Source organism: Anabrus simplex, chromosome 1 (genome assembly GCF_040414725.1).
Source record: "Anabrus simplex isolate iqAnaSimp1 chromosome 1, ASM4041472v1, whole genome shotgun sequence".
In the NCBI taxonomy this organism is placed as follows: Eukaryota; Metazoa; Arthropoda; class Insecta; order Orthoptera; family Tettigoniidae; genus Anabrus; species Anabrus simplex.
Genome location: NC_090265.1, coordinates 128,566,891 through 128,711,069, shown reverse-complemented (window position 1 = coordinate 128,711,069; position 144,179 = coordinate 128,566,891). Strand labels below are relative to the sequence as shown.

Below are 144,179 nucleotides of genomic sequence, written 5' to 3'. Positions count from 1 at the left end.
CTGAAGAACGAACACACAATACACGTTATGCTACACTGTCAACACAAGCGAGAGGTAAGAGCTCGGAGTGACTTGCTTCGGCTGAAGCTCGCTAGCGACTGATAATATCTACATCAAGAGAGTCAAAAGTGTAAAGTACCTTGGGGACTGGTTCTCAGAGGACCTCAGCGAAACAATGGCTCTTGAACACAGGAGACTCAAACTAGATAAGGCTTACCATGCCTGTAGAAAACTATATGCTTCAAAAAATCTGTCGATGAATGTCAAACTAAGACACTGCAATGCAGTAATCAGACCTTCAGTCCTCTATGCAGCAGAATGTCTATATTTAACTAAGAAGACCCCACTAAGAGCTCTCGAGGTACAAGAAATAAAGTTCCTGAGACGGATAGTGGGACCAAGAATTTTACCAGATGGAAGCCGATGGTATCAACCAAATCGTGAGCTATGTAAACACCAAGAAAATCTCATAGATGCCATCAGAAGAAGGCGACTGGCATTTTACGGACACCTATCCAGAATCGACTCAAATAGGTTATCCCATAGGATTGTCAAGGCTACTAACAAGGGCAAAGCTACTGGATTCGTGTAGATGAAGCAAGTGGAGAAGGACCTTTCGAAACTCCATATAAATCAAAATGACATAGCTGATCGGAGTAACTATCATACAACTCTTAAAACTAAATCCTTTGTAACATCCCTCACAAAAGTTACCCACAGACCAAAAGACGAGACCAGGAAATGGTCTGAGGAACGTAAGATTGAATTTAGCCGGAAAATGAAGGACTACTGGGCCATCAGAAAAGCTCGAGGTACCAACAAGAAAACAGCTGCCAAACCAACCACTAAGAACACCAATTGTGGCAAACAACGACGATGACATCAAGAAACAGCTAAAACACAAGCACTGTGGTCCATAGATGGCCCTAACGAAATAAAAAAAATAATGTGAGTGAAATCACCCTTCGCCTAAGAAGAGAATGAGATTAGGATCAATTTCTGCGTCATGCAATTTGTTCAAAATCCATTCACTAAATCTAATCCTACCGACAGAATCACCCGGTTTTAGTTCTTGAACCTCAGCAAATGTATAGGGTTTTAACCTAAGTAACTTCGTAGCCCTACGCACGGAATAAATTCCCGTTTGCAGAAAAAGACGGTTAAGAGATTTCTTCTGTTAGCACTGTACGTCGCCTTCTTCGCTTCTTATCATTAACATTTACCGTTTCACAAAATGTATTAATTAACTAATATAAGAACCGTCCCACAACTTGGAACGCGAACACCTGGGAATTTCTCTTGAAATAATCCCCTAGCAGCACGAGCGAATTCTGCACGTAAATCTGGATATATTATTATTATTATTATTATTATTATTATTATTATTATTATTATTATTATTATTATTATTATTTTCCATTTATTCTCACTTCACTTTACAATGCAAGTGTTGCTCCCACTAAAACTCGAAACAAACTGTTTTGCGAGACAAAGCCAGAACCGTTAGCCTCGCAGGCTCCCTCCTGCGCAGTTTTCGGCTTAGTCACTCCCAGCCGCCGCCGCTCCTGTTCCAAGATAATTGGATGATCCAGTATATAGCCTAGTGAACAACTTAGCTGATCCTGAAATTTAATGCCGGGTTTCGAGAAACACTGTGAAGCAATTTTCTCGTGATGTTACAAACAAACCAAAATTGAACTGATCAATATTTTGGGCACGGTACCTAATCAGAAATTAAACCGGAGGCAAAAATTTGAAGTGGACAGGCAAAATTTATTATAATTGTATTTCTATAGAATCATCATAAGTAGGGTAAACTAATGTAATTCCATGTATATATGCTGAGTATTCAGCCCGAAGGCTGGTTTGATCCTCATAGCTCTGCCAACAGCTATAATGATAGCCTAGGCATTACTGACGAGGCATACTAGGGAAATGAGGAGTGAGGTAGGTTCCCGTTGCTTTCCCCACCGGGCCAGAAGTTGCTATTACATATCAGTCTGCCAAGCCCTCTGAAATGCATGCACGAACCGACCCTATGAGCAATATTTTCACACCATTCATAACAGGGTCTGACTGCATAAGGAATGATATTACTAGCATCGCTCATACCTCGGTCACTTTCATATTGTCAAAGCCAAGAATGAGACTGAGACAGGTCAATGAAAGTAACAACTTGATTCTAGCCCGTACCAGAAGACATAGCGCACTGTAAACACTACATCTCGCCAGCAAATGACTCAATTAATTCCGTGATACCGAGCGAATTGGCCGTACGGTTAGGGGCGCGCAGCTGTGAGCTTGCATCCCCACTGTCGGCAGCCCTCAAGATGGTTTCCCGTGGTTTCCCATTTTCACACCAGGCAAATGCTGGGACTGTACCTTAATTAAGGCCACGGGTGCTTCCATCCAACTCCTATCCCTTTCCTATCCCATCGTCGCCATAAGACCTATCTGTGTCGGTGCGACGTAAAGCAACTTGTAAAAAAAAATACTACTACAGTTGAAAACCGTCGACCGACTCATTCGTTGCTGCAGAAGTTCACAGTTAGAGTCCGGCTCCATGGCTAAATTGTTAGCGTGCTGGCCTTTGGTCACAGGGATCCCGAGTTCAATTCCCGGCAGGGTCGGGAATTTTAACCATCACTGGTTAATTTCGCCGGCACGGGGACTGGGTATGTCGTCTTCTTCATCATTTCATCCTCATCACGACGCGCAGGTCGCCTACGGGAGTCAAATCAAAAGACCTGCACCTGGCGAGCCGAACATGTCCTCGGACACTCCCGGCACTAAAAGCCGTACGCCATTTCATTTCATTTCACAGTTAGACGTGCAGTGGCAACTACACGGCCCCAGCTAAGTCTACATTGCTTCCACTTACAGTACCTACTTACATCCCGTTTACTTTCATCTTTCCTATGCTACCTCTCTTGGTCAACGCGTGCTCTCTACCGGCTCCAGCGGTATCTACTGTAATGTTAGTGGCCGTAGTCTTTTCTGAACTATAAATGAGTATGGGGTAGCATCACGTTCGCGAATTAATAGTGATGGTGTTGACAGTTGTTTTGAGGAGGAAAGCAACAGGATTATCAGCTGTTCATTATTGACAGTAAGAGAATGAGGAATATTTCCGACCGCTTGAGGAATGTAGGTATCGGCTAAAGAGTGACAAAAGGTCATTAAGGGAGGGAAAAAATCCTCAATCTCCCAAATCTAATATCGCTGGAGTCGCTAGAGAGCAAGAGTTGACCAGGAGATATAGGATAGGAAAGATGAAAGACAACAGGATATAAGTAGTAGAATCTCATTAATTCGGACTAATTGAAGCTCTAGGTTGTCCGAATCGAACAAAATAACTTATGAAATGAGCCAAGATACATATTTGAACACTCCGTTCAGTAAAAAAAGAACGTGTACAGCACAATATTTTAAATTTAAGAAATACAAAGTTTATTTAGTATACAAGATATAATGCAATACAGTATCAGGCCCTACAAAGTACAGAGTAACTAGTGCAGTACAGAATTAGAACATGGCAATCAAGGCGCACCTTCATTGACCACACTTGACACGCTTGCTGGTTTGAAGAAACTGCTGATCTTTTGTTGACTTCCTTTGACATTAATTTCTTTAATAATTAACATATATATTCGTAGTCGTAATATGCAGATATGTTTTCATCGTTGTTATCTTCAACGTATTTAATGACAATGTTTAGATGGTCTTTAATTTTACTATTTCTTGGCTAAGAAGTAATAATATCACCTGCTTCATCCTGGTCATATCCATCCTTTTCAGTGCTTTCTGCGCTCGTTACTCAGCTTTATACTGTAATTGCATTGCAATTGCATTATTATTAAATGGCTGTCCGGATTAAGCGAAGTCCGGACTAACGGGATCCGGATTAATGACGTTCTACTGTAAGTGAAAGCAACGACGGCTTAGTTGGGCCCTGCAGTTGCCACTCCGCGTGCAACTGTGAACTTCTGCAGCAACGAATGAATCTGTCGACGACACATTATTTTCAACTGCAGTAGTATTCACAGATGACTTATGGTGATAATAATTCCGTGTAGCTATTGCTAGCCTGGTGCAGCATTTGTGAGGCAGACCCTCCGATGAAGGTGGGCAACGTTTGCCTTGTATGGGACACTGCGTGTTATTGTGGTGGAGGACAGTGTTGTGTGTGAGTTGCAGGCATGTTGGGGACCGCACTAACACCTAGTTCCCGAGCCAAGGGAATTAACAGTTTACAAGTAAAATCCCTCTATCCGGCCGCAAATCGAACCCGGGGCGCGGAAGGCCAAGAAGCAGATCATTCAGCCACCCATGCTTACGATAATGACTCATGGTGATAACGATGGTAAAGAAAATTCGTGCCCTCGCTCTGAGGTAGTGTAACTCTTTTCAGGTAAACTCCGATTGGATGTGAGATGGATGTACCACTTAACCGTATATCAGCCCTCCTGCCATCCTTAAATTTCTGACAGTACCGAGAATCGAATCTGGGCTACAAGGAAAGTAGCTAATAGTGCTAACCGTTAGCCTACGCTGCGGAGGTGGTAATGATGGTGATTGTTACTTTAAATTGGTGCATGACTAACTCTCAGCTAATGTTAAGTGAGCTCTGACTCAAAATTGACGATGTGATCACCGATCAGCGAGGAAATTCATCGATCTTACCTGCTAAATAGCTCGAAGATGTATCACCCAACTGTCATAATAATAATAATAATAATAATAATAATAATAATAATAATAATAATAATAATAATAATAATAGCGTCCGCCTCTGTAGTGTAGGAGGTTAGTGTAATTAGCTGCCACCCCCGCAGTCCCGGGTTCAATTCCCGGCTCTGACACGAAATTTGAAAAGTGGTACGAGGGCTGGAATGGAGTCTACTCAGCCTCGGGAGGTCCAATGAGTAGAGGTCCGACGAAGTAGTTTTCCGTGGTTTCCCACCTCTCCTCCAGGCAAATGCCGGGATGGTACCTACCTTAAGGTCACGACCTCTTCCTTATCTATCCCCTCCGATCTTCCCATCCCCCCACAAGGCCCCTGTTCAGCGTAGCAGGTGAGGCCACCTGGGTGGGGGTACTAGTCCTCTTCTGCAGTTGTATCCCACGGACAATTGCCCTTGAGGCTGTAGAGGTGAGATTCCTCGCTCGGTCCGAGGGAAAAATCAACGCTGGAGGGTAAACGGATTGAGGAAGATGAAAAAGAAAATTGCAAGGCCTGTCACACTACGCAGACATTTTGATTTAATATCATTAGTATGTGTGTGTCATTTTCCACGTTCCATTGTATGCTACGAGATGGGAGAAACCAGAAATCTGTTGGCCGACTTATAGTTGAGTTTTCATTGATTCTGGCCAGCCCCGCGATGTAGGGGTAGCGAGCCTGCTTTTTACCTGGAGGTCCCGGGCTCGATTCCTGGGCATGTCAGGGATTTTTACCTGGGTCTGAGGAGCGGTTCGAAGTCTACTCAGCCTACGTGATTACAATTGAGGACCGGGCGAGTTGGGCGTGCGGTTAGGGACGCGCAGCTGTGAGCTTGCGTCCGGGAGATAGTGGGTTCGAGCCCCACTGTCGGCAGCCCTGAAGATGGTTTTCCGTGGTTTCCCATTTTCAAGCCAGGCAAATGTTGGGGCTGTACCTTAATCAAGGCCACGGCCGCTTCCTTCCCACTCCTAGGCCTTTCCTATCCCATCGTCGTTATAAGACCTATCTGTGTCGGTGCGACGTAAAGCAAATAGCAAAAATACAATTGAGGAGCCATCTGATGGTTAGATGGCGGGCCCGGTCTAAAAGGTCAAGGATAACGGCCGAGAGGATTCGTCGTGCTGACGACACGACACCTCGTAATCTGCAGGCCTTCGAGCTGAGCAGCAGTCGGTTGGTTGGCCGTGGCGCTTCAGGGCTGTTACGCCATGGGGTTTAGTTTGGTTTTAATTAATTGTGTCCTGTAAACATTGAATTATCACTACAGATTTTAACATTGACTTACGTTCCTCGACAACGCGTACATGGAAAGAAAAATGTGAAGATGCTTTTAGTGTTTAGGTAGAACGCATATATAGCCAAGAGTATTTAACTTACGATTAGGTTTAATGTCTCAATCGACATGTAAAAGAGGAGGTTACCGTACCTGTTGTCTGCCTCTGTGGTGTAGTGGTTAGTGTGATTAGCTGCCACCTCAGGAGGCCCGGGTTCGATTCCCGGCCCTGCCACGAAATTTGAAAAGTGGTACGAGGGCTGGAACGGGGTCCACTCAGCCTCGGGAGGTCAACTGAGTAGAGATGGGTTCGATTCCCACCTCAGCCATCCTGGAAGTGGTTTTCCGTGGTTTCCCACTTCTCCTGCAGGTAAATGCCGGGATGGTACCTACCTTAAGGCAACGGCCGCTTCCTTCCTCTTCCATGTCTACCCCTTCCAATGTTCCCATTCTCCCGCAAGGTCCCTGTTCAGCATAGCAGTTGAGGCCGCGTGATCGAGGTACTGGTCATCCTCCCCAGTTGTATCCCCGATCCAATGTCTCACGCTCCAGGACACTGCCCTTGAGGCGGTAGAGGTGGGATCCCTCGCTGAGTCCGAGGGAAAAACCAATCCTAGAGGGTAAGCAGACTAAGAAGAAGAAGAAAACATGCAAAAAGAGTTGAAAGAAGAAAAGTGAATGATGAAAGAATAAAAGAAATGAAACGACAATAGCGCAACAGGCGTTACTGTGAGAAATTGAAAATCGAAAACAACTTACAATACGTAAATACTTTGAAGTAATAATAATAATAATAATAATAATAATAATAATAATAATAATAATAATAATAATAATAATAATAATAATAATAACGCTATTTGCTTTACGTCGTGCATCTACATCTAGTACGACTATGTTAGAAGACATTTACTCGTAATGAAATGAAAATCCACAGCCTGTTTCCAGTCATTCGACAGGGTCAGTAATGGAATGAATAAAGCCCCCATCTGGCGGCGAGGATAGGAATTTTGCCGGCTGCCGAACCATGTCGCACCCCTCTGGGGCGATGATTAATGAATGACAGATGAAATAATGATATTGGAGAGTGTTGCTGGAATGAAATATGACAGGGAAAACCGGAGTACCCGCAGAAAATCCTGTATCGCCTCCGCTTTTTGCAGCACAAATCTCACATGGAGTGACCGTCATTTGAACCACGGAACCCAGCGGTGAGAGGCCGGCGTGCTGCCACCTGAGCCACGGAGGCTCCATTTACTTGTAATATTACTCCCGAACTCTTAAATTACAGCATGTCTCTCATTTCTCATATCAGAGACCCATACTACACCGAGTTATTACCCACATTCCAAGTGTACACGTATGCACAGAAATGGTGTCTCGATATAAACAAAGCATGGCGTCCCCTACCTCTTCGCTTCAGGTAGACAGCCTGCTACAAGACTGTTGTGACTGAAATGGGCACAGTGGTGGATGTATAGTAATACATACCCTGTGCCTTTAGCACTAACTGCTCACTCTCTTCCCCTCCTTTTCAGTACTGGAGTGGGGCAGTGTTGATTGTTTATTTCGGGACACCATTTCTGTGCATGCGTGTACCACATTCTATTGAATAAAATATACTATCCACATAATATTTGTCTTTTGTTTTTAATAAGTACTGTAAGTCTAGGAAATCCTCAAAACCCTGCGGCCGTTACCATAGTGACAGCCTACCGCCAGTTCTTTTTTTTTTAAATAGCGATGACGACATCGTACGAAATGGGGCGCCGAATGGACTTTTCCCACCCTTCAAAAATCCAACTACAGTGGAACCTCGATATCTCGAATCATCTCGGGAGCTAAATTTTATTTAGAGTTTTCGAGATATAGAGAATACCGTTTTTGAGCATGTATAGCACATATTATTTATGGGCTTATACTGAATACAGTATTTTTAACATTACATAAAAATATACAAACAAACTCTATTTTAAGGCATCACTTTGTATCAGTACGACTTGCCAATTCTCATAATCAGCACTTCTAACATCACACAGATACTGTACCTCGTAATATTGTGTTCACAGACTTTAACACTTGTTGTAAAGATATATACTGTATGTTGGCACAATGAATACAGTCCCGTTTTCAAACAACACCTTTTCACGAAGGATTAAAGACAGGTCAGACAACATTGAAGAAACAACAATGTAACAGCAAAAACAATAACTTTTTCTATTCAAGTTGATGAAAGCACAGATATTGCTGGCCCATCAATCGTACTTGTTACTGCAAGGTGTTTTAATGACGTCGGTGTTTGCAGAGTGGGCTTCGGCTGATCCGACGGCTCTGCAATCCGACCGACCAACCAAGCAGAGGAGGGGTGGCCGCGGCTCTGCCGTGCCTCTACGCCTCTGTATTCGGGAGACGGAGAGGGGCTGGTCCCCACCGTTGACTGTCCTGAGAATGATTTTCCGAGGTTTTCCACTCTCCTACACTAAGGCGATTGCCGGGACAGTTCCTAGTATAGGCCTCGGCCGCCAACCCTCTCACCATCTCCGCACATCTCCTCCACCATAACGAATCTCCTGGCCTGAGAGACGGCGTCACAGTCTAGGAGGCCCGCCTCCCCCTTCAAGTCAGTAGCGGCGACAAAGGAGAAAAAAATATTCCATTTTAGCCATCTGAAACTAGGAATATAGGAGTTTTTTTTTTTATAAAAGCACTTTGTACAAGCCCTGTTTTCTTATCAGCTAATTCTTTACTTTATTTTCGTTCATTATTAGCAGAAATACGCACAAAATGTCGCTCGTCGCGGCTAACTTATTTACATAGCGCCACAGCAAGTAGTGGGGACTTTGCATATGCTGTGAGAAAGGGTACCAGGGGTATAATTTTTTGCCAAGATCATGGACACTGAGGTATAATTCACCGACGTGCCGCGCACATTCGTCCCTCTAGAAGTCTCTTTACTGTCTATTAGTTTCTTAGCGTCAAATACTAAATGATTTTAATTGCATTATCACGCCGTACTTCTATTTAATAGTAATAGATGTATATATTGTTCCTCTGGTGAAATTTTTATTGTATAGTCTATTATTGAATCGGAATCTCAAATTATTGCCACACTTAAGTTGGTAAAACAATTACCTCTCTGTGGAAATTAGCTCAGAGAGCATAAATAATTCCCACTTTGAAGGTTTTTTTTTCAGTTTACATGCATACACCACGTCGTCTTCCTCCCTCCCCCCCCCCCCCGCCCGCTATATCCCACTAACCCATGTACTTTTTGTTGTCTGTACATTTTTTGCCCCCCACCCCCCACTTTTAATTCCCAATCGCCGCTACTGCTTCAGGTGAGGGATACAATAATTTCGTGTGGCTATTACTAGCCGGGTGCAGCCCTTGTAAGGCAGACCCTCCGATGAGGGTGGGCGGCATCTGCAATGTGTAGGTAACTGCGTGTTATTGTGGTGGAGGATAGTGTTGTGTGTGGTGTGTGAGTTGCAGAGATGTTGGGGACAGCACAAACACCCAGCCCCTGGGCCACTGGAATTAACCAATGAAGGTTAAAATCCTCGACCCGGCCGGGAATTGAACCTGAGACCCTCTGAACCGAAAGCCAATACGCTGACCATTCAGACAACGAGTCGGACAGGTGAGGGATGAAAACATTTTAGTAGTAGTAATTTTAATGACAATACGTATTTTGAAGAAAATCTTTTACTGTGTCATGCGTTGATTGAGCGAACTCCAGGGAAAGACGCGTACATCGCGATGTTTAACTATTTCTGTGGAAAGGAATTTAGTTGGGCTCATTTATACAGCTTTTGCACTGATGGCGGAAAGTCAATGTCTGGCTGCTGCGTAGGCCTTCGTGGACGTACATGACCAAAGTCAAAATGTTGTAAACTTTGTCAAAGCCAGTGCAACAAACTCCAGACTGTTAAAACACTCTGAGAGGAGTTGGGTGGGTGGTCTTCACTCCACTCTGCTTTCGCACACCGAACCGGTAGCCAATGGTGAGTGGGGGGGGGGGGGGGTTACAAAATGATAATAGAAGACAATGAAGGTGCGTGTGTGGCGCGCGTTGTTATTATAAGGACACTGACAAGTGAAATATGTTGATATTCAGATTGCAGTGCTCTACATCATCTTACATTAAAATACAGAACAAGAACAATACACCCAAGGTCAACAGTTGTACAGTGAATGGTATGTTCAGTTTATGATCTAAAATCCGACTCTCGAGGCTTCTTAGAAAATAGATTCAACAGATCTGTTGGTTCTACAATTATGTCTCTCAATGTTTACTTAGTCTATTGTCAGTTTGTTTATTTTATTTTTTTGTACAATTTCCCTGCACCGAAGTAAGATAGCTTTATCGATTATTTGAACTCAGAAATTAACTACTTTTTAAAAAATGTGGCTTCAAAGCTTCACGACAGTGACTGGCTTCATCAACTTGCCTATAAGCTGATATTTTTACAGGGACAATAGACTCAACTTAGAGCTACAGAATCAGTAAAAATATTTAAATTTTCAAACAAAATTGAGTTCATGTTAAAAAAATTGACGTTTGGAAAACCTGCATTGAAAATAATCAAGCTGAAGTTTTTGAAACACTGTACATCTTCTTGAATGGCAATAGTCTGGACCTATATCAAGAGATCAGAAATAACGTAGTATTACATTTGTCAGGCCTCATGGTTTCTTTTAGGCTATAATTCCCTAACCTGAAGACGGAGACAACTGGATTGCAGACCCGTTTAATGAAGACAACTTCAAGACCGCCATTTATGAAAAGGAAAAAAATAATTTAAATTTCAACAGATTCTTCGTTTAAGTCGGATTTCATGCATCAATGAGGAATATGGACCTCTAATAAGTTATTATTCTAAGAGTACAGTGTTTGGAGGGTAAATATGTACGTTTCAAGTTGTCTATACATATGTAAATAGTCAGTAGAGTTTATGTAAAATTATATGTGGGGATGGAGGCTCTTCCGCGTATGTGGGAACTTGCCCTTTCTCCATTTACCACCCTTAGATTGTACATGTACAATTTAAGGAACATAAATAAATAAATAAATAAATAAATAAATAAATAAATAAATAAATAAATAAATAAATAAATAAATAAATAAATAAATAACGAAATAAATAAATAAATAAAAAGCACTTCAAGTTTTAGTAACAATACTCGTTAACTATTTTTTTCTGTTTTCCTAAAACCTCAAAAAACTACCCATGCACATAAATCGTGAGATTTGTTCACGGCTCTGAGAAGCATCTGTGAGACTATGGTTTTGTATTTGCATACATACATACATTATCATTATAGACTGTTATGCCTTTCAGCGTTCAGTCTGCAAGCCTCTGAGAATTTACTAAACGTCGCCACAATCCTCGATTTGCAACTTGTGTTGTGGCCTCATTTAGTTCTATATCACTTATCTTTAAATCGTTAGAAACCGAGTCTAACCATCGTCGTCTTGGTCTCCCTCTACTTCTCTTACCCTCCATAACAGAGTCCATTATTATCCTAGGTAACCTATCCTCCTCCATTCGTCTCACATGACCCCACCACCGAAGCCGATTTATGCGTACAGCTTCATCCATCGAGTTCATTCCTAAATTAGTCTTTATCTCCTCATTTCGAGTACCCTCCTGCCATTGTTCCCACCTGTTTGTACCAGCAATCATTCTTGCTACTTTCATGTCTGTTACTTCTAACTTATGAATAAGATATCCTGAGTCCACCCAGCTTTCGCTCCCGTAAAGCAAAGTTGGTCTGAAAACAAACCGATGTAAAGATAGTTTCGTCTGGGAGCTGACTTCCTTCTTACAGAATACTGCTGATCGCAACTGCGAGCTCACTGCATTAGCTTTACTACACCTTGATTCAATCTCACTTACTATATTACCATCCTGGGAGAACACACAACCTAAATACTTGAAATTATCAACCTGTTCTAGCTTTGTATCACCAATCTGACATTCAATTCTGTTGAATTTCTTACTTACTGACATCAATTTAGTCTTCGAGAGGCTAATTTTCATACCATACTCATTGCACCTATTTTCAAGTTCCAAGATATTAGACTGCAGGCTTTCGGCACAGTCTGCCATTAAGACCAAGTCGTCAGCATAGGCCAAACTGCTTACTACATTTCCACCTAACTGAATCCCTCCCTGCCATTTTATACCTTTCAGCAGATGATCCATGTAAACTATGAACAGCAAAGGTGAAATATTACAGCCTTGTCTAACTCCTGTAAGTACCCTGAACCAAGAACTCATTCTACCATCAATTCTCACTTAAGCCCAATTGTCAACATAAATGCCTTTGATTGATTTTAATAATCTACCTTTAATTCCATAGTCCCCCAGTATGGCGAACATCTTTTCCCTCGGTACCCTGTCATATGCTTTCTCTAGATCTACGAAACATAAACACAACTGCCTATTCCTCTCGTAGCATTTTTCAATTACCTGGCGCATACTGAAAATCTGATCCTGACAGCCTCTCTGTGGTCTGAAACCACACTGGTTTTCATCCAACTTCCTCTCAACGACTGATCGCACCCTCCCTTCCAAGATGCCAGTGAATACTTTTCCTGGTATACTAATCAATGAGATACCTCGATAGTTGTTGCAATCCTTCCTGTTTCCTTGCTTGTAGATAGGTGCAATTACTGCTTTCGTCCAATCTGAAGGTACCTTACCAACACTCCACGCTAATTTTACTACTCTATGAAGCCATTTCATCCCAGCCTTCCCACTATACTTCACCATTTCAGGTCTAATTTCATCTATTCCTGCTGCCTTATGACAATGGAGTTTATTTACTATCCTTTCCACTTCCTCAAGCATAATTTCACCAACATCATTTTTCTCCTCCCCATGAGCTTGGCTGTTTGCAACATCACCATGATGATTTCCTTTTACATTGAGAAGATGTTCAAAATATTCCCTCCACCTCTCCAGTGATTCCCTGGGGTCTATTATGAGTTCACCTGAATTACTCAGAACACTGTTCATTTCCTTTTTCCCACCCTTCCTAAGATTTTTTATTACTGTCCAGAAAGGTTTCCCTGCTGATTGACCTAGCCTTTCCAGGTTATTACCAAAATCTTCCCATGACTTCTTTTTGGATTCAACAGCTATTTGTTTCGCTCTGTTTCTTTCATCTACGTACCAATCCCTGTCTGCCTCGGCCCGTGTTTGGAGCCATTTCTGATAAGCCTTCTTTTTACGTTTACAGGCTGCTCTCACTTCATCATTCCACCAAGATGTTCGCCTTTTCCCATCTTTACACACAGTTGTTCCTAGGCATTCCCTTGCTGTTTCTACTACAGCATCCCTGTATGCCACCCATTCACTTTCTATATCCTGAACCTGCTTACTGTCTACTGTTCGAAACTTCTCACTAATCCTATCCATGTACTTCTGTCTAATTTCCTCGTCCTGGAGATTTTCTACCCTTATTCGTTTGCAGACAGATTTCACTTTCTTTACCCTAGGCCTAGAGATACTTAGTTCACTACAGATCAGATAGTGGTCTGTATCATCGAAAAATCCCCGAAAAACTCTTACATTCCTAACAGATTTCCTGAATTCAAAGTCTGTGAAGATATAGTCTATTATGGATCTGGTACCCCTAGCCTCCCATGTGTTAGCGGTGAATAGCCTTATGCTTGAAGAATGTATTCGTAACTGCTAAACCCATACTAGTACAGAAGTCCAGCAAACGCTTCCCATTCCCATTAGCTTCCATATCTTCCCCACATTTACAAATCACCCTTTCGTATCCTTCAGTTCTATTCCCAACTCTCGCATTGAAATCGCCCATTAGCACTATTCTATCCTTGCTGTTCATCCTGACCACGATGTCACTCAATGCTTCATAAAACTTGTCAACTTCATCCTCATCTGCACCCTCACATGGTGAATACACGGACACAATTCTTGTCTTAATTTCTCCCACTGACAAATCTACCCACATCATTCGCTCATTTACGTGCCTAACAGAAACTATGTTGCGTGCAATGGTATTCCTGATAAAGAGCCCTACCCCAGACTCTGCCCTTCCCTTTCTAACACCCGTCAAGTACACCTTATAATCTCCTATCTCTTCCTCATTATCTCCCCTTACCCGAATATCACTTACTTCTAGCACATCCAGATGCATCCTCTTTGCTGACTCAGCCAGTTCTACCTTCTTTCTTCCACAAGCCCCATTAATATTGATAGTTCCCCATCGAATTCCATTTTGTTCGCCAAGTTGTTTCCAAGGAGTCCCTCGCCTGTCAAATGGGAGTGGGACTCCATTACTCCCATAGGTCCGAGGCTTGCTTAAAGTGTTCTGAGCTCGGTAAATTCATGAAGCAGGATGCTGCCCTACTTGCACATAGTCCAAATGAGGATCTCTCCTCTAACGGGTTATGGACCACCGGTGAATTGTATAGTCCTAGCCGCCTGAGCACAAGGAGGGCCACGACTCAGAATATGTCCGAGATACACACTCCCATCCATAGCAACTGGTATCCCGACTCTCAGGACCACTTACTAGGCCACTCAGCCGTTGCCCATGTTTCACGAACTAGGACGTGACTACAGTAACCCACAAACATGAACCAATACAACTGCGATATAAATAATATGTGCCCACAACCAAAAAGAAAAGAAAATCCAATATTAACATTAGTAAATAATAATAATAATAATAATAATAATAATAATAATAATAATAATAATAATAATAATAAATTCGTGTAGCTATTTCTAGCCGGGTGCAGCCCTTGTAAGGCAGACCCTCCGATGATGGTGGGCGGCATCTGCCATGTGTAGGTAACTACGTGTTATTGTGGCGGAAGTTAGTGTTATGTGTGGTGTGTGAGTTGCAGGGGTGTTTCCGAGCCAAGGGAATTAACCATTCAAGGTTAAAATCTCCGACCCGGCCGGAAATTGAATCCGGGACCCTCTAGACCAATGGCCAGCACGCTAACCATTTAGCCGTGGAGCCGGACAACATTAGTAAATAAAAGAAGTTCAATCGCACAGGGCTCTGAAATAATAATAATAATAATAATAATAATAATAATAATAATAATAATAATAATAATAGTAATAGCCATTATTTTGTTAGTCGCAATCTTCAAAACCTACTAAAGTGTAGGAACTACTAAAATTGCACTAGGTTGTATTTCGATAAGACAAAACTTAGGCCTATGTGGGGATGTAGCAATGTGGTAAAAATGGAGGGTATGGTTTGGGGGTACTACTTTAGTAAAATGGGTAGTAAGAAGTAATGCGAGACGAAAAGGGTTGGGAACCTTTTTAGTCGGAAATCACAAACGTGAGTGAATAGGTGGCTAATTTTCTAGAAAATATAACTCAGAGAATTCGAATAGGTGAAGCATTATCTGATCTTTTACTGATTAAGAGGGCTGTGTTATTATTGTACCATTAAGTTTTCTTATATTTATACAATATGAATAAAGAACAGGATTCAAAGATAAGGCTTTTTGCGGATGATTTTTATACTATATAGAGTAATAAATAAATTACAGGACTGCGAGTGGCTGCAAAAAATGAACTCATACAAAGTTGTTGGATGAGCAGCAGACGGCGGTATGACAGTAAACGCGGTGAAAAGTCGGCTTATAAGCTTCACCACAGCGAAAAGACTTCTCAGTTTTAGTTAATGTGTTGATGGGGGTGGTTCGTGGTGTGGGTTACTCTAGTCACGTCCTAGTTCGTGAACCATGGGCAACGACCGAGTGGCTTAATAGCAACTGGTTATTACTGGGAGGGGGGAAGACATGATTAACATGAACACAGGCATGAGAAATGAGGAACAACTATTAACGCACGCATTCCTATATATATACAATATTCACAAACAAACAGAAAAAAACAGAGCAACAATAGAGCTTGTTTCTCACATACCGTACATGTTTGAACTAATCTTATGTTCGAATGTACGAATTTTCAATAATATTCACAAGTAAACAGAAAAATAGAACTTGCTTCATAAATGCACTTTTTGAATACAGTAAATGTCCTATTAGGGGCTGTCTGGCCGAGGCGGTAAAGGCGTGCTCGGTTTGTCCGGAACGACGTGGGTTCGAATCCCCGTCAGGAAGTCGTAAAATTCAAGAAACGAGATTTCCACTTCCGGAGGTTCATATGGCCCTGAGGTTCACTCAGCCTACACCAAAAATGAGTACCTGGTTAATTCCTGGGGGTAAAGGCGGCCGGGCGTAAAGCTAACCACTCTACCCCATCACGTGCCGAGGTTAACAATGGTAGAAGCCTATACCTTCCACTCCTCCAAGGGCCTTCATGGCCTGTACGGAGGCGACTTTGCTTTGCTAAATGTCCTATTACTGTATACTGTTAATTTCATGATACAAAATGTGGAAAGCTCTTCCACTAGGTGTACCCATTTCCCATTCCTTTTCCTGGATCATTTGCCACCTTCTCCAGATTTAACGCTCTAGCAGTCTCCTTGTGTAGGCTTATATGCAGAAATCACAATGAATATTTAAATCTCTGCTGTACTGTGATTGTACGGAAAGAAGCTTTAAGTATTATTAAGCCTGAGAAAAACCTGTCAGCTATTGAAGTTGTCACGGGAATTGTCATTAGTGTCATCACTATTTTTAAAGTCTTGAACAATTCTGGGAGCAAATCCTTAAGATAGTAATAATAATAATAATAATAATAATAATAATAATAATAATAATAATAATAATAATAATAATAATAATAATAATAATAATAATGTAAACATGAAATGGCGTATGACTTTTAGTGCCGGGAGTGTCCGAGGACAAGTTCGGCTCGCCAGGTGCAGGTCTTTTGATTTGACACGCGTAGGCGACCTGCGCGTTGTGATGAGGATGAAATGATGATGAAGACGACACATACACCGAAATACAGCGAAATTAACCAATTATGGTTAAAATTCCCAACCCTGCCGGGAATCGAACCCGAGACACCTGTGACCAAAGGCCAGGACGCTAACCATTTTGCCATGGAGCTGGACATAATAATAATAATAATAATAATAATAATAATAATAATAATAATAATAATAATAATAATAATAATAATAATAATAATAATAATAATGGCGTATGATCTCCGTAGAGCCCTAGTACAGGTCTTTTTCTAGTAGACGTCCTATAGGGTACCTGCTTGTCTGTGATAATGGGTCCCAACCTAAGGTGATTTGTAATGATGTAGATGGCACACTTATCCAGTCCCTGAGCCAGACGAATTAACCAATTAACGTTGATCCGGCCGAGAATCGAACCTGGGATCCTTTGGACTATAGACCAGAACTCTAACCATTTAGCCATTGAGCCGGACATCCTTAAGATGAACTACTTTCTTGAAGTGATTGGTAATGTCCTCTCAATTACTTTTCCTTCATTCTGCAACGAGTTATGAAACATTCCTCTGTGAAGCAAAATACGATCAGAGTCTACATCACCTTCATGGAGTTTTAAAATTTTGTCTTTGTTTGCGTCACTCCCAAGTAGAAACTGCTCGAATTCAAGTAAGAATGTGTAAGATGATGTTTCAAAACTGGGAGCCAAACAATTAACATTGGTATCTATGATTGCAAAGAATGGACACCTGTACCTTTGTTCAACTGAATCAAACTGCTCTGATGAATTATCTTGAAACTCGTCATACCGTTTGGGGATCTTTCTTTTTCTAGGTAGAAGGTGTGAATGAACTTATGCAACTTCAATGTCCGTTCATATATCTCGTGCCGCACTTCTCTTTTTTTACAGTGTTCGAAATGAATTCTCGATTGGTCGTATGACATGGTTCGTGGTTGTGAGACCCACATAACGGAAAGTTACTACGGTACCACTGAACATGCCTTGCTCGAATACCTCCACTTCTGACAGCATTGTGTTAACTCACACTTACGAAAGATATTTTCCTACAACTCGCAATTCTGCACCTCTTTTGATAGTACAACATGTTAACTGCACTGATTACTTCTTCGGAAAAGAAGCCTCCGTGGCTCAGACGGCAGCGCGTCGGCCTCTCACCGCTGGATACCGTGGTTCAAATCCCGGTCACTCCATGTGAGATTTGTGCTGGACAAAGCGGAGGCGGGACAGAGTTTTCTCTGGGTACTCCGATTTTCCCTGTCATCTTTCATTCCAGCAACACTCCCCATTATCATTTCATACCATTTATCACTCGTTAATAAATCACATTGGGAGTGGCGACCCCATTGTAATAACAGCCTATATATGTTTCATTCATTACATTCCTGACCCGGTCAATGACTGGAAAACAGGTTGTAGGTTTTCATTTTCACTTCTTCGGAAACTCCAGGGAGTCCACGTAGCTGTCGTAGCTGTCAGTCAACTCGAGTCAACCGTCAATTCATCCCTCAACCAACGTGTCAAGGGAAGTACTCCACTATCTTCCCAAACCCATTAGCAAGATCGGACTCTCTGGGTATAGCCCATCAGCCCAGCTGAACCCATCGCGCAGCAGACCTGAGAGAACCAGACTTGGGATTTCCTTTTTAAACCTTGTTACGCTATAATTCTCGACTCGGGGCTCCGAAGACTACCGAATTCCACCTCTTAGACGACACAGCATCTATGAGGTGATTATATACGGGGGAGGAGGAAAATGGTACTATGACCGCCAAGATCATTTGGGGCTGGGGGCAGAAAACACCTTCCCCTCCAAAGTTGGCGCCTATGGGAATATGAGTGGGCATTTCGGACATATTCTGAATCATGGCCGGCCTTGTGGTCGGGCGGCTAGGACTATTCAATCCACCGGTGGTCCCCAACCCTTTAGAGGAGAGATTCTCACTGGGACTGTATGTAAGTAGGGTGACATCCTGCTTCACAGAATTTTCACCAAGCACGTTCAGAACATTTTAAGCAATCCTGGGACCTATGGAAATAACGGAGTCCCACTTTCATTTGACAGACGAGGGACTCCTTTGAATCAACATGACGAATAAAATGGAATTCGATGGGGAGCTGTTAATACAACCTGTGACAATAAAGTTGAAGTACACAACACACAACAAACTTAGTTTAGGACCTGAACGCAAAGAAAATTCAACTTGTTCACTGAAATATCTCGCTCAGTAACTTCTCCCGCACTTTTCCATACTCGGCTTGCCAGAACTACTGGAGCACGTGTTGGATATAATCGCTTGCAGTGCTTGCAGTGGCATGACCACAAACTACCATGCTATAATGGCTGAGTCCTCACACTTGGTCTTACATTCGTCATGACGTAGGTGCAGCGTTGTGTGTCGCCAGTATTGCCGGATCGACCGATCATTAATCGAACGTTATTGTCACAGATTGTATTAATGGAGCTTAGGCCTATGTAAGAAAGAAAATAGAACTGGCTGAGTCAACAAAGAAGAAACGTCTAGGTGTGTTAGGAGTTAATGATATTCAGATAAGGGAAGATACCGAGGAAGATATTATGAAGTGTTGTTAAAAACGGAAGGGCAGTGTGCGTTAGGACTGTTCATCAAGAACATTACTGCACGCAACATTATTTCCGTTAGGCACGTAAATGAGCGAATGATATGGGTAGATTTAGCTGTTGGAGGAATCAGGATAAAAACTGTATCAGTGTATTCACCATGTGAGTGTGCAGATGAGGATGAAGTTGACACGTTTTATGAAGCACCGAGTGACATCGTAGTCAGGAACAAGACAAGGATAGGATAGTGCTAATGGGCGATTTCAATGCGAGAGTTGGAAATAGAACTGAAGGATAAGGGAAGGTGATGGGTAAATATGGGGAAGGTATGGAATTTTATAGGAATGAAAACATTTATTGGACTTATGTATTAGTATGGGATTAGCAGTTACGAATACATTCTCCAAGCGTAAGGCTATTCACTGCTACACATAGGAGAGTAAGAGCGCCCTTTCCATAACAGACTATGTCATAACCGACTTTGAATTCATTCAATCAATCAATCAATCAATCAATCAATCAATCAATCAATCAATCAATCAATCAATCAATCAATCAATCAATCAATCAATCAATCAATCAATCAATCAATCAATCAATCAATCACTGCTGATCTGAATTTAGGACAGTCACCCAGGTGGCAGATTCACTACCTGTTTTCCTAGCCTTTTCTTAAATGATTGCAAAGAAATTGGAAATTTATTGAACATCTCCCTTGGTAAGTGATTCCAGTCCCTAACTCCCCTTCCTATAAACGAATATTTGCCCCAATTTCTTCTTGAATTCCAACTTTACCTTCATATTGTGATCTTTCCTACTTTTAAAGACTCCACTCAAACTTATTCGTCTACTAATGTCATTCCACACCATTACTCCGCTGACAGCTCGGAACATACCACTTAGTCGAGCAGTTCGTCTTCTTGCTCCCAGTTCTCCCCAGCCCAAACACTGCAACATTTTTGTAACGCTACTCTTTCGGAAATCACCCAGAACAAATCGAGCTGCTTTTCTTTGGATTTTTTCCAGTTCTTGAATCAAGTAATCCTGGTGAGGGCCCCATACACTGGAACCATACTCTAGTTGGGGTCTCACCAGAGACAAATATGCTCTCTCCTTTACATCCTTACTGCAACCCCTAAACACCCTCATAAACATGTGCAGAGATCTGAACCCTTTATTTACAATCCCATTTATGTGATTACCCCAATGAAGATATTTCCTTATATTAACACCTAGGTACTTACAGTGATCCCCAAAAGGAACTTTCACCCCATCAACACAGTAATTAAAACTGAGTGGACTTTTCCTACTTGGCAAACTCACAAGTTTGACTGTTGCCAGGATTACTTGATTTGGGAACTGGAAACAATCCAAAGGGACGCAGCATGATTTGTTCTACGCGGTTCCCGACAAACGACTATACGAAAATGTTGCAAACTTTGTGTTGGGAAGACTTCGGAGTAAGGAGATGAACGGCTTTACTAAGCGGCATGTTCCGTGCTATCAGTGGAGAGTTGGCGTGGAATTACATTAATAGACGAGTAAGCTTGCGTGGAGTTTTTGAAAGTAGCGAAGATCATAATATGAAAATAAGGTTGGAATTTAAGAGTACTAATTGGGCCACATAATTGTTTTGTGAAGCCTCCGTGGCTCAGGCGGCAACACGCCGACCTCTCACCGCTGGGTTCCGTGGTTCAAATCCCTGTCACTCCATGTGAGTTTTGTGCTGGACAAAGCGGAGGCGGGACAGGTTTTTCTCCGTGTACTCCGGTTTTTCCCTGTCATCTTTCATTCCAGCAACACTCTCCAATATCATTTCATTCTATCTGTCATTCATTAATCATTGCCCCAGAGGAGTGCGACAGGCTTCGGCAGCCGGCACAATTCCTATCCTCGCCGCTAGATGGGGGCTTCATTAATTCCATTCCTGACCCGGTCGAATGACTTGAAACAGGCTGTGGATTTTCATTTTCAATCGTTTTGTGGGAGATGAGTTAGTGGTAACCGTAGGAATTTACCAAGGGAAATATTCGATAAATTTTCATCTTCTTTGAAAACAATTATGAAAAGTCTAGGTAAACAGTGATTGCTTATCTGCGCGACGACGCTAAATAAGAAGAGTAAAACCAAAAGGTACCAAATCCAAAATATTCAAAATTAAGATTTTGATGGAAAACATACCTTGGTAGGAAGCTCCATAATATGAAACGACCCAAATCCATGTCAAATAGGGCGTTGGAAGTCACGTTTGGTGCTAATAAGTACCAAATCCCACGCGGGGAAATGGTATCCATGCAGCTAACGAGGAGCTATCTCTGGTCCATTCGACCAACAGCAACAGAATGCTTCGTGTAATTTACATTCTTGTGTTCGAAGATTTCATTTAATATACTGTATTTGTGCCTTCACTGTATGTTTACGTACGGTCAGTTTTCTGATGACTGCAATGAAATGTATGCCTTTCAGATGGAAGTGTTAAAAGTTGAAGTGCCATAACGTACCAAATCCACACTTTTTTCCCTTAAATATTTATAACTACACAAATTTTAACAGAAATACTTTGTATAAGAATGCATTTATGGCTGGCCTCTGTGGTGTAGTGGTTAGTGTGATTAGCTGCCACCCCCGGAGGCCCGGGTTCTTCCACGAAATTTGATAAGCAGTACGAGGGTTGGAACGGGGTCCACTCACCCTCGGGAGGTCAACTGCGCAGAGGGGGGTTCGATTCCCAACTCAGCCAGTCTCGAAGTGATTTTTCGTGGTTTCCCACTCCAGGCAAATGCCGGGATGGTACCCAACTTAAGGCCACGGCCGCTTACTTCCATCTTCATTGTCTATCCCTTCCGATCTTCCCGTCCCCACACAAGGTCCCTGATCAGCATAGCAGGTGAGGCCACCTGCGTGAGGTACTGGTCCTCCTTCCCAGTTTTATCCCCGACCCAACGTCTCACCCTCCAGGACACTGTCCTAGAAGCGGTGTAGGTGGGATACATCGCTGAGGAAGGAAAACCCAACCCTGGAATGTAAACGGATTAAGAAAGAAAGAAGAAAAACAAGAAAAATGCATTTATTCTATCTGAAGTGCTAAAATGAATTTTCGATTGAAATTTTAGATTGAGCGTTTATTTATTTCTCCTATAAAATTTTACGTTTGGATTTGGCACCTTTTGTAAACAAGCTTCTCAAATGCAGATCAGCGATGACTGATTGGGAATGGAACCCAGGGCCCCCTGAAGCGAAGGTCACTACGCTGACCATTCAGCCATGGAGGTGGCCATTGGAATTATCAATGTTGTGACAAAATATGATCCAGTTGCAATCGTAATATTCAGCTCAGGTCACCTCGAGTCTTGAGAGAGGAAGAGAGTAAAAATGCCCTTGGCTCCACATTCTTCCAAGAATCTGACCTAAAACTACACGAGTTTGAGGAAACCATGAAGTTGCTTCTTAGACTTTACTATTGTTCCTTAATAATAGATGGGGCTTCTTCGGCTTGTTTGCACATGGCAAGCAGGCCAGGGCAAGCTAGGCGGTACTCATTATAATAATGACAGGGTGCTGCGTGGAGTCTAGACACAAGCATGGCCCTCTGTAATTACTAAGCAGGCCTGATGGGAACACGGTCAGCATTTCTTACCGCTTTCAAGATGCCGGATTATATATAATAAAAATCAGTAAATAAATAATGTAAAATTCGAAATTAAATAATGATCTCATTGAATATTTTAATCAGATTTTAGGGATTTTATTCTGCAGTACGCCATTCGCGTTCAGAATGACTGGCATTTAGGTTTAGATCTAGATAGACTTATACTAAGTAACATTAATGAAAAGACTTTGTTATCAAACATAAATGTTGCAGTTTATTACCAAAGAGATAACACTTACGTGGCAGATTTAATGTCCGTCCCTGTAGGGCGTACCGTGCTTACAAGTATTGCAAAGTGTTTTTTTTTATTCATATATTTCTTCCTTTATTTTTACGCCGCTTTTCCTACACCCTGGCGGAGTCACAGATGCGAACTGTGTCGCACATGTGAACTTGTCCCTGTTTTATAGTCGGATGCCCTTCCTGACACCAACCCTATGTACTCATTATTGCGTGTTTCTGTGGTTGTTGGTAATGTGATGTTTTGTGTGTGCTAGGATCGGCAAAAACCTCCAGTCTCCCGAACAGAGTAATTAACCATATGCAATTAATATCCCCGACCACCAGGCGAGTTGGCCGTGCGGTTAGGGGCGCGCAGCTGTGAGCTCGCATCCGGGAGATAGTGGGTTCGAACCCCACTGTCGGCAACCCTGAGGATGGTTTTCTGTGGTTTCCTATTTTCATACCAGGCAAATGCTGGGGCTGTACCTTAATTAAGGCCACGGCCGCTTCCTTCCCATCCCTAGGCCTTTCCTATCCCATTGTCTCCACAAGACCTATCTGTGTCGGTGCATGGTAAAGAAAATAGCAAAAAAATTCCCCGACCCGTAGGGCAATCGAAGTCGGGACCCTCTGAACCAAAGGGCTCAACGCTGACCGTTCTGTCAAGCAGCTAGATATTTTAAATATTTATGTAACAAACATATTCCTATGCCATGATATAGTGTAAATACACTTGTGCAGTTCCAGTAGGCTTCTTAGTCCCCCACGCCCATTTACAAATTGCTTTCGAATATTTCCGTATGGAAGTGATCTAGAAGTTTGTTACATTATGCCTCACTTCTGCTTTTTATTTTGTATCTCAAGGAGTTGGCGACGTGAATTCCTATCCTCTTGGACCGCGCCTGACGCCTGCGAACTTGGGCTATGTAGGCCGGCGCCTAGACTACTAGACTATCTCGGGTGAGAAATAAAGTGAAGTTCCTGACTGGCTGCCCGGTACGACATCTTTCTGTAAGAATCGCCCTACTTTTACAGATCTTGAAAGGATACTAGAGTTTATCCGACTGAACACGTACGTATCGGGCTTTGTTGAGTCTAAAAAAAAAAAAAAAAAAAAAAAAAAAAAGCGAACGGTAGGCTAGTACAGAGAGAGAGAGAGAGAGAGAGAGAGATTGTATTTGTAGTAGCATATTCGCCTATTCTAGTTATGATTGTGGTTTCAATTAATTTTCGTGGGACGTAAGTGATTATCAGCTAATTGTAGCTTACTTACGGCATGTATAGTGTGCACTCTTTTTTTAAATATTTATATTTCTCTTAAGTCTGTGTTGATATAATCAATTAGTGTTAGAACCGGCCGTAGTCATGCCATTATATTATTATTTGATTGGAAAATAAATGGACAATCGTGAAAAACTATCTTAAAAGTGACAGACTATGGGACTCTAACTTATATGCCTTTTGAAGTACCGAACTACTCACGTTGCTCACATCACTAGTCTACTGATAATTATTATGAGAGAGAAATTATCATAACATATAGATTTTATTCGAGAAAACGAAGTATTTCTGACCACTCCAAATTTTCCCTGCCTTCGTTCTAAAAGTAGAGGGAAAACTATTTTATGTACTGAAAAGTAGGATTGAAGACATTTTGTTATAACGATGTAAAAAACATTCTACAATATTTAAGAAAAACATTCTGTATTATTTCTTGAAGAATAATAGCCACTCTTAACGAAAAAAAGATGTTATGTTTGTTTAAGAAAATCTAACTTATGATGTTTTAGGGGTAAGAACGTAACATATTATAGAGAAGTGACTATTTGAATATTGTCTTGGTGTATGTATCTATTATGTAGACAGATTAACTATTAGAGGCTGATGGCCTCGTATTTAAGCCCGTTCAAACTAGAAACATCCAGAAACATCCAGAAACATCACCATCATAACTACTAGTACGCTTAACTACTCAATTACTTTTTTATAACCAGTATAATAAACAAAAAAAAATCGTCCTGCAAGTTAGAATTCGTAAGATATTTGCAGTAGCATACTTCCACAATTTCTATTTTGTGCCCTGAATATAAGTTCAAGAACTCGATTTGTACATGAGTAAGTTGTGTGCCACCAGAACTGTGGAGTTATCACAACATATACTTGCAAATTTGGATGATAGTCTGTTTCAGTGATCACATTGGTGTTTAATTCTTTACATACGTTTTGTACTATACTTAGCTTATCAGAAAAGAAAAAAAAAAATCGTTAGTAGCCTTTATCCGAGGCAAAATGTGTGTGTTGATATCACCGAATTGTAAACAAGAATGACATTTGTTAAAGAAATGTGGTTATTTTCAAATATAGCATTCTTGCATTTGCGAGTTACTTCACGTGCATGTAGCAGATGTTTCTCGCTCAGACAGTAAAGGCGTCCGCGGTTTCTTCACAGAACAACATGCGGCGCCACACTCGCTATCTCTGTCGCTCCCCCTTCGCCCGACAGTTCGAGTGTTACCTCCCCACCTCTAGCGGCGAGGCTCTCAACTTTTGAGCCACCATTTTCTAATCCCCCCAGTGTGTCTGAGTAAGTGAGATGGTTAACATCGTTGATGTAGCTGTGAGGGTTTGCTGTGTGTTTTTGTCATATCGCGAAATGTTGAACAGGAAAGGCAAATACATGCGCAGTAAGCATGTGTCAACTTGATCAATGGCCGATCAACAATATTTTTATAATCGGTTTGTTTTTTTATAGGCCTACGAAATTGTCGGTATTTGGCCTAGAATCATGGCGGGATTTATTTGAGAAGTGTTTTTTACTAATAAAATTATGTGTTCTCTTGAGTTACACTTGTGTTTTTTGCGTGTGTTACTTCAAGACCACAGTTACTATGTGAAAATATAGCAGATCTGCGTTGAAAATGCACCAGTAATGGAAATTTATTTCATTTATTGTTGTGTTTTAGTGTTATTCGATAAAAGCAAATTTTTTATCTGTCTCTTGGAAAGTGTCGTTCCCTCCAGATGTGGCTATCGGTGACGTTAATTTCATGTTTGTGATAGCAAGCGAAAGGATTTACTATTTGTTAGTGTCATTTTTAGTCATAAATATCTTCGTCCTACCTCGAGACCAGGGTTCGGTGCTCAGTGTTTTATATTCAGCGATCATAAAGAAGCCAGTTGATGAAGGATATATCTGTCCGTAAAATATTTCGTCCGACGTTCGAGGCAAGTGTTGGCCCCCAAATGCTCTATCTGGAAACTTTGTTTCATGTTCATGTTTCGCAGCAAACGGACCACGCTCGCTAAACGTCTTTTGAAGGCCAGGGTGCGACGGGAGCATGAAACCACATGTGAGGCTGAAGACGGATCTGCATTGTTTAATAGGACTGCGTTATTGAAACAGTTGAAGGAGAATCAACTGGAAATGTTGGTGGCGGCTGTGGAGAGTCGTGGGGCGGACTTGCAAGCTTGTGTTCTGCTGCCCAAAGATCTGCCGCCAGTGGACCCTCACTTGCTATGTTGCCAGATCTGGCGTTGGCCAGACCTTCAGCAGCCCGAAGAGCTCAAGAGGTTGCCCGTATGCCGTTCTGCCAAGGACCCTGTATATATATGTTGCAATCCGTACCATTGGAGCAGGCTATGTAAACCTGGTAAGTGATGGAGCCTAAGTTTAAAACACACATTTTATGCATTACTTTGTGCTTTTTGTTTATTCTTCACCATTTATGTTCATGAGACCTGGGCATTAACGAATACATTGCCTACAGCATGCTTTACTTTCGTTGAAGAAGATTGGTTCTCTATTTAACACCCACAACATTATTTTTAATAGTATAAACAAGACCAAGGACGGTCATCAGTGCAGTATTCTTAATGACATTTTAAATCTCGAGCTTGCATCAAATGAGTCTCCGAGCGCATTACTTGTTACATTTCGTGGAATTTTCATCTGTTTCATGACTTGTACTAACTTAATGTGACACTGGAATAACTGAAGGTTATTCATATTCACTCTCCATCTTAGGGAAACCTTCACCCTTTTAGGAAACGAAGGGCTTTGGTTTCTCAACCCGAAAGTTGTTTGGATCTTCCGAAGAGTGTGTTCGGCAGAATTTGTATTATCATTGACTTCTCTTTCCGTTGTGTAACGCTCAAGATACAGGATTGTCCCTGCTACGACCGTGCAGCTTGACTTCATATTCCCAAATATGAGGGGGTAACCCCTATTTACAAGATCAGGAAGGTAATAACACTGATACCTGTCACGTTCAGTGCCATTTTCGACAGTCTTTGACATTTTGGTCATCCTCATTTTGCTCTCATCAGTATCGATTGTTAAATAGAGTACCAAAAGCCACTCGTAGCCATAATAGTTCGTAAAGTAAAAGAGGCTGTAAAAATTTTTGGCGGTCCTCTGCCTCTCTATTTCCCTTTTGTCCTATTCGCTCTGAGACGCTACGGAAAATGTCTCCTATGCAGGGTACAACCCCAGGAACTGAATTGTGGTTAAGTTAGATGCATTATTTTGGGTTCGGTTACCCTAAACATGACAAAAAGTACTTCTAGGTGTGCACATTGTGCGAGAAAAGTAACGTTTCGATGTAGTAAGCTCAATATTGATGCAATTTTTGCCAAGGAGACATATTAAGCTGGAAATTTAACTATTGGAATTGTACATTTTTTTCTGTTGTTTGTATCAGAGTGGGTATGGTCTCATGTAGACCTATGTGAAGTAATTTATGATGGCGATAGAAAGTTAATCAGCGGAGAGACAAAAGCGCTCCGTTGAGATAATTGATTTAGTATCACAAACAGCAGCAACATTGTTTACATTTTTGTTGTCTTTCCTTTAAAGTACGTAATACAACATTGAGTTCATCTCACTTGTACTGCCAGTAAATGAAACAGTATGAATAACATATCGCCAGCGCCGTTTTATGTGCATGGGAGGGAGGGGGGCTTGAGGGTTGGAACAAACAACAACAAAAACTGTAGAGTATATATAATGTTTACAATATTTTATTCTTAAAGACATTGTAAACCCATCACAATATATATATTCTTTTAACACGTCAGTCAATCAATGCTCTTATCAGAAAAATAATTTATAAAGCTTAAATAATTAAAAAGTTTAAATACCAAATCCTGTTTCAATAGATCCAAATGATGTTTTTATTTCAGACGTAGATATCAATATCAAATTGCTAACGCAACATTATTTATGCATTCGTTTAATTATGTCTGTAATTATACATCTGAAATAGGGGGATATTGAGGTCGTGCCCCCCTCCCCCCTTTGCTAACGGCTCTCCTGAACATAAAAGACTCTGTGACAACATAAAAGAAAACTTACTGTTATCAGACGATCTACAGAGATAAACATACGGTAATACCGATTGTTCAATAACATTTCAATTTGGTTATTGTATTAAGTAGCATAATGATGTGGTTGTTTACAATTTGTAAACATTTGCTAGGGGAGAGAAAGCGAGAGTCCTGAACACTCGGAAGGTTGAGGGTACCGGGGAAGGAAAGAGGAAAGACAGGAAAATGAAAGATAACGTGGGCCCCACAAATCCCACGCCATTCAAGATCGGAAGAAAGATGATGTTTGACCATGGAAGATATGAGAAGAAAGGCTAAGGAAGGTTGTCTGATTATAGAAAGTAGAAGTTTATCGGACCTATCTGGGTCCCTTTAGGTCGAGTGGCTATGCATGTTCTAAAATGCATTACTAGGTGCTTTTAATTGAAATAGTTACGATGTGTTTAGACCCGAATGAGTCTAAAGAGCCTTTCCTTGTCTTGTCATCAATGAATTGGCTAATATTTGGTTGCTCAGTGTATTGTGTATACGACTTATCACTGAGTAGCATTGTAAATAGCTGTCTGTCGCTCAACTCCCACCCTTCTTCCTCTCTCCACTTCTGTTGTGATCGGTCACCGCAGAGATTTTCTTTTGTTGTGCGAAAATCTGGGCCCAGAATATGTTTATCTTTACCGATACTCACGCTTTACCGACAGGTTTATGGATGTCACAATTGAGAAGAGTGATTCGACTACGGGGACTGAAAAATTTGAGCCAATCATAGCTCCAGAAGAGGAGGGAGGGGGAAGGGCATCAGCTATGGAATGCTGCGTCTTTTGGGTGGGGGCACAAAGATATACTTCAGTCTTTGGCAGTCTATACAAGCCGTTAGGAAGGGCCTGTCTTATGTAACTAGACCAAACTGTACTAATACGACTTGTGAAGCGGAGAAAGAATGAAAATTCTCTTTCTATAGATTTGAAAGCTATTTTGTGTGATTTCCATCCATGTTTTTTGTTGTCAAGGACCAGAACTTTCGAGTACAGTTTTCCAAGCGTCAAATCTTCACCTGTAACTCCTTTATCACAGTACTGCTCACCCCAGAATAACAAAGGCTGTATTATTGAGTCCACCGAACAGAGTATCAAGCACGCCAGGACTATGGAGCCAAGCTCTGCATTCGGGAGACGAGTGTGTTCGAAACCCATCGTCGCCTGTCCCGAGAATGGTTTTCTGTGGTTTCCCATTTTCATTTTCAGGTAAATGCTGGGACAGTTCCTATTCATAGACCGCAGCCGATTCTTTACCAAATTTAATTCACTATCATTAATTTTATATTCACCTGCTCCCCAACTTAGGTTCGCGTCAGGAAGGGCATCCGGCCGTAAAATTATGCCACATAATTCCATCTTACCCCATCCTATCAGGAAACGGCATTAAGGGGTAGACATACATATTACAGTATAACGAGTACCTGTAATAGCGCCCCTAATCAAATATTCCCATCCATTTGAATGGGTGGACGGTGGACTTCTGTGTGAGATGAGGCGGTATATTTTTTTAAATGCTATTTGTTCGGGGCGTCGACCTACTTGCACCATATGTGAGGAACCTGCGTGTATGTTGTAAATGACGAAGTGTTGAATGTGAGGAAAGGAACGGAAAGGACGACACAAATACCCAGTCCCCAGGGCAGGAATATTAATCATTTACAATTAAAAACCCCTGACCCGGCCGGGAATCTAACCCCGGGCCGCCGGGTGACAGGCTGACGTGTTGCCCTCCTACACCGCGGGGCCGGACAGGCGGTATGTTAATTTGAGCAGATAACTTGTGTGTGATGCTTGTGTCTCTTCTTAGGTAGGCAAAATTGGTCAGTACCGAGCGAGTTGGCCGTGCGGTTAGGGTCGCGCGGTTGTGAGCTTGCATTCGGGAGATAGTGGGTTTGGATTTCCCCGTCGGGCAATATCAGACTGTATATACCTTAATTAAGGCCACGGCCCTTTTCCATCCTTCCGTCGCCAGAAACCTTTGATGCGTTAGTGCGACGTTAACCAAGTAGGTAGACAAAAAAAAAAAAAAAAGAAGTAATGTAACCATATTTTGTTATATCTGCAAATTATTTTGTTGATTGGTCGTTGACTTCACAAGATCTCTTTCCATTTCTCGTAGTTCTTGAATATTAGCCGCCAATCTTTCCCCAAAGCATATGCTACCACAATCAACGCTACGTTAACGTTCTGAATATATAAGTTGTACCTTGGCATGTGTGCCAGTTGCATTTTGGTGAGTTTGAGAAGGTTTCATGCGTTACATAATTTAATATTAATAGTACTTTAAAATCAATTATGCTTTACGCGTACTGATAGGTCTTATGGCGAGGAGTGGGAAGGAAGTGACCGTGGCCTTAATTAAGATACTGCCCCAGCATTTGTCTGGTATGAAAACTGGAAACCACAGAAAACCATCTTCGGGGCTGCAGGCAGTGGGCTTCGAACCCATTGTCTCCCGAATGCAACCTGACCGCTACGTGAGCCAAACCGCGCAACCATTCGCTCGGTTTATTAATAGAACATAAGGACTGCTGTGGGTTAATGTAATATTGTTTGGTAATGCTGATATGTGTATTGATAATTGTTAATTCCCACTGATTTCTCCGGTGCTGTCCTTCCTTACTGGAACCTCTCTTCGCTTCAGTTTCAAGAGCCTGTTCAATGTCGTATGAAGTATATAGCACGTTCATCGCTTTCAGCTTGAGATAAGAGTTGTTTCCTTCGTTCACAGTTCTGTTACGTGAGTCGGGGGTCCCTTCTCCATCAAAATCGTTAGTACAATAGACCTATTTTTAGGAAGTGATTGTTACAAGTTAGCAATGCCATTTTTATGAGGATAAATTTTATGAGGGGGCTGCAATTCAGTTGTCTATCTCAAACGTAGATGTTTTCATGTAGATAGCTCCAAGCAGTTTTTCCCGGGAGCCTCTTGGACACGGATGTTGTACTGTATTTAAAGCGTTGAATCCTAGTTGCAGATCGAAGTTATCTCCATACTGGTCAAGACAAACCTTGGAAGAGCGAAAGGTAAAGGCTTCCACTATTCGTAACATCGACCAAGTGGACACAGTGGTTATCCCTGTGCCTCTGTATCCCTGTGCCTTTGACCTCGGGTAGTTTCTGGTGTAGGCTCCGTGAACTCCCAGGGATATGCAGCCCTCCAGAAGTGGATGTTTCGTTTCTGAATTTCTCGACTTCCTGACGGGGATCAAAACCAGCATCCTTTCGGGTGAACCGAGCACGCCTTTTCCGTCCCTGTGAGTAGTTACAAATGTACTTATGTATACACGGTGTGGGCCTAATAGCATAGTTTACGGCACATTCCTTCGGTAAGTGCACTGAGCTGAGCTGACATTTTCGGCACTTTGAATAAGACTTCAGGTGCCGTATCAATTATTTTTTTTAAAAAGAGGTCACTATGTAAGCACCACATTCAGGTCTCCTCTTCTAGTCCCATAGTGCATGTTTCTAATAGACTCGACTAATTTTCCGGCCTGTTTCTTACCGGACGAAATCGTACGTAAGCACGTATGAAAGACGAACGTTAGAACGTAATCTGTATAAACATAACAAACTCCATGACGCAACAGCCTTTATGGGCCGCCATCTTACAGTCAATTGGCTCCTCAGTGGACCTCTGGCAATTAGTCAATCGGGAATCGAACCCGGGGTCTCCGGATGAGAGGCAGCTGCTCTACCCTTTGACCGCTGGACCGGCACCTATTCTGTATATGTATACTGCATATTAGTTACTACTGCTTCAAAGTGAAGATGATTTGCTGACCCTTTCCCCTGATAATTTTAGTTTCAGAAGCCTACTTGAAAAGAATGTAACTCGCTGAAGTGCTATTTGTACCGTACGTAGTTGTTGTTTCGCATCAATATCTGAATTTCAAACAATGTTTGTGACGTCGCTTTAGGACTGAGTAATATTTATTTCGTTAATTATAAATCATGTCTTTGAGTGCCAGGATATTGTTCTGCCAGGGGATATTTAACGTTCAGCCCAATCTGTTGTCTCACGTCGGTTGTATTTCAGCACTTTTGAAAGGCCTGGTCGAATATGCTTGTATTGCAATCCCCAGACTTCAGTCCAGGAGGTTGCACCTCGCAGTCGCTGGCATAATGGACAACGACGTTATCATACCGAGCTCCTCTAGTTCGCACAGGTTAGGTATCTACGTTGTCTGCCTGGTGCTTTTTCGTTTGTCCTTTTCTGCATATATTGTGAGGAGATTTAAGAACGAGTTTCCTTTTCTGACCTGTAATGGTTTCCGTTATAAAAATCATTATTCCTGGTAATCCGTCTCATTATTCCTTACAGAAAGGCGTGTTATAATGTCTATACCGGTCCATTTGTTAAGAATGTTTATATTAACTCGTTCATTTGTCAAAAGGTTAGACTAACTCCCGTAACGCATGAAATACAAACTTCCCTGCGCGTTTTATCTAGAGAATGGAAAATCGTGAAGTATACCCAACAGAAGTAGCCTTGCCCCAGCGTCGCACTGTCGACATTCTGTAATGCTTTTATATATTTATTTATTTATTTTATTTATTTGCTTTCCGTCGCACCGACACAGACAGGTCTTATAGCGACGATGGTATAGGAAAGGCCTAGGAGTGGGAAGGAAGCGGCCGTGGCCTTAATTAATGTACAGCCCCAGCATTTTTCCTGGTGTGAAAATGAGAAACCACGGAAAACCATATTCAGGCCTGCCGACAGTGGGGTCCGAACCCACTATCTCCCGGATGCAAGCTCACTGCTGCGCGACCCTAGCCGCACGGCCAAATCGCTCGGTCATTCTGTGATGATTTAAGCTCTAAAATAGAGTACCTTCTATCATTTGTTCAATCAGTTGCGTGAAATACTGAAATTGTTGTTAAAACACGCTCAGGAAAGGTGTACAAAGAACCTCTTAGTGGGCACAATTGTGGGAGTTGAAAGGGATTTTGAAAGTTGGATGCTAGTTAACTTTTTTTGTTTACTTATCTGCAATAGATGCAAATGTTATATGGACATTAGCTGCGATAACTTAGTAATATTATTACTGGCTTTTCATGATAGCGACTTCGGTTCAATATGCGGGCGCTTAATATGGTAATTTGGATTGGAAAGAAAAGAACTCGTTTTTGTAATGATGTCTCATATAAAACTTCAGGTTACATGGCTCTCGACTACAATTTGAAAACTGAGAGTTGCATTCATTTTCTTTACAGTTACTATGTGAATTTTATGCTGTAGTGTGTATTACTGTTGGACATTCCTTGGGCGAATATTGAAGTTCACTATTATTATAATCGTCGTCATAAGACCTGTCTGAGGCGGTGTGATGTAAAACAAATATGCCTGTAAATACGAATAGTTTGTCCAGCGATGTACTTTAACAGGTGGCTTCTCTTTGTTGACTAACGAAAGAATGGCCACCTGTTGCTCATCTGCTTCAGATCAACAGCTGTAACAGGTGTTGAAATTTAAAAGCAGTGGTCACAGTTTTCGTGTTTATTCCATACTCTTCCGACAACGGACGTATTAGTTACTGTAGGCCAGAAGGCGTTCGTAATAATAATAATAATAATAATAATAATGGCGTGTGGCCACCAAAGAGGCCTGGTGCAGGTCTTTCGAGTTAACGTCATATAGGCGACCTGTGCGTCTTAGAGGATGGCGCCTCTACCTATGATGAATTCTAGTGATGAAGACGGCACACAAACTCGGCCCCCGAGCCATCGGAATTGACCAGTGAGGGTTAAAATCCCCGACCCGGCCGAGAATCGAACTCCGGACCCCCTGGACCAAAGGCCAGTACGCTAACCATTTATCCATGGAGTCGGATTTCGAAACATTGAATGGAACAGAAAGATTATTTTTTGTCTCTGTGTTGTATAGTGTTTTACTTGAAGAGTTGTTTAGTAGCGATTGATATTCGCGGAGCTGATCCCATAAAAGCATTTGCTGAAACTCAATACTGTTGTAATTGCTTTTACTTCCAACTAACTACTGCGGTTTTCGCAAACGCTGAGGTGCCGGAATTTTGTTCTGAAGGAGTTCTTTTTCATGTTCTGGGAAATCTACCGGCACGAGGCTAATGTATTTGATCATCTCCAAATTCTATCGGACTCTGCCGGAATTGAACCCATCAAATTGGCTTCAGAAGGCCAACGTCTACAGCCAGTGGCCTGCTGTTGAAACTCGGTGCTGAACTCTTCTGAAACATAGGAGGAGGAATTCTTATGCTTCTTTTACATTGCCTCATTCATTTTGTCAAGCGACCTTCATAGCCATTCTTGGTATCTCACGTAAGCTACTACGAGAGGTCTAAGACAAGGGGAGTGCCCGTAACTCTTGATATGATCGGACACGGCGCCGATGATTAGCTCGTGAACAAATTTTCACGACCTTGAAAATTTCGTAACTTTCTTCCAGGGGACGTTGATAGAGGCTGAAATTACCAATTGGTTTGACCAATTTGCTTTGAAGGTTTGTCACAAAAGAATGCACAACATATATTTTCTTACTACCTGGCGTTAGAAATCTCTCCTCTCTCACACAGATCTGGTGATAAAGATGTTCTAAGCCCTTAGAAACTACAGTCACTGCGATGCAAGCATATGTATATTGCACGGAATTAACAAGCTAGCAACGTCCTATCCTTTAGCCGTATACCGGTAGACATAGTGTTTGCTACTTTCGTTCTTTTTCGTTTGTATCATTATGCTATGAATATTAACTGCGTCTACGCGAATTGAAAAATTTGAATTTGTTTGGGCAATTTTCCACGAAAGATTTAATAATCAGAGCTACGAAGATTAAGTTGGTTGTTGTCAGCACCCATGGAGGTAGAAAAACCTGTCCGTGATTTTGGAATTCATTTGTTGCGAGGCATCTTTGTGTCTTTCACGGCAATATCAGCTGACTGGCAATCCAGTTCTTTCCTCTTGCTCCTTCCAAATTTGGGGCTACACTTGTAGTGAACGTCTTTACTGCTATAGCGTTGCACCCCTCATAACTGGCTTTAAACTTACTGAAAACTAAATCGTTGTTAAAAAAAAGTACTCTACCAGATCGAAATTCCAGAAAGGCAGTTCAGTTTTCGCGACCGTTCATATCGGATCATAGCCGCCACGGGCCCCTCCAGTTTTACATGGGTTCTGAATCACGGGGGCGTGAATTTTCATTTCATATTTCCAAATTGTTCGAGATTCGAACCGCGGCCGTCTTGGTGTGAAGCCAGCCATTCCAAAGATCGGTTTCCTCTTTCTTCCAGAGTAGTGATGTTGGCTGGTAGACATTGTACTGGATGAATGCATAGACATTCTTTCACTGAAGTCACACTGAAAACGTGGGCATATTTAAAAATGTCCAAATTATTCACAGTATGCATTTACCGTAAATATCCATGTTATGTTTGTAATTCCCGGTAAGTTAGCTTCTATTGACCTGTTAAAACATCGACAGTTTGTTCTTGGGTTGTTTTGCTTAGTACAGTAAATCGCATACCTGCGTGAAGTAGTGAAAACTCAAAGAAAGTCTATTGATAAAGATTAGCATTCAGTAATCGCGTTAATATTAAAGTTAAGTGACTACAGTGAATTCTCTGCATGAAAAGAATAGTGGAGGTAGCAGCAGAAACGATTAATTCATAAAAGTGGTTTAAAAACTATTAGCAGTGCAGATCCCCTTTCCATGAATCTATATTCTTCCAGACCCCTTCAAATTCATCAATGTAATAATGGTTAGATTAGGATTTGAGGTTAAAGTTAAGTGATTTCTGATGTAATTAACACAAGTCAGTCAACTGCATATTTAAACTGAACTAAACAAAACCTAAATAATGACAATTCATACAAAGCAAGGCTTGCCCTTTTTATCACTGTTTCCCGATGCAAATTTTCCGATTATTTCTTACGTGTTGAATACTTTATAGTCTTTCATTAAAACATGTAATTGACCTATCAGATCGATTCGGATGTGTTTCCTCGAGTTACCTGCGATCATCAACAGGATTCATTCGTTCAAGAAAATATGAAAATAATGTATATAACACACTCAAGTTGCTGTTGTTGAAGGCACTTAAGATATTCACAACAATATTTCCTTGATTTCATTTTTACTGGAACATCTCCGAGATTCAACTGAACTAGACGAAGCACTTGTCAACAACTTATCAATGTCGCTATGCTTGTCTTTAATCCATATATTAGGCAAATGCTGGGGCTGTACCTTAATTAAGGCCACGGCCGCTTCCTTCCAACTCCTAGGCCCTTCCTATCCCATCGTCGCCATAAGACCTATCTGTGTCGGTGCGATGTAAAGCCCCTAGCAAAAAAAAAAAAAAAAAAAAAAAATCCATATATTGATGACGTTTAAACGGAAAACCATTAAAGACAAAACATAAAACGTTTGTGATTACTCTTTTTTTTTTTTTGTACAACTTGCTTTACATCGCACCGACACAGATAGGTCTAATGGCGACGATGGGATAGGAAAGGCCTAGAAGTGGGAAGGAAGCGGCTCTGGCCATAATTAAGGTACAGCCCCAGTATTTGCCTGGTGTGAAAATGGGGAAAACACGCAAACCATCTTCAGACTGCCGACGGTGGAGTTCGAACCCACTACCTCCTGAATGCAAGCTCACAGCTACTCCACCTAACCGCATGACCAACTCGCTCGGTGTTTGTAATTATTGTGTTTAAACTTACAGTCAGATTAATTGTTTAATAATCCATGAAGACTGTTGAAAATAAACGAGTTTATAAGCTGTACAAGCAACAATTAAACTAATTTTTAAGTACTGAACTCTTCTTTTGCGAACCTCCAAAAAAGAAATTCGAGGACCCCCGGGGGTTTGCAGACTACAATTTGAGAACCACTGATCTAGAATGAAATCTACCAATAACGGAAGTAATTCAACGTGAGACTGGTGAGCATTTTATTGTCAGAAGCAACGATTGTCGTAGAATTTGAAGTTCCAGTTTTGACACAATCCTAAAATTATTAATAATAATAATAACTTAGTATTGGCAGTGGTGACTTGTGACATTAAGAACAGTAAATTCCTTCGCTGCATTTAACTTGGACACTACGAATATAGTGTGTATAATGTTATTAATATTGGTAGTAGTAGTAGTAGTAGTAGTAGTAGTAAAAGAGCTGGGCTGATGGCAGGTTCGATTCTGGCTCAGTCCGGTGGTATTTGAAGATGCTCAGATACGCCAGTTTTATACTTGTAGATTTATCGCCACGTAAAAGAACTCCTGAGGGTCAAAATCCGGTACCTCTGTTTTTCCGAAAGCCGTAAAAGTGGTTAGTGAGACGTATAACCATTATTATTATTATTATTATTATTATTATTATTAATGGAGAGCCTCCGCGGCTCAGGTGGCAGCGTGTCGGCCTCTCACCGCTGGATACCGTGGTTCAAATCCCGGTCACTCCATGTGAGATTTGTGCTGGACAAAGCGGAAGCGGGACAGGTTTTTCTCCGGGTACTCCGGTTTTCCCTGTCATCGTTCATTCCAGCAACACTCTCCACTATCATTTCATTTCATCTGTCAGTCATTAATCATTGCCCCAGAGGAATGCGACAGGCCTCGGCAGCCGGCACAATTCCTATCCTCGCCGCAAGTTGGGGGCTTCATTCATCCCATCCCTGACCCGGTCATTGAATGGAAAACAGGTTGTAGGTTTTCATTTTCATTATTATACTGTACTATCGATCTTACGGGAAGCTGGGGTTTGTAGCTTGAAGGCATTTTCTTCAACGTTCCATGAAATCTTGCACTGCCTACGCACATCAACATCTTTGGCATGCCAATCGAATGCACCGAAATCAATATATTGTTGTACATACTAACTAGGCTCCACAAGCAGTTACATTATTATTATTATTATTATTATTATTATTATTATTATTATTATTATTATTATTATACAATTTACATTACATCGCACCGACACAGATAGGTCTTATGGCGACGATGGGGTAGAAAAGGGATAGGCGTGGGAAGGAAGCGACCATGGACTTACTTAAGGTACAGCCCCAGCATTTGCCTGATGTGAAAATGGAAAACCACAGAAAACCACCTTTAGCGTTGCCGATAGTGGGGTTCGAACTTACTATCTCCCGAATGGAAACTGAAGTTTTTTTATTTGCAAGACTCTCTCAAGTACTGATGCTGCCCTGATGACAGAGTATACTAAAAAACACTGGTGCATAAAAAACACAGTCTTAAAATTAATTCAATTTACAGCATTATTAGAAAATATCATTAACACTTCTCCCAATCCATACAAGTGCTTCCGGAGGATTAATGTCTGTTTAATAAATAACTGGAGTGATGGATTCAATCTCTTAAATATAATGTTTCTATCATACGCCATTTCCTACAAACGCTTACGTATATTAAAAGTCTGTAATTCATTAGGAGTAGCCTCCGTGGCTCAGACGGCAGCGCGTCGGCCTCTCACCGCTGGATACCGTGGTTCAAGTCCCGGTCACTCCATGTGAGATTTGTGCTGGACAAAGCGGAGGTGGGACAGGTTTTTCTCCGGGTACTCTGGTTTTCCCTGTCATCTTTCATTCCAGCAACACTCTCCATTACCGAGCTCGATAGCTGCAGTCGCTTAAGTGCGGCCAGTATCCAGTATTCGGGAGATAGTAGGTTCGAACCCCACTATCGGCAGCCCTGAAAGTGGTTTCCCAGTTTCACACCAGGCAAATGCTGGGGCTGTGCCTTAATTAAGGCCACGGCCGCTTCCTTCCCACTCCTAGCTCTTTCCTGTCCCATCGTCGCCATAAGACGTATCTGTGTCGGTGCGACGTAAAGCAAAAAAAAGAAAAAAACCAACAACAAGCACTCTCCATTCTCATTTCGTAGCATCTGTCAGTCATTAATATAACACTTTGGGAGTGGCGACGCCATCGTACTAGGTTTTCATATAATTCATTAGGAAAAATTGATGAAAACTTTTGTAAAAGCTCCTGACATAGGAGGTCTTTGAACTTCAAAGCTCAATTTCTTTCAAGGAGGTATTGTGACCAATTTTATCTGTTGTAAAAATAATATTCATTAGACTGACAAAGTTTCAGGTAGCCTACAGATAGAAAATGAAAATTCTGAATGCAGCAGGTCTACACATTTTCTTAACTACTTCATAGACTCTTATTAACTAATATACATGATATTGATGTTTTGAATTTTTATGTCAGTTTCTTGTTTAAAGATTTGCAATGTTTCCTGTCTCCAGAATTCAAATCAATATTTATAATTAGTACACACTGATGAGCAATTGAACTAGAGATAGCTGCCGTTTTGGCGAAATGGTGCTGTGGTCAGCCCAACGCGGAATCAATCAGTCATCAGTGATCTGCATTTAGGGTTGTCGGCCGGGTGGCAGATTCACTATCAGTCACCTAGTCCTTTCTTAAATGTTTTCAAAGAACTTGGAAATTTCTACTGACCGTGTGAGTGACATTTGAGCTCGGGATGGGTAAGACAGGAGATCTCAGTGCATTTGATCACAAGCAGATTTTCTGTGCCGTAGGTACGGGCCATTCGATCTCCGAAGCCGTGCGGGTATAGGGTTTCCCACGTCATAGTACGTGTCAACAGTGTACCGTGAGCACGTGGATTCAAAAGTAACTTAAGAGCTTTCTAGTCTGTCGAACATAAACGTTAAATGTAAATATTACACTAACTTATAGCATACATGTAAAAAAAAAAAAAAAAAAAAAAACACGCCATTAAACAAGGAATAAAAAGACACACTATTAAACAAAGAAGTTACATTTTACTGAGTCGACACTGGAAAGTATGACTTCTTTCTTAACAAAAAAAAAAAAAAAAAAAAAAAAAAAAAAAAAAAAAAAACGTGGATTCAGGCAAAACCACCGCCGCCGGGGTGAACCACCACAGTGTGCAGTGTGTTGATATTAGGGTGTTGATATTAGGGGTGGCCATCGGCTAACTCGGATGGTAAGAGCGGATGCGGATATCCGCGAAGTTAGTGTCTTGGCGGATACAAATTGTATCCCAGTGCGTATAATTTTCCTGATAATTTCTAAACAATGGTGTTTATTGATTTTCACTCAGGTATAGGCTACTCTTACTTTTGCTTGTAGTTAGGCGACCCTTGATATTGATGTGGGAGAATGGTGATATATAGAGCCTTGAGACCATAATGCCGTAAATCTGACCTAAGCCTAACTGACTCCTGCCCGCAATTAATGGAAGGAAGGAACAAAGGTCAATACATCGGTAGTTGTTGCTAGATAAAATATCTCATAAAACTGTGACTGTAGGGATTCTGGTGCCAGGTCTATTGTATTATGTTAACAGATATATCCGTTTCAATATCCTGGGTGTAATATACTGTAGGTAAATATTTATAATATCCGCGGATAACCATTTGCGGATGCGGATAACCATTTGCGGATGCGGATAACAATTCGCGGATGAAGGAAGTGCGGATGTTATTTTGTATATACGCGCAGGGCTCTACGGATACATGGGGCTACAGTGCATCAGATCACTCGTGAATTCAAATCGGCTTCTTGCAGTAGGTGCAGAAGCCGTCGTACTAGCATAAATCTGCTCACCGCACGCCAGAAGGCACAAAGATTGACATAGGCAAAGGAACAGCGCCATTGGACTGTCGAAGCGTGTTAAAAGGTTGCCTGGGCAGATAATTCGAACTACCAGCTGGTACACACCAAACGCAGGGAACAAGTGCGACGTCAAGCATGTAAGGCAAAGGATTCCTCTTACCAGCACATTAGAGAGTTTAGACCGATAGTATGGTATCCCTGTAGGGGGCTGTTTACATTGTATGAAATGGGTTCCCTGGTACATCTGCCAACATCCTTTACCGGCGAACGATACAGAACCTGTTGCTAGATCATGTCCAGCGATGTGTTCGCCTCCAGCACCGGCCCATCGCTACCGAATTGTAGCCAGTTAGTTCGATGAACCCTCAACCGGGATGCTGCCGAGAGGAATGTATAGTACACGAACCTTTTCTTAAGCCCTAGTTTCCATTTAGCACCATGGAGCTCAGGGCTCAAGGAAAGGTTCGCGTACTATAAGCGCCCTGAAATCTTCCGACCGATCTCCGTGCGTTGTGGGAGCTTGTGAAGTGGGCATGGGCCAACATGTCATCCCGAAGCTACCATTGTGTTGTGGAGTTAATGCCACGCTACTGCGCCTTCATCATTAGGTCGAAAGTGGGCACTGCAGACTGCTATCCGGGTGTATCTAATTCAGTTGCTAAGTGTATGAGAGGTCCAGGGGAAAACGGCATAGGCTATGCCACTTTTCTTTTTTAATCTAGAAGGAGTTGGAGATGCCATTAGATACATTCACCATGAAAAGGAGTATCTTTCAGAGGTATGAAACAGGCTCAACGTTCCTGCCTTTGGGTGGGAGCGGTAGAATAATACCCACGGTATCCCCTGCTTGTCGTAAGAGGAGACTAACTGGGGCCCCAAGGGCTCTTACCATGAGAGAGCGGGTTGCACGTCCTTAGTAGCCCTTGTACTTCTTTGCCGATACAGTCATTTTTCGAAGTGTCGGACCTTTTCTATTATTTCTGTCTGATAGTGTTAATAGAGGATGGTTGCCCAGTTGTACTTTCTCTTAAAACAATAATCACCACCACCACTAGTACCTCCAACTTCGTTATATCAATAAGTATTACTCTAATAAAACTGAAAATTGCATCAAATTATTTGGAAGACATTCCTCGCTAATGGAAAGACCTTCTTTGTCAGGATGTTTATGAAGTTCTTCATCAAGTTCAATGATGTGCATATTATGTACTGGCAAAATTATATTTCTCTGTCCAACCCATAGTTCAGTTCCAAACCTCTGAGCAGTGCTCATATGAATTGAGGGCATATGCCGCTGTTGATGGTTATTCGTCCGTCGGATGGAAACGTTAAATCTTGAGCAGACCCTTTGGTGTTATTCGCCAATAGTAGGCTATGCGTCGACACCGGATTTCGGAAAGCACAATAGATAGTCCAAGAACAAAAGTGCCTTATCCAAACCTGGACGTTGACGACCTAGTCTGTACCCACAGCTGGCCTATCAGACATCAGCACGCGGGCTACCCATCCAAGTTATGACCACGCCAACTACGGAGATATCACGGGATCCGGTGTTTTAACGTGGCTACGCAATTGGCTTTTACAATACGTGTAGCCAAACTATTTGATCCTTTCAGCAGTTGTACAATCTGTAGGTGGATTATAAGGTGTTCAAGGTTCATCTCAATCTTTGAGAGCATCTGTAACTAGCCTTCTGTCCGGCTCCATGGCTAAATGGTTAGCGTGCTGGCCTTTGGTCACAGGGATCCCGGGTTCGATTCCCGGCGTGGTCGGGAATTTTAACCTTAATTGGTTAATTCCGCTGGCTCGGGGGCTGGGTGTGTGTGTCGTCTTCATCATGATTTCATCCTCATTTCGACGCGCAGGTCGCCTACGGGAGTCAAATCGAAAGACCTGCATCTGGCGAGCCGAACTTGTCCTAGGACACTCCCGGCACTAAAAGCTATACGCCATTTCATTTTTTACTAGCCTTCTTTGATCTTTTGGAATGGAGTGAGTGAAGTGTTGTGTTGGCTGTGATTGCTGGTTACAGGCATTTTTCCTAGAGTCTCACAGTCTCCTTTGTCCACATTCAAAATCTCATCCATTCGCATCACATAATCCAACTTCTTTTCATTTCTGATGCAACAAAGGAAAGGAAACAAAATGTCATATTCTTCTCTCTGTTAGGTCATTAGCCCAGAGGCTGTTGGATCCTCAAATAGCACCACGAAAGGCTATGCAGTTATAGGAAAACCCACAATAAACAATGGCAGCACCAAAATGAGGCGTACTAGGCAAGGCGAGGAGTGTAGTAGTTTGCCATTGCTTTTCTAACTGGGCTGGACAGTGCTATTGTAGCACAACTAACCCTATGAGCAACACCTTTCATGACACTCAAGACACACTGGTTGTGCTCTGAATGTCATTACTCAGCACCACCCATTCCCTAGCAGCTTCCATATTTTCACAGCCATGGATGAGACTGGGACTTCAGTGGAAGCTACACTTTGCTCTGGCCTGTGCCAAGAGATGGATGCAAAAGTACTGTATCCATCAAGAAATGACAGCAGGCAGGTCATATTCTTATCCTGAAACAACTCTCAACTGTGTGAACTTGAGCTAGTAGTCGGTTATACTGTACATCATGATACACCATGTTATATTTCTAAGTTAGTCTTCTTCATGGAAACCTGGAATTAAGTTTGCTGCAGCATTGATAACTGTTTAATGATTACAGACCCATTTATCATAAATGTGGACGTGTCTTCCCAGGGCAGCTGTGTTTTGGATTATTAAAATGTTTATTTCTGAATGTTATGCCTTTTAGGGCATGTGATTAGCTCAGTGGTTTAGCTGGTGGCTTCCCGACCGGAAGGCTGAGGTTCAAATCGCAATCAATCCAGGGTTGAGATTTTCATCTCACGAATCACGTGGCATCAGGAAAGGCATCCGGTCTTAAAACCCCCAGCCAAAATCAAAATGAGCTTGGGTGGCTCCAGCGACTCCAGAAATAACTGGGATAAGCTAGAGAAAATGATTATCTTTTGTGCTAACCATCTCTACGCGGAATAATTAAAATCTTTTTTCGTATTTCTACCAGCCTCGTTCTTGTTCACTTTTTCACCGTTAATTGTATATTCTGTTGAGTATTTATGTTCGAGGCCATACTTTGCTCGCATTCTTTCTTGCCAGAGCAGGTACATACATCCGTCTTCGTTGTATCCATGCATAGTTCATTACAACTTACAATGGGAATGTATACTTGTCAGTAATAATATAACATCCTATATATGCCATGTGAGTAGAATTTAAGCATCCTTACGTTTTGGATGAGCAATGCTGGTTGTTTATTTCTGGGGAGCGCCCGTTGTGTGTTGCGTCACTCCCCTCCATTCCCCTCTCCTTTGCCTCCGGCTGCCGGTACCTGTTTTCATGGCCAACAGCATCAAGGTGTTCCGGCCGCATACCGTGCGGATGTGCTTGTAGTGTGAAGGTCGCGACTTCGAGTCCTAGTCCTTCGTAGCCTGGCCCAAAAGCAAGTAGTGCTCATCTTTGCTTTCCGAAGTGTAGCATTTGGGAAGACTTCCATTGGGTTAAAAATGAGTCCAAGTGCCTTTTTGTCCTTGGACTGAAAGAGCAACATCTCTCAGCTGGTCGTAAGAGAGGCTGTGGAAGTCATTTAACGAAACATTTAGCTTTTATAGGATGAGCAGGTTGTGGTTATTTGTTTTCGTTCTTCTCTTGTTAATCCTTTTTTCCTAGGCCAGGGAAACCTTTCGATTTCTCCCAATTCACAGCTGTTTATTTTTATTGGATAATTTTATTCATCTTTCTTCTTGCATAAAATCATGATAATCCACTGTAAGTTGTGGTATAGTTGTTAAACACAAACGCGACTAGTAATTGATAAACATGCGTTACGATATTGGTCTAAAGATCAGAAAATTAGATTGACTTCAGTTTCAACCCGTTAGACCCGAACGGTAGTCAGTCAAAGGGGCTCTGAATAGGTTTGGCTGGAAGTACCATGCCAAAAGAGAAATATCTTATGTGAAAATAATTCGACCTATGATTTATTTTCGTCACGTCCTAAGAATGTAATCTTACAGTTACTGAGATCTGGACACTTGATTAATTACTTATAGCATTGGATGACTGACGGTCGTTACTGGCCAGGTACTTAACTCTTATTGCTTTTGTTCAGGGATTAGGGATCACCAGTTGTGATCCATATCTCTGATGTCTGATATGTTGCACTAAAATATTGTGGTGTACGTATTAGAGGATTCGTAACTTCTAGTAAGAAGTTCGCGTCATTACAATGAGGAAACAGCATAAATGAGTTTAAAATAGGCGGGAATGGTAGGTACTTCTTGTTAATTAAACTTCAGGACCATTAATGTCGAGGTCATAGCCCATCAACTTGAGGAAGAGGAGAGTTCTGAGCCTTCAAAGATGGAGGGTATCCAAGTAAATAAGGGAAGGGCCGTGAGATGCGGGAAATTGAAAGGTTTTCTTTGCCTCGAAAAAGCCAAGAATTGTCCAGGGTAAACCGAATATGAAAGATGGAAGAATGGAGCCTGGCTTTAGTTGTAAATGTGCTGGATTCTTCTTGTACGATGTCTTACCAGGGTGAATTCTGAAATATGCTGGTGTGTTTCTTCCATCTCATCACAACTAAATGCAGTTTTTAAAACATTTTATCTGGATAAGTAGGATTTCATTCCATTTTTAAGTTTATTTCTGCCATTGCGAATTGTTATAGGACAAAGGATACTATTTAGAAGTTAAAACACAATTAACCCGAGGAGTTAAATTGTATAGTTAATTTATCGTTTACGAGCTATGGCTGTTTTACTTATTAGCTCGAATGGGGTGATAGTTCATATTTAGGATTTAGTTTGGAGTCGGGCACGCCGTCACGGATATTGCAGTACTTCACCAGCGAGTGCAGCAAGGTTGCCATCGAATACGTCCAATTGAGGCGTGCATTCAGGTGCGTGGTGGACACTTTGATAACCTTTTATGTTAGAATACAGTATCCCTGCAGGTATAGCGACATGGGATGTGCCAGGTAAGGCACTTTCCGTAAGTTACAAGTCTAACTCGTAAACGATCGAGCGTAGAGTATATCGTCGCTGCGTATCTGACAATGCACTTCCTATCCATTATTTCCGTAACTTACTTCCATATCAAAGGATACTTTTGTATTGAAAGAATCAGCCGGTAATTTTACAGTATTTTTACCGTTGCCCAGGGGACGCCCGATTACATAGAATAAGTGCAATCTTCTGGGAGGCTCCTTACGTGTCCCCCATTAACATCTGATGTCCGCAAGCTCTGAAGCCATAGTGATTGCTAAATCTGTGGCTTGGTTCTAAAAGGGCCAATGTCTCTGTTAAGTACTAAACGAACAGTTAACATTTAATTAAATAAGCCCTTGTCAATAATGTTAGATTACCAATAAAGACTAGAGACCTGGCAATTTTTAAAGAATACGATAGAAAAAATTAGCGTTTGATAAGGTGACTTCCACAAAGAAAGTATAAAGTTATTTATAGTTGTTGAAAAAATTAATTGGAAAACTATAAGCAAAACTTCAAATGCTCATAGCTCAAAAACAGGTTTTTTGACACTGGCCCTTTTAGAACCAAGCCACAGAAATATTGGGCTAAAGTTATTTAGATGGTCATCTTTGTCTTTTACCTCCTCTGTCTTCATTGTATATAAGTATTATTATGTATTTTATATATACTGCATAATGTAATGCTTTTGACACAAATAAATAAAATAAATTTCCTTAAGACTGGTCACGCCTCCCAGCCTCATTTGGATATGCTGTCCATTAGAACAACTTTCCTTGTTCATTTTCCTATGCTAATGTGTTAAGGAAAATGAACCTTAAATACAGTATATATACAGTGGCTTAGAAAAGTATAAGAACACCTCCTTATAAATGTAGATGGTCATCTGCCCTTATACTTTTATAATATCAAATCATGTGATAAACATGATTTGCAATTTGTATTAAATTGAATTGTATTGGTGAAAACTAGAACTCTCTAGGCCTTAAAGATAAGAAGTTATTGATTATTTTGTGTTTTATTGTGTGCATACAATTAAAAAATGATTTTAATACAAACAGTAAATAACTTACCAACCAATTGGGGTACTACTAACAACACTTTATATTCCTTTCTTAGTTTACAATACCGTGCCCGAACCTCAGGCTCCCCCTCTTTTCTATATACCTTTAGGGCTCTAATCACCTCCAATTTTTTAGTTTTACACACATCATTATACCATCCTTTCACTTTACCTTTATTATTATTCTGCTTTCTTTTCATGTGCATTATAGTTTTAAAGGGTTTCTATACTAGTTCTACCGCTAGGTCCGCATTACTACTCAATAATGCTACCTCTATTCCACTCTTAATTATCTGAAATTCTTCTCCTCTTAAACATGTTTCTATTCTTTTTGGGGTATTCTCGCATCACTTGGTGGTTATCCGTGACTGGGAGATAAGTGTTCATTCATGCATGCATGGCAATTCAATTCAGTCATGGAATCATTCATTATCAACTCATTCATGCATTCATGTAGCCAATTGCATAGTGTCTGCGAATATGGAGGAGAACTCTGTACAGACGTATGACAAATAAATAAATTGGGGTATATTTTCATTTTTGGTAAAAATGCAGCTCTACCCGAAAGATTTCAGCTTTAGAAGTCAAGTTTATTCTAAAACTAGTTCTGTTTGACCCAGCTACGTCTAATTTTTGAAAGGTCAAATTCAGCAAAAATCATGAATTCATCCACGGTCCTAAAATAATGAAAATTTCCCGTCTCTTTGACTTGCGATTGCTCAGCCCTATTCATAATGTTCCTTCCCGCTTCCCAACAATTGGAGACAACAGTGAACTTTCAATAGTCCGTCAGTGAGTCACTGTTGCTTAGTTAGTTTTATCACTTCTTAGATTGTGTTGGTCTATGTTTTGCAATATGCCCTGTGCCAGTGTCGGTGAAAGTGTGAAGTGGGTGATTATTAGCATGCATAAGGCTGGTCAGTCTCTTCGGAACATAGGAAAGTAGTTAAAAGTGAGCAAAACTTGCGTGAACAAACCGTAAAGGAATTTAAAGCGACCGACAGTGTAAGGTGATGGTCACAGATCTGGACGACCTTACAAAACTTCACCACGACAGGGCAGATCAAGTTTGTTGATGGAACCATGAATTCCACTCAATATTGTGATACTCTGGAAGAGGTAATGTTACCATCAGTTAATGGACTAATGGGTGACCGAGCTCGATAGCTGCAGTCACTTAAGTGCGGCCAGTATCCAGTATTCGGGAGACAGTAGGTTCGAACCCCACTGTCGGCAGCCCTGAAAATGGTTTTCCGTAGTTTCCCATTTTCACACTAGGCAAATGCTGGGGATGTACCTTAAGGCCACGGCCGCTTCCTTCCCACTCCTAGTCCTTTCCTGTCCCATCGTCGCCATAAGACCTATCTGTGTCAGTGCGACGTAAAGAAAAAAAAAAAAAAAAACTAATGGGTGAGAATTTCTTGTTCCATCAAGATAACGCACCATGTCACAAGTCCAAGGCTACGTTGGCATAGTTCCAGAAACATGATGTCGAGGTCTTACCCTGGCCTACTACGTCCCCCGACCTGAACCCGATAGAGAACTTGGCAGCCAAAGTTCAGAAAAGAAAACCCCAAAACAATGAAGATATGTAGCATCAACTTCTTGTGCTCTGGCGTACCATTGCCAAGGACCAGTGCTGAGCCCTGATTGACAGTATGCCACAACATGTTGATGCTTGCAGGAAGGCTGATGGTGGCCACATTGACTACTAAATATATAGGGAATTCTGTGTAACATTTTCGAGACATTTTGTAATTTCTTTCTAGTAAAATTTTCTGTGTAATGTGCAAAAAAGCAATTTTGGCTTGGTGTCCTTATACTTTTCTAAGACACTGTACTATTGGAGTGCATAAATACGTTATGAAACATAGGCTACATTCCTAGAGTACGGTATGGCAAGGTTTATTTTCTTTTACACTTTCGCATAGGTCGCTAGTGTAGCAAAAATGAACAGTTATGAATTTTCTTGCTTATCAGTTCGAGCGGTGAAAACTTTTAAAAGCTAAGGTAAAACAATTCAAATGTTGTTTACCTCGGATAATGCGTGAGCAAGAACATCCCTAAGACTGAAATGTGACAGTAGCTACATTAGTACAGCTTTGTATGCACTGGTACATAAAACATTCAAAGCTCGTAATATTTTGACTGATCCAAATGAAAACAATGATGTAAATACATTTTAAAAATATTTTTCTCATAATAATGTATTACTTTTGGAATGAAAAATCATATTTGAAAGAAATAGTAAATTGCGCATTTAAGGGTTAAGGAAAATAATGATAGGAGGTGCATTGTCAGATGCATGGTATTGCTCCGGCAGTGACGATATGTTCGTAAAAGCTGTTTGTGTTTTGTTGGGAAGTACTACCCACCCCACCCCCGAGAATCCCGACATGTTTCGGAACATTCTGTATATAATTACGACAAATTGTACAGTTATCGCACAGATGGTCTAATTGAAAATAGTACATTATCTGAAAGAAGAGATCAAGAAACGCATTCAAAGGGTCCAATTGAAATTAGTTCCAAACCGCTTATATTGTCAAAAAGGATCACGAAACGCACTATCTTCTGCCACTTGAAAATAGCAAATGACTGGTTACTTAAAAGAATTACTAGTATGCTAAAATCAACGTTTTATTGCACTTGAATGTGGTTTTATAGAAAGTTGGAACGCTGACATTCCGTCACCAATCACTCTGCAGAAATACAAGGAAGAACAACTTTTATTACTGAACCGGCCTTAGGTGATTGCTATTTAGGATCATATGAATGAGACGGCGTGTTTCTTGCAACTGTTATAAAATGTACTGCATATGGCAAAAAGACGGCAATTTATTATCAGTCGATACTTGTACCGATTGAATATCGAGATTTCTAGTGTTCGAGATCCCGTCTTTGGTTTAAATGTTTTCACTTCGCGTTTAAGAGTATAATGCAAGTATTCTAAAAAACAAACCAACTCTTTGGTGTTGCTTAGCCCGAGGTGACGCTAGGTCAGTCTAGACCGGAGCCGCTTTCTCACAGTCGGATAGCTCCTTAATTTATTAAGCGTCCTTGTTCTCACGTAGGCTGAGTAGACCTCGAACCAGCCCTCAGATCCAGGTAAAAATCCTTGAACTGGCCTGGAATTGAACCCGGGGTATCCGGATAAAAGGTGGACTCGCTAACCATAGACCGCGAGACCGGCTGCGAGGATTATGGCAAATGTTTTTCTTTTATCATACACGTTATCAAGTTTCTGTAACAGTTTTGGCGTGAGCTAGATTTTTATCCGGAATTCGATTAACGAAGATGAGTCTACGTTAAGTGATAAGGTGATAAACTAGTGTGTGTGTTTTCTCACTTCGCGACTGAGAGTACAGTGGTAGTTATCGAAAATGCTTTTATTTTATCACACACACGGGCAAGTCGCGGCATATTGAATGCAGCTATTTTGATCTGTTTCGCGTGACGTGCTAGTTGAACACACTTCATTCTCAGTAATGCGGGGCGGTTGTTCCATGGAGTGAAAGTACGAGATTATCAGTCATCCTTGATAATGCATGGACCGTGTAGATTTTAGGTTGTTAGGGTGTAATACATGCTTTAATTTTTTTCTGTTTGATTTACGTCGCACCGACACAGGCAAGCCAGAGGGGATAGGAGAGAGAGATAGGACTGGGGAAGACCGAGCTCGATAGCTGCAGTCGCTAAGTGCGGCCAGTATCCAGTATTCGGGAGATAGTAGGTTCGAACCCCACTGTCGGCAGCCCTGAATATGGTTTTCCGTGGTTTCCCATTTTTTACACAGGGAAATGCTGGGGCTGTACCTTAATTAAGGCCACGGCCGCTTCCTTCCCACTCCCAGCCCTTCCCTGTCCTATCGTCGCCATAAGACCTATCTGTGTCGGTGCGACGTAAAGCAACTAGCAAAAAGACTGGGGAAGAAGTGACCGTGGCCTTAATTAAGGTACAATCCCAGCATTTGCCTGGTGTGAAGGATAAACACGGAAAACCATCATCAGGACTGCCGACAATGGGGCTCGAATCCACTATCTCCCGAATGCAAGCTCACAGCTGTGTGACCCAGACCGTAGCCAACTCGCTCGATCGGTACACGTTTTATCCTTTTCGTAAAAAAAAAAAAATCCATAGACTTCACGTCACCGTACGACAGTTAAACGGACTTCGGACTTCTTGTTCGTGCAGTTAAGTACGGAGGAAATTTATTTTCCAACCTTGAATTGGAAGAATACACGAATTTTTCAGATGAGGGTAGTGGCCAGGTGACAAGACGATCAAAATCACTCTTTTATGAAGATAAACGTCCGACTCGTTGGCTGAATGGCCAGCGTACTGGCCTTCAGGTCAGAGGGTCCCGGGTTAGATTCCCGGCCGGGTCGGTGATTTTAACCTTCATTGGTTAATTCCAGTGGCCCGGAGGCTGGGTGTTTGTGCTGTCCCTAACATCCCTGCAACTCACACACCACACGTAACACTCTCCTTCACCACAATAACACGCAGTTACCTACACATGGCAGATGCCGCCCACCCTCAACGGAGGGCCTGCCTAACAAGGGCTGCACTCGGCTAGAAATAGCTACACGAAATTATTATACGAATATAAACATTTGGGTTAGCCTAAATGTCCTAATTTCCTGAAATCTTCAAACGGTATTCTTTGTTCACCACTGTTATTTCCTAAATTTTAGTCTCGGCTGGAATAATTCTCCCTCAGGGGAACTAGGGGAGTGGGATGGTAACGACGGGGTCCTTGACTGGCGCCCACATTGTTTCTTTCTCTTTTATAGTGTTTTATCCTATCTTCCTGAGGTCAGTTCTTGGTCCTTTTGCTACTCCTGTATATAATTTTTCCTTTTTTTAAATTTTTTACTTTCAAGGTTTTCTCTGTCCTTTCCTCCTAAAGGTAGCCGTGTGACATTGTCACTGGCCTCTTACAAAGACAAATAGGGATCGAAACACAACTAATACATGTGGGAAAGTCATATCCCTGTGGTTCGCATTCCACGTAAAAGTAGACTCTGGTGGTTATGATCACGGTGTGACGTAAAAAAACAAGCTTGCTTGCTTTCTTTCTCATTCATTCTTCGCATTGTCGGATCTCCTCTTTCCCATAAAGAGAAGACCATCATCATTGTAATTTACCTTTAAAACAATCATCATAATCTCCACTAGCCGGAATAGTTCAGTGCGTTTGAGTGCCGCCCACGGCACAGGTAGAATCGAAATGTACTGTTAGCCGTTTTCGAAATTATATTCCAGGCTTTTTTTTTTTTTCAGCCAAAGACCCAGTCGGATGGACTCTTTCTGATAAACAGTGCCCTTTTCTTACTCTTTCCACAGCCTGTCCCGTCCTTTGTTCGTCTCCGTTATAGCATAAAGTTCTGTTCAGTCATTGTGAATGAATCAACATGTGCAATGCATCATTCGCAGTTAAATTTCCGACGGAATGTGTGAGCATATTTTTAGTAGGTAGAAGGTTGTAAAGGAAAAATCTAATCGTGGGTGTTTTAGAAACATTTTATTTTTCCCTCCTGAAATAATCTGTTTACATGAAACCTGGTCTGTGTGGAGAAAGGATGAAAAATAAATAGATAATCAGGCGTCGCTATACTATAAACACTGCTCTGCATTAATTTGTTCGATGAACTGTACTTCCACAGTGCAAGTTTTTCCATATCTGAAAAGTTTCATTTGAAGTGGAGCTATTGCAATAAATTATCTTGTCTTACGTAGAAAGGAAGGACTGTCACGTTTTGAGAATCTGGGTAAATTTCAGTATAGAACATTGTCTAGTGCATGTTTCTACTTATACAGTATTTTTTTCTGATTTGAATTGCTGTGAATTAAAATATTTTATTTGCACTATATTTACCCATTGTTTATAGGGAGAGCAATTGCAATGCTCTATGTTGCTTATTTAACGCAATAATAATAATAATAATAATAATAATAATAATAATAATAATAATAATAATAATAATAATAATAATAATAATAATAATAATCCGAGCCTTCCTAAATTGATGTAGTAATAATAATAATGATAATGATAATACTAATAATAATCCAGATATCCTTTGAAAAGACAGAATACATGACATGTAACAAACAAGCACCGCACTTTATGGAGACAAAATATGGCAAATTTAGTTGAGTTTCACAAATAATAATGTCTTTTAGTGCCGGAAGTCCTCCAGGACAAGTTTGGTTCGCCAGATGCAGGTTTTTTGATTTAATTCCCGTAGGCGACCTGCGCGTCGTGATGAGGATGGAATGATGATGAAGACGACACATACACTCAGCCCCCGTGTCAGCGGAATTAACCGATTATGGTTAAAATAGCCGACCCTGCCGGGAATCGAACCCGGAACCCCTATGACCACAGGCCAGACGCTAACCACTTAGCCATAGAGCCGGACACGAGTATAACAATTTCAATATCTTGGTGAAACAATTCAGGAAAATGGACTCGAAACAAAAGCCAATGAAATTAGATGCCAAAAGATGGAAACTGCATATCGACTAACCCAAAATATGTACAACAAAAAATTATCTCCAAGCGCATAAAACTAAGACATTACAATGCAGTCATTAAACCAGAATGTCTGTATAGATCAGAAACGCTAATTTTGAATAGGGAAGCAGACACTGAAAACATTGAGAAAAAGAAACACATAAGTAAAAATTCTAGGTCCAAAACTCGCCGACGGACTCAGAGACAGACAGGAAATCAAACAATACACTAATAATCACAGTGACATTAGAAAAGGCAGGTTAAGATTCTATGGTCACATTGAAAGAATGCGCCCAGATAGACTTACAAAACAAATATTCTAATTCTATAACAATAGGAGTAAAACCAAAACAGACACTGAATGGATTGCCGAAATCAAAACTGACCTGAAACAGGCAGGAATTACACCAGGAGATGTCCAGAATCGGATGATCTTCAGGTCCAAAATTCACAAATGGCAAGTTGATCAAGAGGAAAGACCGGAACAATTTGGTCTGAAGACAGAAAGGAAGCCCACAGTAAAAGAATGAATGAAATATGGACATAAAGCAAGGCAGACGCACGCCTCTAAGTATGGTCTTAATGGGCTTATTCGCAAATATGTAATACTAATACTAATACTAATAATAATAATAATAATAGAATAGCACGCATAATTCTTGATCTTCTCATAACTTGAAACACTCCATGGGCAACTGCAGCAAAGGAGGATCTGACCGGTGCCTCTGAGGCATTGGTTCAAGAAAGAAGTAAGCTCAAGGGTACTCAGGATAAAGGATCTTTCGGAAAGAGCTAAAAGAAGAACAGGTGCAAAGTGGTCTGAAGAGCGAAGTACTGCAGTCTCCACCAAGATAGGTGTACTGGAAATCCAGAAAGGCCGTTAATCGTGGTTCTAATTTGCCGAAACGTTGTTTGTGTAAAAAATAAGCTATGCATTTAATGTCCTTTCAATTAGTCAACCAGAAGTGCTCAGCTGGGCGCCAGTTGAGGCTGGTCCAGTGCGGCTGGGCTGGTCTGACATAAATGCTGGCAGCTTACGTAGCACAGTGAAACGAGAGATTGAACACACTTCCCAGGGAAATGGAACAGTGACGTTCGATTGTGACTCTCCTCCACTATTCAGCGAAATTTGATTGCGGTACAATATTTGAAATAAAAAATAGAAGATAATTGCAAGAAAACCAACCTTTTCAAAATATTCCGATTTGATTTATACTGCGCCTGATAGGAACTGTCAGTTACATTCTTGTTTTTGTTTTGTTTACATTTATACATTCAGAGAAAACGGACACGTTGCAGTTTTCGTGTTACAATTTACAAAGATACGGGGGTTTAAGCGTACAAGCTACGATGTACAATTTCTTGGGTGGGGATGACAGTATTATCATTAGGAAAAGTAAAATTCCTTTTAGTCATTCAGCAAAACTTAATATACACTGACTGACAGTGACAATGCAACACCAAGGAGGAGTGGTTCGAAAGGGATGAAAGTTGGGGGAAAAACAGAGACGGCACGGACGAATAATTGATGTTTATTTCAAACCGATATGCAGGTTACACAATGCGCACGGCATCGACTCAGTAGGATGTAGGACCACCGCGAGCGGCGATGCACGCAGAAACACGTCGAGGTACAGAGTCAATAAGAGTGCGGATGGTGTCCTGAGGGATGGTTCTCCATTCTCTGTCAACCATTTGCCACAGTTGGTCGTCCGTACGAGGCTGGGGCAGAGTTTGCAAACGGCGTCCAATGAGATCCCACACGTGTTCGATTGGTGAGAGATCCGGAGAGTACGCTGGCCACGGAAGCATCTGTACACCTCGTAGAGCCTGTTGGGAGATGCGAGCAGTGTGTGGGCGGGCATTATCCTGCTGAAACAGAGCATTGGGCAGCCCCTGAAGGTACGGGAGTGCCACCGGCCGCAGCACATGCTGCACGTAGCGGTGGGCATTTAACGTGCCTTGAATACGCACTAGAGGTGACGTGGAATCATACGCAATAGCGCCCCAAACCATGATGCCGCGTTGTCTAGCGGTAGGGCGCTCCACGGTTACTGCCGGATTTGACCTTTCTCCACGCCGACGCCACACTCGTCTGCGGTGACTATCACTGACAGAACAGAAGCGTGACTCATCGGAGAACACGACGTTCCGCCATTCCCTCATCCAAGTCGCTCTAGCCCGGCACCATGCCAGGCGTGCACGTCTATGCTGTGGAGTCAATGGTAGTCTTCTGAGCGGACGCCGGGAGTGCAGTCCTCCTTCAACCAATCGACGGGAAATTGTTCTGGTCGATATTGGAACAGCCAGGGTGTCTTGCACATGCTGAAGAATGGCGGTTGACGTGGCGTGCGGGGCTGCCACCGCTTGGCGGCGGATGCGCCGATCCTCGCGTGCTGACGTCACTCGGGCTGCGCCTGGACCCCTCGCACGTGCCACATGTCCCTGCGCCAACCATCTTCGCCACAGGCGCTGCACCGTGGACACATCCCTATGGGTATCGGCTGCGATTTGACGAAGCGACCAACCTGCCCTTCTCAGCCCGATCACCATACCCCTCGTAAAGTCGTCTGTCTGCTGAAAATGCCTCCGTTGACGGCGGCCTGGCATTCTTAGCTATACACGTGTCCTGTGGCACACGACAACACGTTCTACAATGACTGTCGGCTGAGAAATCACGGTACGAAGTGGGCCATTCGCCAACGCCGTGTCCCATTTATCGTTCGCTACGTGCGCAGCACAGCGGCGCATTTCACATCATGAGCATACCTCAGTGACGTCAGTCTACCCTGCAATTAGCATAAAGTTCTGACCACTCCTTCTTGGTGTTGCATTTGCTCTGTCAATCAGTGTATTTACACAGTTCAGTAAGTGATCAATTAAGAGCATCCAGATGGCTGGTGATATCCGTAAGAAAGGCCAAGTCCACGATCCAGGCAGGATCAGAAAGTTCAGGAATAGCTTTTAATGCCAGTTGCCGTTCATTTCCTTGTCCAAGTTGTTTTCCATTCTCCTGCACTAAGACGAATGACGAGACAGTTCCTAGTATAGGCCACGGACGCCAACACCCTGATCTTCTCCGTGTATCTCCTTCACCGTAACACATCTTCCGGCCTGAGAGACGGCGTTACCGTCTAAGAGGCCCGCCTCCCGCTTCAGCGGAGGAAAGAAAACGTTTTAGTAGTAGTATCATGAATGGTCCCGTAGTAAAAGGTTTAGACTGTTGTGCAATTAAGTATGTGATTCTGCAGCCGGCTCTAAGTTGCACCACTATTTGGCAAGTTATCTCCATCCTGCAAAGAGGAATACAATGCATACTTTCTATTACCTACTATTAGTGTGAAAACGTGATTCATATTATTTCCGTAACTTTTGCAACAATACACAAATAATTCGTCGTTCAAATATTTCTTCAGATCTTCAACCATTTTAAATTTATCATCCCATTCAGCAGTCTCATGCGAATGAGCAAGTTTCGTTTTGTGTGATGGCGTTCTACATTATATCTCTTTGATATAACAGACTGTCCACAAAGCATGTATTTTTCACGATCTTTTGCTTGTTATATTAAAACAAATCTTATTTCGTTATTTTCTGTCCCAAATTCAAACTCGCGTATCGCCGCAGTGACTGAGAGAACTTCGCGCAACCTTCACGGCCTGTGACGTAACCAAAACGTCACTGTGGCTGAATAGCATACGCCCATCGCCTGCCTGCCCGCCCGCTTACAAGAATGGTGGGGACGGAGCGGAGCAGTTATGACGTCATCACCCGGTTGTACCGAGTGAATGTACTGTGGCGGCACGTTTAAATACATTATTGGTATGGCAACGTAAATTTAATGCCCTTTTCTCACAATATAGGCCTAACTATTTTGCTGAATACAGCAATGTTGTTTTCTGCTGGAGAATCCGACCTGCTTATTTCATCCTTGTGATGCCTCTTGATATAATCCCACAAATTTGACACGCCACCACCCGTCGCGTAAATGCGGCCGCAAAATTTTCATTTAGCTTATTTTTATCACCAGTAATTTAAAAGAACTGGTTTTCGTGGCATTTGTGGTACAAATTTCTGTAAAAATTTATGCAGTTCCTTAAATATTTTAAAACATGAATACCATCTCAAAATGGGATTGAATATCAAACTAATGCCACAGTTATTATCTACTATGCTTTGCATTATCTACAAAACACAACAAGCGGAGGAAATATAGACGCAACTTTAGAGAGACAGACTGAATGCAGGTACAATACTCTTACAAGGGGAGGCCACGACGTTCGGATCACGGAGTATCTTCAAACTTTGTACACATTTAGTAGTCCATTAGGACAAGATAATGTGCAAGTAGGAAGGTGTACTACTAAGGCGTTCTCGAGAAAATCGCAAGAGAAGTTTTCGCGTCGAATATGTACCGGTGCGTTGCGGTCATGAGCACGAAACGGTGGTGGTCGAATGGTTAGCGTTCAAGCTCCGTAATCGCTGGATCGAGTCCCGCTTGCCATTTTGTTTTTCAACACTGGTCATATTCTTTCATATATATTACAATTCAAAGGTAATATAATGAAGAAAAGGTATATTTGCATGATTTTTTTTTGTATTTCCAATGTTATTTGGCCCTTTACTAATGTTTATCATTACAAAAAAGTATATTTCTTTCTTTCTTAATCTGTTTACCCTCCAGGGTCGGTTTTTCCCTCGGACTCAGCGAGGAATCCCACCTCCTACGGCCTTAAGGGCAGTGTCCTTGAGCGCGAGATTTTGGTTCGGGGATACAACTGGGAAGTATGACCAGTACCTCGCCCAGGCGACCTCACCTGCTATGCCGAACAGGGCCTTGTGGAGAGATGGGAAGATTGGAAGGGATAGGCAAGGAAGAGGGAAGTTAGCGGCCGTGGCCTTACATTAGGTAGGGGCCTACATCCCGGCATTTACCCGGAGGAAAAATAAATGGGAAACTACGGAAAACCACTTCGAGGATGGCTGAGGAGGGAATCGAATCCCCATCTACTCAGTTGACCTCCCGAGGCTGTGTGGCAGAGCCGGGAATCAAACCCGGGCGTCCGGGGGTGGCAGCCAATCACACTAACCACTCCACGACAGAGGAGGACTACAAAAAAAATACATATATCATTTATAATTATCAACAAGTAAACGGCCCAATGCATAAAGTATTCCTGAAAATGTATGCCTGTCGTGATTTGTGAAATCCCTCATACCTGACAGTGAAATCGAGTAAGGAACTCGGAACTGTTTTACACCTGGACACTCTGACGTGCAATATATATGAAAGAATATGACCAGTGTTGAAAAACAAAAAAGCGACCAGCGAGACTCGATTCAGTGATCCAGCGATTACGCTGCTTGAACGCTAATCACTCGACCGTTGCAATCTCGTGCTCTTGCCCGCAACGCACCGGTACATATTCGACGCGGAAATTATCTTGCGATTTTCTCGAAAACGTCTTAATAGTACGCCTTATTATTTGCACATTGTCTTGTCCTAATGGACTACTTCAAGTGTACAAAATTTGAAGATACTCCGTGATCCGAACGTCATGGTCTCCCCTTGTTAAACAGTCGTGCGCTACACTGTGCCCTGGTCCTCCGCGAGTACTTGCAGTTGTGAGCGGAGGGGATCGGTGGTGCACTCTACCGCTACGACCGAAATTACTCGCTCCGTTCCCAGCTCTAGCTTACAGTGCTGTGTGCCCGCGGGACGAAATGCCCAGCGTGAGCACCTTTGAATCCACCAGTATTTAGCCCTGAGAACGAATTTCTTTTTCTCACGTTTAAGCACTCCTATAATCTTTCACCCTTGCTGTTCGTAGTTTACATGGATCATCTGCTGAAAGGTATAAAATGGCAGGGAGGGATTCAGTTAGGTGGAAATGTAGTAAGCAGTTTGGCCTATGCTGACGACTTGGTCTTAATGGCAGATTGTGCCGAAAGCCTGCAGTCTAATATCTTGGAACTTGAAAATAGGTGCAATGCCTATGGTATGAAAATTAGCCCTTCGAAGATAAATTGATGTCAGTAGGTAAGAAATTCAACAGAATCGAATGTCATCTTGGTGATACAAAGCTAGAACAGGTCGATAATTTAAAGTATTTAGGGCATGTGTTCTCCCAAGATGGTAATATAGTAAGTGAGATTGAATCAAGGTGTAGTAAAGCTAATCCAGTGAGCTCGCAGTTGCGATCAGCAGTATCTGTAAGAAGGAAGTCAGCTCCCAGACGAAACTATCTTTACATCGGTCTGTTTTCAGACCAACTTTGCTTTTCGGGAGCGAAAGACTCAGGATGTCTTATTCATAAGTTAGAAATAGCAGACATGAAAGTAGCGAGAATGATCGCTGGTACAAACAGGTGGGAACAATGGCAGGAGGGTACTCGGAATGAGGAGATAAAGGCTAATTTAGGAATGAACTCGATGAATGAAACTTAAACCGGCTTCGGTGATAGGGTCATGTGAGGCGAATGGAGGAGGATAGTTACCTAGGAGAATAATGGACTCTGTTAAAGTGGGTAAGAAAAGTAGAGAGAGAAAAAGACGGCGATGGTTAGATTCAGTTTCTAACGATTTAAAGATAAGATGTATAGAACTTCATGAGGCCACAACACTAGTTGCAAATAGAGGATTGTGGTGACGTTTAGTAAATTCGCAGAGACTTGCAGACTGAACGCTGAAAGGCATAACAGTCTTTAATGATAATGTATGTATGTATGTATGTTAAGCACTCTAAAGACCAGTATACTGTGTCGGGATTCGATCATGCATGTTTCACCACAGGAGACAATCGCCAAACCAACTATACTACCTAGTTGGCTTTTTAGTACATATCTCCATTATTATTCAACTTCGCCTATTAAAATGTAAAATCTAATACTAATAACTTATCTTTGAAAGTCTACGAAAATTAGATTTTTAGAAACACATTCTTAACCTGAGTAAATGCAAAGAATCGTGTAACCCGATCGTATGGTTTGCAGCGGAAAGAAATAGAAGACGTGACGTAGTTGCCCATTATTCTCTTCAATATCATATTTCTGAACCTTGTAGTCTAGGTATTTAGTTGCTTAAATCAAACACTTTCTTTCATGCCGTCGGAGGTTGCAGAGTAGGCTTCGGCCTATTATTGGTTACGGCTGGTCCGTGGTTCGACAGCTCTGCACTCCGACCGACCGACCAACCGAACAGAGGACGGATGGCCACAGTTCTACCGTGGCTGTACACCTTTGCATTCGGGAGACGGCGAGGGGCTGGTCCCCACCGTCGGCTGTCCTGAGAATGGTTTTCCGTGGTTTTCCATTCTCCTGCAGTAGTGCGAATGTCGAGACAGTTCCTAATATAGGCCACGTCTGCCATCCTCCTCACCTTCTTCATACATCACCACCACCACAACTTTCTTGGCCTGACAGGCGACGTCACTGTCTGAGAGAAATGAAAACAATTTAGTAGTACAGTACTGCTAGTTCTTTTCTCTTTGTGTTATTTGCTGAGACATGAAATAACTCTTAGATCGAATACTTGTCAGATTATTTGTTAATGGTATGCTCCTTGCCTTAAAATGACCTATTCATTTTATTGTGGTATTAGAAATGTATATTTTCTATCACTGTAATTATTTTCTGGGCATAAAGTAGCAATGCACTGGTACTTCCGTTTAAGTTTGCATTCATTGGTCCTTCGTATTATTTTCTATACCAGTTCCCGAACTGATGAACAACATCCAGTACAATATCTTGATTTTGTTTATATACATATGTTTATAACAACTGTCCAGATCGAAAACCATGAGAATATCCGTGTTCATAACCAAATCGTAGCAAACCACTTCACATCAACTTGTTTACTCTCCTCTGGAACATGCCATTACTTGATGATATGTCTACCTTCTGTCTATCGTTAATATTGTTAAAGAACGGGGAGTGGGGGTCTGAAAGGAACATTGGATTATTGTGTGCCGAGTGTGAGGAATGTGGAGACGGTTTTTGAATCTGTTAGAGCGAGATGAGATGTACGGAGAGAAAACAGTCAAACAAGATATTCAAAGTGGAAATATCCATTTAAAATCCTGTGGAGGAAACTCAGGTCAGCTGCCTGTCTGATAATGTGTAGCAGTGACACATTTATCGCCCTAGGTTTTTCTTCTTAAATACCAGAGTAGGATTTTATACCTAGCTTTTTTTTCATATCAGTGGAATATTAAAAAAACTGTATTTAATATAATATGTTTTTAACCTGACTGATGTATTTCTTCGTTTCTCCTTCATTTCCTTATTCTTATGTTAGCTTTTCATTCTAGTCCTATTCCATCCTTCTGTAAATCACGTATGCAAACTGTACTATAATTTTATCATGAACATATTTCCTTTTCTTACCTTTTATCTCTTTCTCCATCTCATTTGCCTTCCATGTGCCTCCTACTTTTTTATATTCCCTCCATGTGAATGAAGACTGCAATGTATCTTTAGCTATGGCAACACGACGTGTTTGTTAGCTCGGAGGGTGAAGGCTAGTCCACAAATCCATCATTCCGTCGACCTTCCTTGAAATTATTTTATATGTTTTCACCTTCACCAAGCAAATCAAAAACCACACACACACCATAGCAGGTTATCAGGTATATCATACATAGTAAGTACAAGGGTCCGCTGACAGCTATGTCCGCGAGCCGTGAATGAAACCACAACCACCTCAGTATTTACCTATGGCAAGTGGTGACTAATAGAAAAGGAATGTGTAGCCCACCTCCCCACCTTAAAACTCGGTATCCTAAGTTACACTGCCTGCTGGGCAGAGTGAAGGGTAGATGATCTCGAAGAATTTGAGTAGGGCACATTTTAACCATTTTTCCTCTTCATTCCGGTTAACACTCTTAATACTTATTTCTCTTTTACCGTATCTACCATTCTTGGTCCTACTTTCTCAAGGCGTCTAGTAGTTAATATTTGTTTATTGTGTGTCTCTATCCCTTCAAGACTTTAAAGCATCATGCCATGGCATTGGTCTTCTTTAGATGATGATGATAATTACACATTTTTCTTTCATTTCTATTTTGGCAAGTGAAGATTATGTCTTATGAGTGTTACACCCGCCCTTAAAAACCTCACGATTTTGAAGCAGGACTGCCTTGAATGGAGCTTTTCCTGATAAAATGTTACTATATGCTTAGTGTGCATTGTAAGAATGTATTAGCTGCATATTTAAATCTTAAGCTTAATCCTCTAGTAACCAGCCCCGTAAGCGTTTCCGCCTCCTACTCGGAGATCTCAGATTCTTTCTGCCTTGTGAGACCAATTTGAGGAGCTGTCTGATATGAGAGTAGGAATCCCAAACGTTCAGTTTTTAGAAATTTGGAGAGTTATAGGAATATTCAAGTATCATTAACCTTCTACTTCAGTCTACCTGGCTCAGATATTCCCTTTGAGATATTTTCTCACAGAAGAATGGTTTGTGGACCAGAGAGAAAAATAGACTTAAAGCAAAGACGGTCAAGTCAATTTCCGTGTTGAAAATATTTTCTGATAACAAACTCTTGAAAGCTATTCAGTCTTTTGAAAATATCCCAGCCCTCAACCTCTAAATTAACAAAATTATTTGAAGCTGAGGACTGTAACTGGTCCATTGATAGGGAATGTGTTAACGCCGGACTTATTTCACAAAGGTACAATATTATAATTAAATGCAAGTAGTAAAAATATTCTGAGCTAAGGTTGATAATGAATACTTAAATTTAGGTAATAAATGTATGTAATAATCATAGTCAGTACTGTATCTAAGTATAATACTATACTAAGCCTAGCCAGTAAAATATATTTTTAAACCCCAAATGTTTAAATATAAATCCACCATATATCGTACTGATGTGGCAGTGAAATATTGTACATACATGAAACAAATCGTCCCGGTTTTTTATTTTGAAAATCTGGAATTCCTGTAATGAGAGGGAGCAGATCTGGCCAATAAAGCTATCGAATATGATAGAACGACGCTACGTTGACCATATGCCATTTCATCCCTCTAGGCCAAACTTAAAGGACGATATGTGTCAGTGGGTTTTGTGTTTTAACTTTCAAGGCTAGTGTGCTTTCTGTGTTACCGATTAGACTGAATGCTTGCCTACCACCTTTGGCTCAATATACCATTAGTAGAGGTGGTGATGTTTCGTAGTAGCGATATTACGCTAAATACTTATAAAGGCTTGTACTTTTGTATATTCATTTTTCACGACCTGTAAATCACTTTTCATTGTGTTTTGAAAACTCGATAAAATTCGGAATTTATACTAAAAAGCAATATTAAATGCGAAACAGAGGATTGTTTCAAATAAAACGTTATTTGTGATTTTTATTCCTGGAAACTCAAGCCGTTGTATTTGCCTGCACATTCTGTTAGGCTGTTAAGCTCTGATACTTGGAGTTTGCCCTAGCAGTTGTGCCGTGTGTTGGGGATCCTTCAATATTGCAGATGCTAAAAGATATTCCACTAAACACAATATTATGATAGGAGAATACGAGTAACAGAAAAAAATGTTCTATGATTTCCCTCAACAGTGTCACTGATTTATGAATATAATGTTTTTGTTATTCTGATTTTGCTTCAGTATCACTGTTTTCCGGTCTAGGAAGCCAAGAATAACGGCCGAGAGGATTCGTCGTGCTCACCACACGACAGATCATTATCTGCAGGCTGTTGCGCCATGGGGGTTGGTTTAGCAATATTTTTTACAATTTACTTTACGTCGCACCGACACAGATACATCTTATGGTGACGATGGGATAGGGAAGGGCCAGGAGTGCGAAGGAAGCGGCCGTGGCATTAATTGAGGTACAGCTCCAGCATTTGCCGGATGTGAAAATGGTAAACCATGGAAACCGTATTCAGGGCTTCCGACAGTGGAGTTCGAACCCACTATCACCCGAATGAGAGCTCACAGCTGCGCGACTAACCTCACGGCTAACTCGCTCGGTAATTTGTTTTCTGTTATGCTTAGCCTATAATTTACGGTAAATATACAATTTTATTATTCTTTATGCATTTTTATTTTACTGATGGATCAATGCAAATGCGATTTTATTTCACATTAATATTATCTAAATATATTAGGCTACCTATTTATCAAAATGAACTGAAATTGTCTGACTCATTGGCTGAATGGTCAGTGTTGAGGCCTTCGATTCAGAGGATCGCGGGTTCGATTCCCGGCCGGGTCGGGGACTGTAATCGCGTCTGACTAATTCTTCTGACTCGGGGAATGAGCGTTCGTGGTTGTCCCAACTCTTCATATTCAGACAACGCACTACACTACCAACCACTACAGAAACACGCAGTAGTGATTACATCCTTATATATAGGGTTGGTGTCAGTAAGGGCATCCGGTCGTAAAACCGGGCTAAATCCACCTGTGCGACTCAGTTTGCACCCGCAACCCTACAGATATGGGAAAGTGGTAGAAGAAGAAGATCAGAGTGGACTCAAATTGTGTTTTTTCATAATAAATTTATAAATGGTACAACTTGCTAAATACAGCCTACAGATCAACAAGATGTTTTTTGTTTCAAAACTGTAAAATAGAGGTTATGCTGTGATCCGATATCTTGCGCCTTGGACAGCGCAGCTGATTAGACCCAATGCATTTCATCATGTACACATATGGAACCAAGATTTGGAAGAGATGCCAAGAGCACTGTAATCCGCTCTGGTGAGTGCATGGCGACCGGCATGAACCTGTTGCTACAACCTTGAAAGGCGAGAGTGAGGTGTGCTCTTCTGCAAACATTCGGCACGTCGGCACACTTCTTTGAAAGTATAGTAAGTTCGAAACGCTGCATTACATTGCCGATCCCGAGACACAGTGATGTAGTTGGAACAAAATAATTACAGGAACTCACCTTATTACTTCAGCAATTTCCAAATGGACTCGTATTAGGTGTCAAAATCAGCGGCCTTATGTTTCCGACAACAAGTTGTTTCATCAGCTGAAAGTTTCCCCTTTCGTAGCCATGACTTGACATATGGTTACATATATACATTATCATTATAAACTGTTATGCCTTTCAGCGTTCAGTCTGCAAGCCTCTGTGAATTTACTAAACGTCGCCACAATCCTCGATTTGCAACTAGTGTTGTGGACTCATTTAGTTCTATACCTCTTATCTTTAAATCGTTAGAAACCGAGTCTAACCATCGTCGGTTTGGTCTACCTCTACTTCTCTTACCCACCATAGCAGAGTCCGTTATTCTCCTAAGTAACTTATCCTCCTCCATTCGCCTCACATGACCCCACCACCGAAGCCGGTTTATGCGTACAGCTTCATCCATCGAGTTCATTCCTAAATTAGCCTTTATCTCCTCATTCCGAGCACCCTCCTGCCATTGTTCCCATCTGTTTGTACCAGCAATCATTCTTGCTACTTTCCTGTCTGTTACTTCTAACTTATGAATACGATATCCTAGGTCACCCAGCTTTCGCTCCCGTAAAGCAAAGTTGGTCTGAAAACAGACCGATGTAAAGAGAGTTTCGTCTGAGAGAATACTGTTGATCGCAACTGCGAGCTCATTGCATTAGCTTGTGGGTAAATATATGCACAGGGGGTACAACGCTGCTTATGAAAATAAGTCCGCTTGATCTTGCAACCAGCAGCCTATTTCCCTTTTCGGCGTGGATCTCATTGTACACCCATGACGTTTCAGCGCTATGTATAGAGTATAAGATATTCTTACTGAATGTAAAAATGTTACGTCATTCTAAAGCGGCAAAACATTTTCCGGAACGGCGTTCCGGCCCGTTCCGGTCCAACTAAACCACTGCCGAGACACGTCCCATCCACCAACATAATGGATTTGTTTTATTCAGAGAATTTAGGCTGTGTATGGACGTTTCCTAGCCAAATAATTCCATATGATATTGCAGTCCCATACAGCGTCTATGTAATATGGAAGCTCGTTGGTAAGTCTCATAAGAGTTATAGGTCTAATTGTGTTTCTTAAGTTTTATCTCAAGATGGTATTGTAGCGATTGGAGAAAACTTTAAGAATTACTTTTGAATCTCATTACAAATGAAACACTTGGGTCTAGAAAGTAAGCCGCCGTGCTCTAGAGAATAGTGCGGTAAACTATCCCTTATTTTTCTTGGTTCTCTGGGGCTAACATCTTCAGTATTTAATAATAATAATAATAATAATAATAATAATAATAATAATAATAATAATAATAATAATAATAATAATATATTGTTGTAGCCTATGTCCAATCCAGTATTCGGAAGATAGTGGGTTCGAATCCCAATGTCGGTAGCCCTGAAGATGGTTTTCCGTGGTTTCCCATTTTCACAGCAAGCAAATGCTGGGGCTGTACTTCACTAAGGCCACGGCTGCTACCTTCCCACTCCTAGCCCTTTCCTGTCCCATCGTCGCCATAAGACCTATCTGTGTCGGTGCGACGTAAAGCAACTTGTAAAAAAAATGTCCAACTGACTACTTTTACGCGTTCCGGAAACGCTGAGGTGCCGGAATTTTGTACCACATATTTTTAACGTGCCATTAAATCGGCAGACACCAGACTGGCGTATTTGAGCATCTTTAAGTACAATCGGATTGAGCCGGGGTTGAACCTGCGAACTTGGGCTCAGAAGCCAGCTTTCTGTCGTGTGAACCACTCAACCCGGTTCCCATCTCCAACTCTAGGTGGATGAACGGATGCAGTGTGTAATCTACAGCCTCTTCCTTCCCAACCCAAGCTCCAGTTATAAATGCATTGTACAATGTACTGTAGACACCACGGATACGCGGGTTTCTAAAGAGGCTTTACATGCTGTAAGAATACGATGCAACAAACCTCTGACATACAGCAAAAACGAAAATTATGAGAATTGTTAATGTGCCTGCAAAATGTCGACTGAGAAATAATGGCGAAACATATCGGTCTTGGACCAGCAGGAATGTGATTAAAGCGGCAATTTAGGAAGTTCATACTTTTGACATGTTTTTCTGCATATTGCTTCTACCGTATGCAACGAAACAAACTACGCTGAAATGTTATTTAATTGCGTTGGTACGATATGTGTTCAAAGTGTGTACCATCACGTGCCACGCATTGTTCAAAACGTTTCTGAAAATTATTGAACATGAGGTGAAAATGTATTAGGCCCTAAGCAGTCTGGCCTATGCTGACGACTTGGTCTTAATTGCAGATTGTGCCGAAAGCCTGCAGTCTAATACCTTCGAACTTGAAAATGGGTGCAATGAGTATGATATGAAAATTACCTTTTTAAGACTAAATTGATGTCGGTAGGCAAGAAATCGAAGAGAATTGAATGTCAGATTGGGAATACAAAGCTGGAACAGGTAGATCATTTCAAGTATTTAGGATGTGTGTGCTCGCTGGATGGTAGTATAGTTAGTGAGATTGAATCAAGGTGCAGTAGAGCTATTGCAGTGAGCTCGCAGTTGCAAGCAGCAGTAGGATTCTATAAGAAGGAAGCCAGCTCCCGGACTAAACTTTGCTTTATGGGAGTGAAAGCTGGGTGGACTCAGGATATCTTATTCATAAGCTAGGAGTAACAGATATGAAAGTAGAGAAAATGTGGGCAGGATGGGCGGCGAATAGTTAATTCACAAAGGTTTGCAGACTGAACGCTGAAAGGCATAACAGTCTGTAATTAAGATGTATATATTAACAGAGATTGTTGTAAGGAGATGGGTCAAAAGTCTTGAAAATTGATTCTTTCAACATATGTAGTCATCTGGGGTCGTGGCATCCGGGGAACAGGAAGGGTACGGGAATGGAGTTGTACGAGAAATTAGGTGATCTCCGAAGTGCACGACAAAAAAACGGCGCAAATTCCACATCAATGGGGGTAATAATGAGGTCTTCTTTAGACTACCTCCATGACCGGGCATGGCACACCAAATTGTGACCCGCGCAATATGTAGTGGTTTCTGTTCAAAACCTAAAATTGATTTGTTTGTTGATCGGTTGATGTAGCCATCAGGTGAATATGGCCAAATGACTTGCATGTGAAAATCATGTTGCAAAATAAATCTGGATCCTCATACGCCCTGGACAACACTCGGCTGCAGTACTGTAATCGGGCTTGCTCATCCCTGTATGTTAGACGCTGAGCAACACCCAGCTCCTCAAACATCCACCGAACAGACCTTTCGCCCAAACAGTTTAAACGATATTCGCCGTAGACTATGCTTTGGGGATTGTAACACTTATGGAAAAGACGTCCATAATTCTCGTTTGTGGTGACTGTTCTTGGGCGCCCTATTCTCCCCTTGCGATGACGTAAGACTGATCCCGTATAACGGATCTTGTCAACGACAGCTAACATTGTTCTGTTATTTGGTGCCTCCTTGTTAAATCGCTTCCTCGTACTGTTCTTTAACGTGAAGCAAAACTCGGCCCATTCTGCTGCTCCACTCCGGATGACCGGAAATAATGTTCCACCTTTTTCTCAGTTGTGAGAAAGTGCAGAAATCAACACAACACTGAATTCACAATATATTCTCTTTGTCCAACCCTTGTCCCGTTTCTCTACGGGGTTAGGTATGAGGTGAGATGAATCTGTCAACCTAATCAGATGAGTTAATGAGATGAAATGAATGATGTGATATATGATAGTAGGGAGAGGGTGAAACCCGGTGCCGGCACATAGCCTAATCCTGTCGAATAGCACCAAGGGGTCTGCTCAAGGCTTAATGTCCCCATCCGACGGACGAATCACCATTAACAGCGTCATATGCTCTCACTCCATATGAGCACTGCGGAGAGGTTCCAGGCTTTTGGCACGCAATCTAGTGATTACCCTGCCGGCCAACATTCTGATGGTGAAATTTTTTTCGACCAACGGGACTCGAACCGGCTAACCTCGGTGTCAGACCGTTTAGACTTTAGCGCCTTAACGATCATGGCCACCAGGCGGGTTATATCAATTATATAAAATAAAATAAATACGTCGTTGCTAGGGAAACGTGAAAAGCAGATGATCAATAATTCCAGTGTCGTTTGTTTTGCAGCATACCGTAATTAGAAATCCTGGCGGAATTTGTTTGTGTTGCTAATTTAGAAGCTTTGGTCATCAGCCCCTAGTATTTGCTTTCTGAATTCTAATAGCCTTGTTACTATGATGTCTGTTGTAGTGTTTAATTGTGGCTAAGTTAGGATGGAAGGACCCACCTCGTAAGGCTAATTATACAGTGCATTGAATTGCCTTGATGGGTCTTTGAATGCGCGAAGAACATCGGCTTTAAGCGAGATTCGTTCCTTGGTTAAATTCGTTAATTGTATTGTGTTATAGAAACTGCCACCTGTCACTTGTATCTATTTTGAATGGCTTAAAATTGTTGTTTTATCTAGCATAATCTTCTTCTTCTTCTAAAGCTTTTCCCACATCTGTGGGGTCGCGGGAGCGGTCTGTGTCGCACATGTGGATTTGGCCCTGTTTTACGACCGGATGCCCTTCCTGATGCCAACCTTATATGGAAGGATGTAATCACTATTGCGTGTTTCTGTTGTGGTCGGTAGTGTGTTGTCTGAATACGAAGAGGAAAGTGTTGGAACAAACACAAATACCCAGTCCCCGAGCCAGAAGAATTAATCAAACACAATTAAAATCCCCGACCACCGGGCGAGTTGGCCGTGCGGTTAGGAGCGCTCAGCTGTGAGTTCGCATCCGGGAGATAGTGGGTTCGAACCCCACTGTCGGCAGCCGTGAAGATGGTTTTCCGTGATTTCCCATTTTCACACCAGGCTGTACCTTAATTAAAGCCACGGCCGCTTCCTTCTCATTCATAGGCGTTTACTGTCCCATCGTCGCCATAAGACCTGTCTGGTGCGACGTAAAACAAATAGCAAAAAAATCCCCGACCCGGCCGGGAATCCAACCCGGGACTCTCTGAACCAAAGACCTCAACGCTGACCATTCAGCTAATGAGTAATATCTAGCATAATCTAAAAGGAAATATTGAGACGGATACAACTATATGTGTTGTATCTCAGCTTGTAAATTTCAATACCGATTGTTTAAAATCTAAACCTCGTACATTCCTTGTTACATCCTTCGAAGGGCGATAGACATCGCTATCGGGCATTCCATGTACAAACCTACTATCTTTCTGTATTTATAGGAATTGTGTTTATAAGTACAGTATGTGCTTTAATTATAGTTATTCTAATTACTAGGTGTAAGAAATATTAGTGACAGTGTGTACTTTTAGTTTTTTTTACAATTTTGCTTTACGTCTCACCGACACAGGTAAGTTTTATGGCAACGATGGGATAGCAAATGGCTACGGGTGGGAAGGAAGCGACCATGGCCCCGATAAAGGTATAGCCTCAGAATTTGTCTGGTTTGAAAATGCGAAACCACGGAAAACCATCTTCAGGGCTGCCGATAGTGGGGATCGAACCCACCAACTCTCGAATGCAAGCTAAGAAATGGGTACTTAACCCAAACCGTACAGCCACTCGCTCGATCCCTGCAGTTGCTTCGAGTTAGAGGAAACAAAGCGGCAGTCTAGCTTCTGAAAGTTCCGTGTTCGATTTTAATTGGAGTTCTTTGGTTTAGCTGTTAAATACGGTTATGATTTGTTAGTTATCAGTAGATAGCGAAATTTTAGGCGTTAGAAGCTGAAGAAAGAAAGAAAATGTGTCAGGAATTGAAAAAGTGTGTTGTAGCGTTCAATTACAGTATACTCAAATTTGTTCTGATAATATCTATATTTAACCTCCCTTCAATAACTACCGATTTTTTTGAAGCGAGGGTGCTGGAATACTTTAAATCGTAGAAGCCACCAACACGGAGTTCCCATATTTAAGCTCCCTCAAAAGTCCCTGAACTTATCCAGGATTGAATCTGCTGTATTGGGAACAGAAGGACGACGACTAATCGAGGCTGACTCATTCAGTTTCTAAGTATTGTGTGGCTATCAAGTAGTCGTACTCACCAATTTGTTAAAACGTTCTTCGGTATCCCATTGCACAGTTAACACCCTCTCGAAGTTCTCCATTAATCTCTGCTGATTGTTATGACCTAGTGTCGTGCAAATAACTGCTCGTATCCTTTACATGAAGGAAATCTGGCGTTCTGTAAAGAAGCTCTATCTCCAACATTTACGTTTCCGTTGTCAACTACAGATGCGACCCTACAGATGTGGGAAAAGCGGTAGATTTTTTATTTATCTTTTGCTATTTGCTTTACGTCGCACCGGCGACGATAAAAAAAGGCGGTAGAAGATGATGTTTATACATTTATAAGTCTACATACAGTATATATCAAGAATAAAATTTTGTAAAAATGTGATATTTCAAATTTTTCAAAATATGACATTTACATTGCATGAGAGAAAAATAAATTATCTTGTAGACAGTACTTTCATGATGTATTCATACCAAAATATACGAACGTAGATTTGACTTAAAAAATACCATCTGGTATGTATTATAAATGTACAGATATATCCTATTACTGAACAATTTTTATGGTTACATTTTTCAAAATGATAAAGTGCTTATTGTCTTATGAGTTTTTTTTTTTTTTTTTACAAAGCACTGCGCAGATAAACGTATGAAATAAATGAAAGCTAAACTTTCTGATATCTTGTATTACAATAATGTACACTTATATACAGTTACCAACATACACAACATGATTACGTTAAATATACACATATTTGACTTCTAAATCAAGACATTCTTCCCCTCCCCTCTCAGAAACCATTCGCCATTAGCTGCTGAGAATTTGCATACAACTTAGTAATTTAATATTCACCAACTCTAATCTCGATGTCTAGGGGTGGGAGGAGGGTCGAGTCGATTGGATAGGGTCGCATGTCAGCCCCGGAGCCAAGGGAATTAATCAGTTATGATTAAAATCCGTAGACCCGGCCAGGAATCGAATTCGGGGTCTGGAGAAGACGCTGACCACTCAGTTATGAAGCTGGATATTTTTTCTTCAGTGAATATTAAAGATTCCTCCGTTTCTTTGAAGTTTTCATGTTTGTTCTGAGTGAATAGATACACCACTGGTGTATTGGGTGACCTTTTGTGTGCACTCGATACGATGGAACAAGTGAGTATAAAGTGGAGGAGTTTTCTTTGCAGTATTGTGTTAATAATGGATGATTTCTATGCAAGTTCTGGAAATAGACCGGAAGGATACGAAGAAGTAATGTGTTAGTGCGTAATCCTATCTTGTATCACCAAGCTCATGACCGGTGCTCATGTACTGTATGCCTGAAAGATGTTCCGTTAATGAAGTTGGAAGGAGTTATAAATGAACTCAAATTTGTAGAAATGTACGCCAGCTGCCCTGTAATGAATGTTGAATATTCCTCCATGATGGAATTGCTCGTGATATGAGTTTCTGAAGTTTCTTCTTAATGAAGCATGGGCAGTGGCCGAGAAAATGGTCGTGAGGGTATGCTTCTACAGAACAGAAGCGAACACGTCCGATTTTTATTCTAATTCGTGGTCAAAACATAGTTTCTGTTACCAGGAAAATGAACAAGTAATAATGGACGTGTGGCCTCCGAAGAGGCCTGGGGAAGGTCTTTCGAGTTGACGCCATATAGGCGATCTGCGGGTCTATGAGAATGGGGCACTACTTATGATGAGTTCTAAAGATGAAGACGGCACACTCACCCAGCACCCGAGCCATCGGAAGTAACACGAGTTTACCCTAATGAACAAGTAATGTGAGTACAGCAGACGTGGTGGTTGTGGGAATTTGGGATCGAGTGTACACTCGATATGGAGGAACAGGTGAGGATCATATGGAGGTTTTTTTTTTTTTTTTTTTTTTTTTTTTTTTTTTTTTTTTTTTTTTAAGTATCGGAATTCAACTCGAAGTATTGTATTTTAATGGATGACTTCAATGCAAGGTCTGACTTCAGTGGCAAGGTCTGAAAATAGACCGGTAGAATACGAAGAAGTAATATGTAAGTGCGTAATCGTATCTTGTATCACCAAAAGTACTATCTTCCTACCTACATGACTGGTGTTCACGTAATGTATGCCTCAGAGACGTGACCTCTAGCAGGAAGAGATAAATATAGTACGGTACATAGGCTATGAAGATTGTTAAAATGAAACATGGCCTGGTGTCTGGAAACAAACACTGTGTTGGCTAACATCTCTATAAATTAATTTTTTTTAAAAGAATGATATTTCTGCATCGGCCGTTTTCACAGTAAGAAAGGAATGCAAGTTTTAATTTTCCATCATCTCTGTATGTATGCATCTACCTTTGTATACATGTATGTACCTATGTATGTATGTGCACCGGGCAAGTTGGTCGTGCGGTTAGGGGCGCGCAGCTGTGAGCTTGCATCCGGGAGATAGTGGGTTCGAACCCCTCCGTCGGCAGCCGTGAAGATGGTTTTCCGTGATTTCCCCTTTTCACACCAGGCAAATGCTGGGGCTGTACCTTAGTTAAGGCCACGGCCACTTCTTTCTCACTCCTGGCCTTTTCCTGTCTCATCGTTGCCATAAGACCTATCTGTGACGGTGCGACGTAAAGCAAATTGTATATTAAAAACATAGTTTTTGTCGTGATTGTATTCAAGTGGAAACCGCGTGGTCATCAGCCCATGTCGACAAGGACATTTGTAAAGATGACGATCAACATTTGAGCAGGAAGAAGGACTCCTTTTATATTGGATATCCTAATATCACAGAAAAGCAAAGCCATGAAGACCCTTGGGGGAGTGGAAGGTAAAGGCTTCCACCATTGTTAACCTCGTTACGTGATGGGGTAGAGTGGTTAGCTTTACGCCCGGCCGCCTTTGCCCCCAGGAATTAACCTGGTACTCATTTTTGGTGTAGGCTGAGTGAACCTCAGGGCCATATGCACCTGCGGAAGTGGAAATCTCGTTTCTTAAATTTTACGACTTCCTGACGGGGATTCGAACCCACGTCCTTCCGGGCGAACCGAGTACGCCTTTACCGCCTCGGCCAGGCAGCCCCTCTAATATCACAGAAGAAAACTAAGTATGAAGGCCTACAATATCAGAAGTCCATAAAATGAATCAACAATAACATTACATTGACTGTTGTTTGTTGTGATGGGCTGCCTTCTAGGAACTCCAAATTCAACCCATAGAATGGCCCGCTATGAGTCTCGACGTCACTTCCATCGAGCACTCAGTCCGACAGCGTTCAAGAGCCCCCTCAGGCACTTCAAGAACTTCAGATGCTCTGGTCGAAGAATGGGAGACCATACCCTCAGACGGAGGTGCTGATCAGAAGTATGTCTCGAAGATATCCAGCAGTCATACAGCCTGATCGAGGCCATACCAGATACTGAAAGGTCTCTGTTTTACTTTGTGTGACCGAGCTCGATAGCTGCCTCGATTAATTGCGCCCAGTATCCAGTATTTGGGAGATCAAGGATTCGAACCCCACTGTCGGCAGCCCTGAAGATGGTTTCAGTGGTTTCACATTTTCACACCAGGGGCTGTACCTTAATTAAGGCCCGGCCACTTCCTTGCCACTCCTAGTCTTTTCCTGTTCTGTCGTCGCCATAAACCTATCTGTGTCGTTGCGACGTAAAGGAACTTGAAAACAAAACTTTGTGAAGGTACGGGATGGCGATTCCACTTTGGTTTATGACTAAGGTCAGGATTTATAGGCACTAAAAACAGTTAAAATAAGCGGGTATATGGGCGCTAAAATAGGTAGAACAGGCACTATCGTGTCAAATAGGCACGGAAAAAATACACTCAATAACTTCTTCCATTTCCACACCTGTGGGTTGCGAGCTGTCTCACACATGTGTATTTGGGCCTTTTTTACGGCCGGATGCCTTTCCTGTAATTACTGTTGAGTGTTTCTGTGGGTTTGGTAGCGTGGCTATTTCTAGCCGAAGGCAGACCCTCCGATGAGGGTGGGCGGCATCTGCCAGTATAGGTAACTGCGTGTTATTGTGGTGGAGCATAGTGTTATGTGTGGTATGTGAGTTACAGGGATGTTGGGGACAGCACAAACACGCAGCCCCCGGGCCATTGGAATTAACCAATGAAGGTTAAAATCCCCGACCCGGCCGGGAATCGAACCCGGGACCCTCTGAACCGAAGGTCTCAACGCTAACCATTCAGCCAAGGAATCGGACATTACCCTCAATGACTGCGGAAGGAATTTACAACTAATACATTTTCAATATTTTCAGATAACAATCGTGTTATGTTCTCATGAAGAATGTTTGTATTTTGAGAAGTATCTCTCAACATCACGTCACGAAGTGGTACTTTTTCTCTCTCTTTCCAGTCTGGATAGCAAAATCTGATCGAACCGATGGGCAGAACATGACTTTCTTGACTTCTCTTATATAGATAGCATCATTGTCGTCCATGGCCTAAATTATATAGCGTTACAACAAAACAACTTGCCACAATAGATAAATTAATAGGCCTATAAATGGTACAACATGAAATCGTAGTCCTCAGTCACAAATAGATACAAGGGACCTCCCTACTTCAAGCTTGGCAGAAGACTAGCCTTCCATTGGTAGTAAAGTTGAGATCTTCAGTGATCCAGGCAGTAGGACTTGGAATATTTCTCTTCAGGCATTGCCAAACACACTTCTTCAAAGGGGCGATGACCTAGATGTTAGGCTCTTTAAACAGCAGTCATCGTTACTTCTTCTAAGTAGATCTCAACACGATCTCAGGACAAAGCGTCCAGCACTTCACAACGAGAGGAGAGTAGGAAATGTGGATCTGTAAAACATAGTTCGACGTTGGTTGGTTCTCGTATGTCATATTAGGAGGTGGGAGGCTTCGTGGTCAAATTGTTCCTTGTGTGTCCTGAAGTAAATTCCCCAAGCGCTGTTTTTGTAGACTTATGAGAGTTCTACTTATTGTTAGCGGAGTAAACAGATGTTGAGAAACGAGAAAATAATTCTGTCGAACACACCAGCTACAATATAATCGAATAGAAGAAAATCGGATACTTTAAAAGACTGTCCAAAAGGCATTAAATAGGCAGTTATACTCCCAACAGGCACCAACCCCTGAAATAGACATTTTAAATAATAATAATAATAATAATAATAATAATAATAATAATAATAATAATAATAATAATTGCTTTAAGGCCCACTAACTACTTTTACGGTTTTCGGAGAAGCCGAGGTGCCGGAATTTTGTCCCACATGTGTTCTTTTACGTGCCAGTAAATCTACCGACACGAGGCTGACGTATTTGAGGTCCTTCAAATACCACCGGACTGAACCAGGATCAAACCTGCCACGTTGGGGTCAGAAGGCCAGGGCCTCAACCGTCTCTGCCACTCAGTCTGGCGAAATAGGCATTTATAGGAACCTTAAAACCAACAAATTCTTGCTAAAGAGAGAGCCTAAAACGGATTTGTCTCTTTAAAAGCCTACGTTTTCGTATATAGCAATAAAATAGGCAAAATCTTATCGCTATTTGTGACATAGTGTTCAATTTCTGCTTAGCGTATTCATGTGTACAATGCGACATAAACAAGTTGTGCATTCCTGATAGATGACAGTTTGAATTGTTTGGTAACACATAATATTATATATCGGTGTACACCTAACTTGTACCACAATATAAGTGTTCAAATCTTGTCCCTCCAACTTTTGTCAGCAGTATGTTAAGATGTAGGAATCAAAATACACCACTGTATGAGCCCTGCACAAACCTGCATCATATGCACACACGCACGAAATTTGGTAGGGCTTTATGATTAGGTGGATCGTGGTTTGCAAATTGATGGTGACGTCTGAGCCGTTTTCCTGTCCGACAAATACTGCGTTACTTGTGGATTTCCGCAAGGTTGACAACATACCATGCTACCGTCTGTACCATAATTGTCTCTGAATTCAGTTACTTGGACTTGTCACGGCCTCAGAAGTTGAATACCAAAACATCGCAGGTAAGATAGATGTAGGCTGGGATGAATGCGATCCCCGAACTTGCAAAGAACCTAACAGATTTTTTTTTTTTTTGCTAGTTGTTTTACGTCGCACCGACACAGATAGGTCTTACGGCGACGATGGGACAGGAAAGGGCTAGGAGTGGGAAGGAAGCGGCCGTGGCCTTAATTAAGGTACAGGCCCAGCATTTGCCTGGTGTGAAAATGGGAAAGCACGGAAAACCATTTTCAGGGCTGTCGACAGTGGGGTTCGAACCTACTATCTCCCGAATACTGGATACTGGCCGCACTTAAGCGACTGCAGCTATCGAGCTCGGTCTAACGGATCTAAATGCAGTGAAACAGATATTTGGAACTTGTCATTTTATTCTCTATCCAAAGCGCATCATTATGAGACAATATTACCAAATTACTTTTCCTCAACCATTGTGCTTTCCCTTCCTTTTTCCTGTATAACCCGTAACTGCATGTGAAAACAAACCCTGCAATTTCAATAAACTAAAATATCAGTGTTTTTAGGTGTCTCTTGGTCTAGAATTTGAATACAATTTGTAGGATTTGAGTGCGAGGGAGGAGGAATAAAAACACAGTTCATATAAAATGTCTTTGTTGCAGGCTAACAAAATGCAAATGCATCTCCTTGCACTGGTTTTATCACATTAATATCAGGGAATACCACTGGCATATACACCGGTTGTGTTCTGTGTCCGTGAATAGGAACTTTGACTCCTTTGAGCAAAGTGTCGCATGATATTCCGTTATAACGTCTTTACTTTTTACCATAATGGTACATCCATCAACAGTGTGTATTTCTTCTCGCATGTTGCACGCAGTACCACCACCACTGGCTCCTCTGTACGATCATATGATACTTTTTAACTGTTCTTAAAGGATTGTTACGCGTCTGTAAACTGAATCTTCCTGTAAAGCACAGCACATTTGCTCCACTGCCTTGGAATTTAGTGACGATAATCCTGAGTCACTGAAACACAGTCTGACTCGAAATTCGGGCCAGTGAGGCATACGTAGGCATGACCCGGCCTTTCGCGACCTTCCCTTTCTGCTTCCGTACCTCATACTCTCTAATAACTGTTTATTCACATAGTTCATTCGGAATAATTTCTTGAGGTCAAATGTATGAGATGACTCAAAGTGCGTAATTTATTTTCTTGGTAATTCTGCGCTATTTCATTTTAAGTCATTATCCTCCTGTTGGTTACTTATGAGAATTCCTTATCATGTGGACTCAGGATGATGGAAATACGAAGGAAATCATCCTCGTTCTGGTGAAGAAATGCAGGAATATAGGTTGGCGAACTGCCTGGGTTTTTAAGTAAATATTTTCTATTATGTTGTTTAAAAGTGTGTTGTCAACCTTATTGTCATTGAATAACAATACACTCTAATTAGTCTGCATGTTTTTTGTTTTTCTTTTGACAGTCAGTACTCATAATTTCAGGAGTCGGACATGTTATGGAGGGACTGAGGATGACTACTGTGTGTGGGGTCATGTTTCCGGGGTATCCAATGGACCTCCATGGCATGTCCGGGAAGTTTCATTTCTTACAATAATGTTTCTGATCCTCCTTTCAGGCCATTCTTTCTCTGTTTAGTTTCGAAAACACTTGCAAATGTTAAATTTATGGTAATGATGTTGTCCGGACACCTTACTTTTTATTTGTGATTAACAATGCAAATTTGTAACGTCATTCAAGAAGCAAATCGAGCTGTTTTCTAGCGAGATGAGAGTGTAGCGGCCGTGCATTAAGTTTATGAGATCTAGCCCATTCAGTGTTGTTTAGATAGTTAAACTGTGATCGTCTATTTACTCTCATTACAATTGGTTACCCAGACAGTCGATGTAATTCACCTTAGAGAGACACAAATACGAGCTACTTTGAAACGAAATGTGTTGGTATCGATGACGTCAGCTGAATAACTTGTGATGACTAGTAATTACGACCGAATCGTCTTCGCTAGAATCGAAGAGATCCATTTATTGCCTCAGCTAATAGTTTAGAAATAATTGTGTTCAATTCATTATTTAGGATTTCGAATCACGTGTAGAAAGACGTACACTGGGGCAGACTTGTGTTTCTCGGGCAGTTTTATTGAACGAAACCATCGTAAGAAGTGATCCCTTTACGTGGCATTATAAGCTTCAGCAGCATGCCCAAGTTAGATTTGTCAAAAGCAAAGGCGGCGAAAGGAAGTGCTCGCAGCCAGCGCTTACTGTTCTGTCTAGCTGAAGGCTCGTAAGCCATGTGTAATGTGTTGCCAGATAAGCGGTGGCGCGCTGGCGCCAGCCTTGTAATTGCGTCTAGCGGGCTGTGGCGTCAGCAGGGGGCCGTGCTTCGTCCCGTCTGAGTCTAGAGTACAGGTAGTGGGGGCTATGAACAACGGAGGAGGGGGGGGGGGGGGGGAGGTAGTACTGAATTCACTGGAAATTATTTACTAGGATTATTCTGGCTAGTTGCGCTGTAGGTAATTTGCAAATATGAAGTACACCGAACAGCATCCTTGTTTGTTATTATTAATAATGGTTTTGCGTGATTGTGTACAGAACAGTACATGTAAGCACCGTAATATCTTCAACTGTGTTCCGCAGTTCTCTGCGAAATGTAAAGAATTTCACCTTATTTTTTTGACACGACATAAGCCCAAAAAGCCTACAATAACAATAATAAAGTCTACAATAACGGGCCGTGAAAGCCTCAATGGTAACAAAATTGCTGGAGATAGAATTTCACACGGAATCTGAATGGACGGACTTGCTCCTATATCGAAGATGTTTCTGCTTTCTTGGGCTGGGTTTCGAACCATGGTCGCCTTCGCGAAAAACTAGCGATGGAACAACTAGTCTAGCACGGACAGAAATCATAGGATGTTAGTCTTCTGTTAATTTCCTTAAAATAGTATGTAATACATCTACTTCCACCACACCCTATTTAAAGCATCGACAATTCTGTAAATGTGTTCAAGTTTCCCTCTTCATAGAGGTCGGTGTTCTTTTCAGTTTTGACAATGTGGTTGGCCGACAGCAGTGATCCTGAATTTTAAATTTAGCCCTTGTTTTATTTTTACAGTTTCGGAAATATTTCGCAGTGGTAATTTTCATTTCAGGTTTATGTTCTCACAATTGCGGTCAGTTCTTTTCTTTTACCTTTTTTGCATTTCTGGGGAACAATTTGTATAACAGTGACACGCGGAACGTTGACCTTTCTCGCCAATTCTGATGACACGTATTTTTGGAATGATTTGTCTTTTGGGCAGCCTCTAGTTGGAGGAAGCTGAATGGCACTTTGTTATAATTATATTTGCACTCCGAGTTACATGTTGAGTAACTACATTTTTATAGTGAAAATGTATTCGTAGGTGGGATAAACTTTACAATATCCCGAAAGGCTTTACCTGAAAAATGTAAATTGAAGAGAATGTGACCGTTGTTTCGCCGAACAGTCTCATTTCATTTTGGATGCTGGAGACCTTTATTTAATGTCAGTTTCCTCATACAGTGGGGAGATAAAATAATACTTTTGGAAAATTCACATTACTTTTATTAAATACATTTAAGCTAAGTGTTGTTCCATACACACCATTCTTTAAACGGAACTTCCGAAGCCCTTGTTAGCCTCCACCTGACTCTGTCAAATATCAATTCACCCAAGAATAGTTTTTCGTAGTGTTCCTTCTTAGACTTAAGTCAAAGATGGGATGTTACCTAAAATAGGAGTATTGGCCGTAGCTGCCCCCTTCCCAATTTTATCTCAGTTAAGTTAGACAACAATTACTCCTGTTAAAACTCGGCTTTCTGGCACCTCTTAACATGGATAATAGGAAACACTTTTTCGACACTATTGGACTGAGTGGCTCTGAGTCTCTCTCTTTGATCAGGTGCCCTCACGATGCTGAATGTACCCTGTTCCAGACCCCAAACCGACCGAGCTCGAGGGTTTCAGTCGCTTAAAGTGCGGACAGTATCCACTATTCGGGAGACAGTGGGTTCGAACCCCACTGTCGGCAGCCCTGAAGATGGTTTTTCGTGGTTTCCTATTTTCACACTCCTAGCCCTTTCCTGCCCCATCGTCGCCATAAGACCTTTCTGTATCAGTGGGACGTAAATCAACTTGCAAAAAAAAAAGAACAACCCTCAAACCAATATCAACGACCTGGCTAAACAGGTGATTTCATAATTTGTGTTCAATGACATATCGATCCGTTTGTCCTCACCTGTCAACTAGTACTTTTTTTATGATTGTCCATCCCACTTGAAAAAAAATGCCTCTCTTAGTAAAAACTTATGTGGATTCTTCGGCGAACATCATGATTTTAGTCAGCTGCGACCTCCTTTTCCTATAGAGAAGTGTATCAATGGAACTGTTTTCCTCTACCGGGAATAGAGGCCGTTGTACTGTGAGTTGAACAAATACTGCCTGCTCCACTGCTCAAGTTTCTTACTTAAAATTAATTTTGACTATATTTCTACTTTTGACCATAGCTTCGCAGCAAATGTTTCCCATTCTGCTTTCTGATATATAGTTCCAGTTACAAGTTCGAGTTCAGTTTTAATTTGCTCTAGAACTGGAGAATATCCGACTGTGCCCACTTAAATTGGCAACTGTTGTGGTTTTATTATTTTTAAAGGGAGAAATGGAGAAAGAGAATAAGGAAATGTGACCCCTCCACCATGTGGGATAAAAGCTAGGACGAGATTGTTGTTGATTTAAAATCCAGTTCTATCACTCATTGAAAAGACTGAGTCGATGATAAGAGTGACCTGGAAACAGAATTCTCTGATTGTTCATTGATTTTCTCATTAGCACGGTCGATCGTTCTATGGCATCTATCGTAACGTTTCAGATGTAGATTATAATTATCCCATTTTACTGATTACTAGAGCTCTCACTAGAAGGAGAAATTCTTCCTACATTTTTCTTTTGATGTGAAAAGTCCTTTTTATTTGTATCTTGCAGTAAAGAAAAAAATTGTAAATGCCGCCGGAGGACTTGGCATCTCTGCTAGCCTATATCCTGTAATTCCTAAGTGTTTTATTACGAGCTTTTATATTGTTTGTGAATATGCTAATCCTTCTTCTGATCTTATTTGCAGAATCACCTCCGCCCCCGTATTGCCGGTTCGCCCGAGAACGGCTTAAACCTGAAGGTAAGAAAGGATGGATGTATGTGTGGCAGTGTAATTTCTTTTAAGCTTTTGTTTTGAAAAACTAATGGTAGGAGGTAGTATATTTGGAAGAGCTAGATGTATATTCTTTTACGAAACTGAGCCTAAATATCAATGTGGACGTTGGATAATGGTATATGTATTGCATCCAATTAGTGGAACTTCGGTTTGAAGTGCCTGTAGCATTATGACTGAAAGGTGTAGACATAGCCCGAGTGTTTGAGAAGCTCTTCAAGCGGCCGCAGGCTTTTAGTGTCTACGAAGGTCGTCAAATTAGAGAGCACGCGGCCAGGTGGCTGCGACATAACCAATCGAGTTATTTCCACCATTTCCTAGTTTTTCTTTTGCTGCGAGCTGGTGTGCGCGCCGCTCGCCTGCTTGTTCCGGAAGTGCTGGCCGCGCTAGGGGCTGGGTAGGAGCCGGCCGCCTGGCAGGCGCCTTGGCTGGCCTACTAGTGGTTCTGAAAACATTCGGCCACTGTTCTGTCAGTTGCGGTCGCCTCATCATTCCATATTTAGAGACGACGACCTCCCCCCACCCCCAACACACACATACACGTATAATCAGAACATTTACACAGCCAAAAAGAGTAGAAGATGTAAGAGTGGTATGTCTAAGTTCTAGAATTTATATCCCGTGAATTTCATTTGACATGATAAGGAAGATGAAATAGATACGTATCAGCTTTGACTTTTTAACTGAACTAATGTTATGTTGATTTAACTAGCATCTGCTGCTGCTTTTTTATCGGTCTTTTACAGAAAAATCTATGCTGCTTTCTCGAGTCTGAAGTTATTTATGTAAATAAAAAATTTGGTTAGTACATTGGCATGTAGTTGCAAATACCTCCGTTAGGACCTCGTTGTCCGGCTCGTTGGCTGAATGGTCAGCGTACTGGCCTTCGGTTCAGAGGGTCCCTGGTTCGATTCCCGGCCGGGTCGGGGATTTTAACCTTCATTGGTTAACTCCAATGGCCCGGGGGCTGGATGTTTGTGCTGTCCCCAACATTCCTGCAACTCACACACCACACATAACACTATCCTCCACCACAATAACACGTAGTTACCTACACATGGCAGATGCCGCCCACCCTCATCGGAGGGTCTGTCTTACAAGGGCTGACTCGGCTAGAAATAGCCACACGAAATTATAGGACCTCGTTCTTCGCTGAAATCTGGATTCAGTTTCGATCATCCATATACTTTTATGCTCAATACAAGACAAATTTGAACTTTTATACAAATATTTATTTTATTTTCTAATCTACCCTGTCATGTTTATCCGGCGCTTCATTCCTGTCGAGACATTTGGATGGAATGAATTTTTATAGACTAGACTATTTTATAGGTAATATATTTTCTTGAAGATTGCCTGGGCAAAAGCAGACGTACGGACAGTACACTAATTATTTGTGTAAGACTCTACATACCATGCATTCATTTGTGTCCAATTTTTAAAATTCGCAATGGATTTTCTGCATAATTTCCTCCTTATGAATTCACATTCTAAATCAAATTGAAAAAGGGTAAATTATTCTGAATCTTATTTCCTTCTGCAAGCCGGTTGGTGGATCGTCGGTTTTGAAGTGCTTGTAAGAGGTTAATAGGTTATCATCCGTGACTTGACAACAGAACTTCATACCCATTTACCTAACGACTTATATCTAATTCGAACACTGCATGCAAATGAAATTATGTCCAAGTTACTCCTGAGTACAGTAGTTCAATATTTTTCCCTTCTCATAGGGAGTTATCGTTTTTGCGACCTTGAGGGTCGCCGTCTTATCTGAGAGTTGCATAATGTGAGTCACACCGTGATAATATAAGTCGTTCTAATTATAGTTTCATCCGAGAACGTGTACTTTCATGTATTGTCCACCTTTTACCGATGTACCAACCACTCTGTCAGAGATTCTCCCAGGGGCTCTCAACTTCGGTACGTGGGAGGTGACCACGGTTCCTCTAGATTGTACTGCTTCTCCTCGCTTCTGTCTCTCCTATCCGACTTTCCTTGGTCAACTCTTGAACTCTTCCAACCATGACGGTATTTAGCTTGTTCACGTGGCGTAGGGAGTCTTTCATTTCCACACCCTTCATAACCCTTTATTTTACCAACGCTGTATCTTCATTCTTCGAAAGGTTAGAACTCTTTCAAATTCTCCATTGGTTAACGTTAAAAAGAGAAGGATAATGTAATTGCGCTTCGCTTTAAAATAACCACCTGTCAAGATGTTTGGCTCGGACGGTAAAGCATTGAACCCAGGTTGGCGGGTTCGTTCCCGGCTCATTCCGGTGGCATTTGAAGGTGCTCATATACGCCAGCCTCGTGTCGGTAGATTTGTATGCATATTCAGGCCTCAGCCCGAAGGCTGGTTGGATCCTCAACAGCTCCATCATTAACTGTCATAGATGGCCTATGCATCACTGAAGAGGCGTGCTAGGGAAATGTGGAGTGTAGTAGTTCCCGTTGACTTCCTTACTGAACCAGAAGTTGGTATTACATAGCAGTCCGCCAAGCCCACGGAAATGCATCCACCGACCGACCGTATGAGCGACATTTTCACATCATTCATAGCAGGGACTGGCTGCATAACGAATGGCATTACTAGCATCGCTCATAACTCGGTCACTTTCATATTGTCTAAGCCAAGGATAAGACTGAGGCAGATCAATGAAAGTAACAAAATTGCTTTAGCCCATACCGGAAGACATAGGGCACTGTAAACACTAGGTCTCGCCAGAAAAGGCTTGTCTGGCACCTCGACGTCTCCGTAAACGTAGCTAATGGGATGTGTGTGTGTGTGTCCAACCCTTGTCCTATGGGTATAGCCCTGCGCGGATATAAACAATATTATCCGCACCCGCATCCGCGAATGATTATCCGCGGATATTGTATATATTTAAGTACAATGAGTTACACCCTAGATATTGAGAGGAAAGCAACGGGAAACTACCGCACTCATTTCCCTAGTATGCCTCTTCAGTGACACCTAGGCTATCTATGACGGCTGTTGGTGGAACCTTCGGGCTGAATACCCAACATACATAGGTATTGAAACGGATAGATCTGTTAACGTAATACAACAGGCCTGATACCTGGCACCAGAGCGTCCACAATCACAGGTTTAGGAGGGATTTTCTCTTGCGACAACTACCGACGTATTGACCTTTGTTCTTTCCTTCCATTAATTTCGGGCAGGAACCAGTTAGGCTACGTTCAGAATTACAGCTTTATGGACTCAAGGTTCTTTATACATCACCATTCTTCCATACCACTGTCAAGGGTCGCCTAACCACAAGCAAAAATAAAAGTATACCTGAGTGAAAATTAATAAACTTAATTATTTAGAAATTATTAGCAAAATTATCCGCACTGCCATACAGTTTGTATCCGCCAAGACCCTAACTTCGCGGAAATCTGCGGATATCCGCATCCCCGCAGGGCTCTACCTATGGGGTCGGGTATGAAGTTAGATGAATCTTTGCACCGACGTTCTCGACCGGATGCCCTTCCTGACGCCACAGTTAATGCGATGAAATAACTGACGGGAGAGGAAGAAACCTGATGCCGTTATTCTGCCTACTGTCGAATAGCACCAAGGGATCTGTTCAAGGCTTAACGTCGCCATCTGACGGATGAATCGTCATCAACAGCGTCATATGGCCTCACTCAATAACAGCACTGCGGAAAGGTTTGGAATTGAATCCAGGCTTTTGGTGCGCAATCTGGCGAGTACAAATTGCATACCACCACCTCTCGTACCCTGCCGGTCAGCATTCTGATGGTGACATTTTTTTCGACCAGCGGGATTCGAACCGACTAACCACGGTGTCAGAATATATAGACTCGACGCCTTTAACGATCGTGGCCATCAGGCGGGCTCAGATTTACTGGCACGTGAAAGGATTCCAGGATGTAATTCTGGCACCTCGACGTCTCCGTAAGTCCGTAAAAGTCGTTGGCGGAATATAAATCCACAGCCTGTTTCCAGTCGTCTGACCAGATCAGGAATGAAATGAATGAAGCCCCCATCTAGCGGCGAGGATAGGAAATGTGCCGACTGCCGAAGCCTGTCGCACTCCCCCGGGGCAATGATAAATGACTGATAGATGAAATGAAATGTTAATGGAGAGTGTTGCTGGAATGAAAGATGACAGGGAAAACCGGAGTACCCGGGAAAAACCTGTCCTGGCTCCGCTTTGTCCAGCACAAATCTCACATGGAGTGACCGGGATTTGAACCACGGTATCCAGGGGTGAGAGGCCGGCGCGCTGCCGCCTGAGCCACGGAGGATGTTGGTGGAATATAAAAACTATTATTATTATTATTATTATTATTATTATTATTATTATTATTAAAACAATCGACAGCACCTGTGTCACTTATGTCGAGTGATCACGTTATGTGACATCCCGCTACGTCCACTACGTATCAGTCGACTATCGAATATATCACACAATATGATGTTATATGATTTTTTCAACATACTGTTGATACTTCTTCCAGGCCGTTTCCCCAGTTCATTGAGGGTAGGTGGTAATGTGAATTTGGCCCAGTTTTACGTCCGTATGCTCTTCCTGACGCCGCCTATTTGGAGGGATGTGTTCACACTATTGCGTGTTTCTATGGTGGTTGATCTTCGACCCGGCCGGGAATCGAACCCGAAATCCCTAGGACAAAGGCCAGCATGTTAACCATTTAGCCACGGAACCAGAGTGGTTGGTACTGTAGTGTAGTGTGTTGATGAAAAGAAGTGTATTGCGACGAACGCAAACATCCAGTCCCCGAATAATAGGAATTAATAACACACAGTTAAAATCCAAAATCCGGCCAGGAATCGAACCCGCGGCCCTCTTTATTGAAGGGAACCCTGTTTATAAAATTTAATGATTTCATTGAATAATAATGTTATTGGCTTTACGTCCCACTAACTACTTTTAACGGTTTTCGGAGACGCCGAGGTGCCGGAATTTAGTCCCCTAGGGGTTCTTTCATGTACCATTAAATCTACCGACACAAGGCCGACGTATTTGAGCACCTTCAAATATCACCGGACTGAGCCCAGAATCCAACCTGCCAAGTAGGGGTCAGAAGGCCAGCGCCTCAACCGTCTGAGTCACTCAACCTGGTGATGATTTGATTGAATCCAGCTTGGTTACATGAACGAATGTGATATACTGTATTTTCTGTTAAGCATGAATTCTAAAGTAGTTAGCATATTTTGCTAGATATATTGGGATTAAGGAGGACATTTTTGGTTTAGATTATGTGTCATCTCAAGTTTATTTTGCACCTCAGAGTGTGCCCAGACATGGATTTCACTTCTGTCTGCATAGAAATTTATTGCACATTTCTATCATACCAGTAACTCTGTAACTTCACCCCTGTAAAACACATTTGTTGTTCTTGATTTCCATCCATAATTACATTCCCACTTGAATGTCAGTGTTGGTGACTTATTACATAATATTTGATGCTTTAAGGTATATATGCTGAAATGGGGGCTTATGACCTTGATGCCATGCCCCTTTGATATCAGTAATAAAATATGTTGAATATGGACTTGTGATTTAGCAACTGTTCTGTTGGTAATTGTGCTGAAGCAGTTTTCTTCTTTTTGATACCGTAAGATGTACTTTACATCTTCAGGGGTTACTTTGCAACAAAATTTAAGAAAGATTTACCCCATATGCCAGACAGAAAGCTAAGTGAAGTTATGTAGTTTTGGCATAGTCCTGTAGATGTAACTTCAAAGCATGCCTTGAACAACTTTCATAGATATTCACATTATTTTGGTTATTCTGTTTTCATGTAGTCATTCTTGTGACCTTAAGCTATTTCAAACTTAGTCAAAAAATCCAACAAAGCGATGAACTATTCTATGAATGGAAGGATGTTATTGGTGGAATAGACCCACAAAAAGATTGGATGAATGGGGGAAATTTTCAAATTCATGAACAGAGGAAATTGTAAGGAAATTGTAAAATTAAAGCCATTTAGTGCAGCTTTGTACACAGTGTTTGCTGTTGTAAATTGTATTTTGTTGATTAGATTGTTCTAAGATTTGGATTATAATTGCAGTGTTTAATTCCATAAAAATTATTTTCTCTTTCTTTAAAATTTGTTATTTCTCATGAAAAACCTTATATTATTATCCATAATGTGATGCCATTCATTTCTTGCCATACCATTCCATTCCATCTGGTCACATTATTCATTCAAGCAATGTTACAAAGTTTCCAGTTCATGTGGTTACTTTGCATCAGCATTTAGATCACAATGAAACTTATAATAGAATTATTAGGTCATTAAATTGTACACATGTGCATTCCTGCTAACCCTCGCAACACCTTTAAAGAGATTTATGTATTTTCCGGCATTGTAACATCTCAGAAACAGTGTTTCTTCTTACGAACTATAAAAAGTGATCAAAGTATATCCATTTTATGGTAGCAAAATTATTCCAGGTAGTGTCTGTCGTCATTGAGAATGTGGATGTGGATGTGAATGTGAGAATGTGGAAATATAAACACTGGAATATACATTATTAAACACATTGCTAACAAGTTTACACAGAGAGGTGTAGATTTTATCAAGTCGGATCATCCCCAGTTATTTTTTCCTCTTGAGTCTACCATTGTGCAACCATACTCCCATTACATATTTGCTGAAATCTTCTTGATGTTTGGGTCAACAGTCCATGGGCTGGTTTGATGCAGCTCCCCATCCTCCCATACCCTGTTATAACCTTTTCATTTCTACATAATGACTGCATTCTACATCTACTGTAGTCTGTTTTGTCATATTCATCCCTTGGTCTATCCCTATCCCTACCATTCTTACTGCCTAAACTTCCCTCAAGACTGTGCATACTCATCAACTTAGTTACGATATTAATAAAAGAATCATCAAAATGGGTAGTCACGAAATTTATATTTTATGAAATTTCACTAAATCATTCTTCTCTCACCAGTTTGATTCAGTATCTCTTCATTCGTGATTCGATCTACCCACCTCACCTTCAACATTCATCTGTAATACCACATTTTCAAAGCTTTTATTTATTTCTGAGCCAGTTATTGTCCATATTTCACTTCCATACAATGTTATGCTCCAGGCAAAAGTCTTCAATGAAATCTTTCTAATTTGTATATCAATGTTTGAAATGAGAAATTATTTTCTTCTGTGAGCTTACATAGTAGATTGTAAGTTCGAATCCCACTGTCAGCAGCCCTGAAGATGGTTTTCCGTGGTTTCCCATTTTTACACCAGGCAAATGCTGGGGCTGTAACCTAATTAAAACCACGGCCGCTTCCTTCCAACTCCTGGCCCTTTCCTATCCCATCATCACCATAAGACCTGTGTTGGTGTGACGTAAAGCCACTAGCAAAAAAAGAAATTCTTAAGAAGCGCCTTCCTTGCTTGTACTAGGCTATATTTTATGTCCTTAATTCTACCATCATAAGTTCTTGTACTACCCAGGTAACAATATTCATTTACGTCCTTTTAAAACAGACGTTCATGGTATTCATAATTTTAGAAGAGGCATTCGATAACATTGATTGCACCAGTCTGTTTGAGATTCTGAAGGTGGTCAGGATCAGATACTGAGAAAGAAGGATTATCTACAATCTGTATGAAAATCAATCTGTAGTGATAAGAATCTTCTTTGATTCTTTTCCCACCTGTTCTTTATAAACATGAAAAAGAAGAGGGGATAAACTGCAGCACTGTCACACTCCTTTCAATTTGCTGCTTTATTTTTTGTAACTATTGATTCTTATCACCACAGACTAGTGCATTTCACACTTGTCAGCATCTGCATTCTTGGGAATAAGTATAACATTTAAAAAAAATTGGATGGCTTTGAAGACTAAATTGATGTCAGTAGGAAGAAATTCAACAGAATTGAATGTCAGATTGGTGATACAAAGCTAGAACAGGTCGATAATTTCAAGTATTTAGGTTGTGTGTTCTCCCAGGATGGTAATATAGTAAGTGAGATTGAATCAAGGTGTAGTAAAGCTAATGCAGTGAGCTCGCAGTTGCGATCAGTAGTATTCTGTAAGAAGGAAATCAGCTCCCAGACGAAACTATCTTTACATCGGTCTGTTTTCAGACCAACTTTGCTTTACGGGAGCGAAAGCTGGGTGGACTCAGGATATCTTATTCATAAGTTAGAATTAACAGACATGAAAGTAGCAAGAATGATTGCTGGTACAAACAGGTGGGAACAATGGCAGGAGGGTACTTGGAATGAGGAGATAAAGGCTAATTTAGGAATGAACTCTATGGATGAACCTGTACGCATAAACCGGCTTCGGTGGTGGGGTCATGTGAGGTGAATGGAGGAGGATAGGTTACCTAGAAGAATAATGGTCTCTGCTATGGAGGGTAAGAGAAGTAGAGGGAGACCAAGACGACGACGGTTAGACTCGGTTTCTAACGATTTAAAGATAAGTGATATAGAATTAAATGAGGCCGCAACACTAGTTGCAAATCGAGGATTGTGGCGATGTTTAGTAAATTCACAGAGGCTTGCAGACTGAACGCTGAAAGACATAACAGTCTATGATAATGTATGTATGTATGTATGTATGTATGTATGTATGTATGTATGTATGTATGTATGTATGTATGTATGTATGTATGGCTTTAGTATAGCTAATTTGTGTGATTTCTCCTGTAAAGAGCAGCTTGATTAAGCAGTACAGGTTGTTAGTGTAAGCTTGTTTTCAGGAGTTGGTGGGTTTGAACCCCATGTCGGCAACCCTGATAATGATGCGTCATTTTCACACCGGGAAAATGTAGGAGCTGTATCTTAATTAATTAATAGCATGGAGGCTACATTCCTAGTCCTAGATTATGTTCTCAATTCTTGAGAACTGGTTCTGAGATATTTTCATACACGCATACATATATTTTCATTATAGACTGTTATGCCTTTCAGTATTCAGTCTGCAAGCCTCTGTGAATTTACTAACTGCCACTGCAATCCTCTGTTTGTAACTAGTTCTCTGGCCCTGTTTGGTTCTATACTTCTTCTCTTTAAATCGTTAGAAACTGAGTCTAACCGTTGTGGTCTCCCTCTAAGTTTCTACCCTCCATAACACCGTTCATTATTCTCCTAGGTAACTTATCCTCTTCCATTCACCTCGTATGACCCCACCACGGAAGCTGGTTTATGCGTACAGCTTCATCCATAGAGTTTATTCGTGACTTATCCTTTATCTCCTCATTCCAAGTACCCTCATATATTTTCAAAAGTTTTAATTTATAGAAATAAAATGAACTGGTTTACACAAGGGGCTATTTATAGTCTGGTGCAACCCTTGTAATGCTGACCGTCTGAAGAGTGTGGCTGGTGTGTGCCTTGTGTAGTAAACTTTGTTTTTGGTGGAGAAGGGTGTTATGCGAGTTGCAGGAATGCTGGGGACAGCACACTCAATTCTGGAGCCAAACAAAATCCCATGGTCCGGCAGGGAATCGAACTTGGACCTCCAAGGACTGAAGGTCAAGATGCTGATCATTCAGCCATGGAGCCAGATGGCGATTTAACTGTCAAAACATCAATCCGCAAATTGCTCTTGTCCTTGGGAATACTTATCAATTCAGGTGAAACACTGGTTTGAATACGATGGACATATATTGTTCTAGCACTAGACTCCGTAGCCCATTGTTGCAATAGCATGACCTCGTGGAGTTGGATCAGGGTGCCTAAAACAGGCAAAACTTATTCAAATCTCTATTAGAAATGAACTCTCTCAAAATCTTTAATGTTGTAGAGGAATGTTTGCTGCCCATGGGGAATGGTATTCATTCTGACAACGTACTGCTGACCGTCAATATCATTGTTGACTTCCTCAGTATCTACATCAACTGGGCGAAGAAGGTACAGTTGGCAGACAAACTAAAAGTTTTTTTGTTTGATTGGCTGCAAAATCACGTTCTTCAGTCCTTTAGTATGTCTGAGCAATAATGGTGACGAGGGGTTTTAATTTGAGTGGACTTTACATGTTCTCAGGGACTGGTTTCTTTGGGTTTGTGAAGACCTTAGAAGGAAGTCTTAAATATGTTCTTTTGAAGCCAGAATTACATTTTTGTGTGGGGTATTGACCAGCATATTATCTGCAGTGGATTGATTATAGACCTAAAATGCAGAAAATGATGTGTAGAGCCTTGGTTTTCAAGTACTGATAGGTGAGAATACAAGCATATTCAAGTAGCAAGCATCTTCTACCCTGCACAAATGTAAGCAGCGAGATTTTCATATGGCCTGTCAGAACCCCTAAAATTTATGCAACTCATCTACGTAACTGTGAAGTGTGGACTGACGCCACTTACTACTTGCCAAATAAATGTACCTCCTAATCTATTAGTGCTTAAAAATCTTGGCTCTAATGGCAAACTGGAGCGAAGAAAGAAATGCAGTACAAGCACTACTAGAACTGTGGCTGAGTAGGTGATGGTTACTCAGGATGGTCTGTTACTTAAAAAGATTAACCATTTTATTGGTTTTATGTCCCACTAACTATTTTTTAATGGGTTTTGGAGATACCGAGGTGCCGGAATTTAAATTCCGCAGGAGTTCTTTTACATACCAGTAAATCTATGATTCAAGGCTGACGTATTTGAGCACCGACTGAGCCAGAATCGAACCTGCCAAGTTGGGGCAAGAGGCCAGCGCCTCAACAGTAAGAGTAGTTCAACAAGGTTGTGCACTCTGACCCATGTTAATTTTTGCTTTTATATATCAAATAATGGTGGAAGTTAAAAAAGCGTGTACTTCTGCTATTTTTCACTGTTGTACTTTGAAAGTCTGTGGAAAATATTACTTCAAGTCAATTGAATTTGCAGACGATGTGGTTAATCTGAGGTTATCTAGAAAGAGAAGTACAAAAGAAACTAAATATAAAAGCTAACTGTGACAGTCAGTTTAGGGATCATTATGAAGGATTACTGAAACAAAATTTACAAGGAAATCTGCAGATCCCAGAGGAAACATTCCTCTCCCACATATTTCACATGTAGTCACAGAGATTTGACCTGGGATGCAGCAGTGGAGCCATGGAGGGGCTATTACATTGCACTCTGGATCATTTCCTTTCATGATCACATAAAAATATGTTTCAGTTTAAATCTACACACATAATAAATCAATTTCCATGAAATGATACGACATTATGTGTGAATAGCTCAATGCTGCTTTTAACTGTGTGTGTCTTAAGTTATATTGGAAACCAGATTGCCGTTATTGATAAGTAAGTGGTTTTACAGGCTAGTCAAGTTGTTGTTTAGCGTTCCATCATTCCCATAATCATTCATTGTGAAAGCACTGCTATGATATCCCTCCTCACATCAGTTTGTTGCAAGAGAGAACAACATCCCATGCTGCTCTTGTGAAATTCTTTGTACTTTGTGTATATTTTGAGTTAGGATTTTATCCTCGACATTTTTCTTTTATGATTCTTGTTCTTTCTACCACAGTTTTGTTAGAACATCACCGATCTAGATTCATTCTTTATATTTACATGTGTTGTTTAGTACTTTGAACTTTGGACCTTAAATGAGAGGGTCATTTGTGAATTATGATAGCCACACATTTTATGTTAGTGAAGAGAAGGGTGTCTCACTCTCTTAGAAAACTTTGTAGTATGATTCATTCGGGATTATTAAACTTTATTAAGATGTAGTAGAAAGAAAAATTTAAGGTCATGGTATAGTAACTTTGTTACTCAATTCTATGAATAGTGTGGTTTAAATGTTGATTATTTGTTTCAGACCGTGCACCTAGCGAAGCTTCATGCCCAGCCCACCACCCTGGTTCTCTTACCACGAATGGTGAAGGTACGTACATGCGTTGGTGTTTAATTTACATACATACGGCTCCCTCCCGTTTGCAGTACGTCTCATCTCGTGCAAAGATAAATCATTTCATCATTTCTTGTATGAAAATAGAGGATGTCAACTGTGTCTGTAATAATACACATTACAGTTACTCTCAATTTAGTGGATTCTTCAGGGCTAAGGTTTGTCCATTAAATCATAAATTTTAGGAATTTTATTGACAATAAAAACTTTCAGTGGTATTAATATGCTTTAATAGAAACCATTTTATATACATACCATTATACACTAAACTATCACTTTATTAGTAACACCCTGGAATGACAGTTCATGACCAGTGACGCAATACCACGTGGTGAAAACATCTAGAGTGGCTCACAGATAATGTACTGACCTCTCCTTGGCATGTCAGACAATAACATCTGGCAGTGATAGGTAAATGTGGCAATTTGTGAATATTTGACCAAGGGCAGATAGCTGGGACACTGAGGTGTGGTGCCTGTATCTCAACAGTAGCCGCTTTTGTTGGCTGTTCCCATTTCACAGTACTGAGGGCATATCAAGAGTGGAGGAATTGTGGATGGATCAAGTAGAAGACCAAACTGCGGCTGGCACGGTGATTGATCAACGAGGTGAACATTTGGTGTCAGGACTAATATCACAGTAATGACTCTCCACAACGGAACTTTTGACCCACTAGTACAACAGTGGGTACGTATGTCTGGTTTCCACAATGATCATGTGATGTACCTTGTGTCAACACGGGTTTTGGAGCCGTAGAACAACAACGGTGCATTCATTGAACCCATGTCATTGCAAACAATGCCTTGTATAGGCCCCCAAAAGGCTTAAGTGGACCTTGGACGTATGGAAGAGGGTTGTCTGGAGTGATAAGTCTCATTTGTAACCCCATTGAACATGTCTGGGATATGCTGGAACATTGCACTGTGCTGATACCTGAGTCGGGATCTGGTGTAAACGTCATGGGGTGGCCTGCCCCGCATGTGCCATGGACATCCAATAGGCTGGTGGTAGTGTCATGATCTGGGGAGCATTCCCTAGGGTCATCGGTCGTCATACCGAACACTTTGAGTAATAATGATGATTGTGTGTGGCCTCCAGAGAGGTCTGGGAACAGACCTTTGTCTTTCTGGACAACAGTGCCATATTCCAACAGGACAATACACTGTCACCAGGCTCACGTCACTACAGTATGCTTGGAGCAACATGACAATGAATTCTCCACTCTGTCTCGGCCCCCCATTTGCCCGGACTGTAACCCCATTGAACTTGTCTGGGATATGCTGGAACATGCTGTGAGGGTTGCTCCTACCCTTCCACAAAATGTGCGTCAACTATACGAAATGCTGCAGCAGGTATGGCTAAGTGTACAGAGAATCTGGCTTGAGAGAATGTCAAGTGTCAATCACTGTCCCCTTGTATACTGATAATTACTGATCAAAATTGCTGAAAATGTTCGAAATAAGCAGTCACCTCCCTTTCCTCCCTTTCTATTGCAGTTCACCAATCCTCTATGTACTGTGGTGACGGGTTCTAGACTTTGGAATTCCTTGCCTGTCAGTGTCAGAAATCCCACCTCATTACTTAAATTATGACTGCTTGCCGAGACTCCCCGCTGAATGCAGCTGACTAATTTGTATGACTGGGTGAGTGAATGACTTCACCACCTACAAAGGCAAAATAAATAAATAAACATATAATAAATGAATGAATGAATGAATGAATAAATAAATAAATAAATAAATAAATGAATAAATAAATAAATAAATAAATAAATAAATAAATCAATCAATCATAGAATATGATAGCTTGGGTCACCTTTGTTGATATCTAGCCATTGTTCAGTCATTTTCACTGCAATTATCAGCAGCCTCTTTTGAAGTTTTGCAAAAGTCAGAGGTTTCAAAACATTTGAAATTGTATTCTGATTCATTTCCATTCTATAATTACTTTTGTTATTACTTTCATTATCAGTATTTATTTGTCGAATTATGTCTCTTAAAACCAGACTCCATTGAATCGAGAGTTTACTGTATTTTGATATTAAGGGAGATATTAGCGATTTGTTTGTTTTCTTTGTATTCAGGCCTTCCTCTCAACACTCCTTCCCTTTAACATGATTTGTAAACTGAGTTGCCAAGATTCTAATTGTCCTTAACTTAAATATTGGGTTTTATGAAATTCCATCCACATCTTTTACTGGTTGATGAAACAGGAAGATAATCTTGACTTGGAACAACACTTCATTTGGTCTGACAAATCCAAATATCATGTGTTTGGGTCTGCTAACAGACATAACTGTGTTTACTGGCAAAGTAAAAACCCAAATGTTACCGTTCAGCACAATTACCTATCTGCAGGAGTAATGGTGTGGGCGTGAGTGACATACCAGGGCTTAAATGGGTCTTTCTTTTTCAATTAGAATATCATAGGAGAAACATACCTGGAACCAAACCAAACCGAATCCATAGCACAACAGCCCCGAAGGGCCACGGCCTACCAAGCGACCGCTGCTCAGTCCGAAGGCCTGCAGATTATAAGGTGCCGTGTGGTCAGGACGAAGAATCCTCTTGGCCGTTATTCTTGGCTTCCAAGGCTGGGGCCGCCATCTCACTGTCAAGATAGCTCCTCAATTGTAATCACGTAGGCTGAGTGAAACTCGAACCAGCCCTCGGATACAGATAAAAATCCCCGACCTGGCTGGGAATCGAACCTGGGAACCCCTGGTAAGAGGCAGGCATGCTACCCCTACACCACGGGGCAGGCGAAACATACCTGGAACTTCTGTGAAATGACATTGGTGCGCCTTTATCGGCATAGGACGACTTCAAATACTTCTGGTGGCAGCAAGCCAGTGCACTACGGTACGAAAATGGTTTGATGAGTGGTTTCCAAACATGTGGATTGGACATTGGGTCCTATTGAATGACCCGCAAGAACTGTTGATCAAACACCACCAGATTTTTCTCTTTGGGGATATTTAAGGGATAAAGTATACAAGCATGCTGTCCAAAATGAAGCTCATCTGCACCAGGGTATTATTGGGGAGTACAGTTTAATTCCCAGTGAGTTCTGTAGAAAGGCACGTGAAAACATCAAATTAAGACGAGCATGCATCAACTTGAATGGATCCCAAGTTGATGACTGTAGAAAATTGATAAATGGGATGTTTTTCAGATTATTCAATATAATATAATTCTTAGTTGTAATAACATTTTTTGTTTTGTTTTAAGAATTCCTTATCAAACATTTGCACCTTACTTTGCAGCCACCCTGTTAGTTAAGGCTATTAATTGCATTATGTATTAAATATGGTAGTGAAGGTGGTGATCGTTGCTATTAGGAGCAAAATATTATCAGTTCCTCATAAATAACAGCTGGGGAAACAGCTCTATGGAGTATGAGAGTATTACATGAAGCGGAGGACTGTGAGAGGTTGAAAAACAAAGACTTTTTTTTCAGTTGGCTTTATGTCCCACTGACATAGATAGGTCTTATGAAGAGGATGCAATAGGAAAGGGCTAGGAGTGGGAAGGTCGTGGCCCTAGTCTTAATTAAGGTACAACCCCAGCATTTGATCAGTGTGAGAATGGGGAAAACACGGAAGACCATCTTCAGGGTTGCCAACATCAGGGTTCGAACCCACAATCTCCTGAATGCAAGCTCACAGCTACGTGCCCTAACCACATGGCCAACTTGTTCAGTGAAACAAAGACTCCTCTAGACCTTGTAAGCCTAATACTGTTGGGCTTGGAAGGAAATAGCCCTTTATCCCACAAAGCTTGAGACGCGATAGTGAGAAAGAGAGTTGGTTGCCGCTGAATTAGATACCCTCTCAAGTCTGAAATTGTACAGATTAGTTTCATTTGAAAGTAGTTAGTACTGGGTGCACATAATGTGAAGAAAATATATTCTCCACTTTCATTAATGATGATCATGTTATATTTATTTAGACCATAAATGCTTGTGTTATATGGTATATTTTTGTTTGCAAATTGTAGTGTAATATTGTGGAGTGCATTGCAGTGTAAGGTAGCAAATGTTTTTGCAAAAGTCATTAGCACTATACACACATGGCTAGACTGTGTTTGTGTTGAGTCTCAAGCTCTCTGAGACAGAGATTGAAGAGGTGGATGTGATTAGGACTTAGTTTCTGATGTTTCATCTAGGCAACCAGGTTCAAATCTGCGTGGATCCTTGGGTGGAATTTCATTTAAAATGACATAGCATCAGGAAGAGTATCCAGTCTTAAACTCCAGCTAAAGCCCATAATGAAGCATGGCGGCTGTACCAATACTGCTTGTTTGCATCCGATGCTCTGGGTACAGTAGCACACTAGATCTACAACAGTTGGTCAGTCCTTGGTGGTTCCTTTCACTCTAGTATTTTTTCTACAGTCTCAATAAAAAATTCTCTAGCCCCTGAACTGTCTGCACACATTCCATTCTGAATTTGCCTTCCTTTTATGTTTCCCTCATTTGAAGCACTCACAAATTCTTCTCTCAAATTCATCTTGTTATCAATCACTGTATTTAACAGTCAGTATTATTGAGAGCAAAATAAACATGACCAAAATGCCCAAGACTGTCGAAGATAGCATCCTCTATTAACACTAATCAGGGGGAAAATATGGAAGGGGTCCAACACTTTGAAAAATGAAGGCATTGGTCAAAGAAAGACACGGCCACCAAGGGCATGAACATGAAAGACTCCCTAGGCCTCCACACATACCATCGGGATCGGAGAAGAACAAGAGTTGACCAAGGGAAGTTGGATAAGATAGATGAAAGTGAGGAGCCTGGTACAAGTAAGTGTACAAAATGCCAGGACCCATGGTTGCCAACCCACATTCCCAAGTTAAGAACCGTTGGGACCCATTTAAGTCACCTTTTATGGCTGGCAAAGGATACCGTGGGTGTTATTCTACCGCCCCCACCCACAGGGGACTGGTCTTGTAAATTAGTGGTTGGCCCCTTATATTTGAGGATATGAGGTCAAACACTGTACAGTCCTAGCAGGGATAATCCTGTAACTTGAGCATTATATGACAGAAAGAGAAGTCAGTGATATCCAAATTCTGTCAAACATGAGCCACGAACGCACTCTCTAGAGGATCCAACCAACTTTCGGGATGAGAAACCAAAACAAACATTGCCAAGGTTACATGCAGATGTGTATTTCCTTAAGCCCCTCCCAAAAAGAAATTCTGGCTATTTGAAAAGTGCTCAAATACGCCGATCTCTTGCGTAACAAAATTTCGGGCAATTCGGCGTCTCCGAACACCATAAACATAGTTAGCAGGACGTTAAAATAACAAGATTAAATTTCGGTTAAAATCCTGCACTTGAAGGTGGTTTTCAGTGATTTCCTGTTTCAATTCTAAGTGCGTACTTGAGGATAGTACTTCACATAACTCATTCCCAGCCACAATTAATAACAAACGCACAATCAGTACAGACACCACAGTAACATAGATAAAGAGACATCCATTTCTTACATGAAATAACGATTAGAATTTAAAGTTTGAATTCCGGCATCTCTTCCCTCGTAGAACAATGGATTTGTAGTCCACTTTTTACAGTAGTAGTGCTGTTCTACAAACTGTCTTATCACTGAGATTGAAGTGCTTGTAATTAGCCTTGCTGCAAAGCCCAGTCTACAGCTAGAGGTCACTGGAAGAGGATGCAAACTTCTTCCTTCTGTGCCTTGTAAATATTATACTGTAGCCTAGATGCTGCACTAATTTCTTTGCAAATTAAGGTTAGGCAGTGTTGCTGTAAACAAAATTGGGAGATGTTTTTCTTAGACAAAATTGAGAAAAAACTGTGAATATCAGTATCAGGCTCGTTTTGTTGTCTTTCTTGTTAGAAATGCCATTTTTTTCGTTTACTATCTAACGAATGATGTTTTACTATTAGATGTTAGTCACTTCCCAAATTAATTTAGAAATCCATCAGGTCTTGACTGACTGGGAAGTCCAATTTAACTCGACTAGGCTACATAAAAAATTGACCAATAACGAATCTGAACTGTATTTGTTTGTATTAAAAAACAATACCCCTTGCTAGCTATATATTCAGTAGCGTTAATGTTTTTATATAAAAGAGGCTACCATGTCAGTTTGCGTACTACATCTATGTCGATGTTTCTTGAGGACCTGATTCCATCTGACGACTTAGCACTCAGTATCGGATGTCGGACATAGTTCGTGAAATATTTTAAAAGGAATGGCTTCTAAAAATAACACATTTATTGCATGAAAAGATGGTGAATGTTGGTAGCAATCGAACTTTTTCCTAAAGCAGACTTTTCGACGTAAAGATGACTAGCTCCGAGCGGATAGAATTGCATTGGAAGTGTTGAAATGTAGTCGGAATGTCTCCTGAGGGCGTTATTTGTAAACATGTAACATTGAGTTACGCAAGTCACCCAATATCGTAAATTGGAAGAGACTTAAAACAAAACGCGAAAATACTGCTCTAGCAGTGTCATGCCGCCGGTACAGCAATTCATTCCTTTTACTGAGGAATAGCGAGAGCTTGATCTGAAAATCCGAACTGATGGAAAACTAACAGGAAGATGCAGGTTAACGGAAAATATCCGGACATTGAATTATTTTATCAAAATGCCTCCCGGATACCATCTTATTAACTCTAATTTTAGAGTTATGATATTTTTATCATTGCCTGGCAATCCTAGGATGGAAGTTGTTCTTCGTAATTTATACGGTAAATAAAGTTGGACTTCATGTTAACGTTTTCATTGAGAAAGGAGATTTCGCAAGTTCTATACTACCGCAACCTTTTGTTCCACTTAGCGGGAAATGCGGATAATGTGTGTTGTTAGAGTTGTGGTATGTTGCACTTGTTCCACAAATCTTAAGAATTCCACAAAAAATCTTCAGAATGCCGTTTACCAAGATTGATCTCCATTGTCGATTTCTGGAAGCATAGGATGTGGTTTAGGGTCTGAAAACACGCGAAGAAATTTGTGAGTGAAGAATCTGTGGATATGTACTGAAAATCTCTGTATCTCTCTTCTTTCTTTCCTTTCCCTTCCTTTAAAACATCTCATTGGAGTGGTACAACAAATCGAAGTCTGTGGGCTGCCTAGTCATGGCGACGAAGGAGCGCTCAGTTAATACCGAAGGACGTTGATTCGATTCTCTATCGGTCGAAAAATTTAGAAACAAGCCCTTATCTTCCACCCCTTCAAAGCCCATCATGGTTTGTAAGGAGATGTCTTTGCTTTGCTTTGCAACACATCGAAGTAATTTCTAACAAAATTAAGTAGCTCTTATCATGTGGTAATAAGTGCAAGAAGTCTGGAAAAATCTTTTAACTCCTAATTTCAATGAACTGTTGGGAAACAGGGTTGGCGAGATTGTATTCTGAATGACTGCCTTCCATATCCTTAAAGGAATAGGTAACAATGCGATGGTCCTGCTTGATCACTGTCGGGTCCTCATATATTTTCTTATATTTTTTTCTATACTTTTTTACGGTCTACGAGGTACCACCTCGATGGATTATAGACTACCTTTCAATGCCTCTGCCCAAGGGCCTCTAGGAAATAAATTAAATTCGTCGTTCGTAATTTACAAGGGCAGTAAGCTTGTTTATATTCGAGAAAAATTTCGTAAGTTTTAATGTTAGTTGCTCTTAATTTTTGAAGTCCGCGTATTTCTAAAATAATGTCTATAATATCCAGTGTGATAACGACTGCAACAATTTATTGTTATAGAGGTCACACTTTATAATTGTGCCTGCTCAGACGTGGGAGAGCGGAAGTCAGCGGCGCCGGCGGCTAGTTCTCTACAAGTCCTTTGACCTATGTCTCAGTCTTTGCACACAGCGTTTGTACGTTTGTAGGATTGTGACACTGTGCGGTAAGTGATGTCGACTAAATCACTTCTCTTACAGGTAAAATTGCTGACCGTAGAGAAAGCCGCAGTGTTGATGGACTCCACTCAAAGTATTTTTACTTAAAAAAAAATCAGCTATTTTTTCTTCACAATCAGAACATAGTATTCCTCAACAGCTGCAGAAGTACTGTTCCGATCATTCTGGATTTAAAACAGTCATACATCTCTAATCGGAGTATTTCTTACATATAACTTGCACCGGGCGAGTTGGCCGTGCGGTTAGGGACGCGCAGCTTTGAGCTTGCATCCGGGAGATAGTTAGTTCGAACCCCACTGTCGGCAGCCCTGAAGAATGTTTTCCGTGGTTTCCCATTTTCACACCAGGCACATGCTGGGGCTGTACCTGAATTAAGGCCACATCCGCTTCCTTCCCACTCCTAGACCTTTTCTATCCATCGTCGCCATAAGACCTATCTCTGTCGGTGCGACATAAAGCAAATTATACATATGACTTGCGAGACATCTTCCTATCGAAACGCGTTTCTCTTCGACAGTTCAACTTTTAAAATTACCCAACAGATCCTGATTGTGGCCCGGTGAATTTTTCAGGGTATTTCAAACACGTTCTTGATTGTAGACCTGTTTGAAATGGAAGCAAGTAAGTTAGCAATTATACATGACTGTTGATACCATGAGTAGAACCTCCAGTTTTACATGGAATCTAAAATACAAAAATGTCATGTTTCATTTGTAAAATCCCACGTGCATTGCTCGGGATTCGAACCGGGTCTGCCTTGGTGAGAAGCCGGCCACTCGTGTGTCACACCCCTTCTAGAAAAGTTGTAGTGGTGTACGCCATAATTGTCAGCTCATTAGTTTGATATAATGATGGTGGCTTCCTTCTTTACATGTTGACATTTGTTTTACGGCTCACTAACTACTTTTACGTTTTCGGAGACGCCGAGGTGCCGAAATTTAGTCCCGCAGGAGTTCTTTTACGTGCCAGTAAATCTGCCGACAAGAGGCTGACGTATTTGAGCACCTTCAAGTACTACCGGACTGTGCCAGGGTCGAACCTACCAAGTTGGGGTCAAAAGCCAGTCCTTCAACCGTCTGAGCCACTCACATCGGCTCCTTCTTCACAAATAGTTTTTTTTTTTCCTATGTGCATTCTCTGCAACTTCAGCTAAATGATACAGCTTTCATGAGCATAAAACAAACTGCATACGTTTTAAAATAATAATCGTATAGCCTCAGCTACCGGGTGCTTGGGGACGTGGGAATTTTAATTTGACGCCATCTAGGCTGCCTGCTCGTCAATTTCGACGTTCCGTTTTATTCCATCAGATGGCAGACTAACGGGGATCTCTTTTGGGTGTGAGTTTTTAATTAATTTTGTCAGGTGAACACCTCGAAAGAACACAGACTGAACACACACTTGTGTATATGAAAGAGAATGTTATCAGTTTCACTATAAACTCAGATGCATATAAGTATAATACTAGAAATAGAACCAGCCAGTACCCAAAACCACACAAAACCAAGTTTTATGAATTAAGTTGGAGTTATCCAGGGGTACATTTGTTTAATAAATTGCCAGGTTGTATTAAGTGTGTTCAATCACGTTCAAAATTTAAGAAATCATTTATCAAATTAGTTTGTGACCATTGTTTTTATTCTATTGAAAAACATTTAGTTCATGAAAATAAACTTTAGTATTGTGTTTATTTGTGTTTCTTTACTATTGTATCTTTTTATGGTGTGTGTATTTGTTTGATTGTCTGTCACTGTAAATGTGATTATTGACGTGTCCTATATCACCGTATGATCAGTTGGTTGAAATAAAATACACTACATTACCATATGTGTCACCAAAACAATAATCAGATTGGCCAAATGATGTATCTTTCATTAGCATAAAACAAAACTGCATAGGTTTTTAAATAATAACCGTATACCCTCAGCTACCGTATGCGGACAATTTATTTTGACGCCATCTAGACTGCCTGCTTGTCAATTTCGACGTTCTGTTTTACTCTACCAGATGGCAGAGTAACAGGAATCCCTCTTGGGCAACTTATGGCTGGATTTTTAATTAATTTTGTCGAGTGAACACTTCGGAAGTACACCGTACGACATGGAGTATCGAATATAATTTTTGCCGCCCTTCAAAAATCCGACTACCTCTGCCGGGTTTGAACCTGCGATCTTGCGATCCGGAGGCCGACACACTCACTGATCCACAGAAGGAGTTCATAAATTAAATATGTTAATTAATACATTTTGAACTTAAGAAACTATGTTAGTGTTACCCATTACTTTTTATTCTTCCTTGAAAATTTACTCTTTGGAAAAAAGTAAAAACTAATAGAAATAAACCTCTTAATTTTTTAATTATATAAAATTGAACATTTCATCATCACGCGAAGCCTTTTTTCATTTTGTTATAAAAGTCTTGTAGAAGTGTCGTCTTTGGGACAAGAAAATATTTAGTTAACTCTCAATCTGTAGTGTTCATTTCTGTGTAGTCCCTGCCCCTCTTTTGATTAGGTACCCGGTCCTTGTCCCTTACCGGACTGCAGATTTAGACAGCAACTAGACTTTCACGGAAATACTGATAGTACTCATAATATTCTTATGAATTAAATACTTTGCGACAGGTGTATAAGTAAGGGGGATAAACTAATAAACATTACTAGATTTGCATCTCGATGTCTCTTTAGTTTCGTCATCGTAAAATACACAGCGCCTTATTAAATCACACTTCGAAACATGATCGCAATTCTGCGTTACTCGGAGTTCGAATTAAACTTTCAGGCCGACGTTCCAGTGTAATCCATGTTGGCTCAAGAAATATGTTATAACTTAGCTGAGGACATTCAGGCATTAACAATCCTGTTTAAGGCAGCCTAAAGACGCATTTAAATGTTAAAATAGGCACTATCAAAATTTGTATAAACTCGTATCAGCTTCTTCCGCTTTTACCACAACCTGGTGGGATCGCGAGTGCAAACTGTGATGAATATGTGGACTTCGCCCTGTTTCACGACCGCCGGACATTTCCGTCGCCAACCTGATGTAAAGGGATGTATTCAGTGTTTCTATTGTAGTTTGTAGTGTAGTGTGTATATGAAGGGGAGTGTATTGGGACAAACTGACATCCTATCGCCGAGTCCAGAGGAATTAACCAGTCGCGCTGAAAATCTCCGACCCTGCCGGGAGTCGAATCTGGGACACTCTGAACATAGGCCTTAACGCTGACCATTCAGCCAAGTAGCCGGACTTCGTATTAACTACTTAACTATTTAAGATTAAAATCACCTCCTTAACAGTGTTAAATGGGGATTTTACTGTATTTTGAAGTGGTACGGCTACTTGCCCGGTAGGTCGGGGCTTTTAGCCACATTTGGTGAATTCCTCTAGCTCGGGACTGGATGCTGGTGGTGATTATTAATTTAAGAGGAAGTACAACTAGACAATCATCCAACTAGACAATCATCCTGTATATAACACTGATCAAAGAGAAAAATGGAAGATATGGGCCAAAGAAAGACAAGGGCAACAAAGGGAGTGAAAATGAAAGACTCCCTAACTCTTGAATGCACTAATAGCGTCAGGTTGAACAAGAGTTGACCAAGGGAGGTCGGATAGAATAGATGAAAGTTGGGAGCCTGGCACAAGTAAGTGGAAGCAATGCCAGGACTCAATAAGGACCTCGTGGTCGCTAGCCCACACTCCCAAGTTCAGAGCTCGTGGGGCACCTTTTAGTCGCTTCTTACGATAGGCAGGGGATACCGTGGGCGTTATTCTACCGCCCGCACCCACAGGGGAATCGGGGATGGATGTTTGTGATTGTCTTGATACAGATCTTCACTTCATTTGCATACATCTCACACTACTAACCACACGGAAACGCGCAGTAATGATTACATCTTTCCACATTGGGAAGGCATCCGGCCGTAAGATTGGCCTTTATCCACATTAGTACTGAACCCAGATAACTGGGAAAAGACCAGGAAAGAACTATATATGGAGTGCTAGTTTGTTATCGATCTCAGTTCTGTGAAGACAGAATGAAACACTATTGAAACAACTTACTCTCAAACTACATAGTGTGTAGTGTGTATGTCTCAAGTCGTTTTGATGTAAACTTATGCTTCGTTTCAGTCGGGATATTTCTAAATCCTCTCAACCTCACAGGATCTGATCGGGCTATACTCTCCGCCGACCAACGAGATGCAACGAAGCAAAAATAAAATACAATTTTGAAAGAAAAAAAAGAGAGCATGTTTTAGGCGCTGTAACTTAGCAGTTACAGGAACAAATACGCATTCTAGGAAACATCCTCAGTTTATTTATGAATAGTGTAGATAGTTGCTGCTAATGAAGCGTTCTTGTACGGAGTTTTATGGCCTAGCATATGACCTAAAAATATCAATTATACATCGAATCTTTCTTTGGTAAAATACACATTTCGCTTTGAAGTGGTGATTCATGAACCATTAGAATAAGTACGGTATTTAAATACTTCCCTTGGCTTCATTTCCATCTAGTTCTTTTGTATATCACAGTCATGTGGATTTACACGATTGAGTACGGTATTAAAGGAAAATGTCTTCGATTACACTCGACATTTGAAATTTAAATAAGAGTACCGTACTTAATATCATTACTTGTTTCAATTTAAATTGTAGGAGGCTGATTTAGATTCATTATAGTAAGATGATCACGCTGTCCCCGCCTTACGTCTCACTTCGAAAGCACCGCGTACTTTAACTGGTAAGAAGTACACTTAGGTTGTACATCAGATTATCATCGTTAATAACGAAGAAGCAAGGCGCAGTATGGGGAGGTCATGGGTTCCGTGTTGATGCCGGCGCCAGACAGCTCGCTATTGATCTAGCCATATGAAGGATGTTGTAGTGTCCCCGTGCGCTATTCTCGGCCTGGCTGTGTCGTGTCCTTCATGTGTCTGCGATAAGCGAGCAGGCGCCACTCCACACAGCCCGTGGCGCCCGCCTGCCCGACACCGTAACCCACCTTCGTGTCTGTACCAGCGCCATTGTTTATTTCGTAAAGAAGAGCTATATGAATTTACCAAATGTTGCACGGGAAAAAAGAAGGTTCATGTGAATGGAGAATCCGGCAAGCAGGCCCGTCTAGACGGTGAGTTGCAGGTGACAGGTATCGATCAGGTGGCGCCAACTACATTGATGAGCAGCCCGGCGCCTAATTTTAGGCATGACCTCAGCAGGCAGGCCAGGCAGCGAGCCAACTGCAGACAGGCCGCCACGCCCCGCCCTCCACACACGTCGCCGCATATTAATTAGCCTCGCTAGTCCCCGCTCTGAAAACATAACCCCAAAGTGTGACAATGCAAGGAAATTCAAAAACTAGCCGACCTGTTTCATTGAGGAATGCATGTGCCAGCAGCAGCACGAGCCTAGCGCGCCCTGCTCGTCTGACGTCATGCCTCACTTTTGTGAATGGAATCTCGCAGGCTGGCGCCACATGCCATCTGGTGGCGGCCGCGAGGATCACGTCGACCTTCACCCTTGGTCGATAGCGCGGCGCCAGTCGCCAGGGCTGTCCAACATTGTTAACATTTTGATTTCTGTTGTTGCAGGTGAGAGATCAGGACGTGAGTGGTGCAAGCTGGCGTACTGGGAGCTGGCGACGCGTGTGGGTCGTCTCTTCGCCGTAGAGCTGCCGTCTGTCAACGTCTTCACTTCTCTGCCCCATGGAGACGGCCTGTGCTTGGCCACCCTAGCGCAGCATCATCCGCCTCCGGGACACGATTCCGTCCGCCGAACGCGCGCAAAGATCGGCTTAGGGGTTACATTAAGCCAAGAAGGGGATGGCGTTTGGGCTTACAACCGTTCGGACGGTCCCATCTTTGTCAACTCGCCCACCTTGGACGATCCTGAGTCTCGCACCCTTCTGGTGTATCGTGTACCTCCCGGTCACTGTCTCAACATCTTCGAACGGGGCAAGGCACAGTGCAGGCAGCTGGCTCACACCGGCCCTGTGGACCCTAATTCAGTGCGCATCAGCTTTGCCAAGGGCTGGGGACCCAAGTACTCTCGCCAAGAGGTTACAGCATGTCCCTGTTGGCTGGAAGTTCTCCTTGCTCCTTGCAGGTGATACAACGTGCAATACAAGTCATTCACAGTGCCTTGGATTTGTAAATAACGAGAGAAGAGGGATGTATATTGTGCTCAGATTGCCGGTTCACCAATCTGCCTTTACCTTGATGGCAGCTGGCTTAGTGCTGTATACTGTACCAAATAATACTCATGTATTAAACCAGCACGTAGCTGTAGGGTAAATACCCCAAGGTACGGTTGACAATCATGTATATATTGTATATAAGAAACCGATAAAGGGTGCTCACTGCATTGTATGCACGTGGACACCCCTGTTTATATTAAAACTGCAAATTTTAAACATAATATTTGTTTTATTTTTTAAACCTACCTTCACATGCATCATCACCCTTCAGTGTAGAGATGTAGACAGTTATACTTATGTCTCCTTATTTTGGTATTCACCTCATTGCTAGAAAGACACTATAACTGAAGTCATTAGAAAAAATAAATCAGAATGACCTTTGAGAGACATGCCACTGCGATCATGAAAACAGGGGTGTGGATGTTTTTCTACAATAAAAGAAACTATAATAATCTTTTTGCAGACCAGTTCTAACCATGTAGCTGTCTTTTTGTTTCCTACATTTCTGCAAGTGTATAGACAAAGGTACAAAGAGATGGGTAATAGAATGGAAGAAGCAGTAATTGGTCAGCATGAAAAATATGGAACAAAATCTGAGAACTTTGGAAATATATAGAGGGATCTTGTAAAAAGCAGTCAAAATTGAGCCCTCTGTCCCCGAGGTTAATGGAATTATGTTAGCCTACTGGATAGGACTGAGGATTCCAATTTATATCAGTCAAGCACTGATCTGCATTTAGGGCAGTCCCCCAGGTGGCAGACTCCCTATCAGTTGTTTACCTTTTCTTTTATTATGTGTATGTATGTATGTTGGGTATTCAGCCCGAAGGCTGGTTTGATCCTCTGCAGCTCAGCCAACAGCTGCCATAAATAGCCTAGGCGTCACTAAAGAGGCATACTAGGGAAATGAGGAGTGAGGTAGTTTCCCGTTGCTTTCCTCGCCGAGCCACCCATTGCTATTACATATCAGTCTGCCAAGCCCACTGAAATGCATGCACCAACCGATTCTATGAGCGATATTTTCACACCATTCATAACAGGGACTGGCTGCATAAGGAATGGTATTACTAGCATCACTCATACCTCAGTCACTTTCATATTGTCAAAGCCAAAGATGAGACTGAGACAGGTCAATGAAAGTAACAAATTTGATATAGCCCATACCAGAAGACATAGTGCACTGTAAACACTACACCTTGCCAGCAAAGGCATTCTTTTATTATATAAATTTTTAAAAAATGAAAATTTATTGAACACCTCCTTTAGTAAATTATTCCTATAATTACAAATATTTGCCCCAATTTGTCCTTGTGAATTCCAACTTTATCTTCATATTGTGATCTCTCCTACTTTTAAAAAACACCACTCAAACTTCTTTGCCTGCTAATGTAATTCCATACCATCTCAGAACATACCACTTACTTAAGCAGCTCGTCTCCTTTCTCTCAAGTCTTCCCAGCCCAAACTTTGCAACATTTTCTTTTGTCTGAAATCACCCAGAACAAATCAAGCTGCTTTTCTTTGGATTTTTTCCAGTTCTCAGATAAAGTAATCCTGGTGAGGGTCCCATACACTGGAACCATGATCTTAATTGTGGTCTTACCAGAGACTTAGGCCTATATGTCCTCTCTTTTACATCCTTACTACAATCCCTAAATAACCTCATAACTACACAAAGGGATTTGTACCCTTTATTCACAATCTCAGTTACGTGATTACCCTAATGAAGTTTTTTTTGTTTTTGCAAGTTGCTTTACATCGCACCGACACAGATAGGTCTTATGGTGACGATGGGACAGAAAAAGGCTAGGAATGGGAAGGAACCATCTGTGGTCTTAAGGTATAGCCCCAGCATTTGCTTGGTGTGAAAATGGGAAACCACAGAAAACCATCTTTCAGGGCTGCCGACAGTGGGGTTCGAACCCACTATCTCCCGAATACTGGATACTGTAAGAAGATGTACAATATTAGAAGGATCCACCTTTCAATACTTCGTTGTAAGTTGAACTAAAAAGAAGTCACAACTTGTTTATTGGGACCGGTTTCGACACATTACAAGTGTCATCATCAGCCAAATAGTAAAGTAGGGCAAGATATAAAGATCTTAAAACAACTAATACATTGAACACAGGCAAAAAATTAACATTGATTCGTATCATAGCAATTCAGTTAATGTCCAAAACACAATGATCGCAGTCAATACGGAACGATCATGAAGTTTTTAACCTTACTGGATACTGGTCGCACTTAAGCTATCGAGCTTGGTGATAAAGATCATTCCTTATATTAACAGGTAGGTATGTACAGTAATCCCCATGGGGCCATTCACCCCATCAATGCAGTAATTAAAACAGAGGACTTTTCCTCCTTATGAAACTCACAACCTGACTTTTCATGCCATTTACCATCATGCCATTGCCTGCTGTCCATCTCGTATAACACCATCTACAAAAAGCCTTATCCCTGATTCCACATCTTTACTCATATCATATATCAGAAAACATAAAGGTCTAATAATACGGTAAGTAAAATCTAAATGACAAAATGTCTCGACTGGATCAGCATAAAATAGGGTAACATCAGAGTGCTAGAAGGTTTTAATTCTGGATTTAAGCAGTTTTAAGAAACAACATTGAAGAGAACTAGTCTCCAAAAAGCCTTAAAAACACAATTTTTTGATGTCCACATCTGTTTTATAGGGTTAATTCCTGATGTTCTTTTTGGAGAAAATTTTTTGATTTTGACAAAATCTGTTTTATTCTCTGCATCACAGACCATCGCTGATCCCAGTTTTATAGCAGCCTCATCTCTGTGGGAATGAGATAGTTGAACATTTCTATGTGGAAGAATGTGTTTCAACCTCATTTTGGTGGTGGTGATTGTTGTTTAAGCTTTTCTTTACATTAATAATATACGGTACCGTAACAAACATGTCAAATCCAATTATTTGAATGTTGTTAGTGATCTCAGTAACAGAGCCATAATGTCAGAGGGATGTAAGGAATGTAGAGGCTGATTCTGTAAGATCGTTCCTGGTTGTCACAATAACAACTACCAATAACAAAACCCAGGAGTACAACATAAGAGGTAGTAGATGTCTGGAAAAATGCATCTCATAGTATTTTGTTGCTATAAACAAGTGCCAATAATTGTAAGTGCTATAATTTTCAGTTTGTCATGTTAATTAAAGTCCATTGCCATGCTGTGGTCCCTTGTGGCCATGTTTCACTGCTTCCTTTATAATTCTTTACACACAGTATGGATAGCAAAGAAATATTTTACATCCCTCCCCTCATAAGTTCTTTTGGGATTTAACTGGAAAGTGGTCAACAAAAATGGCTTCTTCATAAACATTTAATAAAAGATTTTCCAAATATTCCTCATGCAGTTTCCAAATTGTTTAAAAATCATGAACTATAATTTTGCACCACACTCAAAAAAATTGTTTTCATTTCTTGAACTTCACGTAAGGAGTTTTCAGTCTATTACAAACTGTTCTTCGTAACATGATTATACAAAAAACATATTTTGGAACTGTTTGTACAGTTTTGTTGGTGTTAAATATTGAGAATATATGAAGGTTTTACAGAAACAACATATTTTTGAGCTGTAAAACCATCAAAGTTAGTTGCTAAGTATTGCTAAGAACAAGTAGATATGCCACCAAAATTCACAGAGACCAAAATCATCTTGCTTTACCAGTACTGTCTTAATCTATTTTTCAGGCAGTCTCTTTTGAAGCTCCTTTATCTCCAGTACTCCATTTTTTACTTTGTATTGTAATTTAATATATCGTAAGTTACAAAAGACTGTCTCATTGCAGAAAAATTTTGAGTGTCAATAATGAAGTATAAGTGCTGTGCCATCTATTGGCGACTTAGAAAATTATTTGGTAGATACAGTCTTGTATTTCAGTAGTGTAACCATGTTTGATTACAAGATTACAAACAAGTCGTGATGATCTTCTTTGCTAATGTAAAACCTTGTTTGATTACATGTGCTAACTGCCAGTGGTGCGTTATCAAACTTATTTGTCAATTCTTTCTTATAAGGATAAGTATGCTAGCATCCTACTTCATACTGGGAAAAGCAAACATTGTGGTGGAATGATGCAGACAGGGAATTGTAGGTAGGTGAAAGAAATAAAGCAAAACAAATAATTGCTGAATTCAAGAAGAAGTTGTGGGAAGATTTTTGTAATAACTTGGAAAGGCTTGGTCAAGTGGCAGGGAAACTTTTATGGACAGTAATAAAGAATCTTAAAAAGGGAGGGATAAAAGAAACAAATAGTATTTTGGTAAATAGGTGAGCTTATAATCGATCCCTCACTGGAAGGAATATTTTGAAAATCTTCTCAACACAAAAGGAAATCTTTCTGTTGACATTGCAAGCAATCAAGCTCATGGGAAGGAGGACAATGATGTCAGTGAAATTACGCCTGAGGAAGTGGAAAGGATGGTAAATAAACTCCATTGTTATAAAGCAGCAAAAATAGATGAAATTTGATCAAACAGTGAAATATAGTGGGAAGGCAGGGATGACATGCGTTCACAGAGCAACAAGATTTGTATGGACTGTTAGTAAGGTACCTTCTGGTTGGATAAAAGTAGTAACTGCAGCTATTTACAATCAAGGAAACAAGAGGGGTTGCAACAACTATCAAGTTATTTCATTGATCAGTATACCAGGCAAATTGTTCACTGGCATATTGGAAGGGAAGGTACAATCAATATTTCACAGTAAGTTGAATGAAAACTAGTGTGGTTTTAGACCAGTGAGACAGACAGGATCAGGTTTTCAGTATGCACCAGGTAATTGAAAAATGCTACAAGAGGAATAGACAGTTATGTTTCGTAGTTGTAGAGAAGGCATATGACAGAGTACCAAGGGAAAAGCTGTTAGCCGCATTGAGGTATTATGGGGTTAAGGGTAGATTATTAAAAGCAATCAAAGGCATTTATGTCGACAATTAGGCTATAGTGAGAACTGATGGTACGTGTCATCCAGTTAACACAGACCCGCAGCTGAGGGCTCAGCCGGCAAACTATCGCTTCCTGCTTGCCAGGCAATACGAGAGCGAGCTAGAGTGATTGATAAATTCTAATGCACTTTAAAAGTACTTGCTCCTAATTTCTCATCATGAAGAGGCTCCTCATGGAGCCGATTAGGTTTTCAAGCACTCAGTATTGGCTGTTTTGAGAATTTACATACCCACATAAGTGAAAGCTCGCTTTACCTGAGAAGAGAATCAGATTGGGATCCATTTCTTCATCATGCACTTTATTAAAAATCCATTCACTAAATCTAATCCTACACACAGAATCATCCAGTTTTAGTTCTTGCACCTCAGTACATTTATAGGGTTTTATCTTTGTAGCCCTTTGAACAGAACTGTAAGATATTCCCGTTTACTGAGAAGGATGGCTAAGGGATTTCTCAGGAGAATTTTTCACGCATAATCCAATGTCTTCAAGATTTTCTTCTGTTAGCACTGTCCTTTGCCTTCTTTTCTTATCATTAACACTTCTCATTTCAAAAAATGTATTAACTAATCTACGAGTCGTCCCATGACTTGGAACTTGAACATCTGGGAATTTCTCTTGAAATAATCTCCTATCAGCACAAGCAGATTCTGTATGATGACCTATAGAATGAGTTCTTAGTTCAAGGTACTTACAGATGTTAAGCTGTAATCTTTCATCTTTGTTGTTTATAGTTCATATGGATCATATACTGAAAGGTGTAAGTGGCAAGGAGGAATTCGGGTGGGTGGAAATATAGTAAGCAGTTTGGCTTAAGCTGACGTCTTGGTCTTTACGGCAAACTGTGCTGAAAGCCTGCAGTCTAATATATCTTTGGAACATGAAAATAAGATGCAGTGAGTACGATATGAAAATTAGCATTTTCAAAACTAAAATAATGTCAGTAGGGGAGAAACCTAAGAGAACTGAATGTTTTGTTGGGGATACAAATCTGGAACGGGTAAATCATTTCAAGTATTTAGGATGTGCAAATAAAGGGAATTTAGGAAAAATTGAACACATGAAATTCATACAGCTTTTGACGATCGAAAATTGAATGACGTGATATATGATAAGAAGGGAGAGCGTGAAGCCCGATGCTGGCACATAGCTTACTCCTGTCGAATAGCAACAAGGGGTCTGTTCAAGGTTTTACGTCGCCATCCGACGGACGAACCACACTCAACAGCGTCGTGTGCCCTCGCTCCATATGAACACTGTGTAGAGGTTTGAAATTGTATTTCTAAATCAGTCGTGTCCACAGTCACAAGGAAATGCACTTTTTAATTTTCTGGAATTTCTATCTGGTGTCTGCCTATATGTATGTACGCGCATCACGAGAAAATGGCTGAAGAGAATTTTTATAAAAATCAGTAAGTCAGGGAATAAGTTGCTACAATCTAGGCCATAAATCATTTTATTAATGCTGAATGAAATGGTAGTTTAGGGGAAGGCCTAAAATGTAATTCTTAAATATTTATGTTATTAGTGGTCCTATCAATAAATACAACATAACTAAAGTTATATAGTAATAAATTTCCGATCATTTCTGTCTCGTACATTTTTACCGTACCAGCCATGATAACAGAGGTATTCATGAATTTGGATTTTTGTTGGCAAGTCCATATCAGCACCAAGTCATGAGAAAATGGGTAAACAGATTTTAATGAAAATCGGTATATAAAGTCAGGGAATGAGGAACTACAGTCTATGGTATAAATTATTTTTTAAGATGACCTAATATCACAGAGTCAGATAAAAACTTAATGTGAAGGCCTACAATATAGAAAGATCATAAAATTGAAGAACAATAACATTACATTGACCATTGTTTGTTGTGATTTGCTTTGTGTATTCTGCTGCCTCTCATCTCAGATAGATGGGATTACTGCTGTGTACCGAGTATAACAGCCTGCCTGAATATTGGCGGGAAGTAGCTGGAGAGTTAGATAACTTTCTTCTTTAGCATGCCATTCCTCTGGTTCATACATTTTCTGATACTGCTGATACGTAACACACTGGTTCATCATATCATTCCAGCTATTCAATCCCTACTCTGAGGCACTGATTAGAATGAACAGTGTTCACATTTAACGGAATAAAATTGTGTTTTTTCATTTGATCAAGTAATTTATATGACGTTACTTTTATTTGTGACATTCCATTGATGTCATTGTAATGACCTATGTTGACTTCAGTTGGGAAAACCACAAAGACAATCTTTCTGATAATTCCATAGCAAAGTACAGGTACATCAGCTAGTGTGTGTATACACATACATTGATGCCCTCACTTTAAATGATCACTGCAGAGAGGTTTGGAACTTAATGCAGGCTTTTGGCACGCAATCTAGTGATTAGAAATTGAATACTACTACCTCCCTTACCTTGCCGGCTAACATACTGATGGTAAAAAAATGTTCAACCAATGGGACTTGAACTGGTTAACCACGTGTTGGACCAGAAAGTTGACACCTTAACGACCACGGCTACAGACAAACTGTTTGTTTAGGTGCTTATCGATGGAGATGATGTGTTGTCATACCCCAAAATGGAAAAATAATTATTAATTTATTTTACTGAAAGATAGCATTTTCAGTTAACAGTATGATGATTAGCGTTGCATTATTTTTACAAACTACATCTGGTACCAGTTGGAAGGCAACAGAAGTCTGATGATGATGATGATGCTTGTTTAAAGGGGCCTAACATCTAAGGTCATCGGTCCCAACAGAAGTCAGGATGTACATAGTTCCAATTCATGCCGATAGATATAGCTGTGTATAGTACGTGAACCTTTTCTTGAGCCCTCGTTCCCATTCAGTACTATGGAGCTCAGGGCTCAAGAAAAGGTTCATGTACTATACTTATGTCATCATGGCGATAAGACAATAACTTCACTGACAGAAACAAATTTTTCTTTAAAAAAGTATAAAAGTCATGGTTCATTGTATTTTTCTTGTAAAGTAGACAACAATCTATAACTTGTACCAATTTCAGCAGTTGAAACCTTCCCATTTTCTCAATATCGCTGTGGATTACAGACAGAATTCGGTATTTTATATATACAGAAGGGTACCGCAGTAGAGTTGAAAACACGTCAGTGGACATGCGCGCCTCCTCCCTCCCTTCTCGTCACCCCCATCATCGCATTCTAACATGACTCCGCCCATTCCACCTATGTTAGGATCAAGCCTCACACAACAGAAAGCAGTCAGCCATCTTGTAACACACCGGCAAGAAGGTCAACACAAGAAAGAAAGAGTACGTATAAAATTTAGTACAGGTATCGTGTTGAGGATATATAGATTTCTTTACACAACATACAATAGCTCAGTGTTTATTTCATTGCAGGTTCCTTTTACAAAATTCATTTTTGGGAAACCCAATGATAAAACCTGGTATGTTTTCCCATTTTCATGCTGGTACATTTGACTCGAGAAACAACAAGAAATTTCTCGAGGACTTCTATCTTGGACAACACTCAACTGCTACCATTTAAAACTGATGAATCCAAAACAAAACAAGGATATGGGGGACACTGCTGTCTCTTACATATTTTATATTTTAGATAATTGTTTTTACACATTCACACTTATCCATCGGCAACATTATAGTGTAAATCAAGAGGCTACTTTCATTTGAAGATACAACTGAGTAGCGCAAAACTTTAACAGTCGTTATTAAAATTGGTGTAAAACAATGAGTGAAGATTAAGGTTTTAAATTGTATTTTATTGTGTTTTCACACATTTTCAGGACAACAACAAAGATTTTATAATGTTACAAAATAAACATTTAAATTGTGTTTGTTAATTCTTGAAGCCATCGCCAAGAAAAGGAATGTAAACATTATAATATAGAACTTTTATCATTGTTTATAGTTTGTAATGTATGGTTCTTAAGTTTATCATTGTAGGTGAAGATGATCTAAACAACAGACCAAAACTAATTCTAGTGTAAATGAGATAAAATCAAGTTGTATAACATAATTTGTATTTGTAAGTATAGATTAGGTGGAAGTGTCCAAAACAAAGTTAAAGTTACTGAAAGCTACTTACTAGGAAATTGAATCCAGCAAAGAAGTCAGCTAAGGATAACATGATGGCAAGCATAATTGGCAGTCAAACAAATTTTAGTGAAAAATGGGAGGCTATGTATAGGTACTTTAAGGTACAAACAGGCTCCAAGGAGGACATTCCAGGAACCATTATAGTGAACAAAGGGAGTGTGTATGTGAGGATCTTCAAAAGGGACAAGTATTCAGTCAGCAGTATGTAAAGATTGTTGGTTACAAGGATAATGTCCATATAGAGGAGGTGACTAATGCTAAAGAAGTAGTAAAATTTACATATGATAATAATGACATTTACAATAAGATACAAAAGTTTAAAATTAGAAAAGCAGCTGGAATTGATACGATTTCTGGGGATATACTAAAGACAATGTGTTGGGATAGAGTACCATATCTGAAGTACTTATTTGATTATTGTTTGCATGAAAGAGCTATACCAAATGAATGGAGAGTTGCTATAGTACATAGCCCCTCTGTATAAAGGACAGGGTGATAGATATAAAGCCAGTAAGTTCGACATGCATTGCATGTAAGCTTTGGGAAGGCATTCTTTCTGATTATATTAGACATGTTTGCAAAATTAATAACTGGTTCGATAGAAGGCAGTTTGGATTTAAGAAAGGTTATTCCACAGAAGCTCAGCTTGTAGGATTCCAGCAAGATATCTTGGATTCATGCCTTTGCTGGCAGGACCTAGTGTTTACAGTGCACTATGTCTTCTGGTATGGGCTAGAGCAATTTTGTTACTTTCATTGATCTGTCTCTGCTTATCCTTGGCTTTGTCAATATGAAAGTGACTGAGATATGAGCGATGCTAGTAATGCCATTCCTTGTGCAGCCAGTCCCTGCTATGAATGCTGTGAAAACGCTGCTCATAGGGTCGGTTGGTGCATGCATTTCAGTGGGCTTGGCAGACTGATATGTAATAGCAACTTCTGACTCGGTGAGGAAAGCGACGGGAAACTACCTCACTCCTCATTTCCCTAGTACGCCTCTTCAGTGATGCCTAGGCCATCTATGACAGCTGATGGCAGAGCTGTTGAGGATCCAACCAGCCTTAGGGCTGAAGACTGAACATACATCTTGGATTCAGGAAGTCAAATGGACTGTATCGCAATTGACCTGTCTAAAGCATTTGATAGGGTGGATCATGGGAGACTACTGGCAAAAATTAGTGCAATTGGACTAGACAAAAGAGTGACTGAATGGGTTGCTATATTTCTAGAAAATAGATCTCAGAGAATTAGAGTAGGCAAAGCTTTATCTGAGCCTGTAATAATTAAGAGGGGAATTCCCCAAGGCAGGATTATTAGACCTGTATATTTTCTTATATACATATGGTAAATGATGTGAGTAAAGAAGTGGAATCAGAGATAAGGCTTTTTGCAGATGATGATGTTTTTCTGTATATAATAATATATAAGTTACAAGATTGTGAGCAACTGGAAAATGAACTTGATAACGTTTTAAGATGGACAGCACAGTAGCGTAGCCAGGATTTCAGTTTGGGGGGCCCATTAAGGTAGTTATTCATCCAGAATTTTATTTTGATAGGTGTCCAAACTCCCAGTGTCCTTGGATCCTAGTAAGAGTGGTGGATTCATTCAGATTCTGGAAGCTAATAGTAATATTCTTCCTCTTCCTCCTCTGCTTTTCCTACATCTGTAGTCATGGGTGTGAACTGTATCTCACATGTGGATTTGGCCCTGTTTTCCGGCCGGATGCCCTTCCCGACGCCAACCCTATATGGAGGGATGTAATCACTGTTGTGTGTTTCTTTGGTGGTTAGTAGTATAGTATGTTGTCTGCATATGAAGAGGAAAGTGTTGGGACAAACACCAAGTCCCCAAACCAGAAGAATTAATCAGACGCGATTAAAAACCCCAAACCGGCCGGGAATCGAACCCGGGACCCTCTGAGCCGAAGACCTCAACACTGATCATTCAGCCAATGAGTTGGACTCCAGAAGCTAATAGTAATATACATTAGGTATATATATAAAATGCTTAATAAAAGCACATTCTTTAAAACTCCTGGGATGTCTCGACTCCTTGGACAAAACCTCCGTCCCCCGCCAACCTCTGTTGCTCCCGTCCCAACATAACCAGCATTTCATATATTCCCAGTACAAGTGAAATTAATGCAAGAATAAACAGTTTGAGTAAAGATCCAATATTCTGGTTTAGAATAAATATGGTAATTTTATTATAATAATGTCCGGCCTCATGTCATCCTCATCATGACGCGCAGGTCGCCTACGGGAGTCAAATCAAAAGACGTGCATCAGACCCTTCCGGATGCCACACACCATTATAGTAATGGTCATGTGATAAGCTATAAAGAAGTGACATTTTATACAAATAATGCAGCAAAGAAAAACATACATACAGTTTTTTTTTTTTGCTAGTGGCTTTACATTGCACCGACACAAATAGGTCTTATGGTGACGATGGGATAGGAAAGGCTAGGAGTTGGAAGGAAGCGGCCGTGGCCTTATTTAAGGTACAGCCCGAGCATTTGCCTGGTGTGGAAATGGGAAATCACGGAAAACCATCTTCAGGGCTGCCGACAGTGGGATTTGAACCCACTATCTCCTGGATGTAAGCTCACAGCCGCGCGTGCCTAACCGCACGGCCAACTCGCCCAGTCTTGCCCTTCTTGTCCAGGGTTAGATGATGAAACCAAGAGAATGATGGCCCATCGTGGCTCATTATTTCGACATTATTATTATTATTATTGAATATCCAATGAAAATAGAAGGGAACCTGGGACTTTCTGGGGAGAACACTGAATATATCATATTTAGGCTCTTAGGATCATGGAAATTAATTTTGCACAATACTATTGAAAATGAGACAAGTGCTGCAATTTCAATTTTGTCATATGTGAGCATAAAAACAACGTATATCTTGCTTTTCAAATAATGTTCCATTTTCATTCTAAAAGTTGTTTTCTTTTGCACTTTCTAATGCATCACTAGAAGGCGATTTATTAACGATGTTTCTGGTGAAGGAAGGACACAAGATCTCTGCGCATTTGAGTGCAGCCAGATTATAGGTGCAAGGCGTAAGGGTCATTCCATCTCTGAAGTCATGCAGGCACTGTGCTTTCTAAGGTCCACCATGTCAAGAACGTTCCAGGAGTACGTGGATTTGGGGAATACCACCACCAGGGTCAAATGCTGTGAATTGCAATGTGTTGATGACGAAGGTCACTATTGGCTAGCTTGGATGGTAAGAGGTAATGGATGGTCTAGAGTGCTTTAGGAAGCAAGTTAAATTGATGATTGATGTTTGTTGTTTAAAGGGGCCTAACATCGAGGTCATCGGCCCCTAATGGTACGAAATGAGACAAAATGAAATGACAACTTAAAAAGTCCAAAATCCTCCACTGACCAGAATTCAAAGCGTGAGGACGAAGAATGAATGGATGGATGGACGGATATGAATTTAAAACAATCAGTGGATCCGACCCACAGTACCTCACATGCACAGAAGCTGGCACAAAACAATAGTATTACTCACCAAGGAACTGCTTCTATAGTACAATGCTGAATCGATTATGCTTATTGTCGAAACGGATCCAAAATCCAGGTCATCGGCCCCTCATAATGGTATTTATCGCTAGGAAAGTAGAACCATGCTATGTGTAATGTTGTGATACTAATCAAAAGTAGCGTAGACTCATGGTATTCCACACATTATGGTACTATTCACAGGTTGTAACACAAACCTATGGTGTTTCGCTCATTGCAGCGCTATTTACAGGCAACGCAAACCTATGGCGTTCTTCACATAAGTGGACTAACCACAGGGACTCGTACTATCCCATGGAATTGCTCAAATAGGGGTGCGAATCACAGGTACTGTAGGACCCACCTCCTGATTCACACACTGTTGCTACTAATCACAAACCCTTTGCGTACCTAACATAGTGGTACTACGCGCAAGTAAATGCGACCCATGGTGTTCCCTGCGTGATGGTACTAATTACAAGTAGTCTCATGGTTCTAATTGGATCATCCCTTGGTCGCCCCTTTTAGTCGCCTCTTACAACAGGCAGGGGATAGCGTGGGTGTATTCTTCCTCTGCGTCCCCCACCCACAGGGGGTTTTTGTGTTTGGTCTGCGAGAGATATTTTATTTCCCTGAAGTCCGTCGGCAAGCCGGTTAGGACCCCCCTATCTGCCACCTGGGAGTATCACCTCTCCCCCTGCTACACCAGTGTAGTAGGTTCATGGAAAGCAAGTTAAGGTGGGCTCTTTGGAAGGGTCGTGCACAAGCGGTCACACCCCAGTGCACTGGATTACGCAGATCATAAATCACACTGGATTAAGTTTCCAAGCATGATCCACATGACCGGACAGACAGACACTCGGAGAAGATTGACTCATGAACTCGCCATGTTCTTTCGAAGACAAAAGGAATGAGGAGGAGACAGTGCGGGGAGGGATTATTCATTGGGATAACCATAGTCATAGTATGGAATATATTTTGTTACGCATGTATACGAATGGATGATGTGGCTAGATTTCTAAGTAGCACGAATTAGAAGAACTAGAATCATCTCGGTGTATGCGCTATCCCATGGAATTCCTCACATAGTGGGAACTGAGCATATGTAAGGCAGAACCATGCACAAGACCAAATGTGGATGAAGTAGTAGTAGCATTTTTGTAAATAATCAGCTTTACGTCGCACCAACACACATAAGTCTAATGACGACAATGGGAGAGGAAATGGCTAGGAGTGTGAAGGAAGCCTTGGCCTTAATTAAGGTACAGCCCCAGCATTTGCCTGGCATGAAAATGGGATACCACGGAATACCATCTTGAGGGCTGCCGACATGGGGTTCGAATCCACTATCTCCCGGATACAAGCTCACAGCTGCGCGCCCCTGACCACATGGCCAGCTCACCCGGTCGTACCGAGTGTAATAGCCTGCCTGAAAGTAGCTGGAGAGTTAGATAACTTTCTTCTTTAGCATGCCATTCCTCTGGTTCATAAATTTTCTGATACTACTGGTACATAACACACCGGTTCATCATAGCATTCGAGCTATACAATCCCTACTCTGAGATACTGATGGGAATGAGCAAGTGTGTATATTTAATGGAATAATGCCAGAGGAGTGTTCATGGCTCTCTGCAGCCTGGGCATTCCAGCACTGGAACTTTGGACTGTTAGGTCGGCAATTGGACTGTTATATTGTCAATATCCAATCGGCACTGTTTGTTAAAGTGAGAAAATCTGCGGTTTTTCATTTGATCGAGTATTTTATATGATACCATTGCTTTTAATCGCTACATTCCTACTGACATTTTTGTAATGGCGTTAGTTGACTTCAGTTAGGAAAACAACTAAGACAGTCTTTCTGGGAACCCCATACCGAAGCATGGGTACATCAGCTAATAACACAAATATTTTAGAATTAAATTTTAGGCCTTCCCCTAAACTACCAATTCACTCAGCATGAATAATATTATTTATGGCCTAGATTTTAGCGACTTATTCCCCAACTTTGCATACCGATTTTCATTACGATAGAACCATTAATAACATAAGTATTTTAGGATTACATTTTAGGCCTTCCCCTAAACTACCATTTCTCTCAGTGTGAATAACATTATTTATGGCCTAGATTGTAGCGACTTATTCCTGAACTTTATATACCGATTTTCATTTAATTCTCTTCAGCCGATTTCTCATGATGCGTGTACAGACAGACCGAAATTACGGAAAATTAAAAAGTTCATTTCCTTGTTACTGTGGACATGACCGATAAAGAAATGCCATCCTTCTTAAATTCTGAGCAATGTACAGACAAAACTCTTATTTTATATATATAGATTACTACCAACCGAGCAAGTGACCGCACGGTTTTGGTCACGTAGCTATCAGCTTGCATAAAGCAAAGAAAAACCTCAGTATACAGCCGTAATCCCCATCTATCCCACCTGGGCGACTGCCTAAATGCAGATCAGTATTGATTGATTGATTGACTGAGTGGCATTAGAAGACACAAAGCACATCACAACAAACAATGGTCAATGTAATGTTATTGTTGATCCATATTATGAGCTTTCTATATTGTAGGCTTTCACATTTAGTTTCCTTTCAACTCTGTGGTATCTTACAAAATTATTTATAGCATAGACTGTAGTTTCTTATTCTCAGATTTAACATACCGATTGTCATTAAATTCTGTTTACTCAATTTCTCGTGACTCGGCGCTGCAATGAACTTACTGTAGTACTTATATATATAGGATACAGAAAGTGAATACCGTCAGCAGATAGTTACGGGTGGAAAATTTCCAGGATGAAGATATTGGACAGAAGTATATGGATATGATTAGTGAAAAATTCCCAAGAATAGTCAGTCAGGAGATTTGAGATGCTGTAGTAGAATACGATATACATCTTAAGAGAATGGGGAGACATACAGGGAGGCTGTAGTAGTAATCATACGAAATGACTAAGAACAGATTTTCATGGAGACTCGGTGCTATGTTTTTCAAGTTTGATATAATATCACTGCAAGGAGTTTAAACTCCTTTAGTTAAGACAGAGGAAAAAAAAGTCTTGGTAAGGCATCTAGTAAATATATATATTATTCTAATAATGAATGTTCTTAATAATTAAGTAGAAACAAATCAACACACGTTCAGTTATTTGTTCATGATCTAATCAGCCACTTAAATATAATTTTTCCCACATGTTCCGAAGCTGAATTTCTTTACACACAGATAACAAAGCCAAATGAAATTTGCTAGAACTGCCACCTTACACAGTAGTGTCAATATATTGAAGGTCTTCAGAGACAATTAGGATTGCCTTTTAGTACTGGACATGAATTGTGTGTTGATGGCTTATGTCATCCACACTAAAGGCACTTATGCCCAGTTTCTGACAAAAGGACAAGGTCAAAGGGGGATTTTGGAAGTGAAGCACCAATAAAGTGGTATCAAGCCTCACACTGTCATGAACTACCATTAGTGGGACTGGTGGTGGTGGTTATTTTAAGGGAGAAGTACAACAAGGCAACCATCCTTCTTAACTTTAATCAGAAGAAATAAAAAGAAAAGAGATTTGATCCTATGAAAAATGAAGGTATTGGCAAAAGAACGAGAAGGCCCATGAAGAGCGTAACACCGAAAGACTCTATAGGCCATGCGTACCTAATACCACCAGGGTTGAGAACGTTCTAGTCAGTGGCAGAGGGTTTTCAGCAGTAGTCACTTAAAAGAGCAGTTATACATGTGTAGATTAACAGTTTGGTCCTGGGGAACAAATTTCTTAGACTCGAAACCCTTTTCAACGAAACATGCAATTAGCATTGTCTTTGTTGATGTTCCTTTAATATCAAGAAGTTAAGACCTCATGGTGAACAGGCCTGTGTAGATATAGTAATGGAATTTGTCCAATAATAATAATAATAATAATAATAATAATAATAATAATAATACTAATAAACACAACTACCTCGCATACTTTCTGGAGTGGTACTATTTAGAAGGCTAGGTCAGGCAGTTTTTAAGATCACATGTGCCCTAAGAGGTTTTTAAAATGCCATGATTTTTTCCTGTCTTTCAAATATCTATCACCTTGGCTGGGACTAAACCTGCAAGGTTGCAATCGTACATTGGGCACTGTGCCTCTCATCCACCAAAGCAGCTCTGTACAGAAATACAACTTATAGGATGGTCAGGAATGTGGTTTTAACTTGCTTATCTTCTCAGTTTTCAATGTTCTTAAGTATGTCAGTACGGATGTTCACTTGAGTCTCCTTTACAACAAGAATGAGGAGCTTGGGTAACCACATTTTTACACACTTTCTTCAGTGTAAATGTATGCAGGGTTTCTTTTCTAAATATAAGCTTACTGGAACTCTCATTCTTTTAATTTTGACAAAAGGATATTATACACTGACATACCAAAAGTCATGGGACAGAAGTATTTAAAGGTAATAGTCAGTGGCGCCACCATACCACGTCTTGGAAGAGCCCAGACATGTATCAGGTGTGATCAGACACCTCGAGAGTGTGTAAACACCGTCTGTGCTGGTCATTGCAAGGCAATGTGAATTATTGGCATTCAAACAGGGCTTGATACTGGGAGTCAGATGGATGGAACATTCCATTGTCAAATTTATGCAGATATTTAACACTCCTCGATTGATGGTGTCACGTGTGTACTCAGGAATACCATATAGAAGGCATTACCACTCACACTGAACAGTGCAGTGGCCAACCACTGATACTTAATGATCACAATTAATTATGGAAATTGAGTTAGCTATTAGCAAACTTCCATTAGATAAACAGCCCGATTTGCAGTTAAAAAGAAGTTAGATAATAATATTAAATTTAAAAAAAGCCACCAACCAGAGTAATAATTCAGTTCCTCGGAAACAAATCCGTGATCTCAAAATTAAAACTAAGGATCAAAATCTTATCACTAAGGCAGATAAAGGGAATTCTACAGTTATTATAAATAAAAATGACCAAGTTGATAAAACAAAGCAATTTTTTTCTAATAGTTCATTTAATATAGTAAAAAAAAGATCCCACATCAAGGGTACAATATAATTTAAAACAAACTTTTAAAAATGCTTAGTTCTTATTAGATGATCGGGAATGTTCCAAACTCACAAATATGAATCCAAGGTTGCCAAAAGCAAACGCATTGCCCAAAATACATAAACCCGGTATATCAATGAGACTCATCATTAATTTTAGACAGAGGCCTTTGTATAAGGTTTCCCAATTCATCCAGAGATTTTAAAATATAAATTGTTGTTTTCTTGCCAAAAAATCCACTAAAAAAACCACCACAGAATTGGTTAATAAAATTAAGGATATTAAAATTCAATCAATCACATTATTCTATCAACTCTTTTGATGTACAGTAACTAATATGTTTCCCAGCATTCTGATTAACAAAATTTGCGTAAATGTCAATAGTAACTTAATAAAATATAGTAAACTCAGTAGGCATGAAATACAAGAATTCATGACTATTTTGAAATTCATTTTGCAAAATAATTATTTCTGTTTTATTAACACCATACATCAGCAGAATGGACTTAGCAATGGGGATGCTGGCCTCTGGAATTTTGGTGGAAATTTATATGGACGGTTTGGAACATACTAAGATCTATAATGATTCATCCTTTAGCAACATAGTTTTCTGGGCCAGATATGATGATGACACCTGGGTCATATTGGATGATAATATCAAGGACACGCCTTCTACTCTGTTGAATTTAAATGACCTTGGCCCTCATATCAAGTTCACTCTCGAATCGGAAGCCCAACGTTTCCTTAATTTTCTTGATTTAACCATTACCAGGCATTCTGACTCCTTTAGCTACCACATATATAGAAAACATACCCACAATGATAATACCATCTCAGTGGATTTGTTGCACCCTCAGGCCCATAAAAGGGCAGCCTATTTTAGCATGGTCAATAGAGCCTTCACCATTCCCCTATCTATAAAACATCTGATGGAGGAATTACCATTCGTAACATTGCCACAAAGAATGGATACAACAGGTATTTTATTGAAAAAATAATATAAAAAGTGAAACATCGCCCTTCGTCTAACCAATCTAGAGACAAAGCAGCAAAAACTACTACCTCATTTTTCCTTCTGACAGGGATGATATATACCAAACATCTAATATTTTTAAGAAGTATGATCATAGAATAGCCTATAAAATTAATAATAATTAATAATAATAATAATAATGCTGTCATTTTCTATAACACACATTCAGTCAACAAACAGAATAAGTTTTCAAAATCAGGAGTGTATAAACTCAAATGTAGTAAGTGTGAAGCTTCACACAATGGTCAAACGGGTAGAAGTTTTTAGGCACGCTATTGGAACATGTTAATGCTAGAAAATATACTAGGTTCTCTGCTATGAGTCAGCATATGCAGGATTTAAATAATGAATTTACATCTATTGAACAAGATTTGGAAATAGTTAAAGTAGCCAATAAGGGCGCTTCACTCAACATTATGGAAAATTGTTTCACTCACCTGGATCAGTTTATAAACCCAAACTTTAATCTTAATAAAATATTGGAAAAATCTAACATTCTATATGATACAATCATTCTGATAACTAAGCACACAAGATGGGCATATTAATTTTCAACACCAGTGTAACAGCTCAACTCCAATATTAATAATGTATGTGTAACACCTGAGGTACAATTTTAATATTTTAATTGTACACATTCAGGGGTTTCTTAATACGACTGTTCATTTTAGATTAATACCAATGGCACCAAGCTATTTGAGATTCTGAAAGTGATTGGGATCAGACACTGAGAACGAAGAATTATCTACAATCAGTATAAAAATCAGTCTGCAGTGATAAAAATCGAGGGCTTTGAAAAAGAAGCAGCAATCCAGAAGGAAGTGAGGCAAGGTTACAGTTTGTCCCCCCTCCTTTTCAATGTTTATATAGAACAGGCAGTAAAGGAGATCAAAGAGGAATTTGGGAAGGGAATCACAATCCGAGAGGATATCAAAACCCTGAGATTTGTTGATGATATTGTGATTTTATGCAAGATTGTAGAAGATCTGGAGAAATTGCTGAATGGTATGGACAAAGTCTTGGGTATGGAGTACAAGATGAAAATAAATAAGTTCAAAACAAACGTACTGGAATGCAGTCGGACAAAGTCAGGTGATGCAGGAAATATTAGAAGTAAAATAAATAACGATGGCAGAAGTAAGGAGGACACAACATGTAGACTAGCACAAACAAAGAAGGCCTTAAGAAAATAAATTTGCTCACTTCGAACATTGATATAGGAATGAGAAAGATGTTTTTGAAGACTTTGGAGTGTGGCATTGTATGGACATGAAACATGGACAGCAACTAGCTCAGAAAGAAAGAGAGTGGCATTGTATGGACATGATACATGGACGATAACTAGCTAAGAAAGAAAGAGAATAAAAGCTTTTAAAATGTGGTGTTACAAAAGAATGCTGAAGGCAAGATGGATAGATTGAATCACAAATAAAGAGTAACTGAATCAAATTAGTGAGAGGAGATTGATTTGGCTAAATTTTATTTATTTATTCACGAAGCACAAGATGCAGCTACACTGAGCAAATTTCACTTGCACTGTCAACAGACTATTTAACAAACATAAACTTTCATAATAAAATATAACAAACATAACAAAGTATAACAAGATCAGGTACACATCCTACTAATAACTGTCCAAATCGAAAACCATGAGAATGTCCATGTTCATAGCCAAGTCGTAGTGGGTCAAGATGGCGGTATAATCCCTTCACATCAACTTATCCTTAAGATACTATTTACACACCTCTCGAATACACTTTTATTTGATGCTATATCAAGCTCTTGTCTCCTATTAATACTGTTAAAGAGTGTTGGGAGGCGGATTAGGAAAGATCGTTGATGAAAAGAAGAGATAGAATGATAAGACGCATATTAAAGACACCCAGGACTTGTGCAGTTGGTTTTTGAGGGAAGTGCAGGCGGTAAGAGCGGTAGGGGTTTATGTAGAAATGAAAAGGTTAGCACAAAATAGGGTGGCATGGAGAATGAAAAAGGTTAGCACAGAATAGGGTGGCATGGAAGGCTGCACCAAACCAGTCTATGGACTGATGACTCAAACAACACCAATGGAAACGTCACACGTGACAAAATTAGACTAGTGGACTTTAAATTCACAAATCATAGTATTATAAACAGAGATTTTCGACCTCTTTTGCAAAAATAATTTGTAATATGCACTATATATTGTCAAGTTTAGTCCATGGCTGAAGATGACCCATAATGGGGTCAACTGATCCCAATGTATAAGTGATTTGACATCATATTAAATGGTACTGAATAGGTGGACCTTCATTTTATTATTAATGTCAATACAGATCATGATTATCATCATCATTTCTCTTTATCCAGCTTTAGCCAGGTAGGGGCAAATATTATTCCTTTCCACGTTCTTTGGTCTTTCCACCACTCCTCCTCCAACACTGTGTCCCAGTCCAGGTTTCTTTCTATAATACTGCATTGGATTATGTCCTTCCATCTCAATCGTTGTTGTCCACGGCCTCTCCTTCCTTGCATTTGCATCTCCATCACCTTTCTTTGGCATTCTTTCATCACTCATTCACTTTATGTGCCCAAACCATCTTACTCGGCTCTTCTCTATTCTATCATTTATTTTTTCCACTCCAATTTCTTCCCGGATTTTCTCATTCCTTATTTTTTCTCTTCTACTCTTCTGTATCATACTCCTCGGCTGCCTGTATTCGACTCTCATCCTTCTTCATCATTGTCCAAGTTTCTGCTCTGTAAGTTGTTATGGGTACTTAATACATCTTGTACATAGTTTCCTTTGTTTCCATTGGCACATCTTTGTCCCATAACATGTTTCTTACAAATGATAGAAACAGCTTCCAGCTTGAATCCTCTTACTAATCTCAGCATCCAGTCCGAGCATTCTCCATTAATTCACTCCCTAGGTATTTGAACGTCTCCACTACTTTCAGAGGCTTGTCTGCAAGTCTAATCTGACCATTCCCTTCTTTCTCCCCTCCAGCCATAACAAGAGTTTTACTCTTTTCTACACTTATTTTCAATCCACATTCTTGGATCTTCCCATTCACCACATCCAACTGTTCTTGAACCTTCATGTCCTCTTCTCCCCAAATCACATGATGTTCAATTCTCTTCCTCCATATGTTGCTTTTGCTGTTCTCATGATGTCATCCATTACTATTGTACACAGGATTGGTGACAGAACACTTCCCTGTCTCAGCCCGCTAGTGATTTTGAACCAACTTGTGTTTGCATGCAACTACAACATTCCTTGTACATTGCCATGATCATTTTTATTACTCCCTGTCCAATTCCTTTTTGCACCAGACTGTCCCAGACTTCAGTCCTGGGGACACTGTCATATCCCTTTTCAATGTCATCCACTTCTGTAACCAACCTGACCTTCCTGTATCTGATTTTCAACCTTTAACCTTATACTACTTTCCAGTATCCTCTCCATTATCTTAGCAACATGGGATATCAGAGTAATTCCCCTGTAGTTCTTCAATACTTTCTTATCGCCTTTCTTGAAAATTGGGATGATTATTCCTTTTTGCCAATCCTCAGGGACCTCCTTATTTTCCCAGACAATCCTGAGAACTCTATATGTCCACTGCAGGCCTACAGCTCCAGCTGCCTTTATCATCTTCGCTGAAATTTCATCTATTCCCGCAGTTCTCCCATTCTTCATCTTTCTTACTGCCATTTAAATTTAATTCATTGTAATTTCTTTATCCATTTCTTCATCAACTACTTGCCTTTCCTGGTCATCCACTGAATGACTGTAATTAGTTCTCATGTTCAGCAACTTCTGAAAATACTCTCCCCATCTATTTCTTCTGGCTATGTTAATATTATGCTGCTTTCATCCTTAACAAATCTGGTGTATACTTGAGCTCTCTTTTTGTTTCTTAAAATGCCACACAGTAATTTCTTGCTGCCCTGCATATCATCTCTCAGTTTCTGTGTGAATAAGGCCCAGCTTTAACTCTTTTCTTCCTCCACTACTTTCTTGGTCAAATTCTTTGCTTCCACATATTTTCTTCTACTTTCTTCAGTCTTACACGTTTTCCATGCTTTCTATGCCATTTTCTTTTCCTTCACTTTAATCCTTACCCTATCACTCCACCAGTGTGAATCTTTGTCTTTCACATTTCCTGATGTTCTACCACATACCTTTTCTGCACATCCAACCAGTGCTTCCTTAAATCTTTTCCATTCATCTTCAACATTCCCCATCTCCGTCCTGGGTACTAAGGGTATTATTTCCCTTTGAAATTCTTGTATGCTTTTCTCCTTCAACTTCCAATTCTTTTCTCTCTTCTTAATGGGGGTTTTTCAATCTTTCCCACTTTCAATTTTCCTATCATAACTCTATGATCTCAACCAAAGGCTTCTTCAGGCATCTAACATCTGTAACATCTAAAAGGTTCTTCCGGTGTTCTTTTTCCATGATTATATAATCAATCAGGGTCTTTGTTCGTCTATGTCTCCCCAACCATACCTTGTAATCTTCTGACTGTTCTTCTTCCTAAACCAGGTGTTTCCAATAATCATTTGGTTCCTCATGCAAAAATCCAACAACTCGCCTTCTGGATTTACATTTCCATATCCAAAGGGCCCATAACATCTTCCTTTCTTGTCTTTCCATTTCAACTTGTGCATTTAGATCTCCCATCAATAGCGCTTCCTTATCTTCAATCTCTCCACTTCCTCTAAAAAGTCCTCTAGTTGTTCATCTATGCAACCCGTTTGTGGGGTATACAACTGAAATACATCTTTCATGCCATTTTCAAACTGGAGTCTCATCACCATCATCCTATCGCTGACGCATTTTCTGTATTCCACATATTCTTGGATTTCTTTTCTAAGTATGATAGCCACTCCATTTTTTGCCTCAGGTCCTTCACTGTAATACAGCCTGTATCGTTCTTTCAGAGGAATCTCTTCCGTACCCCTCCTCTTGCTCTCACACAGTCCAAGTATGGCTATATCTTTTTCTTTCATGAAGTCAAACAGTTCTTCTGTCTTTCCCATTAGTGTCAGGACATTTACTGTTGCAGTCTTGATGTAGTTTAAGTTTATATCGTACGATCCAACAAACAGACAATCCTCTATTTGTAACCAGCTCTGTGGCCTCATCTAGTTCCATACCTCTTATCTTTAAATCATTAGAAACTGGGTATAACCATCGTCACCTTAGACTCCCTCTATTTTTCTTACCCTCCGTGACGAAGTCCATCATTCAACAAGGTAACCTATCCTCCTCAATTCGCCTCACATGATCCCACCACAGAAGTCACTTTATGCGTACCACTTCATCCATCGAGTTCACTGCTAACTTAGCCTTTATCTCCTCATTCCAAGTACCCTTCTCCCATTATTCTCATCTGTTTCTGCTAACGAATATTCTTGCTACTTTCATGTCTCTTACTTCTAACTTATGAACAAGATATCACGAGTCTACTCAGCTTTCACTCCTGTACAGCAATGGTGGTCTGAAAGCAGACCGGTGCAAAGATAGTTTTGTCTGGGGTCTGGCTTTTTTCTTACAGAATACTGCTAATCCCAACTGCGAACTCACTGAATTAGCTTTCCTACACCTTGATTTAATCTCACCTACTATACTATCATCCTGCGAGAATACACATCCTAATTACTTGAAATGATCAACCTGGTCCAGGTTTGTATTCTCAACCTGACATTCAGATCTTTTAGGTTTTTTCCCCAACTGACGTAACTTTAGTCTTGGAAATACTAATTTTCATATTAAACTCATTGCAGCTATATTTACAGGCTGTCAGCACAGTCTGCCATTAAGACCAAGTCGTTGGCATAGGCCCAACTATTTACTACATTTCCATCAAACTGAATCCTTCCCTGCCACTTCATACCTTTCAGTAGATTATCCATGTAAACTACGAACAACAAAGGTGAAAGATTACAGCCTTGTCTAACCCTTGTAACAAGAACTCATTCTGTAGCCCCACTGTCAACATAAATGACCGATTGCTTTCAATAATCTACACTAAATCCAATAATCCTTTAGTACGGCTAACATTATCTCCCTTGGTACTCTGTCATGACTTCTCTAGATCTATGAAACTTAAACAGAACTGTATATTCCTCTCGTAGCATTTTTCAATTATCTGAACTTGACAGCCCCTCTGTGGGCTGAAACCATACTGATTTTCATCCAACTTACTCTCAACCATAGATCACACCCTCCCTTCAAAAATGCCAGTAAACACTTTGCCTAATATAATGATTAATGAAATAACTCGATAGTTGCCGCAAACCTTTATGTTCCCTTGCTTATAGATAGGAGGAGTTACACCTTTTGTTATCAGAAGGTACCTTACTAACATTCAATGCTAATCTTGTTACTCTGAGAAGCTATTTCATCCCTGCCTTCCCAATATATTTCACTATTTCAGATTTAATGCCAGCTATTCTTGCTGCTTTGTGGTAATGGATTTTATTCAGCATCCTTTCCACTTCCTCCAGCATAGCTTCACTAACATTATTGGCCTCATCAGCTCGGTTGTTCTCAACGTCAACAGAAAGATTTCCTTTTACGTTGAGGAGATTTTCAAAATATTCTTTCCACCTGTCCAGTGAAACACTACAATCTATTATGAGTTCATCTGAAAAACCCTAAACACTATTCATTTCCTTTTTCCCTGTCTTTGTAAGATTCTTTATTACTGTCCAGAAAGGATTTTTCGATTATCACTGAAATCTTCCCACGACTATTTCTTGGATTCAACAATTATTTGTTTTGCTCTGTTTCTTTCATCTACGTACAATTTCCTGTCTACATCAGCCCTTGTTTGGAGCCATTTGTGATTAACCTTTTAATGTTTAAAAACTGCTCTCACTTCCTCATTCCACCAAGAAGTTAATTCTGTCCCCATCTTTACACACATTTGTTCCTGGGCATTTCCTTGCTGTTTCTAGTACAGTTTCCCTCTATGCTACCTATTCTCTTTCTATATCCTGAATCTGTTTACTGTCTGTTGTTTAGAACTTTCACTACTGGTATCCATTTATGGTCTAATTTCCTTGTCCTGAAGATTCTCTACCCTTATTCATCTGCAGACAAATTTCACTTTATCCCGGGCCTCGAGATACTTAGTTCACTACAGATCACATAGTAGTCTGTGTATCGAAAAAATTCAAGATGGCGACTACTGTGTGTGAGTCTGTGATATCCGTGGTGGATAATGGTGTAAGATGCAGTGAAAAATGTGGCGAATGCAGAAGAGTAGTTAAAAATGGGATTCTGTGTCGTAAGTGTGATGAATGGTACCATTTTCGTTGTGCAAATATTGTAAATAGGTCTGATATTGAAGAAAGTGTGTGGCTGTGTCCCGAGTGTAAACAAACTGATAGTGAGGTAGAACAACAAGAAAGAGAGACTTACGAATCTATGCTTAAGATTTTAGGAGTGCTACAAGAAGACTTATGTGCTCTGAAACTTGAAAATGAAAGCTTAAAGGACAGAATAAAGAAACTGGAAGATAAAGAAGACAGTGGAGAAGAAAGATCGCCGTGGACGGAAGTGAAGCGTAGCCATTTTAGGCCTAATGTTAAACATATGGGAGAAACTACGTACAACTTATAACCGGGAAAAAACTCTTTGCAGTGCCAAAATAGATTTCAGTCATTGCAACAAGTTCCAGAAGAAGACACGTCAAGTTTTCCGAATAATTTTAAATCCAGTGGAGGTAACCTACAGAAGAAGAAAACCAACCGGAAGTCAAGATCGCCAAAAATTCATCTCTACGCAGACAGTCAAGGGCGGGGTATGGCAGAAGGCATCAAGGATGGGCTGCATAATCCAGAAACTGAGGTTTTAGGACTAATAAAACCAGGTGCCAAAACTGAAGACGTCCTTTCAAGTTGTGATCCTGTGTTAGAGAAGGACAACTACGTGGTGACTGTGAGTGGTACAAATGACATTGCTGCAAATGAAGGTGAGGAACTAATTACGACCCTCAGAGATAAGATTTCGAAACTACCTGATTCAAAAGTAATTGTAGTTAATGTGCCACCCAGGTATGACCTTATAGAAGACTCGTGTGTGAACAAAGCTGTACATGATGTAAATATAAAAATCAAGAGATTAAGTAAGAGTTTTAGAAATGTCTATGTAGTAGATACTTTAGGTCTTGGCAGGCAAATGTTCACTAGGCATGGGTTACATCTGAATGGTAATGGAAAAGCAACTCTCTGTAGACAAATTGCTACAATTATCAACAGAGATTTGCAAACTAATATGCACTTAAGAAAACCCATACCACTAATTTGGCATATACAGGAAAACTTGCCAGAAAACCCAGATCCTTAAATCAAGATCTATGTACAAAGATCTGGGTTCCAGGGACGTTCAACTCATGAGTCAAATGTTACCCAATTACAACAGTCAAGTTTTAGGGAGGAAGGGGGTCTGAGATTGCTCTTGGTAAACTGTCAGAGTGTAGTAAATAAACAAATAAAATTCAGTACATTGATGGAATCTTATGAGACTGATGTGGTGATAGGAGTAGAATCATGGTTGAGAGAAGGGGTGGGTAATAGAGAAGTATTTCCAGAAGGGTATACAGTCTATCGTAGAGACCGAGGAGATAAAAAAGGTGGGGGGGTTGTTTATTCTGGTGGAGGAAACTTATTGTTGGAGGAAACTTATTGTTCACATGAATGGTTTACCGATGAAAGGGATGAAATATTAGGGATAAAATTAGTTTGTGATAATATGAAGGAGGTGGGAATTATAGGAACATACAGGCCTGGAAGAGAGGAAAGACACATGGAAATATTTGAGAAAATAATAGATTATACTCATAAAAACAATAATAATGATATGGTAATAATTGGGGGAGATCTAAACTTGCCTGAAGTTGAATGGAATGGAGGTGCAAGTGAAGCCCATGAACAGAAACTGGCAAATAAGTTAATTTGGGAGGGAGGATTTACACAAGTAGTACAAGAACCGACTCGTCTCAACAACCTGCAAGATGTATTCTTGGTTAAACCATGGGAAATTGTTGATAAAACTGAGGTAATTGAAGGAATAGGTGACCATAGGGCTGTAATAATGGATGTAGGACTTGTACCAAAAATGCTTAATAAGAGGGTCACACAAGACAAGAAATTATACAGAAAAACTAAAGTTGATGAATTTGGGACTTAACTTAAATCACAATTCAGTTGTTGGATAAGTGAAGGGAGTAATGTGGATACACTTTGGGCTAAATTTAAAGGAATCGTTTGGGAAGGAGAGAAGAGATTTGTACCTGTTAAGAAGGGTAAAATGACCTCAGACCCTGTTTATTATACAAGGGAAATAAGGAAATTAAAAAGAAAATGCAGAATAGTAAACAGGAAAATCAAAGAGGATGGAGAGAATAGAGAAACTAGAAAACAGCTAATGAGGGAACTGAATAGAGTGAAAAAGGAAGCAAAAGAGAAATATATGAATGGCATACTTCAAGAGGGTAATGACCACAAAGGGAAATGGAAAAAGATGTATTCATATATTAGGAATCAAAAAGGAAAAGGAATCCAAATTCCTACAATGGTGGGAGAAGGGGGTGAACACTATTCAATAGATACTGAGAAAGCAAATCTATTTAATAGGGAATTCAGAGATTCAGTAGAAGATTGTCAGGAGTTGGAAACAGTAACAGAAGATAGAGAGGGAGAGACACATAGGGAAACAAGAAGCTTCTCCTTCACAAATGAAGATATTTTCAGAGAAATCCAACTGCTTTAGCAAGGAAAAGCAGCAGGAAGTGATCAAATTACTGGGGAGGTATTAAAGACAATGGGGTGGTACATAGTGCCTTATTTAAAATTTCTCTTTGACTATGTCATAAATAATACTGAATTACCAAAAGAATGGAAGGAATCTATCATAATACCAATTTATAAAGGAAAGGGTGATAAAAGGAAACCAGAGAACTACAGACCAATCAGCCTGACCCGTATAGTTTGTAAAATACTGGAGAGTTTAATAGCAAAGTACATCAGAGGGATATGTGATGATAAAAACTGGTTCATGAGGAGCCAGTATGGATTTAGAAAGAAATTTTCTTGTGAGGCACAACTGGTGGGATTTCAGCAGGACATATCAGATCAGTTGGATTCAGGAGGCCAGTTAGATTGCATAGCCATAGATCTTTCCAAAGCCTTTGATAGAGTGGAACATGGAATATTATTAAAGAAATTGGAGGGAATAGGATTGGACGTAAGGGTTATACGTTGGATAAGAACATTTCTAAATTCAAGGGTTCAGAAAGTCAAAGTAGGAAATAATATATCACAGGAAGAGAAAGTTTGGAAGGGAATCGCACAGGGTAGTATAATCGGTCCGTTACTTTTCGTAATATACACAAATGATTTAGGGAACAATATAACATAAAAAATAAGATTGTATGCAGATGATATAATTGTTTATAGGGAAATAAATAACACTGAGGATTGTTCAGAATTACAAAGGGACCTTGAAAGTATCCAACAGTGGGTTGAAGAAAATAATATAAAGGTTAATGGAGGCAAATCAACTGTTACAACATTTACAAACAGGAGCTTTAAAACTGAATTTGAATATACTTTGGATGAGGTAGTTATCCCAAAAGATGGCAAGTGCAAATACTTAGGTGTGAGATTTAAAAGTAATTTGCACTGGAAGGGTCATGTTGATGACATTGTTGGGAAAGCATACAGATCGTTGCATGTCATAATGAGGCTACTTAAAGGATGCAACAAAGAATTAAATGAAAAAAGTTACTTAAGTATGGTTCGTCCATTATTGGAATATGCAAACAGTGTTTGGGATCCTCACCAAGAATACCCAATAAAAGAAATAGATAGTGTGCAGAGGAAAGCAGCAAGATTTGTAACAGGGGATTTCAGGAGAAACAGTAGTGTATCAGAAATGTTAGAGGAACTTGGGTGGGAAACTTTAAGTAAGAGAAGGGAGAAAACTAGACTTATAAGATTATATAGAGCCTATACAGGAGAAGAAGCATGGGGAGAAATCTGTGAGAGGCTTCAGTTGGAAAATAATTATATTGGCAGAACTAACCACAAGTATAAAATTAGAAGGAATATTAGCAGAAGCGACTGGGGTAAATTTTCATTCATTGGGAAGGGCGTGAAGGAGTGGAACAGTTTACCAGGGGTAGTGTTTGATCCTTTTCCAAAATCTGTACAGGTATTCAAGAAGAGAATAAATAGCAACAGGGAAAATAAATGAAATGTTAGAGGGCATTCGACTAGTGCAGGCTATTGCAAATAAAAAATGTGTGTTAAAAAAAAAATTCCATCCCCTGGTCCATGGAGTTTGGACAGCCAAAGTAGGGGACTGCCTGTAGGGGTGAAGTACAGTGGGGACTTCGAGGGCCCTGGGACCGCTACGGTAGTTGTGAAGGCCCTTCAGGAACTCTGAAAAGTGGTGGCAAAAGGGGGCTCTGGTTTAAGACGCAGCAGGTCGTTATTCTACTTAGGTTCCAAAATGGGTAAAAATAAAATAAAAATAAATGTAATGTAAATTTTATACCAGTTGCATAGTATTATTTGAAGTAATTCCACATACTGTATATGAGTTGACTATGTTTGTAAGTATAGGAGATATTATAAGTAGAATTTTGTAAACAATATAAGTTTATTAAGGATGATCTGTTTGTTTAATAGAAAAAAATTGTTGGCATAAATTGTATATTATTGTATTCTAGAAAAAAAAAAATGTTCTTCTCTTGTTAATTTAAAATTTAGTGCTTGACAATAATGTATTTTAGTGTACCATTTGCCACCGAGGTAGACACCTCATTTGCAAATAAAGAGATTTTGATTTGATTTGAAATACCTGGAATACCTGCACATGCCTAACAGATTTTCTGAATTCAAAGTTGGTTATAATGTAGTCTAATAAAAATCTGGTGCCCTATGCGCAGCGGTGAACAGCCTTATGCTTCAAGAATGCATTCAAAACCGCCAATCCCATCCTAGTACAGAAGTCCAGCAAACGCTTCTTATTCCTATTAGCTTCAGTATCTTCCTCACATTTACCGATCACTTTCTCATATCCTTCAGTTCTATTTCCAATTCTCACATTGAAATCGCCCATTAGCTCTATCCTATTCTTGCTTTTGACCCTGACTATGACGTCACTCAGTGGTAAAACTTGTTAACTTCATCCTCATCTGCACCTTCACAAGGTAGATGGACAGACGATTCTTATGCCAATTACTCCAATTGATATATCTACGCACATCATCCGCTCATTTATGCACCCAACAGAAACTATGTTTCATGCGATAGTATTCCTGATAAACAGTCCTACTCTACATTCTGCCATTCCCTTTTTAACACCTGTTATAACACTTTATAATCTCTTACCGCTTCATCATTATCTCCCCCTACCCAAATATACTAACACATCCAGACAGATCCTCTTTGTTGACTTAGCCAGTTCTACTTTCTTTCTTCCATATGCCCTATTAATATTGTTAGCACCCCATTGAATTCCATTTCATTTGATATAGATGTTGATTCCCATAGGGAATCTGAAATATTTGTCCTGAATGAGTAAATTTATAATACCAATATAAATGGTCCGTTATTGGACATTATAAATTTTCCTGCTAACTCATTCTTGGTTGCCAGCGTTTCGCCCTCGTGTGCTAGGGTGGGCTCATCAGTTGGTACCTAGCACACCTACCAATACGCTGGCTAGTGCACACCGTGGAGGCCACTGCGTAGGCTAACTGGAGCCACTGGCAGTGCCAATGCACTAAGAGACTTTGTCTCATCAGCAAAAATTGATGCCTGCTTGGCCATCAAATGATATAGATGTTGATTCCCATAGTTGTTTCCAAGCAGTCCCGTGCCTTTTAAATAGGAGTGGGACTCTGTTACTCCCATAGCCCCAAGGCTTGCTAAAAATATTCTGAGCTCAGCAAATTCTGTGAAGCAGGATGCTATCCTACTTACACATAGTCCCAGAGAGAATATCTTCTCTAACAAGTTAGGGACCAGTTGTTGATCATATAGTCCTCGTCACCTGTGTACAAGAAGAGCCATGACTCAGAATATAGCTGAGATGCCTACTCCGATTCCACAGCAACTGATATTCTGACTCTCAGGACCACATACTAGGCCACTCGGCCATTGCCCAGGGTTCACAAACTAGGATGTAACTACAGTGATCCACACCATCAACCACACTAAATTAAAAAAACAAAAAAACTTCTTATATTGCCAACTACCATAACTGAGAATTTCAAATGAAGGCTGTCCTAGTTTGGAAAAACAGTGCAAGAAAGCCCTATATGCATGCTATCTCTTGAACAGTTTCTTTTTTCATATACATACATACATCTTCATTACAGACTATGATGCCTTCTAGCATTCAGTCTGCAAGCTTCAGTGAATGAACAAAGCACCTCAACCCCACCAATTTGAAGCTACTTTGTATACCTTGAAATAATTTGAAACTGGGAAAAACCACCATTGCCTTGGTCTAACACTCCTCCTCTTACCATTACTAGTAAAGTCTATTCTTTTTCTGAGAACCTTTCCTCCATTCATATCTCAAAACTCCACTACTGAAGCCAGTTCAGATGAAGAGCTTTATCCATTTAGTTCATTCTGACTTAGCCTTAACATAGAAAAGGGTGCCACAATGAAGGATTAGACTAAAAGAGAATGTTTTGTGAATATATCTGCGATGTGGATGAATACATTATATTTTATGAAGTTTATGCACATTTAAATGTAAAACATAGCTGTTTACTATTAAATATGTACATTTTTTGGCAGATAATTTTCCAAAATAACCTAAGACATGGGGTAAAAACGGTCAGTAAATTGAATTTCCCCAACTTCAAACATTATTTAATTTATTTTTAAAATACTAATGGTGCAAGTTTGTATATTCATTCTTGAGTTTGTAGGTGCACATAAAATAATTTTAAATAACTTTGAATAATAATAACAACAGCAATAATAATAATAATAATAATAATAATAATAATAATAGCCATTATAAATGCCCAAAATTATCCCATACAACAGTATGTACCTACAGTATATTATACGAGTTGTCCAGTTGCAAAACCCGTTATGTGCAGACAAACAAATTTTTCAGGAAGCGCAAAAAACTGTCATTTGTTATGCAACAAAGACAGGAAGTTGAAATTTTGTAATTAAACAGTAAGCGTTCATCTTCGTCATACCACAAAATCTCCACAAAATATAACTTATAGAACCCATGTTTTTTGCAGAAAACGTTTGGACATAACGAGTTTTGCAGCAGTTTTGTGGGGATAAAAGATATGTGCAGCAGTATATGGAACAGAGTGTGCAGATTTATGATGAATGTGTTTTATTAGCTAAGTTTGAAAGTATTACACTATGAAAATAGCATGAATGGAAATGATTTTAAGGTTAGGATATAAAATTTTGATATCTAACCCCCGTTCTTTGATTTTATGATTACATCAAGAAATCATCACTCATTCAAAACGTTTTATAAGTTCTTTAACATTTTGTACAGTTATATTAACAATCCGTTATTTACGCAACAAAATCTCCCACGTCAATGTCATAGCCTGACATTACACTGTTTAAAGTTTGCCGCTGGTCAGAGTCTTGTAGAATGTGAGGTCATCGTTCCTTATCCACTCTTTCCAGTAATGCTTGGTCAGCAATGTGTTCAGGTCGTTAAGCTTTTCTTTCTTAAGAGGAACCCCTTCCTCCATTGGTACTGGCACAATAGCAGAAAAGGGTTTCCCATGCTTCAATATGCTTTTCGCTTCCACCACAATCGCTGTTATAGTTTACTTCTCCTCTTATCACACAGTTGCCTGATTTTGTTTGTGATCCTCTTACAGGGTTCTGGGACATAACGAGCTTTGCTGCATAAAACACGCTGGACATAACGACTTTTGCAGCAGTTCCGTAATTTGTCACTTTTAAACGTATGGATTAAATGGCCTTTGCTCATGTATTACATTACTGGATTGTGTATTTTGATGAGCTGCATACAATGGCGGTGATAATTCATTTTGAGAAAAAAATGGACATGACGGGTTTTGCAACAGAACGATTCATATGACAATATTTAATTATTAAGAAATGAAGAAATGAGTCGAAGATTTCCAATATTTGGAACTCAAGTCAGTACACTGAGAACCAGAAGCAACCTTGACATAAGGCAAATGGCTTTCTGCTTTAACCAAAATATCTGCTTCATTAAAACCAATTGATCTTTATTAAAGACTGTTCTCTTCATAAGAAATGCTTTATCTAAAATAACAGGCATACTTGACAAAATGTTCAACTAACACTAACTACACCTGCCAGCAGGTGAACTGAGGAACTGAATCACATACACACAACAGAAAAACATATCTTTACTCAGCATCAAAAAGACAAATAAAATCTCATAAAAGATTCAGGTATAATATTTAAGCGTGCATGTTTCTGCAGTGGGCTGTAAGACTACTGCGACTCATGTAAGTTTTTCCACACAGTTCACACTTCCAAAGTTCACCAGTGTGCTGACGGATGTGCTCCCTTAAAGAAACATTGTGAGTGAAGGCAACAGTACAGTGTGGACACACATACGGACGTTCGCCTGTATGTAGACGGATATGTTGAGTGAGATGCCACTTGTCTGCAAATGCTCGCCCACATTCATTACAGGGGTAAGGTTTTTCACGGGTGTGCACACGGCTATGTTTGGCGAGGCCCTTCTTGAGAGCAAATGCCTTATTACATAGAGTACAAGAAAATGGTTTCTCTCCTGAGTGAACCTTCAAGTGCCGCACCAAACATGATCGATTATGAAATGCTTTATCACATACGGAGCAAGTGTGTCTTTTCTCTCCAAAGTGACACTTGAGGTGAGCACACAGACTACGACGTGTCATAAAACACTTTCCACATGTACTACACTCGTAAGGACGTTCTTCTGCGTGGCTCTGCAAATGAACTTCCAGTTCCCAAGTCGATTTGTAGGCTTCCCCACAGATGTTACACACACAAGTTTGTAGGAGATGGATCCATTTTTGGGAATTGCAACAACTGCTATGAGTAAAACACACCTCGTCACACCCAACACAGTTACAGAGAACTGTGTCCTGTTGATGGCTGTTGGTGGAAACAGAAAACTGTGAAGCCTCATTCTGTAACTTAACTTCTTCTGTATCTATAGTAAGTTCACATTCTGGATGAAGAAGTAGATGTTCATCACTTATGTCTTCCTCTTCAGTAGGTGTTCGTAATATCTCCATCTGAAAATATTCAAGTACAATTCGATATTTGATTTTTAAAAACAATACCAACAGTCATGTTAACTAAAATCACACCAAACTACATTTTCCAACTATAACAACTGTTATTAAGAAAGAAAAAATAGATGTGAATCCAAAATAGTACCAAAATT

At 40.6% G+C, this 144,179-nt stretch overlaps 1 protein-coding gene across 1 annotated transcript; it reads left to right on the top strand.

Moving 5' to 3' along the window:
• Nucleotides 1–25,939: 25,939 nt before the first annotated feature.
• On the top strand, nt 25,940–109,250 carry Dad (Daughters against dpp). The gene is made up of 4 exons (XM_067156935.2): nt 25,940–27,001; nt 82,995–83,048; nt 94,848–94,913; nt 108,425–109,250. The coding sequence occupies exons 1-4, from the start codon at nt 26,620–26,622 to the stop codon at nt 108,940–108,942; spliced, it is 1,020 nt and encodes a 339-aa protein (XP_067013036.1). The 5' UTR covers nt 25,940–26,619; the 3' UTR covers nt 108,943–109,250.
• Nucleotides 109,251–144,179: the final 34,929 nt, after the last annotated feature.

What these genes read in the sequence shown, in the direction of transcription:
- Dad (XM_067156935.2), top strand. Translation starts at nt 26,620, where the DNA reads ATGTTCATGTTTCGCAGCAAACGGACCACGCTCGCTAAACGTCTTTTG. An exon ending in GAGCAGGCTATGTAAACCTG is followed by an intron (nt 27,002 to 82,994) that starts GTAAGTGATGGA and finishes TCTTATTTGCAG; the next exon opens with AATCACCTCCGCCCCCGTAT. An exon ending in TCTTACCACGAATGGTGAAG is followed by an intron (nt 94,914 to 108,424) that starts GTACGTACATGC and finishes CTGTTGTTGCAG; the next exon opens with GTGAGAGATCAGGACGTGAG.